This window comes from Cydia fagiglandana, chromosome 2, assembly GCF_963556715.1.
Source record: "Cydia fagiglandana chromosome 2, ilCydFagi1.1, whole genome shotgun sequence".
In the NCBI taxonomy this organism is placed as follows: domain Eukaryota; kingdom Metazoa; phylum Arthropoda; class Insecta; order Lepidoptera; family Tortricidae; genus Cydia; species Cydia fagiglandana.
Genome location: NC_085933.1, coordinates 9,766,723 through 9,910,901, shown reverse-complemented (window position 1 = coordinate 9,910,901; position 144,179 = coordinate 9,766,723). Strand labels below are relative to the sequence as shown.

The 144,179-nt window shown below is 36.8% G+C and overlaps 1 protein-coding gene, 1 long non-coding RNA gene and 4 other non-coding genes across 6 annotated transcripts; 2 read left to right on the top strand and 4 right to left on the bottom strand.

The window, feature by feature from the left end:
* Window positions 1-13,313: 13,313 nt before the first annotated feature.
* On the bottom strand, window positions 13,314-13,386 carry Trnad-auc (transfer RNA aspartic acid (anticodon AUC)). The gene has a single exon. It is a non-coding gene; the product is annotated as a tRNA-Asp (tRNA).
* Window positions 13,387-13,614: 228 nt separating this feature from the next.
* Trnad-auc (transfer RNA aspartic acid (anticodon AUC)) lies at window positions 13,615-13,687 on the bottom strand. Its single transcript has one exon. It is a non-coding gene; the product is annotated as a tRNA-Asp (tRNA).
* A 233-nt stretch (window positions 13,688-13,920) lies between these two features.
* Window positions 13,921-13,993, top strand: Trnad-auc (transfer RNA aspartic acid (anticodon AUC)). The gene has a single exon. It is a non-coding gene; the product is annotated as a tRNA-Asp (tRNA).
* Window positions 13,994-14,221: 228 nt separating this feature from the next.
* Trnad-auc (transfer RNA aspartic acid (anticodon AUC)) lies at window positions 14,222-14,294 on the top strand. The gene has a single exon. It is a non-coding gene; the product is annotated as a tRNA-Asp (tRNA).
* Window positions 14,295-46,309: 32,015 nt separating this feature from the next.
* On the bottom strand, window positions 46,310-142,297 carry LOC134675772 (uncharacterized). Its single transcript, XR_010099788.1, has 2 exons — window positions 142,250-142,297; window positions 46,310-46,562 (listed from the first exon to the last, which is right to left on the bottom strand). It is a non-coding gene; the product is annotated as an uncharacterized LOC134675772 (long non-coding RNA).
* LOC134675749 (lachesin-like) lies at window positions 94,340-126,252 on the bottom strand. Its single transcript, XM_063534062.1, has 8 exons — window positions 125,958-126,252; window positions 105,047-105,144; window positions 104,066-104,273; window positions 102,544-102,708; window positions 100,992-101,120; window positions 99,013-99,147; window positions 97,478-97,630; window positions 94,340-94,530 (listed from the first exon to the last, which is right to left on the bottom strand). Exons 1-8 carry the CDS (start codon window positions 126,037-126,039, stop codon window positions 94,382-94,384), a joined length of 1,119 nt encoding a protein of 372 aa, XP_063390132.1. The 5' UTR covers window positions 126,040-126,252; the 3' UTR covers window positions 94,340-94,381.
* Window positions 142,298-144,179: the final 1,882 nt, after the last annotated feature.

The window sequence follows — 144,179 nt, the reverse complement described above, 5'->3', positions numbered from 1 at the left end:
CCATTGTGGCCATTTGGTGAGGTCATGGTAGGTATATACCGGGTGTGGCCTGTAATATGAGCAAAAAATTTAACTGTAGGCTGTACTCCTCATACTGACCAACATTTGTTCAGCGACTTTTAAAAATAACTTGTGGTTTGATTTTGAATACACTTTAAAGTTTATTCTAAGTCGTAATGTATTGCGAATTTTGTTATGTTTAAGGCATGACAAGCAACGTCAATCACAATGATATGTCCTGGCGATGGCGTCCATTGAAGATAATATTTATTTTGTATGAAAAATAGAGAGTATTTATACTTGATAATTTTTAAAAGTTGTTGAACAAAAGTGTCACCGTTTGAGGAGTACAATCTATGTTTTAATTATTTGCTCATGTTACAGGCCACACCCGGTATAACACACAAAAAAAACAAATAAAAAAAACAGAGATGAATGAAAAATACACTAATCAGACTCTACTAATCACAGGTAAAAATATAGAAAGGCCTTGTATGAATATGACGCATTTATTTAATTTATCGTATGGTATTAAAGTTACTGGATTTAAATTAAATATTATAGTATTTGACATTGGCTCGTTCACCTTGGCTCTGATTATTCAGAAGTACATGAAGGTGGAACGAGACACATAGCCGCTCCCGGCCACTGCGAACAAAAGGCCTGCCATACACAAACAAACCCGTGATTTAGGAGAGTACGAAATTAGGCACTCACCAAACGAGAATCCCCACAATATTATGATACAACGACATCGCCGAGTCACGTTGTGTGACAATAATACTAATTGCGCAAGAGATTTGAATTATTAAGGCATGCCGCTCGGCTGATAGCAGTCGAGGAGGAATTAAATGTATTACAAGACATTTGTTACATTTATTGGTGTCACTGAACAAAGAGCCAGCGATGTCAGAACTCACAATACATCGTGACTATCGCAATATTGTATAGCGTTGAAAAATTTAATAAGAGAGACACGTTCATACAATCCGCGTTCAGCGGTCCGATTACACCGTCCATTTTACCAGCCAAGGAATGTAGTAAATTCGAAGTAGGTATATTTATTTTTGTATTACGAGTAAAAAACGTGTTTGGCATCGTTAATAAAGTTTTATAATCTTCGTATGTTGGGATAAGTGCGAATAATTCAGTTGATTATCATAAAACTATATTTAAAGCGTTATTTTTAATTGACAGCCAACACGACTTCCAAAACCATTTTTTTGGTTTCCACATCACACAGAGCTACTTGCACCATCCCGCTAACCCGTGGTTAAAAGCGGTTAGACCGTTAACCCAGTGTCAAAAAGTACTGGTTTTTAAACTCCAGGTTTAACCAGTTAACCCCAGTTCAGAGGAAAACTTGTAATACAAAAGATTAACAAATACTTTACCTAAACGAAAACTATATCGAATATGATCGGTCAAGCCGTTTTTGAGTAATGATAAAAAAATCTGCTTTTCTAAATAAAAAGACGCACGTAACGCTGCGAAGGTACTTCCGCATAATAAGCATAAGCTTGTAATGTAGATGATACTTAGTTACTAATAACATAACTATACGGAACTAAACATAAACTACGGAACCCTACTGAGAATGTCCCGACAAGCTCTTGGCCGATTTTTTTAATTCTTACATGAGTGAAGCAACAAAATAAACCGTCAAGTTTCCGTGAAGGAATGAAGTATGTAGTCGAAAAATAGTTCGCACTTATCCCAAGTGTCCCAGCTAACCCCATGTTGGTTTATTGATTAAGCATTTGCCAATATTTGGAAGAAGATTGCTAAGCTTTAACGTTTTTAATGTTCATTTTAAACAAATGCCTGTAGCCGTCTTTATTATTTCCACATCATTAAGCTACTGGCGGTATAACCCACAGAATTATCGGCAAAATCATGCAGTCTTATGACAAAAAGAAGATTTAGATATGTTATTTTATTTATTAGGAAAACTTACAGCTTAAGTAACAAGTTAGGTAATAACATAGAAACAGTAAGCCAATTACAAGTTTCCACAGGTAGACAATTATAGGCGGGTTTTATTAATGATGGTTGAACAAATTTAATATTAATGAATAAGTTTTTAAGACTACGGCTCGTGGCAAGATATCTCGGTACTCGTGAAGTAATGACATACTTTCCGCACTAACATCGAAATTTACTATTATTGTTCATTCCAGTAAAGTATTTTTGTTAAACTGCAAAACGTAATTCAAGACAAAAAAAACCGGCCAAGTGCGAGTCGGACTCGCGTTCCAAGGGTTCCGTACATTACTAAATTTTTAACAATATATTTTTTTATATATGTGAAACGCGAGTGAATTGCCTTTAAAAAACCCGTAGGGGTCGGATCAAAAACTAAGTAATTGGTCCGACTCACGCTTGACTACATATTTCTAATAGGTTTTCCTGTCATCTATAGGTAAAGACCTATTTTATGTATTATTTTCAAAATTTTAGTCCAAGTAGTTTCGGAGATAAAGGGGGGAATGGTAATTTTTTGCCTATTTTCTTGAATTACTTCTAAACTGTTTATTCTAAAATTATAAAAAAAAATATGTTTGAGATTCTCACATTGAGCTCTTTCATTTGATATGTAACACGATATAGTTTAAAAACTTTATATTTTAAATTTCTCATTTACCCCCCAAAAGTGGCCCCCATGTTTAAAATTCATTTGTTTACGTTACATGTCCGTCTTTGGGTCACAAACTTACGTACGTGTACCAAATTTCAACTTAATTGGTCCAGTAGTTTCGGAGAAAATAGGCTGTGACAGACGGACAAACAGACAGACAGACAGACGCACGAGTGATCCTATAAGGGTTCCGTTTTTTTTCCTTTTGAGGTACGGAACCCTAAAAAGTAAGAAAGGTTGCCACTTTTTTACTAGCGCGTCTTGTATTTATGTAAAAATAAGTAAATAAAAGTACTTTCTTAAATTGCAGGAGTAAAATTACAAATAAATAAATTATCTTAGCGTGATTATTAATCAAAATGCGTTCACTATTTTACAAACAAATTATTGCAGTGGCAACATTGTCTTACTTTTTTTGGTCTTGAATTACGTTTTGCAGTATAGTTTATTTTATTACTGTTGGTCGCATTGTCGTGAATTCATAAAAGTCAAATTCAGTTCATAAAAGTGTTGATATGATACTTAGTAATGTATCGTAGTGACTATGTAGTTTATAGGTAGGTTTTGCTATTTGTGTAGGTAGGTATAAGCGTTTTATCCTCTATCTCTATATCTCGTTGTTTGTTTACTTTTGTTGCACACGGCAACGAGTGAATAAAGAAAAAGTCGATTCACAGAATCATAACGGTGGTAGAAATAACAAACAGGTAGAAATTAAACTATTTTCAACTGTCCCGGTCTGTGCAAAGGCAGAGCACATATTTTTCCATTTCATATTGGTGCTGATAGGTCGTTGGTGATACTTACATAGGTAACTTTTCATCCCTAGGGTATGTACGACGTATCACATTCAACACGTTTTTTTCATACAATAATATGACCCAACTTTAAGAATATGAGAGATGATAAATAAGTTTTTATAATAACAGGGGGCCTAGCCAAGATGACAATCGAGAATAATTTAATTTTTTCATAGTTTTATTTCATAAATAACTAGCGCGGTAAAGTAAAAATAACTTAAGGACTCTTCGGATTTGTATCGGAATAATACCTAAGTTGCAGATACGAAGTGCAGTCTATTTAGGTCTTTAACATCAACGATACAACAAACTATCATCCGGTCCGGACACAAATTAACACAATTTTCTGTTCTGTCTTAAAAGGTGTCTACAAAATATTCTTCATCTCGTCCCTCTTTAGAAGGGGAGTAAAAGTAAAATTGTGGGAAAAACAAGATGCTGTCCGCGCGCTCCGGCGGAGAATACGCTCTAATGAGCGGAGACCTTTTAACTGCTCGTATTTCGGGCGTTCATATCTAGTTTATCAACATTTACCTATATAAAATTACATGTTACGTGCTAGTCGTGGAAATAAATATGTTTTCTCATTTGAAACCCTACAGTTTCGGAAGCTTATTAATAAGCTAAATATAGGTACCTGAAATGCTTAAGTAGGTGTATTATACAAGACGAACGTTTGAGTGAATTTAATTATTCGAGTCGATGCGGTACTGAATAAATTCTCTACTTAATGTCTGAACACTTGCTCGAAAGCCGAAGGAAACACGAAGTGACCCCACAAATAGATCGCAGTTGGGTTCGCTACATGAATTGACAATTAAGGCTCGCCACGCTCTTTATCTAACAAGAACCTTGGGTTTTTTCAAGCGCTCGCTTTATTCCGCGCTTAGCTTTGTATACAATTTCGTCGACCCATTGCTTTGAATTAATTTCACGCCAGGGCGGTCATTTGTATTTCTTTTGTTTTAAAGGTGGGGAGGCTTTTGGTCTCGCTTAAAGATATATTTGGCCCGTTAGCACATTGCGACAACTTTGAAGCCGGCTATTTATTTACTTGTCTCAATAGCTGCCGCGACGGCTCGTATTTTAGATTTAATCAAGTCTGACAGCAAGATTAACGTTACCTTTTGCTTTGGAGCAACTATCAATGAGTGAGTTTGATTTCCAACTCTATTAGTATGTTGCTAAAACGCAAATGCGATTTATTGTGACATAATATTTATTTACTACAAATGGCAGCTTATTGATCGTTTGTTAGAGTTTTTATTTGGTCTGTAGTATGCTAGTTCTACCAGCAACCCACAGTGAATTAGATGTCACTACACAAAGGGTTGTCAGTTGGTGTTTCTCCGATGTGACACTTTAAGGATGACTCACGCTAGACCGGGCCGTGCCCGGACCGGGGCGGGCCGGAGCGAGCCGACGCAGGAGCTGTCAGGAGCGCCACCGTGACCGGGCCGTTCCGGGGCCGAGGCGTCAGGGCCACCCGTTTATTACATTAACACTAGTGCTGTCCGAGACATGTCCGAGCCTCTAGTGTTTACATGTAGGAACTCGAGTCCTTCGAGTCTGAATTTGATGTAGGCACAGCTCGTTTTTACAAGACTCTGCGCTTAAAAAACTTCTCCCTACTTCTGTCCTTTGTAGTCCTTTTTAAGAGCAACTCAAAAGGACACGAGCCTCCAAATAAAGACTCCGTGAAAAAAATTATAGGTTTTTCCTATATAACAGTAACGAAATTAAGCGTTTAGTTTATGATTTATGTACGTATCTAATCTACAAATTATACATAAAGACAATGCATTTCGATTTTTTTTTTGTAAAAAAACGAGAGTTCTCTGAAAAGTACTCAAGTCTCTACAAGAGACTTTGGTCTCTATCTAGTTGAAAAGAACTCGAGTTTAAACTTAATTATAAGAGTCAGAAAATTGAGTAGTCTTCAAGCAGAGGATTCAAAGGATTCGAGTCCTACCCAGCCCTATCCGAGCCGACCGGGACGTCCGAGCTGACTGTTCATGACAAATGTCATAATAAATGTCAATCAGATTGAAAACAATGGTTCGATCGGAAGCAAGCGGATATGGAAGGAAATAATATAATCAAAATATTGGCCCTAGCTGCCTTAATGACTGATTAAGAGGCTACTACGAAGCCAAGATTCGCGCACGAGTGTGGAGTGGGCTTTTAAGGCATAGTTATGATGTAAATTTGTACTCTGTGCAGGCAGAGAAGATCAGTTGAACTCTAAATGAATGAATAAAAATGGTTATTATAGTTTGTCAAAGGACTGTCTCATTTCAAACATAGAGAGAATCATGCTATCTTGGTCTTACACTAGTACTAACACCCAAAAGAAAAGGATGAGTATAGTTTTTTGTTCTTATTTACTGACAAATTTGGTTTGACCAGCTATAAATACGGTATTGTCATATATATATTTCTATGAACTTCGTACGAAATAAAAAAGTATCTAAGTAATAAGTTACTTCTACATTCCATATAATAAGTGGTAATGTGAGAAAAAACTATGTATCAGCTGGCGGCCCTGGACTCAATAGAGCGCCGGGCTCATAGACTTTTAGGCGATGACCCAGCTGTCAAATCGAAGTTACAGAGCCTCGATCATCGCCGAAGAGTCGCATGTCTATCGGTGTTCTATCGGATACATTCTGGAGAGTGCGCACAAGAGCTGCATGACCTGATCCCACCATCCCCTTTCCATCATCGGACATCCAGGCGCGGGGAGCGAATGCACCCGTTCGTGGTTAGTATTCCATTTGTCCGCACAAAACGATTTGCCTCGTCTTTTTTGGTAAGGACGGCTAAGGAATGGAATGCGCTCCCGGCATCTGTATTCCCTGAAAAATATGACCTCGGTCTCTTTAAAGCTAGAGTGAATAGGCTATTACTGAACCGGTGAGCTACATCTTAGGCTCTGTCTTCACTTTCCATCAGGTGTGACTAGAGCCAATCGCCGATCAGTTTATTATAAAAAAAAAATAAATAAATATAGTATCTTAATATTCATTATATACATGCTCATTATTGAATCATTTTTACAAGCAGTAACATCAATAGATGTCTCATTTAATATAATCCGACTAAATTACATTTCAGCAACACTTCCATATTTCACAAAATAAATCAAGACATTATCCAACCTATATAATCTTGACGTATATTATATCAAAGACGGCTGTACCTAATATAAACCGACCAAGTAACGAATTAGCTATACCATCATATTTAACAAACAAATTTATGACGTTTTGCAACCTTCTTATTTTGGCAAATATATTCCGACACAGGGGTGGTATTCCATCTGTCCAATCTTGGTCCAATGTGTATTTGCGTTTCACATTTTGCTTAATGAGAGAGTCAGACGCAATGCATATTGGACAAAGATCTTAAACAAGTAGAATACCACCCGAAGAGAAAAATAGGTTGTCCGGAGGCTCCGGGACGTGACCGGGCCGGGCCCGCACCGTGCCACGCCCGAGCCCCGGTGATCACGTGATGCTCTCCATAGAAAACGACGCTCCGGAAGCTCCGGCCCGGCCACGGCCCGGTCTAGCGTGAGTCATCCTTTATTCATATTAACGTATTAATAATTCAGTTTTATTAGTTTTATTTCACTGTTAAAATCTGCCAAGAACTTATTTCATTAGATGGCCATCAACGGTTGTATATATTTGCCTTTTACCAATACTGCCTTTTCAATTTTAGCTTTAATAAGGATTTAAAAAGCGATTTATTGATCAAATATTTACAATTTGATGTTAATCTCAGTAAAATTAAAATAACTGAGCACTGCCATGCTCATGCGGGACGTGAATTAGGTATTCAACTAACCCACGACAAAAAAGAACGTCACACTCACTAACTTTATTCTGAACTAAGAAAATTATTATTGGTAATTGTATTTAAATTGTATTATAATAGGGAATCTGCCCCTATAATATTTTAAAATCGCTTTCGTTATGATGTAAAGTACCCATTTAATTGAAACAAGCAAGCGAAACGTTTAATGTAGTTAAGATAATTGAGGCTATCTGTCGCCATATCGGGTGGCATGTGAATACTCTTTGCTTCAAAAATAATAATAACTAATTTCTAAAGGTTTTAAGTCTGTAAAGGAACAGAATATCATGGTAATAATCAAAACCGGATAAAGTTATGTGAGGATGTTCGGAACGGCTCGTCGACGCGACGCTGACTTATGAAGTAAAGTTGTTGGAGAGCGGTTGCTCTGACACCTGGAGGTAATTAACTTTAAATTTATCGCCCTTTACCTGTTTTCATCGTCACTTCGGTTAAATCACGCTTGCTTTATTAAGCTGGTTAGCTGAATCATTATGTTACTTAATGGTGTAATATTTTTATTTTATTATTATAGGTACATACTTACTCATGGCATGGTAGAGCTCGTGCAGAGGAAAGCTCTGAGAAAACTAGTTTTTAGGGTTCCGTACCCAAAGGGTAAAACGGGACCCTATTACTAAGACTTCGCTGTCCGTCCGTCCGTCCGTCCGTCTGTCACCAGGCTGTATCTCACGAACCGTGATAGCTAGACAGTTGAAATTTTCACAGATGATGTATTTCTGTTGCCGCTATAACAACAAATACTAAAAACAGAATAAAATAAAGATTTAAATGGGGCTCCCATACAACAAACGTGATTTTTGACCAAAGTTAAGCAACGTCGGGAGTGGTCAGTACTTGGATGGGTGACCTTTTTTTGCATTATGGTACGGAACCCTTCGTGCGCGAGCCCGACTCGCACATGTCCGGTTTTTACTAAAAATCCTAGTTATAACTAGTTCTCACAGTATTTAATGTGACGTACCTTTAAAAATATTTAATGTGACGTACTCGCTTTTGACGCCGCGCGTGCATCCCGTAAATCGCGTGAAACTGTAATGGGTTGTACGATAACTAGGTGGGTATAGATAGATACTTTCTACTAGGTGCTTGACCAAAAATTTTAAGCCAATTTGTAACTTAGTCGCTTTTTGTATGTGTTGTTTGTGTACACAAGTGTAGCTAAACCGGAATGTGATTCCAAAAAGCGGTATGCTTTTTGCGTTACCAAAAGGTCACACAGGAACGCTACCTAAAATTTAGTCTCTAAAATGTTACCGAATAGTAACTCCATTACGGTAATGGAAAACAGTGGCCCTCGCTTGGATTTTTTGCTTTAACATCGCGCCGATGCCGCAGTGCAGTTACAGAAATACATGTATCAAAGCTCTCTTTCATTTGGGCACAGGCTGCAGCCAGCATCCAGGAAATATGGGCTTTCTACATAATACGTAACAGCAAATAATGAATAAGCATAACCGTACTCTGCGCAGTAAAATATATCCCTAAATTAAAATTAAAATCACATTAATTGATCATGCGATTCATGCGGTGTCATTCTCAAGAGTGCTATTTCTGCAAGTAAATGAAAAAGGCTAACTATCTGATCGTTGTGTACAATTAAAATATTATTCTATATTGGTGTGGGTCTAGAAATACGCGTGCAACCCAAGTACCCACATACAAGATGATTGGGAGAAACCACACAATCCTAAGGCTGTAAAATCCTTCAGTGTCTTTCCAAGCGTCCTGTATAACAGATATTTACTCAGTATAACTAATATCTATAAGCCATATTTGCCAGTATCAAATAGAGAACCGTCACTCTCCTCCGTCGCAAAAGATGTACTTAATTCTATGTAACAAAGGTGTGCTACGATACATTTCACCACATTGGCCTTCATTATCTCCCTGTTGTTGACTGTTACTACATAATTAATACCTTTACAAGTTATGAACACTATATTGAAGACTCGTGTTTATTTATAGATGTCTGGTATATGGTTGATGTCAAAGAAAAGGCCAAGCTGAAATAACATAATAAACGTTATTATAATAATTATTATTAAGGTTACGCGAGAGAGGGGACGAGAAGGCCCCTCTCAAGAGAACGCGTAACGAATAACCCTTAACATTTTCTTTGTTCACTAAAAACGATAATCATCTTATTTATTGATACTTGACAGCCTCTCTCCTTTGTGGGGAGGGTAAAATCGATTGAATTAATTAATATTCATTGGGCCGGTATTTACCTAAAAACTTTGACGAAAGAAATGAGTGAAAGTTGCTACAGACTACAAAGCTTTTTAATCGACCATAATAATAAAAAAAACAGAATGAGTTTTACGAAGACTATCCTAGTGTAGAGTGATTGTGACAGGTCCCAGACAGGTGATGAATATATTTGATCTGGATTTGTTATGGATATGATCTGTTAGTATCAAAAATGACGTCTATGGTTAATGAGTATGATGCTAGAGTTAGACCAAGAAAAGTCTGCAACGATTTTGATAGCACACGCACTGCAATTTGGTATGGATATAATCAATCCGATAAAGTACACGTAATGAGGGGTAATTTATAATTGCCCCGAAAGAAAAAAAAACATATACAGTCGATATAGAACATTCAATGAAAACTATAGCAAGTTTAGGTTATCGCAAAAAGTCTCCCCATCATAATAAATGGCCCGACATGCTACTGGCACTGGCCAGTTTCTTACTTATTGGTATTACCGGAGTGTTATTGCTGGAATAGGAAAGTGTATCATTTGTCCCTAGGGTTGCCAGATGGTCGGGATTTGGCGGGATTCTCCCGATTTTTAGCATGTGTTCCCGATTCCCGACAAAGTGTAAACTGTCCCGAAAAACAGCTTCACGTTATAAAACAACAATTTCAAGTTCCGAACTGACGTCGAGCAAGCGAGCTGACGTAGTGCCAATAATGTAAAACATCGTTGTTTTTAATACAATTACTTTAATTTGAATGTATTTTTTTTCCCGACTTAAGTCCCAAAATCCCGAAAAATTGATATTGTTTCCCGATAATAGCGCCTTTCGATCTGGCAACCCTATTTGTCCCCTAATTTGTAAATCTTCAACACAATCTTGTGTAGGTATTTTGTTACGGTGGTTCCAATGCAACACTGTTTCATCTTACCCCAACGCACCTATTTGTGTTCACTTTTAATATTTATTAGCTTGCAATTTTTAACGTTGTGCACTTTTTAGGCATGGTTTATAATATTATACAATGTCACTTTTCTACAACAATCCCCGCAGTTACAAATTAGCGCTTCCATAACAATATTACATTTGATTAACTCATTTATTCTCATATCAAAGCATTGCGTATACCAAATCGGGTGATAATGGCATAGTTGTCTCCGTGCTGTGGTTCCCGTAAATTTATGAGAACATTCTACGCTGTAATTTGCATAGTAGTAAATAACAGGTCTGTCGGTGGTGTGCTGCTTATTTAGACGTTATAAACTGATTACGCACTCGATAACGCCATGCCACAACATGTAAATGTCTACCGGCCGTGCCACGATAATATAAATAATAATACCGGAATCACTGCGCAATTTTTGGAACATACATATCATATTAATAACACAGAACAAATAATAGTACTGGGCAGTACAGAAAGGAAAATTCTTACAAAACCGAAGTTTGACAGTGGTTCATGGTCAAATCATGCTTCCCTTTCGGCTATTTAGGGTTGTCAAAATTCAAGTGATTATCTTATCAGAGCTCATTGATGGACCTTATGTTACGAGTATGTCTTTGAAATAGTTTAATTGCCAGTTAGCAGCTTAGACGACATTGCCCGTAGAACCGATGGCCGTTGGGGCGGAAAGGTTCTCGAGTGGCGACCACGTACCGGAAGGCACAGCGTGGGTAGAAACCCACAAGGTGGACTGATGACCTGGTGAAGGTCGCGGGAGTCCGCTGGATGCGGGTGGCGCAAGACCGGTCATTGTGGCACTCTTTGGGGGAGGCCTATGTCCAGCAGTGGGCGTCCTCTGGCTGATATGATGATGATGATGATGATGAGTTTAGACGATGACGAATTTTGAAACATTTGTACAAAAAGACGCGCTTTAAAAACATTACCATTTTAAGCAAATGAGGCAATAAAATGGGCCCGGTTGCAAACTACGAGCAGCGTCCGGCCTAAATTCTGCCTGAATGCGGACGTACAATACTTTGCCGGTCTGCATGTAAACACGGAAAACCGAGCGAATACACAATTATCAGTGATTGAGAATTTAAACTTGTTATGGCCCCTGAAAAATTGGTTTCACTTTGATTACGCTTCGGACCTGCGCGGGGTTTAAATGAATGACGCATGAAACCTCATGATTGATGATTCGACTACTGGAAATGGACAGATTAATATTACGAATAGTTTCAATCAATATTAACAACTTACGCAATGAGTGTTATAATAAATAGTTTGTATAGTTTATGAAAATTGATGTTGTTGTTTTTTCTTTTATACGTCGAAATTTTGTACATAAATGTGTTTTTTACCAAATAATGATGATTACCAACAAAACAGTGAAATTAGAAGGTCCCGGGACTCTTAGGTGTTTTGTCAAATTTTTTCTGTACTACGGGAAGGGTTTATTCGTCCACAAAGTTTACTGACAATTCTGACACTATATTTTTTTATTTTAACCTCTAAGTGCCACTTGCGCCATCCAGGGTTAGCTCCTAACTCGGGGTTAACCGGTTAAAACGGAATTACCAATATAAAATGGCTTAAAACGGTTAACTCCGAGTTAGTGGCTAACCCTGGATGGTGTAAGTCGTCCTATAAGGTAAATATGGGGCTGAAAGTTTACGACTTCTAGCGGGGACGAAGGTGCTGGCGGAGACACATATATGTCAACTAATTTATGTTCTTAAGCATGTTATCATGATTGTTATATAAATAATTGTACTCCGCATGTTATAATTATACACATCTACTTCGTAGTCTGCTGGGTGTTGAGTAGCAACTACTGTCGTCGGCATTCACACTTGTCATCGAATTAATTTGTACAGCGAGTGTGCACGCATTAAACGGCACTTAATGATGACATTAAGTACAGTGTTATGTACTACAATGGTTTGATTTAACGATTTTGGGTCGGTGAAATAGCTGAGTAAGTACATCGTTAATATCATGAAAGTGTAATAAATAATTTGTTTAAAAAGGTCTATTCGTCATTTACCATTTAATTTTATGTAAGAAAAAAATATTTTTTATGTATTTTTGATCAATTCGATTTGATATTTTATGTTAAGTATATGATTTCTGATTTCTAAAGTGTATCTAAACAAGAGATTTAAGTTCTAGGACAATACAACAATTATTATCTTTATCGGGTACAGTACTACGTTAATTATAATTATGTACATATATTAATAGATTATTATATACTTCAACAAAAATTTATTACATTAAAACAATCATAAGTACATAGGCAAAGGGTTAGGTAATACATATGTGGGTAGGGTAGAAAAGTGGTTTCAATCGATGTGTGGAAGGGCGGCACCGTCGTCGAACCCAAGCCACCTGGCGGTCGACTTAAAACGGTGGCGTGTGCCTCGGATACACATGCTGGTGGCGCGTATAACGGCGATACTGATCCTACATCTCAGCCAGCCCAGTATGGTGCTTAGAGAACGGTTCCACCGTTGAGATATAGTTTCTGCCATATGTTTTATAAAGGAGGACATTTGGGGTGCATAGACGCTGTCAATAGAAGTTACAAGTGGGGTGAACGTTGCATGTCGCATTTCACAGGCCGTGGAATATTTTCTCTGCTTTTCGTCTTCAGCTGATTTTAGTACAGATGTGACGGGTCGTGAGAGGTAAGAAGGAGCGTCAGTGTCGACGACACGGATATCAAACAACGCCTCCCTCTGCGCATCCCAAACGCCACGACAAGATAGATCTGCACGTAGGCCGCAGTCATTTTCCGAGATTATTGGTTCTAAATTTAAAAGTGGAAAAATTACTGTCTTGGGTGAGACTTGAACTCACGGCCTCTGGATCGATACTCCAGCGCTCTGCCATCTGAGCCACCAAGACCTCATCCCTAGCCAGCAAATCTTTCCACCATATTATAGGTCAAGGGGACCCTTAGCGACATCTACCGTAAGAGTGTTATACTTCTTAAACGGCTACCGGAGTTCCAAGTCATATTGGAAATTCACCAGTTACGATGTGCTACCCATACTAATTTTAATTTTTAACAAGCAGAAACGTCTGCGAACGATGCTATTAAGCTTAGAATAAATTTAAAAGTGGAAAAATTACTGTCTTGGGTGAGACTTGAACTCACGGCCTCTGGATCGATACTCCAGCGCTCTGCCATCTGAGCCACCAAGACCTCATCCCTAGCCAGCAAATCTTTCCACCATATTATAGGTCAAGGGGACCCTTAGCGACATCTACCGTAAGAGTAGGGGTAATTAGTATGGGTAGCACATCGTAACTGGTGAATTTCCAATATGACTTGGAACTCCGGTAGCCGTTTAAGAAGTATAACACTCTTACGGTAGATGTCGCTAAGGGTCCCCTTGACCTATAATATGGTGGAAAGATTTGCTGGCTAGGGATGAGGTCTTGGTGGCTCAGATGGCAGAGCGCTGGAGTATCGATCCAGAGGCCGTGAGTTCAAGTCTCACCCAAGACAGTAATTTTTCCACTTTTAAATTTATTCTAAGCTTAATAGCATCGTTCGCAGACGTTTCTGCTTGTTAAAAATTAAAATTAGTATGGGTAGCACATCGTAACTGGTGAATTTCCAATATGACTTGGAACTCCGGTAGCCGTTTAAGAAGTATAACACTCTTACGGTAGATGTCGCTAAGGGTCCCCTTGACCTATAATATGGTGGAAAGATTTGCTGGCTAGGGATGAGGTCTTGGTGGCTCAGATGGCAGAGCGCTGGAGTATCGATCCAGAGGCCGTGAGTTCAAGTCTCACCCAAGACAGTAATTTTTCCACTTTTAAATTTATTCTAAGCTTAATAGCATCGTTCGCAGACGTTTCTGCTTGTTAAAAATTAAAATTATTGGTTCTTTTGTTACGTTGCCCCACGCGTGTTGACAAAGTTCACAGAATAAGTCTCTAATCTCATTGTGCCGCCTTGTGATTAGGCCTCCAGTTTTACAGCAGAGCGCGTGGTCGATGTTGAAGCTGCCGTTGCCACAGCCGTCGCATGATTGCGGCATGGCGTTTGGTGTTCTATGGTAGCGTATTGACAGCGCATCTCTGAATTCGTATGGGGATAGATCGAAGTGATCTTTTTTTGTTGGAATAACCGAGAGCCAATTTGAGGCCTTCGTTTTCATCTTGGCTGCGATGGATCTCTCGATTGCTCGTTTTTTGTTAGGTGTAAATTTTGCTAGGGCAGATTCTAGAAGTTTATTATCAAGGTCTTCTTTTTCTTTGCGGCCATCTTTGCGAGCATCTTTTATGAATGTATAGTGATCTGAAAGAACAATCTCTTTATTTTCGATAAGGGCTTCCGTGAGAGCTGTACAGCTTTTTTTCGAAATTTCATAATTTAAATTAGTAGCATTAAAAGGGTCGCTAATAGCCAAACCGCCTTTATTTATAGGTAGGGAGAATAGGTCGGCTTCAATAGGGGAGACGTCACTTCCAAAGAGCTTTGGGAGGAAGATAGTGCGTAGGGCATGTGTTAGTGGTTCAAAGAATTCGTGGGAGTTTTTCAGGACACGTAGTAAGTATGACCATTTGAATTGAATTGCTTTGGTGAGGGCAGTGAAGGCAGCTTGCGGAGAATCCTTGCAGATAAGAGATATTTTTTCAACGGTGGAGACGAATTTATTTACATTATTTTTTATGAAATCCTCTTTTCCTTCACCAATGTAGCTTCCCAGGAAGCGAGATCCGGTGACAATAGTTAGATTAGTACCCTTGAAGATCTGATGAGCTATTTGTTTGTCAGATTCAGATACTATGAGCAATGTCTTTTTGGTTTGCGGAAAGCCAGCCAAAGGATGGTCCTGTCATACTTATATTGTTCCGCCAATTTCGTAGATTTTTTAGACTACCCTGTGCTGAGGAATCGTCTGCATACCAAGATTGTATGGTATTTTCATCTTTCATTTTGTTTATGATGGGCAGAGTTGCAAGGGTATACAGAGGCATGGCCAGTGGTTCTCCTCGAGTTACCCCTTCTCTGCTGTATAGTCTCATGTCGGAATCGCGAATAACCAGTTCCGCGTGACCATTGTATGTATTATACAGAAACCGGGCGCAGTGTGGCCAATATATTCTTGGTTGCCAAAGAGCCAGTTGTCTATTGACAGTATTAAATGCATTATTTGCATCAACAAGAAGCATTCCCCAGTTTGAGTTAGGTTGACAATTATTTTGAAAGATGTCATTCATTGCGTGTATTGCACCTTCAATGCCGCTACTGAGGCCACTACAGAGTTGTGACTGGCCACATGCTTCCGTTACTTCGGAGCCGGTAGCTAAGATCATACATTTTGATAAGATTCGACGCAAACATTCGCCGATGCCGATGGGTCTCACTCCTGGGGATTTATCTAGGGCTACGAGACTATTTGTAGTCAGTTATTGGTATACATATTAAGATAACTATTAAATATTCTTCGAAAGAAGAATTACGAAAGCACTGACATTAATATTACCAGCGAGCGCAGACTTAAATAAAAACACCATAAAAAAGTAATAATTCAGCTGAATTTAAGTTGTTTCAACTGACGTTAAATTCAGCTCCCACTAACTTCGTACGTATAAATTAAATCTCGCTCAAGTAAGATAAGCGGTTTAAATCATGCACAACGGATTGAAATATAAAGTTAAGTGATAACTATTCGGGGGAATGAGCCCGGGGAAGTTTGCTCGACGTCGCTCGGCTCCCGCAATAAATCACATCGGGGCCTCAAACAGGGACTGCATTTTATCTGTCACTTGTCTCCCAGAGACGCGACAAATTGATGATAACGGTTCAGCTACGTAGTTTGTTACGCTGTTCAGATTATGTTTTGTAGTTAGTCGGGATGCTTGAGACCCATTTGAGCAGCGCTCGACTTTCAATCAATTGGTACCTACCCATAGATGCGGAACCTTTACTGCATTTAGAGATCTCTTCTTCCTCGGTCCCTCATTGCTGAGGATCGCGACCATGTATGCTACGTCTCCACAGTGTGCGATCATAAGCCATATGGGTCACGCACTGCATGTTGCCGCCAACAACTCTCTTCACAACATCAGACCATCTCGTAGGTGCTTTTCCTCGCGCTCGCTTGCCCTCTATTTGGCCCAAGATAATTTGCCTTTCTAGGTCGTGCTTTTTAGACCGTATGATATGACCAAAGAAGCTGAGTGCGCGTTCTTGACATTTTGTAGAGAGCCGCGTGGTGATCTTCAGCTCCTCTAGGATAGACTTGTTGGTTCTCATAGCCGTCCAGGGTATGCGTAGGAGCCTTCGCCTTCGCATTTAGAGATAGCTTACTTGATTTGGCGTATGTTCAAAGCGTTCCTTATCATACTAGAATCACTAGATCTATACATATAAGTATTTTCTATTTCTATGTACATATTATATTTTCTTTAACGAAAAGCGTCTGGTAGGTAAATATCAGATGATATCGTATAAGCACTTTCGTTAGTACGAAAGCTAGCCGTGGCTAGTGCCAGGAAAGTAGCAGGACTTACAGCTAGGCTACCACTCTCATGATACCTACCAGAGGCGGCGCGTCAAACATATCCATAGGCAGGCCGGGGCTAATTTAGCTTACATATTTCCTTTACAACTCAACTAAACGTCCGAAAATAGGCAAGCCGGTGGCAATCGGCTTTTATAGACGCGCCGCCAGTGGTACCATAATTCAGTAGTCCAAACGTGTTCAGCGTACGTAACAGCAGTTATAGCTGATTATTTCGTCACTAAATTATCCCTGCCCCTTTAAAACTTTATAAACATTATAAAATGGTTCTTTAAGATGAAAAACGTTTTTTTATAATTCTTATAAATTTTAATACTCAGTAGTTTAACCCAGGTATTCAGTAAACTAAATTAGAAACCGTAAAATATAAAAACTCTAAAATATTCACATTTGAGTTCCAGCGATGTCGCGAACATGGAAGACGAGGTGGTGTCGCAAAATTATTAAAACGTTGCTGTAAAAAGGAGCCGGTTTTTATGCTTTTTAATAAAAAAAAACTTTTTATATTGTAGTTGAGTCTCTAATGCAAATTTGATAATAAAATAGGTTGGTACCGAGTAGTTCAGCATGCAGGGGCAGTATGTCTCATTTAGCATTAATAACGCGTAAGAGATGCCAAATGACAATGACATGACTGCAGTGCAGTGTGCATTAAAGTGACATTCCATTTCCATTTCCATTTTCTATGGAAATTGACAATGACAGCGACGCGTTTCCATAGTAAAATGAACAGTATTGCAGCTGCAGTTGGAAATGGAATGTCACTCTTACGCGCACACCAATCAGCGTGAGCGATCGTCAAAGGCGTATTAAAACAAAATTAAAAACTTAACAATTTGTTTAATCAATATGGGCGTGTGCTTACGAAGTTTCTTTGACTGACTTTTAAAAGTCTGATGGAATTATTTTTTTAAATATTAAAAATACAAACATTAAAATGAGACTAAATTTTGGGGAAAGATTGAAAGAAAGAAGAAAGAAAGAAAATACATTTATTTACGTCAACCAACCAGTTAAATTACAAATTTTATATCGAGACATAGACGTTAAATAAGACCCCCACTCACCCCCAGATTGAGCCTTGCACAATGCACACTAAAAAGTCGACAAGAACCACTGCATGCATTAGATATGCTAAATATGACAAAGTGGACAACGCGTCTATTCAGTACCTAATGGAGCGAACGGGGCTGCAGGTACCACGAGCGGGCAAGGTTGTGGTGGGTGCGAGTGGAGCCTGCTGCAATCCGCGCAAACATGGGGAAGCAAAAAATTTGTGCATTTTGTATAATTTGTATAAAATTTCAATAATTCACAAAATAGTCGTAGCCTACCTTAATCCATATTTTATATTTCGTTTTAGAATAAGTAGGTACTTATTATGTTTTTGTTACATAATTTAATGATGATATTTGTTTATGTCAGTTTAGCATGTTGGTAAATTGTGATGAAATGTGATTCCGTGTAATTACTATAAACTTAGTTTACCACAGTTATTTTTAGGTTAAGAAATGATTTGAATTATAAACCTCGAGGCTGATTTTGGAGATAAAAGAATCTGCATTATTTAATGGAGTTGAAAAAAAAGTGGCTTTGCATACAAAGCCATTTTTTTGTTCTGACTTTCTGAACCACTATTTTAGTAAACAAAAGTAAATGTCTGTACATATTCGGTTTAAAACTTCAAAATAATAGGTAACTAGTTGTTTTACTGTAGCGTAGGTACTATGTTGTGATCGCGACAAACTGCGCGTCGAACTTCAAGATATTCACAAGAGACGACACGTACTAGATCCATTCTAGATACGTTATAGTTTAGATATCAACTAGTTCTCTTTTGCAGCGCAATTCGGCAACCACTGTCACTTTTACGTTAGATAGAGTAAGATAAATATCTATTAGATGTGAATTGGATCTCTAAGTCATATCCTGTGGAAATCGTTGAAGAGTATCTCCAGAATGTCAAATTTGACAGGTTAGATCTTAAACATATCGTTATCGTATCTTGGTGATGTCTAAAAGATGTCTAGTAGATGTCTATTTCAAAATCCGAATCGGGCCCAACTAATTAACTAATCTCATCTGCTTATTTAAGTGCCTAAAACACCTGTGCGCGCAGACAACAACATTTTCGTAATAATAGTAGCAAAAATTAATATCACAAAATTTATGAATCATAGAACATACACGTAATTGCAATGTAGTATTGTTCTAATGTTTGCTAATTGTAATCTAAGTAATTAGAGAGGAAACCACATGAAATAGAGTGCATATGTCTGGTGGCAGGCCACATATTATTGTAAAATCTGTGATGTAATGCGAATGATCTGTGCTGCCTAATTAACTACAATCTCTTGTCAATACGATGTAATTAATTTGACTTTATAGGAAAGATTTGGATTCTATTATACTTAATTTAGTTGAGTAAGTATAGTATGGTTTATATTTATTTAATTATTTATTCTTCATAATTGTCAACTTATTCTATTTGTTTACATACGAGAATATGGTCTCGATCGTACGAGAAGGGTGACAAACGTAATCCTATCTATCTCATCAGTGGGCAGGCTGTATCTCAAAGCCGTATTTTCTTATATATATTGTAAATTGTGAAGTAAAAAATAAACAAAATCAAAAACAATTATGCGCCTAAAACGTTATTATTCTAAATATACTTTACGTGATATTTAATTAAAAAAGACTCTGCAAGCATAAGCAAGAAATAAAAGAGTTCGACTCGTACTTAGTCGGTTTATTATGTGGTATATGACACACATTTTTTTGAACACGAGCTCCTACCAAAAAGCTTTTTAAAATTTATATGAATAGCTATTTATTAATTACTCGGTTTCGGTGAACAACTCATCGTGGCGAATTGGGACTAATCCCAATGAAACCTAATTATTAGAATCCCCTCTGGGTTGAAAGGTCAGGTTAGTATTCGCTTTCGTACTTAAACCATCTTGGGGTTAGGTTGCCAAAAGCGGACCCCGGGCTCCCTTGGGAAGTAACCGGAACAACGCTAAGATGGGAACTATATTAAGGACCCAACTACTAGATAGTTTTACTATTTAGGCATGCCTAGGTATACCGTCTGGAACTTGTAGTCAGTATATATGTTTCATTGATTGGTAACAAAGTTTTGCGACTATTTGATACGATCGAGGTTTTGCTTGGGTTTGATGTCACCCATTAAATAAATAGAGTACTTACATGATATGAATGGGAACATGATAAATACCTAACTGAAATAATCTTAAATAGCTCATCAAGGCTTTTGAAAACTTACAATACCAAGTATCATAAATATAAACGTTACAACCCGCCCTTTTTCAGCCGGTAAAAACAACCATTCAGCTACTTTCGTAAAAAGTTTACTAGTAATATCTATGAAATGTCTTTAACGGGCGAGGGTTCTGCGTTGCGAAAAGCCTCCGACGGCCCGCCCTTATCTGGGAGGAATCCCGGGGGACCGGCGATTTCCGCGCCTTTCGTCACCGCTGCTACGACATTAGGTCAAACTCGACAAACAGAAAAATCCTGTCCAATCCGCTTGTTTGTCTGGTATTCAAATGTAGAACAGTTTTTTGATAATAGTCCCAAAATTTGCGTTATTGACACAAATACAAAACGATCACTCGGTTCTCTGAATCTATGAGGTTGACACTGGTTGTTCAAAACATTTTAATGTACATTTTTGTGGAGCATTAAATTATACTTATTTACGTAACCAAACAGTAACAAAAATATTTAAGTTATTATTAAGCTGATTTTATATTAACGTAATGCAATGCAATACATTGCAAAGTAATTATACTCTTGTATTACCATCGTTAACGAACATAAAATTAATAAAGTTCATCAAATAAAATCAATGCGTAGCTTCCAGCGATGGAAAACGAACATCTTATAAAATCTCCGGTAATTATTGAGAGCTTTCTTAATTTTATTACCGAGAACGAATCTTTAGGCAAAAGAAACCTTTGCCTTCTCTGGATTTTTTAATCAAAGATATTTTTCTTACGGTGCTTACGCGCTTACCAATAATTTCGATTATGATCGGAAGCTAACGACGGAATTTAAAAACAGCTAGGGTACGTATTTCGTATTTAAAGATCGGAGGAAAATACTCTACTTAAATCACAATATTGCTTCACGTACAAAATTCAATACAATGTGTTGATGAAATAAATTTTATTTCTGTTGATTTTTATTATAATGAAATATAAATATTTATTTAAGTATTTCTTTATTTCAAGGCGAAGTAATAAATGTAAATTTGATACATGCGTCTTAATATTATACTAAACTTATAGTACCTACTTTTACATTTCAATAACTACCAAGCACACAATATCAATAGGAACATTAATGTTAGTTGTATCAGCACTTAAGTTAGGGGTTTCTTGTACCTAAAAGCAACGGATGACTTACAGACCTCACTAATAGCTATTGGTACAGTCGCCATCAGATATATCGGAGCGGCCAAGGTGTTACAATATCTGAACGCGCACTCTAATGCCTTGACAATAGAGGCGTGTTCAGATATTTGTGAACACCTTGGCTGCTCCGATATATCTGATGGCGACTGTACCTACCTATAATTAATTACCAGTATTATGCCGCAGAGACGATTAAATGTTTTAGGTCTAAGCGGCGTCGGCAGCACGGAACTCGGCGATCAATCTCTGCGCTTTACTGATTCCGGTGTGATCGTGGTGGCTTGCCTTTTACTAATTTGCTCGATGATAACTTAAATAGAAAAACCGGGCAAGTGCAAGTCGGACTCGCACACGAAGGGTTCCGTACCATAATGCAAAAAAAGGCAAAAAAAAACGGTCACCCATTCAAGTACTGACCCCGCCCGACGTTGCTTAACTTTGGTCATAAAATCACGTTTGTTGTATGTGAGCCCCACTTAAATCTTTATTTTATTCTGTTTTTAGTGTTCCGTACAAAACTTTGTTAGTATTTGTTGTTATAGCGGCAACAGAAATACATCATCTGTGAAAATTTCAACCGTCTAGCTATCACGGTTCCTGAGACAGACGGACGGACAGCCTGGTGACAGACGGACGGACGGACAGCGAAGTCTTAGTAATAGGGTCCCGTTTTACCCTTTGGGTACGGAACCCTAAAACCATAGATATTAAACGAAATAGTCAGGCCAATTCGAACTTGTATCTGACATCAAACCGATATTTGAATGATATAGGATAGGAATCATTTCAGTAAACTGTCATACGCGCGTTCACTTCGCTTTGACTTGTTAGTACATGTATCAGTGCAAGCAAGACGCCCGCACGAATACCTTAGTGATAATACCTGATACAGGTACAGGTTCGAATTGACCTGAGTAATTGAGTAGGTATCTTAAATTAGTCCTGTCTTAGCCTGGCGGTAGTAATAAGCCGTGTATTGATCTAACTAGGTAAAGTCCTAAGGTTTATCGCAAAAATTGTAAATTAAAAACAGCTTTTAAGTAGGTACACTAAATAAGGGCCATTTGCACCATCCAGGGTTAGCCACTAACTCGGAGTTAACCGTTGACACAGGGTTAAATTAAATTGTAGGTACTGGTTTAACGAAATTAGTGGTCGATCCTGGCTGGCGCAAGTGGCCTTTGTACCTACACTTATAAGCTCGTATTAGCGCTAGATGCGATTATCGCCCTTTATCGGTTTCAGCTAAAACGCCGGTAAGAGTTTGTTTGAAATGTGGCGAGCCCCCAAAACGAGCTAACGCGCCGAATGACTATTATTATTGATTTATATCATTTCGCTATCAGGAACTGCCTTTAAAGTAACACTATAAAGCCCCTATTACATTTACAATATAAAGTGAAATCTATATTGGAAGAACCTTTACCTATTGAGATAATAAAGGTCTTAAAGTAAACGTTTAAAAACTTTTAAGAGGTTTCCAATGTGACGAATTGAGGCCACAGTTAACAAATTATCAAAGTACCAATCTCTGTGCAAACATATTTCTCTCGCGTGCTGGAAGATAAAGTTTCCGAATTAATTTGCCAAATAACGTCGAAACACGAGATTTTAACCTGCCACCCAACTTTGCTTGTTAAATGTTAATTGTTATCAAACGGAATTTACAATCCATTTACTCGAGACGAGAATATTGATGGCTGTCTCACGTATAATACAACTGATTAGGATTGAAATTTGAATTTATACGTTAGCGTTTCAAATGTACGGATGAGGCACCTACTAGAAAAAAGCAATATATATCTTACAAAATTAAAAACTACGAAAAATTGGAATATTCTTAACAAAATATATTATTTAAGTAGGTACATACTTTGACAAAAATTACAATAACTTTTCGTGCCGACTTAAGTAGTTATACTGAGATACTGGCCCCTACAAGTTACAAGAATTATGTGTTTTACTAACTTAATTCACGAAAATGAACCGATATCGGTCTACACTCTTCATACTTTTCTTTAATATTTGAAAGTCAGGCGGACTGGAACTTACCTTTGAAAGAGAGCCCGATTCGGATTTTGAAATAGACATCTATTAGACATCTTTTAGACATCACCAAGATACGATAACGATATGTTTAAGATATAACCTGTCAAATTTGACATATGCGCGATTCTGGAGATACTCTTGAACGATTTCCACAGGATATGACACATTTTTTCGTTTGTTTTTGATAATATTTGGTAAGGTTGAAGAGTTCCTCATTCGGGGCGGAATTTATAAACATCGAAACTCCATAAAAAAGGTCACTCTTAAAACCTTTGTTTTACGCTATTTAAAATAACCATACACAAGTTGTATGGCAGCTATAATTATAGGTAAGCACTTCTCACAATGGGCCTACTTAGTATATATTAGTAGAACGAACTACGCCACATAGGTATCTTCTAACAATCTACATAACTATGCTACTAAATTGCAGCCTGACTGAAAATATGTACAGAATATTAACAAAACATAGTTTATCCGCCCAAATATTATGTACCGTTGTTAGGTCTATAAAGCTTTAAATTATTAAAAGTCATTTATAGAAACAACTAAATCTAACGAAAGAGCGAATGTTGTCTCAAGGGTCAATGCTAAATACCTGCTGAACCACTCAGGTACCACTATTCATTATTTTTTTCTCATAACTTTATAAATGAGGCTTAAATTATTTGTATTTATTATTCTTACTTTCCGAAACAAGGACCTCGGCCCTTCAATGCCCCGTTTTACCTTTCCAATAACGGACCCACTCATTCAGTCTTGTCCTAATGAAGACTTTGATAAACTAGATAAAGCGAATTCAATTTTTAAAACGGATTCATGAGGGCGCGTTTTCAGCAGGAAATGGAATGTCGTCGATTTATTTAAACCACCCTGAATTGTTCCAAACCATTAGCTTTCTCAATCCGAGGAGGGTATAAAGTGGTAATGATATCACCAGAGTGTGATTGCCTTCCGAATATTCATTTTGATCTTTTGAAACTCGGCTGCCCTTGCACTTACTCGAGTAATATTGGTTTTAGGATGAGTCAGGCAAACGGCACCCTTAACGATTATTAATACGAAGTATTAGCTAAGCTTAACTTCACTGGCAAATGTTTGTAGTGAAACGTACACACGTAGGATGCTCAAAAGGGCAAGGCTCAATAGCTCCAACGTATTGGGAAGGGATGTGAAAACAGTTTAAGTAGAAAGGATAAGTGTGTTTTCGTAGCATGTGTAGAGAAATTCGACACCCGCTCTGCTATTTACGGGCGATGGTGCGATAAGCATTTCCTCTTTCAATAGGTACCATCAAAGCGACTGGCCGCCTATTCAGGGCCTCACCCGACAAATGTAACTCATAAAGGCTACTAGAGGATTGCAAAACTGTTCACAGGCCGTAGGCACATTGACAGATCGGATCTCAAATTCAATTCTTATAGTCATCCGATGATGTCTATTCGCAATGATGTACATTCAACTTTTTATGCTAAGCGCAACATAAAACATTATCCTACCCCGAGGGTTCTGATGAAGCCCATCAAAACATTTGTCGGCATAGCGACGCGAAACTTCAGCTATTATTCCGGTCGGTTTACTAAAACAAAAGTGTTCTTAATTCTTGATCTGGGATTTCATGCCATCGTTACTTTCCACGGTTCGTTTGCCGGCCCGACCTCATAGCGCACTTTCTTGTCTGAATTACATTTAAACGAATTGTATCGAAAACTGGTGTGTAACCTTATCTTTAATCTGATCGATACAAGTGCTTCATGTCTAACCTTATACTATTTCTCTACCTACCTAAAAAATAAATTGAAGGGGTATCCCCTAACCCTAATAGAAAAACATGAGAGTGGTACGAGGAGTTCTAGTTGAGTTAAATATCGCCAGCAATGACTAATGAAGGCTAATTACCGTTCGTCCACGCGAGTAGTTTGTACAAATTGTATGCTAACTTATTCAGCAGAAACAAACTAAGCTGTGCGATGTCATCCGCTTACATTTAGCTCCGAAGTGAGGGTAACATGCGTTCTGAGCTGAGCTTTCATGACACTAACAAAAAGTTGTAAAATGTTTGCTGAGCGGAGGTAAATTGGTTAGTCATTTTCCAGGAACGCTAAGCTAAAATCTAAATTATCTGAGGTAATTAGATCAAAAAAACTAAATCAGTAATAAAACCTGATCTAAGGTATGTTGGGATAAGTGAGGTGATGCGGTCTATGTAAACTAGTCTGATGTATTCAAAAGGTACTTAAAATAAATACAAAATGCAGTACGTAGCGCCCCCCTTTTTAAATATCTTTCGTTAAATTTAAATAAGGTACTTGCACCTAATAAGGCCCAGTTTTAAAGCTTGCTCAATTTCAAAATTTCATACTTTTATAAGTGTAAATGAGTTTAAATTTCTCGCCCATGTTTGGTTAGTACCATAGACAAAATTGCAAGTTCATATCAAAAATGAAAAAAATAAAAAATAAAATTAAAAGTGGGCCTTATTAGGCGCAAGTACCTTAATCACTATTATTTAGCAGTGCCGCTAGTGTGCACGTTGATGGGCTCTTAAAAACCATACTCAAATGATATACACATACATACACCTACAAGATTATTTATGTTGGTATAAATATTTACACTTGCACTACAAAACTCATAAAACTGGCATCGAATTGTGCGTCGTCGTCACCAATCAAGTTACCGCTTAGGCACGTTACTCTCGTCAATCATTTTAAAACTGGCACAGAACAGCCCATAACACCAATAAATCAGCGAATTGAATAAAGACTGAAGTCGATCGAATATATCTGTTACCATGAACGCTAATGCTGGTGGATTTAATCAGGGCCGGTAGCGGAAGAGCACTCCTCTGGATTTACGAGCGAAAATGTTTCCGCCGCTTTTCACGTTGCTGCTGCGATTTTTGTATTACTCGTTACGTGTTGAATTGATAACAGAACATTGATTCCGGCATCGATTTTGGACTTGTATGATCAAGCTATGATTGTACGACGGAGATTGCGTACTCACCCATGCAATGTATATTATTACTAAGGCCATTTTATTAAATAATTAGAAAAAATGAATGGTACCTAATACCTTTATATTACTTGTTTCGTCATTTAAATTAAACGCTAAATGACATTAAAACACTTATTACTTACAAATATTTTAATGCAAAAACATCAAATTTAATATGCGCCGAAAATAATTAGCGTAAAGTTGATGCCATAATTTCGCGGACTAGATTGGCAAGCCAATTATGCACAAATGTTAGGTAGCTACCACAATTTAGCCAGTGTTGTTTCTCGTTCTTGCAGGACTGCTGTGGTGCGACAACTGCTTAATATAATGAAAAATTACAGAGGCCCTACAGCTGCAGCAGCTAAATTTCGATTTTCGTTCGTTCACTCGGCTTCACGCGCCGTTTAGTTACGGTTAAATACCTAACACACACCTCGCTTTGCTCGTCGTCGCACCAATTTTTTTACTCTGACAGAATACCGTGAAAACTAGTTTTTAATATAATATGATAAATACCTATGCGGATAAATATATCCGATACTTAGGTATGTAATCCGATATTTTTAAAAGTGTTTATGTTTACCCATCACGGAACAATGGTGTTCCGGACATTTCGGAGGTGTGCGCGGAGCCGAAGCCAACACGTAGACTATAATAGAAAAGGGTTTTGACACTTTATAATGAGATGTTTGGGGGGCGCGTTTATAATTATTACTATGTATTATATTCAGGCACCATAATATTTACATAATAAATAATTAACGAGTGAAAATGAATCCGAATCTGCTAATTTTAATTTATATATGCGTGTAGGTCGTTTAATTTTAAACTTTAGTAGTCTCTAGTGCAGTGTTTGCAAAACAACTTTAAAAAATATAGTTGCAGGTTCATTTGCATATTTAACAAGTATATATAAGGCGTAGCTAGTTGAAATTGAAAGCAGGTCAGTAAGTGCAAACACTAAGTGAGCGTGATAAACTTTGCCTCGGCCTTTGTTCAAAGCAATTTCTTCTCCAGACGACACCTTAGGGCGAGACAGTTTGCTAAAAATTTACCGCGAGTGCTAAGGTGATGAACTCAGGTCAGGAAATATTTAAGGTTGCGTTACATACCTAACTACTATCAGGATAACATTATGCGAGAATGTGCGTGAAATAAGCACCAAATTATAAGCGAGATACAAGAGAGAATTGTAAGTGAGATAGATAGAGATAGTTTAAATAGGCGAAATATATGTTCTAGTTCATAACACACAACTAAAAATGTTTAAATAGGCTTTTGACAATAACTTAAAACCTTTAGTAGGTACTTACTAAAGTTTATGTTTTTAAATCAGTATAATACCTATTTATAAAGCTTTTGTTTCCAACCCAAACTTCCTCCTGAATAAGTACCTTAAAAGTTATTGTTAAATACCTACTTAAACATTTTTAGCTAAACTAGGACATATATTTAATTTTGGCCTATTTAAACTCCCAGCGAGACGAGAGATTATATTATAATTTAGATATTGTTCTCAGTATTTGAAACCTAAGTTTTGTGCTATATCAGGCGTGGCTCACTCCGCGATTTCGTCGCTTTGCTACAGGTAGCTAAAAGCACATCCGGTCCACACCAATATTGGGGAAAGCCATAAGCCGCGCCTGGCGCTGTCGCCACCTAGCGGCCATATCTGTGCTGATCGTAACAGACGCGTTTAGTTAGAGAGTGAGTCTTCTGTTCCTAGTACTATTATTTATTCTGTGGTTATATTAAAATCACGAATACGAGTTGATAGAAGTTAGGGGTGTGTAGATAGTCACCGCAAATCTACGTTAAATCAAATTTTGTCCACCATTCGGCAATTACTGTGTTTGTGATCGCAATCATAATTCTGATTGTTCATGGGTAGACACGAAAATTATTGCAATATTGGTCGTGTGGCTCTAGACTCGGTAATTGCAAAGATACTCGTGTAATATACAAAATTAATAATTGATTAATTAAAATTATATGTAGGTATTTTACTTGTCAGCGAGTCCAACAAATCGCGACAGGCTTCGTAATTTTTAAATAATAATTTAAGCTCAGTAAAATAACCGGCACGAATACGCTGAATGGCCAATGAGCTCTGTAAAGGGGCCCACTGATTATCAGTTCGCCGGACGATATCAGCCTGTCAGTAAAATGCAAAATTTGACAGCTCCGAACAACTGACAGACTGATATCGTCCGGCGAACTGGTAATCTGTGGGGGCTCCTCTAGACTAGGCACAATCCGAACCCAGGGCCGCACCCCTGTTTCTCAGCAACCGACCTAACTCCCTAACAAATGTCTTATACTCCAACGCCCAAGGTCCTGCTGTCCCTCCTGCTACTGCCGCAAAGTCGTACATTGGCTCCAGGGCAGAGTACTTGGCATGCTTAATTTTGACCGCATACTTAGCGGCTGACCCAGCGGATCTGACTGTATGACTCGAGTGGAATGGCGCAAATGTACTGACGAACTTTGCACCCCACTAACAGGCCTATTCGGATTTCACAAGATAATCACAAGATCTTGAGACGATTTAGAGATCAACTGGATCTACATTAGATATCGACTAGATGTGACTTGGATATCTAAGTCATAACTTGTCGAAATCGTTCAAGAGGACCTCCAGAATAGCGGAAACGTCAAATTTGACATATCTATCTTACAAATATCTTTAAATTATCCGTATCTTAACTTGTTGAAGTCTAGTAGAAATCTAATTCATTTTCCGAATCGAGCCGAAAAGCATCGACCCTTCTGCCATGGAACCCCCATGGAACTATCAGCCCTCTTGACAACCCTGGAGCTTAGTTGAGATTTATTAGTTGTATGTGCTTATGAATAGATGTCAAAATTTGTTACTCAGTTACCTACATGAATTAGTTATGTTTACGTGGTAAAGTGTAGAATAATGTAGGTAGAAACTGCTTGTGATTCACGCATGAGCAGACTTCTGAAACGGTGCTACCTACACGAACTAACTAATCTAAACATGAAGCTACATAAACTAAACTAGTCATTCCCGAAATAGTTTTGTTTCACAACGATTTATTTACAAGAAATAAACACGGTATCCCTAAAGTGTTACCTCCAGTTTGTCCGAAAAACTTTGAGTTGAGTCCTAAACTTGGGAAATAAGATTGGGTCTCGCATCAGCGCGTAATGGCTTTGTTGTGTACGGCAGTTTGACGAGCTACTCGAATTTCCGCGCCGGATATTCCCGGCGAAGTTCGCAATGCACTTGTACATTGACACCCGGTTTAAAACAGCTTTGCCCGTCGCGGCGCAGTGATCGCGCAATGCACTGGAGAAGGCAGAGACTGCATTTAATATTCCATTAGCATCTTTAGTCAATAGAGATGCGATTGATCTGCTGTTTGTTTGTTGAAATTTTAATTGAAGATATATGAAGTTATACAGGTCTACAAATAACGAAAGTTTGTATGACTGAACGGTATACTTACTACCAACAAGTGGTTTCGTTGTGTTTAGAAAAGAAAGCTAAATAAAGTACGGAATAACTGCTTGTTGCTTTCTAAGTTTGAAGGGGCTAGTTATGAAGTCACAAAAATGACGATTTTTGGCATCAAATTTTGAAGAAGACCTACTACCAATTGGACCGATTTTTATGAAGATGTTATCTATCTGGTTATATCTTTATTTGTATTAGGTGGGCAATACAACTACAAAAACATAAAAAAAGTTAATAATATGTAAAAGTAAAATACAATTACAATACAGACATACTTATTTTGATGTCGTTTCAATTAAAATATATCCATACGGGAATTGTGTTAGGTTTTAATGCACAAATATAGTTATTAAAGGTTGTCCATCGCGGTTCAACGTGACAACGCGGCGAGCGTAATGGGCTCCTTTGCATCTGGAGGTGCACGGAACGAGTCTTGTGACTAGTTTTTGTGTTGTTAGTTTAGGTTAAGACATTTGTAATTTTTAGATTTGTATTATATTGTACTGTATTGTAGATTGTAAGATTTGTATTGTTGTATTGTATTGTATTGTATATAAATTAGTTTAGTACTGGTTTACGATTAATACAAATATTTATGATATTTGAATTTTATTTATATTTCGCCCGTGTTCCGATTTTTGTCCGCTTCTCATCATCATGTCACTTGATCCCATTGTTTACAGACACACGTTATTCAATACATATATCTTTTTAACATAGATATAATCTGTTCACAGTAAACAAACCAAAAAGTTACTAGAGGGCAACAACAAACATACTGAGGTATTTTTACGGGTTCGCGTTTATATAATTTGGCCTGGAAATAGGTGGGTTAACTGAGCAGTGAGGAGGTTTACGATGTACTACTAGTGGCGGAACTGGCGGGTAATATTACTAAACCGACCTGGGGCCCATTTCTCGAACAGTATTAGTCTAATATTATTAATGTGTTGCCATGGTAACCCATATGATTTGACAGTTCGTGGACTAATTTTATTAGTCTAATACCGTTCGAGAAATGGGCCCCTGTACCTACATGTAGGTCCATCTATAATTGGTTTACTCAATGCCCTGAATTTTAGCCAGATCAAGGCTATTTATGTAATTAATATCAATTTAAAATATTATTACGAAATTAGCCAACAACAATTTAAACTGAATGCAATAAAATATATTTAAGTAATATTTACTAATCAACGAAATTTCCACGTTTCGATTTTGAGTTTGGCATGACTTACTGATAAGACCCTCTTTCACAAACAATTAATATAAAGTATTGTGTACAATCGGTAGCTAATTGGTATTATTAATATTAAACCTAAGCTTAAGTAGATACTCGTAATTATTTATATAATACTGTGTAGTAGCTACAGATTTTAAAATATTTCTCAAGGTGAATTATTCTTTAAATCTTTTTGAATCGTAGGTGTTCATTAAAAATATTGAAATAAACTTAAGTCAAGATTAATTTGAATAAGTACAATAATCTTATGACCTTTAAAATGAGATGTTTTAAAACGTCTAGATTAAAGTGTAGGCTACAGGTATAGATTATAACCGATTTGCATTCCCTATATATATAGAATGAATCGATACCTGTAGGTATACTGTTCTGCATTAAGTGATCTAGTTTCATCATAAGAGCTGCGAGCAGTGTAGTTCTTATAAATTATAATACCTCAGACGCATTTCAACGGCCTCCTAGCCTAGTCGGAATAGGTAATGACCCTGCTCACCAAGCTGAAGGACATGGGGTCGAATCCCATGTAAGGGCAATTATTTGTGAGTTTATAACATATATTTCTATCTTTAGTTTTAGTAAACGACGTCTCGACCGCCTGTTCGGATATTGAATTCGTGACATTTGCGGATGACACATGCCTACTGGTGAGCGCCGATAACTTTGAAATTTTGAAATCGAAGGTAAATAAGTCAATGTACCAGATATCCCAGTGGTTTACCGCAAATGGTATGATGTTAAACTTAGAAAAAACCAACATAATGCACTTTCAACTTAGGCACCACAACAAAAATCAGTTTGACATCATGCTTAACAACACCAGGGTACCTCAAGTTGACAGGGCAAAATACTTAGGCTTCACAATCGATTCCGGACTAACATGGTCTCCTCACATTGACCTCTTATGCGAAAAGTTATCGTCAGCATGCTATGCGCTCTCGAGACTTGCACCGAGTTTGTCGTTTAAAAATGTTAAAAAGGCATACTATGGATATTTCCACGCCTTACTAATCCAAGGTGTCGATTTGTGGGCCACCGCGGCCGATCGAGACAGGGCTTTTAGGATGCAGAAACGAGCTGTTCGAATTATAATGAGAAAGGCATACGACTATCCCGCTAAGGATCTTTTTAGGGAGTCGAAAATCATCACCCTGCCTAGCGCATATATACTGAACGCCTGCAAATATGTGAGAGCAAACCTGAACACATATACTACTCATTCCAGTACCCGGCGAAGTAATGTTTTGGTCGTGCCGCGTTGCAGATTTGCAAAAACTCGAGGGTCGCTCGGTGTCACGGGTGCAAGATTATATAACTCACTACCTGTGGAGATAAAATTAGTACAAAGCGACGTTGTATTTGCAAATCGCCTAAAAACATTACTCATAAACCTTGCTTGCTATATTGCTATTGACGAATTTGTCGAGGCGTGTAGTGACCCAAATATTTAGATCTAAGTTATGAACTGTGTTTTCAAACTTACTCACAAAATAATGCAACACATGCATAAATAAATTAGTAATCTTAAGTACTTGCTTACCTGATAGTTAAATACTTATCTACCTAAGACCTAATGTACAAATTGTCTATGTACCTACCTTATTTGACACTAGCTGTGCCCGCGGCTCCGCCCGCGTGTAATTCGGTCTGTCTCATCAGTAAGCGGCTAATTTCTAATCCTAATTTCTCTCCCTCTCTCCTGGAGGCGGAACTTGAAGTAAAGTTGGCAGATGGATATGCTAAAGGACTGTCTCTCTCTCTTCTCTTCTCTTTATATTTAAGAGCTGTGCTCTTGTCGGTGGAGCAATCTCCAACTCGTCCGGTCCTCTGCCAACTCCTTAACCTTCTGATATGACACGACCTGGACCTTTTCTTTTATTTGGTTAAAGTAATACGACACGACATGTTCCTAAAGAACATCATAGAAGGAAAAATAGAGGGAAAAAGAGGAAGAGGAAGACCAAGAATCAATTACTTTAAAGGACTGATAAAATATTTTACAGTTAGGTACCACTAAATAAAACTACACTCCAAAATCAATGGTTTTTTTCGCCCTTATTAAAATTTTACACTTGATTTTAACGACATACAGCAAGGTATACGCGCGCAAGCGAAAGCGAAGCGGCCTGCCTGGCTAGAGCGCCACCGTGGTCTTCTTCAGACTCCTGAGGAAGACCGCGTGTCGTTTGTAATCTCAATGCGTTGCGACACTTTTGCTAATGATTCGATTTTTTTCGGGAAGGCATGGAAATGCGTATAAAATGCGAGTCACAAATCGTTTGACTCTGCAAACGACCAGTGCCGGATTAAGATATTTTGATGCCCTAAGCATTTCTAGACCATGGTGTCCCCTCTCCCTAGGGTCATCCAGATTACATTGAATTTTTTTGGTCAATTGAGTGACGTTCATTGCCGCATTATAGCTGAGAATGGAAATCAGTCACATTATTTTTACACGAAAATTGACAGTACCGCAGCAGTAACGTTGCAACAGAGTACCTAATGCTGCTGCAGTCGCCATATCTTAGAATGTAATTGAAAACGCGAGCGAAGCGAGCGCGAACATTTTTCGATATAAAAACGCAATTTGATAGACAGTTGTACATGTACATTTTTACTTTTAGTATGGAAATCTGTCACATAATTTTATCACGAAAATTGACAGTGCTGTAACAGTAACGCAGCAACAGAGTAATGCTGCTGCAGCCGCCACCCGAATGTCACCTTTGTCATATCTCAGGAAGTAATTGAAAACGCGAGCGAAGCGAGCGCGAAAATTTTACGATATAAAAAACGCAATTTGATAGACAGTTGTACATTTTTACTTTTAGTATGGATATCAGTCACATAATTTTATCACGAAAATTGATAGTGCTGTAGCAGTAACGCAGCAACAGAGTAATGCTGCTGCAGCCGCCACCCGAATTTTTCGATATATAAAACGCAATTTGATAGACAGTTGTACATTTTTACTTTTAGTATGGAAATCAGTCACATAATTTTATCACGAAAATTGACAGTGCTGTAGCAGTAACGTAGCAACAGAGTAATGTTGCTGCAGTCGCCACCTGAATTTCACCGTTTTTCATATCTCAGGAAGTAATTGAAAACGCGAGCGAAGCGAGCGCGAAAATTTTACGATATAAAAAACGAAATTTGATAGACAGTTGTACATTTTTACTTTTAGTATGGAAATCAGTCATATAATTTTATCACGAAAATTGACAGTGCTGTAGCAGTAACGTAGCAACAGAGTAATGCTGCTGCAGTCGCCACCTGAATGTCACCTTTATCATATCTTACCCAAGTAACATTTTGGTCCTATAATTTTAGTTTTTATCGCTAAAAGCTTGTATAGACGTCGTATTAAGGTTCCAGAGGTGACCACCTGTTGTATAAAAGCGTTTGGCAACACCTTTTTGCTCTATAGGCTTATACAGCTAATATATTCTATAAACAATTGATGTAAAGGTTTACATCATCATTTTATAGAGCCGTTATAGGCGTGTACTATGACAGGTTCAAATATAACCACTATAGAGCAATATTACTGTATAATAGTCTTTGGAATCACTTTTATGCAACAAATTTGCACTATTAAGGGTCCTCTGCAAGCCACTATAGTTTTGTGTTTTAACAGTGACAAAAACCCAACTATACAACGATTTTAGGATATAGTGGCTTTAGAGATCACTGCTATAGTACATAATACTTTGTAGTTTGCGCTATTAAGGTTCCCTGCAAGCCGCTATAGTTTTGTGTTTTAACAGTGACAAAAACCCAACTGTACAACGATTTTAGGATATAGTAGCTTTAAAGATCACTGCTATAGTACATAATACTTTAGTAGTTTGCGCTATTAAGGTTCCCTGGAAGCCGCTATAGTTTTGTGTTTTAACAGTGACGAAAATCCAACTGTACAACAATTTTAGGATATAGTGACTTTAGAGATCACTGCTATAGTACATAATACTTTAGTAGTTTGCGCTATTAAGGTTCCCTGCAAGCCGCTATAGTTTTGTGTTTTAACAGTGACAAAAACCCAACTATACAACGATTTTAGGATATAGTGGCTTTAGAGATCACTGCTATAGTACATAATACTTTAGTAGTTTGCGCTATTAAGATTCCCTGCTAGCCGCTATAGTTTTGTGTTTTAACAGTGACAAAAACCCATCTATACAACGATTTCAGGATATAGTGGCTTTAGAGATCACTGTTATAGTACATAATACTTTAGTAGTCATATGAACACTATTATACAACTCTTTTGCTCTGTAGTAGCGTTTTTGGGACATATTTTTATAGCATTAAAAATCGCTTTCGTAGTTTTTAAATCCCTATTATATCTCATCGCTGTAAACGTCACAATGACTCTTTTATATCACAAAACTGTTGTATAGTGGTTTTTCTTTTTTCTTTTAAAAGACAACAACGTTATAGCTGAGTTTTTATGTCTTTTATAAACCGAGTTAGATACATAAAGGTAGAAACCGACTACTTGTAAATGATAAATTTGATCTGAAATGGCTACTTATATCTTGCTTATATAAGTTCAGGCCTAAGCCACATAATGTGGTTCCGTACAAAATATTTTTATATTAATGAATTGATAAAAAAGACCCCAGTGATATTAGTGATTGTAGTTCAGATTTATCATCAATGGTTTAATACAAGCATATAATCGTGACGGTTTTGATATTTATCGCCATCCATTATTAGCACATTTTTTTTACCAATAACACTGAAAAAGAAAACAACAGTAATAACTACATCTTAATTAAAAAAAAATCCTACGTCTTTCTAAAGAGTTTGTTGGTGTAACTGGGTCACAGCAAAATTCTTTTGGAACCCTAATTTTAATCATGATGGCGGTGAATATTTCGTCGTAAGTTCTATAGTTAGCCTATAAAAGCGTCGGATTTACTTCTTGGCTGTATAGTAGTAAATATGGTGAATATCATAATATTTTATTAAATTATTTTATTAAAATCATAAATAAATCGAGGGGGCATTTAAAATTCCTCATTAACCTAATACTATTCTAACGGTAAAACTTCCGTCCCATATACTTTTTGCGCTAAGGACCGAATTATTCGACATCTAAATGACGCATATTAATATAGTCTTTACTTGTCACCATTTTACTTAGTACTTACCGTTTTTGTGAAGTAAACACACAACAAAACCACTCACAACAGTTGATGGAAAACTTGATAGCAAATTGCGTAGTAAAGGAACTATAAATTCTACAATAGTATAAAAAAGCACTATAATAGAATTTCAAATACTACTATAGTATAAAACAAGCACTATAATGGAATCTCAAATGCTACTATAGTATAAATTGACACTATAATGGCGTTTCTGACAACAAATTAGAACAAGAATCATGCATTATATCACTTTTATAGACCTAAAACGTCACGACTGACACTGCTACAGGTCTACTATATCACTGAATGGCACTAAAGATGCGCCATTTTGGCTTTATACAACCTTCATAGGTCTTTTATAGGACCTTAAGTGGTATTTAGGAAACGTTCTATCGACTGCTATAGTACCACAAATTGTTACTTGGGTAGAAAGTGATTCAAAACGCGAGCGAAGCGAGCGCGAAAATTGTTCGATAAAAAAACGCAATTTGATAGACAGTTGTAGATTTTTACTTTCAGTCCCAACCAGGCGCGAATCCAGGATTTCATACAGAGAAGGGATGGGACAGTTTTTTATCGGCCTAGCTTCGCATAGGTCTCAGCGAAGTTGTTTGATGCAAGAGAGGTGAAAAGATGCAAGAAATCGAAAGCCTACGTTGGAGGTGTTCTTACGTACCCTCACTCTCTTACTTGACCCCTACGACCCTTCGTTATTAGATGGGTAGGTACTTGTACATGTATAAAAATTTCATGTAGGTAGGTACCTACTCCACGACGACTGCAATGCTGATGGAGCCTGCGCGTTTTGGTGCCCCCTAGACGTAGTGCCCTAAGCAAGTGCTTATTTTGCTTAAAAGGGTTAATCCGGCACTGCAAATGACAGAGGTCAATGTTTTTTTTTCAAAGTACCCATCTTTGTGGCCATTATTAAGTGATGTAGGTATACGTATGAATATGGATTTGATATGGATGCGATATAATTACGATTAGGTATAATTCATGACGGAGAAAATTAATAATTTTAAATAATTATGCAATTATACGCGTGTTGATATGTGTGTTTATTTTAGCACTACGTAACTATGTAAACTCATTTTTAGTTTTCTTGATTACTTAATGTTTGTGTGATTACGTAATGTTCTCAATTCCCCAAAAGATTTATATAATTTACTGTCGTTTAATTTTGTTGTATTATTAAATCAACATAATTATTCAATTTTTGATGATGTCCGTACCCTCTCTTCTAAACTTAGAGTTAATTTGGCAAAATCCTTCCTCGGTGGCTTATTCATGTCAACACGTATTAAATTCAGCGCCATCTGTTAGTTTACCAGGCTACTCTATAGTGGTAGCACAAAGTTTGCCCCTCCTTCCTAAGTAGCGCCATAAGATTCAGGGGCAAACTTAAGTCAAGCGAGTGTTGTGGCTACCCCCCCTTTTAGGGGTTGAATTTTTATAGCCTAAAACCTGGCCGGGGATTTTCTCGACAGATTAGTAAAGTTTTCGTCAAAATTCGTTCAGCCGTTTTCACGTGATGCGCGTTCAAATAAACAGACAAACAGATAAACAGATAAACAGATAAACAGACAAACAGACAAAAATTCTAAAAACTTTTGGAACGTGTTCTGTTATCGATTCTAAGTATCCCCAGCCAATTTTTTTCCAAATATCTTCCATGTACAGACTTTCGACCGTCTTCAGCTTTATTATATGTATAGATGTAAAATATTATGTTTTATGAATAAATAATGAATGAATGAATGAATATCTGAATTATACATATTGCCTACATATTTAAGTTTTATATATAAGTACATTGTATAAGCTATTTTAAATATGCTTATTATGGCACTAGGTCGATTTGTTTATGGTTGACCCATAATATTTATTTACTAGATTTTTTAACTTAAAGCAATTATGTTTGAAATGATAGACGTCTTGTTGTTAGACCTTTTATGTTGGTTCTGGGTTGAAATACTTTAAGCTAGACTAAGGGATATTGTTAAATAAAAACTATTTCTTAAATTTAAGTTTTGAAACTTCATATAAATAAATATAACAAGATTTAATGAATCACTTTTATGTATCGTATTAGAATTTATATAAGTATAATTTAAGCTTCTGCTGAAAGCCTACCATTCAAGTTTGGCCAACCCCATCTCTGTCGATAACACAACTGATGCAGGAAGTGGGTGAAACTCCCAACTAAGCTGAATTAGTTTAATCCGTCGAATTTATGGCGAGTAAATATTCCGTGGCTAAATGACCAACAATATAACAAAGCTCCTGACTTGGAGAATTGTTTTGTCGTTTATAATTGAGATTTATATTGAACGATACAACGTTGCCTCTGATTACATTTGTGATAAGATAAGATATTTAAAAGTAAAAGATATTAAAAAGTTTGGAAAAACAAGGCGAAAAAATTAATAACCTGATGGATTACAGGTGATTACAGGTTTATAGGTAGGTACCTTTCTTTGAAAGTTTTATCTCAACCAGCAGGTATTTAACAAACTGCGTTTAAAATCACCTTCGGTCATTTTAAGTCTTATTTTTTACATATTTATTTAAACTTCGTCTGATTGTCGGCATATTTATTAACAGATATTTAGTGAAACTCACACAATTAGATAGAAGATTTATTTGGCATCTGCAAAAAAAAAAACAATAATAAATATACCGTTTACATCACCATAACAAAAAAAAACATACTGACAAAGACAAATTACAAGAAAAATGCCACAAAAAAACATAATAAGATAGAAATATGTAACCTACAAATACAAGATGGAAATATTAATAAAAAAATATGTACATACTGTGTGCGTTGCAGCAGGACAAAAAGGATCACGGCTCCGTGATACGCTTCACTCTTTCGAGCAAAGCACTGATTTTCTGCCAGAATCCAGGTCGCAACAGAATTAAAATAAAATGGGGGTATCTTTTCGTAAATCGAATCTCTCGATCGCTGTGAAACAGTTTATATGTACAAAGTGAATGAGTATAATTATATTGTTGTTTTACCTCGCACTTTACAGTTCAGTTCCATGTCATAAAATGTTCGTTATTGAATAACCAAATCCAATTGGTGGACACGTTAAAATTTTAGTGCGAAATAAAACCATCACCCGCTGCGATGGCAGAACGGCATAAGTATCGTGCTTTTGTACACATTTAGCGGGTAATACAATCATAGTCCACTCTATGCCCGCCATTTGTACTCTTTTTTGTAAATTTGTACAATTAAAATAAAGCTCAAATAAATAATAAGGTTGTGTAATATCACTTATATGACTTCCTAAAGCTCTAAACAGTTTTCCCAGACATGTAATTGAAAATATAGATAAGAAACCTAATAATATTAAGGCTATTGTTAAAAAGGCACTGATAGAGATAAATGTAAAAAGACTCAGTAGTTAGCATGTTAAAACACTCAATGGTCATCATTCTCTTGCCCTTGTCCCATTCACTTGGGGTCGGCGCAGCATGTCTTTCTCTTCCACACCTCTCTGTCGCCCGTCATTTCATCATTCACTTGCATTCGTTTCATATCATCTCTCACACAGTCCATCCACCTTTTCCTCGGTTTTCCTTTCCTCGTACTTCCCTCCACATTCATTCGTAATACCTTTCTCGTCACATGACTTTCATCCCTCCGCATCACATGCCCGTACCACGCTAGGCGATTTGCCCTTACTTTTTCTGTTATGGGTGCAACTTTCAGGCTTCCTCTTATATACTCATTCCTTATCCTATCCATTCTCGTCACGCCACACATCCATCTCAACATTCTCATCTCCGCTACATGCAATCTCTTTTCATCCGTCACCTTTAGGGCCCAACACTCTGATCCATACATGACGACAGGTCTTATGACTGATTTAAAACACTCAATGGTAATGCTCAATAATTTTGATAGGGGTTGCTCCCCATGTCCCTTAGTTCTGATAATCTTAAAAATGTAAGATTAGTTCTAAGTTAATTATTATATGTTAATTCTATTTTAAAAATTAAAAAAATTAATTTAAATTTTTAAATTAAAATTTATTTTCATATTTTCTAATTTTGATCTGTTAATAATGGAATTGTTGTTAACTTTAAAAAATAAAAACTATAGTAAAAACTTGAAATCAGTGAGAATATCATTTGAACATCATTTATGGTTTAATAATGTAAGTACCTACTAAGGTACATGTTGGGTCTAGTGTACCAGGTACTTAATTATTAATTCTACGGTCATACGATCAATATGCAATAAGTTATTTCAGCCTAGAATATATTAAGTGAACAGGAGCCCGATTCTGCTGATTCTGATCAGGTCTTGAATTACACTGGTCAAGTTGAAAAATAAGGTTTGGATTAAACATAGTTTTTAATTTGATTGACATATAAAAACAATACTTCAATGTTGCTTTGTAATCAGATTAATTTGCACAGTAAATCTGCAGGGCCAGTGCAGCTACGACATGCAAACATTCTACGGACTCGCTACACTTGTGAAGTTTGTATGCAGTATGCAATGCGCCGCACCTGCCCACAAATCAGCGGTAAATCAGATTTCGAACGTCCATCTCCGTGATTGCCGAAACGAATTTCAACTGGTATTTACGCGACGTCATATCTCGTATGCCTTACCTTTACAACATAAACTTTATTTTTCTTGCCGCAAGGTTCCTTTTGTTGTAAATAAATAAGTGTAATACGAGTTCCGGAAAGTTTGCGGTAGAGTTGTGTTGCATTTTGCGACGCTGCGCGGCTGATGCACGAACGACTAATAATGTAAACGTTCAAACGCTATTGTTTTGCATTTTTGAACGTTCTGGTAATGATCACTTTATGCTTATTTTAATATGTGGCTCCGTAATTTAAAACTAATACATGGCCCCATTTTTCGAACGGTATTAGTCTAATTTTATTGGTGTGTTGCTATGGTAACCCATAAGACTTGACAGTTCGTGGACTAATAATATTAGTCTAATACCATTCGAGAAATGGGTCCCAGAAGCTATAAATGCTATAACTTTTAATTGTTAATATCTTAACTAAGTTACGTGACATAAACTTGTATGAATATTTGATGAATTCATAATTTTATTGTATTTTATATTTGTACCTGAGCACTAACATTTATTACATTTCCGTGTGATGTAAAGAAAATCTTATTAGTCAATTAGCTTACTTCTCAGAACAAAAGTAGACTCCATTACATCCACAGTTGCATTAGTAAGAATATCTTTATTTTTATTACTACGAGTATCTTATCCTCGCGCACAAACACTCCGAAAGAACTGTCCAGTAGACCTGCAAGTAACTGGTAGCTTTGCATCGCGGAATAAGCTCGGATTGTTTGCATTTCATTAACTTTAGTCAACAAGAGATCTAATTTATCTGCTCGTACCTATTTATTTGCAACTTTCGGATTATCTTATTAAAGAATTCATCCTTAAGTTATAGACACAGATGTTAACCTGATATTTCACTGTTGGTTTTAAAATATGTAATGAAGTTGAAATCATATTGGACATGTGTTCAACACACCTTTATTCATAAGTTGGTTAGGTAGGTCAATTAAATATTGATTTTGATAAAATAACATTAAATTCCGTCAATTATTCTTGCACACTTCAAATTCAAGTTACATTAGCGGAAGAGGGTTATCAGAGTTATGATGACTGTGGGCCCTATTCGGATTTTGAAATAGACATCTAATAGATATCTTTTAGACATCACCAAGATACGATAACGATATGTTTAAGATCTAACCTGTCAAATTTGACATTTGCGCGATTCTGGAGATACTCTTGAACGATTTCCACAGGATATGACTTAGAGATCCAATTCACATCTAATGGATATCTTTCTCTATCTAACGTAAAAGTGACATTGGTTGTCCGAATTGCGCTGCAAAAGAGAACTAGTTGATATCTAAACTATAACTAATCTAATCTAAAATGGATCTAGTACGTGTCGTCTCTTGTGAATATCTTGAAGTTCGAATACGGCAGTATATCTTTGGGCGTCTTTTGTGTCACGGCACCAGTTCGAATGTGCCACACTACCTAGCGGAAATACTTTCTTACACAAAATGCATGTGAACACACTAAGAAAATGCTAATTGTATTTGCTAATAAAATCATAGTGTTAGGAATAAATGAAGCAACTGATGATGGAACGATGAAGGATACCTAATGGTGGAAATATTATGCAAATGAAGATAGGTCTCGCCAACCGGCCTAGCCAAGGTTACAATCGCTATCGCTTCGACAACGAAACGCTTTGTGTCTCTCTATCACTCTTACAATATATTAGTGCGACAGTAACAGTTGCGTTTTAATCGCTACGGACCGTAAGCGATTGGCATGTTGGCTACGCGGCCAGACTCCGAAGCTCAGTTGGTAAAGCCCGGCTGATAGCCGGAATCACATTACCATTTCCTTTGTTCCAAACATTGTAACAGTGTTTAGTTTATTGAGGATAATTAACTCCATAGGCATGATATTTTTGACGTTAGTTATCCTATCCCTGCTGGGGTAAATTTAAACATCACATTAGCAGGACCTGAACCATTCTTAGTTAGTTTCTACAACAAAAAAACATGTTCTTCAATTTTCTACGACCAGTAACTCTAGTATGTAAATTAAATAATTTCAGGTAGGTAACAGCTGGGTGAGGTACATACTTATTCAGTGAGCCACAAGATTTTGTACACCAATTAGTTTAGGAGGGTACCTTTAGTGCGCGAGTGTGGTAGATTTAAAGTATTTACTTTATTGCTTCCTGAAGCGTAGAAATGAGCATGGTATTAAAATTTAATACAACAAACACATATGCGCAGTCGACGTATGATTTACTCATATACCAGCAACATTAATTATGGCAGTGGGTAATTTGTAGTTACCCCAGGTGACATATCTAAAGTTACGCAATTAAGTCAAGCTAATATTTTCTAAATGAGCGACGATCTATCTCCGGAGTACCGTAACGTTACGCCACGACGCAAATTATATAATTACCGAGCTTAATCTTCTGATTAGGTATAATATGTAGAGTTAAGTAGATTTCGATTACTCTGATTGACAGATATTGATGTAACGTTAAGCTTAAGTATTGTTTTGTTTATGCAGGATTATAATTATGTAAATGGTGGGCTGCTTCTGTAAACTTCTTACATTATAGCAATTTATTAAAAAGTAGACTAATTTACCTACTTATAAGTTTTTTCGTAACAAATAAATGGCTAATAATTTCGTTTGGAAATTGAACCGTACAAGGGGATGAGATAATTTCTCTTAATTGATAGGTATATTAAATCATTACATACATCAGTTTTCCGGTTATGGACAGTAACTGAACGTAATTATATGTATTAAATCCCATGGAGTGGTAGGATACCGGAAAATAGTTAAATCAATCGAATTTATATTGCTGAATAATATATGATAATTATTTAAGTAGGGTAAACCGTCAATTACTAGCCGCCGTTTAATAATTGCAGTGGCCAATAATTGACGAATTACCCTATAAGCACAATCGAAATAGGACAAAAGTCGAAATCGCTAGAAAAGTCACTAATATTGGGTATGTATGTTATTAAAAGGTTCTGATTTCATTTCCACGCAGTCTAATGTTTGAGGACTTCGGAGTACCGCCGCCATTTTGTTTGAAGACGTTTGACAATGTGTTTCAAAGGAGAATGGGCACTTTAGTATGGGCAGTGTCCCATGGATGTATACTGTTGAGATATATGTCGTTTTAAAGCTCTTAATCGTAGTATCATTTTATTGTATGGTACCAACCTTAGACAACTTGCAGGGACCGAGCTATATACAAAAAAAAGTTGCGCACATAAGCAGCATGAAATTGTGGTCCACGACAACATTAAGTTTAAAAACTTATTAAATTATACAGAAAAAAAGACTAGAGTCTCTGCGGAAAGAGAAGAGACGTGGAATGTATGGGGCCCAACGGACTATACATACATACCCACATACCAGGCCAGGAGTATGGAAACGCTGTTATCTTGAATATTTCATGTTTCTATTAGGTATTATTATTGTACAGGTGTACTTTTGATACAACCACATACTCTAAGGGCAGTTAGTATAAGTAGGCCCTAAAAAAATACTTTCATAGTGGTTTACTAACATTTTACGACTTTTCATTTTTCTTATAAAATACTTCAGCACGCAATGTATCACTACTTTGTTAGGGTTCCGTATCCAAAGGGTAAAAACGGGACCCTATTACTAAGACCAGGCGTGTCTCACTCCGCGATTTCATCGCTTTGCTACAGGTAGCTAAAAGTACATCCGTTCGGCCCCAATTTTGGGGTTTGCCATAAGCCGCGCGTGGCGGTGTCGCCACCTAGCGGCCATATCTGTGCTGATCGTAACAGACGCGTTTTGTTAGGGAGTGAGTCTTTTGTACCTAGTACCTACTATTATTTATTCTGTGCTAAGACTCAGCTGTCCGTCTGTCTATCCGTCTGTCTTTCTGTCCGTCTGTTCGGCTGCCTGTCTATCACCAGGCTGTATCTCATGAACCGTGATAGCTAGGCAGTTTAAATTTGTACAGATGATGTATTTCTGTTGCCGCTATAACAACAAATACTAAAAACAGAATATTATAAATATGTAAGTGGGGCTCCCATACAATATACGTGTTTTTTTTGCAGTTTTTTGCGTGAATGGTACGGAACCCTTCGTGCGCAAGTCCGACTCGCACTTGGCCGGTTTTATTTATTAAAAACGTCACTGTCACAAGAGTCACAACTGTCACAATATGAATGAATTGTAAAGAAATTTGAAAAAAAAAATACATGTCACCCTTTTTAATTGCCTTACAAAATGTTGAACTGGCAATTATCGTAACCAGAATTTGAATTATTTAAGTTCTTTTGAAATGTGCTATCTATTATCAATATTATCATTTTTACTCTGTTGTTTCCTTATCGTCAACGAGTAGCATAAAAATCCATCGCATGAAAGTCACAGTTTTTTATTGCCATAAGCGCTAGTTTCCATGTTTTTGGCCTGGGGGGCCTTTGTGGAAAAAATATACCATAGAGAAAACATTTGAACAAGCGGCTTTTTCGTCAACATCCCTTTGGGCAGATTCGCTTAGTGTGATAGTGGGGCGAACGAAACCCACATTTTACTTGACTGCGGTTAAACCAAAAAGTAGAGTAGTAGGTTTTAGTTAATGATTTAGGACACCATGTAGCCTAGGATCATCATCATCATCATCATCTCAGCCATAAGACGTCCACTGCTGAACATAGGCCTCCCCCTTTTTTGGGGGGTGAATGCCATAATCGCCACGCTTGGCAGGCGGGTTGGCGATCGCAGTCGAGTACACCGAATTTGAGGGACGCTGCTGCCCGTCCACCGGTGGTCTTGGACGTGGTTTAAGGACATACCCGGGTCCGGGTCCGGGTCCGGGTAACCTAGGATACTGAACGGATTACAAGCGACATATCGTTAGATTCCTCCGGATCTGCAGAATGTGCAGAAAACCGTGTATCAAGTCCTTATTCGTATCATAATGACTGTACAGTATTCCCGTGTTCTCACGTTACGTGGACGCATCACTGCAGCGTTTATGACTCCGTTCGAAATGCGAAACTCTAAAAATGTTTAATAGACAGTGGCAGTAGAACCCGGTCTTTTTATAGCCGTCGTTGCCACGTTGGGTTCTGAAAGTCGTTTTAAACGTTTTAAAACATCAAGTCCGCCATTCTTACGAAAGTATCGAATTGTGAAATTTGTTTGGTAGACATCCCGTAGGTAAATCTACAGGTTGGTTTCTGGGTCGTGATCCAGAACCACTTTTTCTGACTCTGTAAATGATCCACATTATCATATGGTAGTATTTGATTAAAAGATAATTACTTTAATTATTCTTATTTTTCAAGTAAAATTAATGTTATACTAAGTAATTATGGTCACCCTATGACTTTTGACATACGCTGTATGGAAAGCGACAAGACGTCACATCGAGTAGGGTCACCAAATTGTATGCAAAAATGTTTTTTTCCTACTTGTCATCTGAAAAATAATCATCATTATTGGTGATAAACAATAATTACCAACATCATTAGGCTCATCTTTGGATTCTGTATGATGTCTGGCTCTCTTGCTCCACGACCCCGAAATCATCCTGTAGTTTACTAGACTAAATACTTCCAAGACCGTTTCTGAATAAAATCCAAGGAGAATAAAGACTATTCAACCGTTCTATTTAAACTTTACCAAGGCTATTTATATGCTGAACTAAATGCTAATGGGCTTTGACAATTAACTGCTTTTGTGCTCTAAGTGGTGTTATTTTGCTTGTTAAGCGTACAATTAAATACTGTTTGTAGGTACGTAAATGTTTCATTTTATAGGTATAACTGATTAAAGAGATGTTATTTATGTTTAATTATCGATTAAATAAGTTAAATCTAGGCAACTGTTACTTTCCTGCGGTCCGCACATGTCAAAGCATCAAGCGCGTTAGACAAAATGTTCATTTCGTCAGGAGACAACCAAGACTCACTAATTACTACTACAAGTTCAGAGCCATAATAAATGTATTTTTTTTTAATAACAGCTTTACTTTTATTACGCAACTTCAGTTTTTATGTTCAAGACAGCGTCGAGTGCGTCGTTAAGTATATTAAATACAAATGGGCAGGCATTTATTTTAATAAATAAAAGAATATTCTTAATTGAAATTTGTGTTTTCATTAAGGAATTCCGTTTGCTACCTTTCGAATCCGACTGCATCATCTTAAGGTGCCTACTGCCTAGCCAACGTGCTAATCATTTACGATCCGCAGTGAAGGAAATGCATCTATCTCTGTCGCACTAACACGGAAGAGTGATAGAGAGAAATGACTACGATATGCTACGGGGCCTAAACGATTGGCACGTTTGGTAGGCACCCAGATCAGCCCCATGTTATTGCATTGTCATCGGAATTAAGTAGGTAAGTACTCCAAATTTCAACTGAACCAGATACCAGGGAAGTGGTTCATAGGTATTTAAGTTACAAAATTTAAAGGACACATGCAAATATACACAGTGAAGCTAAGTAAAATATATTTTACGTTTATTTAACTACACAAACGGGTCTACCGCGATATAATTTCATTGTTTTGCACGGAAAGACTTTCCGTGACCACAGCTGGTGCAACTCAGCTGAAACGTCGGAATTAAAGGTAAAAACAATGAAATTATATCGCGGTAGACCCGTTTGTGTAATTAAATATGTGTACAAAACGCGAGAGTTTAAAGTGTTATATTTTACGTTGCCTACTTATTATATATGTATTTATAAGTACTACAGTCTTTATGTGGCATTAAACGAATATTATTCTGTATGTTTGTATTTTCCCGTAATGGTATATTATATTGCAAAGTGCCTGTCAATGAGTTTGAAGAGCGGTCTGAAAGTTTCGGCCTCCGGGAGAACCTCCCGAACAATGCCCTGACATATCCCCTCGAGAAACATACATCCCTAACTCGTCAGTTATCTGATACGTTTACTTGAATTATAAACATTATAATAAACTATGCAGGTATATATGTAGGTAGAATTGTGGTCAAGGCCTCATTTAATATACGTAATAGCTACAAGTTTTAAGTTGACAGACGTTTACCGGCCACATTACTTTTTTCACAATTTGCGTTTTATTAACGTAGGTAATTAATTATGTTTGTAAACTCAGAACTCGACCGTACAATTCTACAAGTTACAGGTAGGCGCAGAAGCCTGGATTAGCGCCATAGACAAAAATTAAAAGGCAAATGTATAGTTTTAAACTCATAATTTAACAACTGTTTTATAAAGTACTTAATTTTAAAATACAATTTTAGTTTAGTACACTTGTAAGAAAAAATACCGACCATCTGGAGTCTTGTAACCACTGTTAAAGTATGTACGTATAAAAGCGGACATGGAGTGTTAAGGATGACTCACGTTAGACCGGGCCGTGTCCGGGCCGGAGCTTCCGGAGCTTCGTTTTCTATGGAAAGCATCACGTAATCGCCTGTCATGTCATAGAAAAGTATGCCCCGGAAGCTCCGGCCCGGACACGGCCCGGTCTAACGTGAGTCATTCTTTAAGCGGCTAAAACGATAGGTACTAACCATCATAACAAATCTTAAGAATGCCTTAAAACTATATCTTTAGCCTCATAACAATATTTTTTTATTGTTTTTTTACTAATTTATATTTATTCAATTTGCAACTATATAACTAGATATCGCCAATTCGTCATCGCTGAAATACTTGAACAGACAAATATTTGACAGAAATTTAATAACATATTCGTTTATTTCGAGTCGGTCAATTCCATTCAAAATGGGTCCATGCATTTTTGGAGCTCACTGTACATATAATATTACAATCAATTTAATTTATTACATTCAAAACAAACACGAAAGTAGAAGCATGTGAGCCCAAATTAATGGGTTTCTTAGAAATCAGTCATTTAAAGTGTTGCGGAAATGATAATAAAAATTTAGTTACTTTAAAGCCGCGAATAAAGTATTGGCCTATTACTGTAATTCTAGTAGGAGGCTAGCACGAGGCTAGTAAACGGCGGCCCGTAGCCGTAACGGCTAGTGTTGATAGCAACTTCCCCGCCGCGGCGCCAGATAACTGCTAGTTTAACGCAAATTTACCGTCTTCACGCCAATTTTACATCATAACTACTTCAAACTAGGCTTGTGTTCATTTTCAGACATAAATAAGTTACTTCAATTTTCAATTTTGTGGAAAACTAGGTATCTGAGTGTTCATGCACCATGATAATAGTTACATGTAGGCACGAGAAGAATGCAAGGTGTTAGAGTTAGACCAAGATAAGTCTAACAGGCAGTGCAAGTGTTACAAAACTCTTTTAATGAAAAAAGAAATCACATTTAAGTAATCGTTTTATCGAACAATTGAAGTTGTTGCTCAAACATTCAAGTCTCGTGAATTTATCAAAATAAAATGACATGAATTGTAACTATAGTTATAAATGGATCTTTTCAGTTTTACGCCTTTGAATCAGTAGAATAAATTATTTATTCGCTGATCTGTGAACCACTCAACAATTATATGATCTGAAAATGCTTTAGGTGTCTTGTTGTTACTGGAGATCAATGGCAGGCCCAAGATAAATCGCTCGCTATTTTCAGAGTGGATTTTTAACATAATAATTCATAATTAGTATAAATATGTTGATAATTGTTACTATATTGTTGATAGACTGGGTTGAAATATTTACAGCTTGATCTGTCGATTGGTAATCTATTTCTACTTATACGACAATGAAGTCTCTCAGTAAAAATAATCACAAGAACTAATTTCTGCTAAATATCCATTCTAATTAATAAATTATAGTTAAAAATAATCAAATTAACCTTAATGGATAATCCACTTATAGAGTTGCCTGTACATTCCTTTAATTTAACAGCGCTACTATGAAAGTTTAATGAGTTACCCCATCACAATCTATAACAAATTATCACTTAAGTATATTGGTATCATATTATTATGTTTTCTAGGCGTAGTTAGCACACACATTTACTAAATATGAGTAGAAACTCCGTGTGCATATAATGTTTTGGCGAATTGGCGTTTTAAATAATTTAATGCAAATAGTAGAAGAGCCGGCCGCAAATTTTCTAACCGACTTGATACCACGATGAAATGCACAATGGTTTCCCATAAAAGTGATGCTAAGTCCGAATTCGATAGTCTGCCACGGCGGAACTTGCCGAAAGTACGAAAAAGAAGGCCACTTCCGGTGCGAAAAAAGGGGGCTGATTTAACCCATCTGATACCGAAATAATAGTTATGGCAGCAGTTAGAAATTTACATGTAGACACATAAAAGCGAAGTCTGCCAGTATTTTTTTTGCCGGAAGTGCTTGGCAGACGCTCTCAAAGGTGGCCAACGGGACCCCTAATTTAACCCATCTGATACCACCATGAAACCAATTCCAGTCGGTAGGTATGAACCCTCATGTCAGGAATATATAAGTCTGCCAAGGCTTTTCCTGCCGAAACACCTTGGCAGACGGGATTATGTAAGCAAGGTCGGCATCGGTTACCCTACACTAACCCATCTGATACCACCATGAAACCAATTCCAGTCGGTAGGTACGAACCCCCATTTTAGGAATATATAAGTCTGCCAAGGTTTTTCCTGCCGAAACACCTTGGCAGACGAGATTATAAACAAGATGACCATCGGTTACCGTACACTAACCCATCTGATACCGCCATGAAACCAATTCCAGTTGGTAGGTATGAACCCTCATTTCAGGAATTTATAAGTCTGCCAAGGCCTTTCCTGCCGAAACACCTTGACAGACGAGATTATGTAAGCAGCATCCACATACGAGGGATCCGTATTTTGGGATTATACAGATTACGGACATTATTAATAGCTGTAGGCTTATTTATTACTTTACGCTTATACATATTTGTATATAATTATGTTACTAATAAAATATATTTATAATTTATTAAACCTAAACTTAATACATTGGGAATTCATTACCTGCTTACGGCAGTAGTAGGGATAAGTGGGTGAGTTCTGGCTCACTGAGCCAGGCCAACAGTCCCTCCCCCTTTTTTCCCTTGTTGAGGCCCTGCAACCTTGCCTTGAACACAAACTAATGTCATTGTAGCTCGAATCTAACCTAATCTATTTTTATTGCTTTTAGATTATTTCAATTATCTACTTTTGCAAAGTTAAAGGTTGAAATCTCTATTTCGCAAAATGGAATTTTAATGTGACTTTAATGTATGTGCAGTCTACTTAGTAATTGGGTTTAAAGATATAAAAACACACATTTTATTTCCTATCCTAAGTTTATTCAAATAATATTCTGAACATATATAGTAATTAGACTGGTCATATTTTTTATAAAATCGATTTCGACTGGCAAAGCATATTACTTTTTGGCAACCGGGTTTTTTAACCTAATTAGACCCCGCTGAATCCTAATTTGCCGGTTGCTCGATCGAAATCTTGACATGACATTAAAGGTCCCTTTTTTTCGTTTTTCGTAAATAACTCTTAAACGGTGGCACATAGCAAAAAATGTTCTATTACATAAGTATTCTGCATAAAATTGCCTACAAGAAAGATTCAGTACAATTTTTCGCTAGGATCAATATTCAAAGAGATTTTAACGTGGGAAATTTAATTATAATCACTTCTAAGGTCCCGTTTTTTAGGTTTTCGTAAATAACTCATAAACGGTGGCCAATATCAAAAAATGTTGTTAGATGTTAATAATCTACAAAATTTTGAACAAAAAAGATTCAGTACACTTTTTGTAGGGATCAATATTTAAAAAGATAATAAAGAGGGAAAGTTAATTATAATAAATTCTAAGGTTCCTTGTTTTTATTTTTTCGTTAATAATTTGAAAAGTATGACTCATAGCAAAAAAAAAAAATCTTATACATAAATAATAAACGTAAAATTTCCTACAAGAAACATGCAGAACACTTTTCGCTAGGATCAATATTTAAAAAGACAAAGCAGCGGGTAAGTTAATTATAATCAATTTTAAAGTCCCTTTTTAGTTTTTTGTAAATAACTCGTAAACGGTGTCCCATAGCGAAATAGGTTTTTAAGAATAAATTATCTACATAAAATTTCCTCCAAAAAACATCTAAAACACTTTTCTCTAGGATCAATATTTCAAGCGATATTAAAGGAAGAAAGTTAATTACAATCAGTTCACATGTCACTTTTTTTTAGTTTTTCGTAAATAACTCGTAAACGGTGGCCCGTTGCAAAACAATATTCTACATAAATATTAAACATAAAATTGTCCACAAAAAAGGTTCTGTACACTTTTTCGCTACGATCAATATTTAAAGAGATATTAAAGGGGGTAAGTTAATTATAATCAATTTCCAGGTCCCTATTTTTAGGATTTCGCAAATGACTCGTCATAGCAAAATAAGTTCTTAATGTTCTTGTAAATAAATAATCGATATAAAATTTTCTACGAAAGACATATGGAACACTTTCCTCTTTTTAGGGTTCCGTACCTCAAAATGAATAAAAACCGGCCAAGCGCGAGTCGGACTCGCGTTGCAAGGGTTCCGTACATTACCCAATTTTTAACAGTGTATTTTATATATGTGAAACGCGAGTGAATTGCCTTTAAAAAACCTGTAGGGATCGGTTTAAAAACTATAAGTAATGTCCGACTCGCGCTTGACTGCATAATTCTAATAGGTTTTCCTGTCATCTATAGATTCTATTCTGTGTATCTTTTCAAAATTTTAGACCCAGTAGTTTCGGAGATAATAAAGCCCCCTTCCCCAAACTAAAACATTAAAATACAAAAAAATACCACCATCATCATCATCAAACATCAACATTTATTCAGCAAATAGGCCACAAGGGCACTTTTACACGTCAACATTGAATTTACATAAAAGCAAAAATAATAACATCAACAATTTTATAAAATAAAACTAACAATTCAATCTAACGTATTACAATTACTAAGAGATGTATATGGTCTCTTAATGTCGAATTACATACAAAATACAGATAAAAAAACACACACAAAAAAAATCTATAATATTTAGAGGTGTAAATGTCTCTAGGTGTCAGAACTATAAGATTATATAGTTTATCAAGTTATCCTTAGAGATGTATAAGGTCTCCAAGAGTCAATATCCTGTATAATTAATACATTCATTAAAAGAAAAGAAACATACGAGAACAGAATGAGGCGTCTCACTGTAATTAATTAATAAAAGTTACTAAGTATAGTATATATAGCTAATAGCTCGTGTTAGCTTAACAGACCAGTCTCCACAAACAGCACCCGTTCACGAGTATGACGCGTATCTCAGCCATCGCCTCCCTCAACCTTCATTCGGGAAAGTGGCGACCCGATCAACAACGCCACCGTAAGCAAAGACTTTTAAGCGAGCATGACATGTTCAAGCTACCGGCCTATATTAATATTAAAATAGTAATAACATGTAGCTGTAAGACACGGCATTTTGTGCTCATATGTTACATAAAAAGACAGTAATATAGCTTCACATAATTACTAGCCTAAGTTGACTTAGAGATGTAAAGGTCTCTAAGTGTCAGAAACATTAAAAATATAGGTAAGTATGTACAATCAAAAATAAAAATCAAATAAATAAATATGTACTTAGAGATGTATAAGGTCTCCAAGTGTCCAAAACTAAAATTAAATTAAACAATATAATCAAGCGAGAACATCATTGTCTCATGTGTCAATTCTACTGGACACTAGCATATTTAATTCACAATGTAAAAAAAAACAATATTTATTTAATTCTTATTATACTAATGAAATCAAGCTACCGGCTTAAAAGCATCTCTATCGTTTATAAAATCATTTACAGTGTAGTACGCCTTACGTAACAAGGAGTGCTTAATGTGCGACTTAAATTTATGAAGTGGTAAATTCACTACATCAGTGGGGACTTTGTTATAAAAACGTGTACAGTTCCCGACGAAAGACGTACTAACCTTACGGAGGCGGTGGGCGGGCACAGCAAGTTTATGTTTGTTTCTAGTGTTATAGTTATGGATATCACTGTTAACCTTGAATTCGTGGATGTTTTTCCGAACATACATAATATTCTCTAGTATGTATTGAGATGCAACGGTAAGAATGTTAACTTCTTTGAATTTCTCTCTTAGGGATACTCGAGCGCCCAGTCCATAGATGGAACGTACAGCTCGTTTTTGCAGCACAAATACCGTCTGAATATCTGCCGCTTTTCCCCACAACAGAATTCCATAAGACATAACACTATGGAAGTAACTAAAGTATACCAGCCTGGCCGTCTCTACGTTTGTCAGCTGTTTGATTCTCCTCACTGCATAGGCTGCTGAACTAAGTTTTCCGGCTAGAGTGCCTATATGTGCATGCCATTGCAGTTTGGAGTCTAGAGTGACTCCCAGGAAAACAGTTCGGTCCTCAAATTCCAGCGTATCACCTTTTATTTTAATCTTGCTGTTATTTACCTGCTTGACGTTAGGTAGCGTAAACTTGATGCATTTGGTTTTCTTGGCGTTCAAAAGCAAATTGTTTGCCGTAAACCAGTTTACAATGGTAGATAGCGCGTCATGAATGCTCTCGAAGCTATTTTCCTTTCTGTCCACTTTAAATATAAGGGAAGTGTCATCTGCAAATAACACTATATCATGTCTATCTTGCACAACTTTTGGTAAGTCATTAATGTATACCAAGAACAGGAAGGGACCAAGAATTGAACCTTGAGGCACTCCGAGGGCTACCGGGGACCCCGCCGATTGAGTTCCATTAATAACTACTCGCTGAGTTCTATCCGAAAGGTACGATGAGACCAGGTCAAGGGCACTAGCTTTTATCCCATAGCGGCTTAATTTTCTCTTTAAATTTTCGTGATCAACGCAATCAAATGCCTTTGACAGATCACAGAAAATTCCAACAGCATCTTGAGCTTTTTCCCAAGCATCAAAGATGTGTTTTAGAAGTACCGCACCGGCGTCAGTAGTTGATCGACCTTTGGTGAAACCAAATTGATTGCTGTCAAGCAGTTTGTTTCTGTTGAAATGTGACAATAGTTGATTCAGAATAAGTTTCTCGAACACTTTGCTTAATGCCGGTAGTATTGAAATCGGTCTAAAGTTCGTGGGATCTGTTCTCGTTCCTGATTTAAACAGAGGGATAATTTTGCTATGTTTCATAATATCTGGAAAAATTCCAGCATCAATGCATCTGTTGAAAATCTCAGCTAAGTATGGTGTAATTGACTCAATGATGGAATCTAATACTTTGACAGACAGGCCCCAAAGATCTTCTGTTTTCTTTAAATTTAAAGACCTAAAAGTCTTAAGAACTATATTCGATGAGACATACGAAAATTTGAAGATTTCTGTACATTCTGCCACATTTGTCTTCAAACACACCCTCCCCTTTATCTCCGAAACTACTGGGTCTAAATTTTGAAAATAAAACAGAATAAAAGAATTCTTTACCTATATAGACGTAAACCTAAAAATAGGGACCTGGAAATTGATTATAATTAACTTACCCCCTTTAATACCTCTTTAAATATTGATCGTAGCGAAAAAGTGTACAGAACCTTTTTTGTGGACAATTTTATGTTTAATATTTATGTTGTAATACTTTCTTTTTAAACTAAGGGTCCTGAAGGGGATAAAACAAACAACCCGATAGTGGACAGGTACAATTTAATTGCCGGCCTGGTTAAGTTTACACTTTTGAGCTTAAACACTACTTAACGACTTATTGATAGTAAACTAAATTTATATTTATCTAACCGGGTTTTAATTATTGTTGGTGATACTTGGTCGATTGCGCTATTGGATAGTTAATACTAAAAGGTGAATAGTCCAAAATCGCAGTTTAGGAAAAAGTAGTGAAAGGCTTAGCTGCACTGTAGCGACAGTCGACGGCTCTCTCTCGACCAGATGGCCGGAGGTTCCAATAGCTCCGACTCTGGCGGGGCCAGCTGCACAGGTCGACTGGCACAGAATCTGGCCTACCAAAGGCCGCGCCCCTAGTAGACACCTCCTGGAAAATTCCGGGTACGGGATTAGTTCCACTGGCTCAGGTCACGCCAAGAATCTGTGGTCCGTGCCACGTGAGAGTCCGTTTCACATAGGAACAAGGGTTTCCATGCGTAACCCTTTGGGGTTATATTACAGTATAGAATTCAGCGCTACGCGGGATACTTTTATGTGGCCGCATGGCACGCCATACAATTTCTGACAAAAGTATATGAACGACGCCTTACCTGTCGGAGGAAAATCGTCTTGCCGGGGTTTATGAGTGATCGAATATCAACTCCGAAGTGCCCAGGACGCTCCTGGTTCGCCCTTTCGGGAAACGGGTTAACCTCAAGGTACACCTGAGGGCAGGCTGAAATAAACGGTTCACGTCAATAATCGCATAATCCAACAACAGATTCCGAATTTCACGGTCTTCACAAACGAATGTAAGATTACTTACCAAAGATGAGAACGTTGTCCCAATTATTTAATATAAAGCCGAGCCCGGCTAGGTCGGGGAAGAAAATCCAAGTCCCAAAAATGGCCGAATCATTCTCCCTCGGTGCCTCCTCTTCGATGTTGCCAGGGTTACAATCCCAAGGCATTTAACAAAACTGACGTGAAATTCTAAATACGGAAATTAGAACAGAGCGTGGTAAACGCTGCTGGACAAGCACGGTATGATATTTTTAAGAAAGGGAAAGGAAGACTCGACAATCTATACATTCCTACCCGTTCATGGAGAATGATAATAATTATTTTGGTAAGAACTAGTTGGCGATCGAACTGGTTTCGAAGGGATTCAGACCTATCTCCCTGGCAACACGGAATCGCTGCCAACTTGACAGTCCATCGACACTATTCGAGACACAGATTTAATCGCCCGTCCGGCTTCATAGAAGTATTTTGTTATCTAAATATTTTTCCATTACACACCCCCCTAACCAGGAGAATTTTACGACAGAGGCAAAAGACGAAGGAGTAAAATTCCAGCTCGCCCTCGAGCTGTGTCACCAGCCGAACGGTGTAAGGAGAAGGGAATCTAAGGACTTCCCTAGGACGTGGATTACGGCCCACAATCGCACGTCGATTTGTCCCTTGGCATCAATTGAGTCCGCGGGGCCGTCGCTGGAAACAATCGCATCTAGGCCTACGGGACAAAACAAAGAGAAAACAAAAAAAAAATTGAAGCCAACGTCGCTTCAATGGACAAACAAAATAAAAAAATAAATAAATAAAGCGCTTTCCCAAAAGATAATAGACTACCCGGATTGTGGAGTATTGGTACGTCTCGTTACAGGAGTCAAGTGGTGTGGACAGAACTTGGCTTGCAGTCTTTTATGTGCCATTTACCCAGACGCTTCCCATTCTCATCTTCCAACTCGTAGACTAAACGGGATATTTTCCGAATGACGCGACATTTGTCATATTTGGGTGCTAGCTTCGCCGAGAAGTATTTACCGGCGTTGCTCTGCTTGAAGGTGCGTTTCCACACTTCGTCTCCGACGTTGAATTCTATATCACGACGTTTATCATTGTAATACTTGATGTTGCGGTCATGAGCTTTCTGTAATAATTCCTTCACGGTCGGGTAAATGGCCCTAAGGGTCTTAATCTTGTCGAGGTACTCTCCCCGGGGGGAAAAAACGATTTCGTCGACCTCCTCGGGGTCGTCGTAAATTGTGCCATCCGGTACTGCTTGGCGTCCATGCACGAGCAGGAACGGAGTATATGATGTTGTTTCATTGACTGAGGTATTTAAAGCGAACTGTATACGAGAAATATTCACGTCCCACGAGCGATGATCCGATTCAACGAACGTTTTTCGACCAAGTATCACCAACAATAATTAAAACCCGGTTAGATAAATATAAATTTAGTTTATTATCAATAAGTCGTTAAGTAGTGTTTAAGCTCAAAAGTGTAAACTTAACCAGGCCGGCAATTAAATTGTACCTGTCCACTATCGGGTTGTTTTTTTTATCCCCTTCAGGACCCTTAGTTTAAAAAGAAAGTATTACAGCGGCGCCCGAATAGGTTTGGTGATATTTGGCTTCTTTCCCTCCAACATTCAGCGAAGGTTTGAGCTTGGTTGTTTTGTGCTATTGTATTTCAATGTAACTTACTTTAAAAATATTTAAATTTAATTGAGTTTTGGTTAGCAAGAGTGTCTAACCACATGTTTTGTCTGGCACAGTCAGTACCTACTGTTGTATTTCACTTCCATGTCATTTTACGGTACTAGGTTGATTTAGGGAAGAAAATCCACTGTTTACATTTTTTTTTTTTTAGTTGTATTTATTTTAAGGACTCTGTACATCCTCTTTTATTTTTATGAAAACATTATTTCCACTGTGTTTAATGTTATTTCATATTACTTGTTGACTCTTTAAGAGTGTGCTATACCTAAACTGGTGAACTTAAACTTGTTGTTGGTCGATAACGCTATAACATTCTTAAACTTATAAACTAGGTAATTATTTCTTTTCGGGGAAATTATAAGGAAAATACATTTAATATTTAATAGTGATAACCTTTACTACTGTAACAATGGCGAATGAGACCGCTTTGGAGGAGCGTCCAATAGCTTTTAATCTCTTAAAAAAAGATGAACTCGAGTATGAAGTGACGGTGCGCCTCGGGGTACCACTGACTACAGTGATGGAGCTCCGGAGCCAGCTCCGGAAGTTGAATCAGGAGATTCCCACTGACGAGGTCGCGGACTACAATGGTGACGTCAAGGAAGAACTGGACATAATATCTGCAAAAATGGACGACCTTCGTGACCAACTACAGTCACCAACGCAGCGTCGTACTTCCTTGAAGCTTCTTAACCGCGTACAGGCGGTTGCACACCATCTTTACCACCGTCTAACCCGCCTAACACCAGCTGAATCAGAGGCCTCAAGGCATTGTGAATTAAGTGATCAGTTGGATAAACTACTATCTCGCCTTGACAATGTGTTGATTAATTTTAGAAGTGCATTGTCAAGGGATGTCGCACTCGAGGTTGACAAACCGAATCCTACGGCCTTACCAGCATGCACAAAACACCATAATTTGGTGCAAAAATTAAATTTAAAATATGATGGCAAGACCTGTGTCAAAGCTTTCTTACGTAAGTTAGAGCAAGTGCGTGTGTCACGTGACATACCGGATTCAACCTTATTTCGCTCCGCCTGCGAACTATTCACGGACGAGGCATCCTCGTGGTTTAACGGAATCTGTGATCAAGTACACTGCTGGACGGACCTGAAGGCTGTGATGATCCGTGATTACCTCCCATTAGATTATAATGTCCGACTTATGAGGGAAATACGTGCTAGGACGCAGGGTTTTGATGAGTCAATAGTTAACTATGTCAGCGTAATGCTTAATTATTTTTCCCGTTTAGAGACACCCTTACCAGAGGCCGAGAAATTGAGTATATTGGTACAAAACGTCAGACCATTCTATTCTAAACAATTGGCATTATTTAAAATAGAATCTATAGGTGAACTTAAAGATCGTTGTCGGCAGCTAGAGGCCGCCACTCAAAGCGCCAAACGTTTTGCCGAGCCTGACAGAGATTTAAGTAAGTCACTGGCCCATGATTTGGTTTACAAGCCACTCACAACAAAAACTGTCTCGGCAGTGCAAGCATCGGCTGACTTTTGTGTGCGGTGCCGCGTGGACGGTCACACCTTGAAAACTTGTAAAGCAGCTCCTAAACTCGTTTGTTATCGCTGCGGCGAGAACGACGTAACAGCCCGTACTTGCCCTAAATGTGCGTCCACACCTAGTACCTCAAAAAACTAATAACGCCGAGTCAGGGTATGGCTGATCCGGTTTCCACAAAAAATACTAAAAAATATAAAAGTAGAATATTTATTCGCACGCCTATATTTAGTAATCCCAGAAAGCCCACTCTAGAAAACCTACACAACTCAATAGTTATTTTAATAACAAATCCCCTAGCTCTTCAGCACCCATTACCCTACTTAACCATCACTTACTTGCACCTAATGCTGTATCAACTTCATTGACAACAAAAGGCCAATGCCGCCCATTACTTCCCTATCCTACCCCTACTAACCTCACTAACACCCTTAACCCGCTGTAATACTTTCTTTTTAAACTAAGGGTCCTGAAGGGGATAAAACAAACAACCCGATAGTGGACAGGTACAATTTAATTGCCGGCCTGGTTAAGTTTACACTTTTGAGCTTAAACACTACTTAACGACTTATTGATAGTAAACTAAATTTATATTTATCTAACCGGGTTTTAATTATTGTTGGTGATACTTGGTCGATTGCGCTATTGGATAGTTAATACTAAAAGGTGAATAGTCCAAAATCGCAGTTTAGGAAAAAGTAGTGAAAGGCTTAGCTGCACTGTAGCGACAGTCGACGGCTCTCTCTCGACCAGATGGCCGGAGGTTCCAATAGCTCCGACTCTGGCGGGGCCAGCTGCACAGGTCGACTGGCACAGAATCTGGCCTACCAAAGGCCGCGCCCCTAGTAGACACCTCCTGGAAAATTCCGGGTACGGGATTAGTTCCACTGGCTCAGGTCACGCCAAGAATCTGTGGTCCGTGCCACGTGAGAGTCCGTTTCACATAGGAACAAGGGTTTCCATGCGTAACCCTTTGGGGTTATATTACAGTATAGAATTCAGCGCTACGCGGGATACTTTTATGTGGCCGCATGGCACGCCATACAATTTCTGACAAAAGTATATGAACGACGCCTTACCTGTCGGAGGAAAATCGTCTTGCCGGGGTTTATGAGTGATCGAATATCAACTCCGAAGTGCCCAGGACGCTCCTGGTTCGCCCTTTCGGGAAACGGGTTAACCTCAAGGTACACCTGAGGGCAGGCTGAAATAAACGGTTCACGTCAATAATCGCATAATCCAACAACAGATTCCGAATTTCACGGTCTTCACAAACGAATGTAAGATTACTTACCAAAGATGAGAACGTTGTCCCAATTATTTAATATAAAGCCGAGCCCGGCTAGGTCGGGGAAGAAAAACGTCGGCATCTGGTCGAGAGAGAGCCGTCGACTGTCGCTACAGTGCAGCTAAGCCTTTCACTACTTTTTCCTAAACTGCGATTTTGGACTATTCACCTTTTAGTATTAACTATCCAATAGCGCAATCGACCAAGTATCACCAACAATAATTAAAACCCGGTTAGATAAATATAAATTTAGTTTACTATCAATAAGTTGTTAAGTAGTGTTTAAGCTCAAAAGTGTAAACTTAACCAGGCCGGCAATTAAATTGTACCTGTCCACTATCGGGTTGTTTGTTTTATCCCCTTCAGGACCCTTAGTTTAAAAATAAAGTATTACAGTGGCATGTAAGACAAGTACAAGACGGCCGGCGATCGGCCGAGGTCGGAAACGGTCGGGAAAGAATATTGTTTTGCAACGGGCCGTATGCATTTTCATCGGATATCTTAGCACAATCTTTGTATGTTTGGATGCCATCGACAAAAACCTCTAAGGCGTCTTCGACCGAATCTTCAGCTCCGCTAAAGCTGAGTTTGCAACCGGCGAAGTGTCTGTCGCGTTGATACGTTGTGGCTTGGGTTGCCGTCACTAACTTCTCACACAATTCGTTGTGCGATTGTTGCATTTGTTGCAACAAAATGGTTAGGTACTCTTGGGGCATCGTTAAATTAAAAGATGGCTCCGGTGTCGCCAATGTCGGGGTCGGCGGTGTAGATTTTGCCTTCGCACCGTTTCCCGTGTTTGAATCGGCGGCGGCCATGTCTTTTTTCGGTGGCATTTGAACGCGATTCCCGTCTAATTGCTATTTCGTAACACAATCCGAACGCTGGGCGCCACGTGTAACCGGGGATGGTCAAGGGGTCCTGTGATTTACACGAAAATAACTATAGGAAGAGATCACTCACGAAAATTATCGAAAGGGTCGCGTACGTTGCATCTCTATGCGCCAACCGAATCGGACTGCTATCATGGCGCACGCGAGGTGATTGAGTGATTGGTTGAGTGAATGTGATGAATGGTGAGTGTATGAAGATAAGGGGGTTCACAGACGTGTGTATGAGGGTGTGTCTACACGTCTGTGTTTGAACTAAGGGCTGTGCTACAATGTCATAAAATCATTACATACATACACACAAGCTGTTAGCTATTGTCCACAGGAGGGGCCACTTTTGTTTTAAAATCTATATGTGATCCATAAGTGTCATTTTAACGATTAAAAAACTTTATAGAACGTATTATTTACACAGATTACCAGCTCGCCTTGCGTTATAGTGCGTTTCCCGTGCCGCTGCGCCTTCTATGCCGTATATCTTGAAAATGGCTAATGGCATGAAAAAACGTTTTATACCTAACTCGTCGCAAATTGTATGCCCTACAATTCTTACCTACATGTCAATAAAATTGGAGCTATAGGAAACTTGATATCCGCGAATAACCAGTTTTTATGACCTTTGACCCGGAATAACTTCCGACGCGCACACGATATATGCGTCGACTTTTAAGAGAACCTTTAAAATGTCATAACTAAGGTGTATACGAGTTTCCAGCTTATTATCTCTCATTCCGAGGTGAAACCCTTAATTTAACTGGGCCAATGAGCCTTATTTTACGAGTCATTTGCGAAATCCTAAAAATAGGGACCTGGAAATTGATTATAATTAACTTACCCCCTTTAATATCTCTTTAAATATTGATCGTAGCGAAAAAGTGTACAGAACCTTTTTTGTGGACAATTTTATGTTTAATATTTATGTAGAATATTGTTTTGCAACGGGCCACCGTTTACGAGTTATTTACGAAAAACTAAAAAAAAGTGACATGTGAACTGATTGTAATTAACTTTCTTCCTTTAATATCGCTTGAAATATTGATCCTAGAGAAAAGTGTTTTAGATGTTTTTTGGAGGAAATTTTATGTAGATAATTTATTCTTAAAAACCTATTTCGCTATGGGACACCGTTTACGAGTTATTTACAAAAAACTAAAAAGGGACTTTAAAATTGATTATAATTAACTTACCCGCTGCTTTGTCTTTTTAAATATTGATCCTAGCGAAAAGTGTTCTGCATGTTTCTTGTAGGAAATTTTACGTTTATTATTTATGTATAAGATTTTTTTTTTTTGCTATGAGTCATACTTTTCAAATTATTAACGAAAAAATAAAAACAAGGAACCTTAGAATTTATTATAATTAACTTTCCCTCTTTATTATCTTTTTAAATATTGATCCCTACAAAAAGTGTACTGAATCTTTTTTGTTCAAAATTTTGTAGATTATTAACATCTAACAACATTTTTTGATATTGGCCACCGTTTATGAGTTATTTACGAAAACCTAAAAAACGGGACCTTAGAAGTGATTATAATTAAATTTCCCACGTTAAAATCTCTTTGAATATTGATCCTAGCGAAAAATTGTACTGAATCTTTCTTGTAGGCAATTTTATGCAGAATACTTATGTAATAGAACATTTTTTGCTATGTGCCACCGTTTAAGAGTTATTTACGAAAAACGAAAAAAAGGGACCTTTAATGTCATGTCAAGATTTTGATCGAGCAACCGGCAAATTAGGATTCAGCGGGGTCTAATTAGGTTAAAAAACCCGGTTGCCAAAAAGTAATATGCTTTGCCAGTCGAAATCGATTTTATAAAAAATATGACCAGTCTAATTACTATATATGTTCAGAATATTATTTGAATAAACTTAGGATAGGAAATAAAATGTGTGTTTTTATATCTTTAAACCCAATTACTAAGTAGACTGCACATACATTAAAGTCACATTAAAATTCCATTTTGCGAAATAGAGATTTCAACCTTTAACTTTGCAAAAGTAGATAATTGAAATAATCTAAAAGCAATAAAAATAGATTAGGTTAGATTCGAGCTACAATGACATTAGTTTGTGTTCAAGGCAAGGTTGCAGGGCCTCAACAAGGGAAAAAAGGGGGAGGGACTGTTGGCCTGGCTCAGTGAGCCAGAACTCACCCACTTATCCCTACTACTGCCGTAAGCAGGTAATGAATTCCCAATGTATTAAGTTTAGGTTTAATAAATTATAAATATATTTTATTAGTAACATAATTATATACAAATATGTATAAGCGTAAAGTAATAAATAAGCCTACAGCTATTAATAATGTCCGTAATCTGTATAATCCCAAAATACGGATCCCTCGTATGTGGATGCTGCTTACATAATGTCGTCTGTCAAGGTGTTTCGGCAGGAAAGGCCTTGGCAGACTTATAAATTCCTGAAATGAGGGTTCATACCTACCAACTGGAATTGGTTTCATGGCGGTATCAGATGGGTTAGTGTACGGTAACCGATGGTCATCTTGTTTATAATCTCGTCTGCCAAGGTGTTTCGGCAGGAAAAACCTTGGCAGACTTATATATTCCTAAAATGGGGGTTCGTACCTACCGACTGGAATTGGTTTCATGGTGGTATCAGATGGGTTAGTGTAGGGTAACCGATGCCGACCTTGCTTACATAATCCCGTCTGCCAAGGTGTTTCGGCAGGAAAAGCCTTGGCAGACTTATATATTCCTGACATGAGGGTTCATACCTACCGACTGGAATTGGTTTCATGGTGGTATCAGATGGGTTAAATTAGGGGTCCCGTTGGCCACCTTTGAGAGCGTCTGCCAAGCACTTCCGGCAAAAAAAATACTGGCAGACTTCGCTTTTATGTGTCTACATGTAAATTTCTAACTGCTGCCATAACTATTATTTCGGTATCAGATGGGTTAAATCAGCCCCCTTTTTTCGCACCGGAAGTGGCCTTCTTTTTCGTACTTTCGGCAAGTTTCGCCGTGGCAGACTATCGAATTCGGACTTAGCATCACTTTTATGGGAAACCATTGTGCATTTCATCGTGGTATCAAGTCGGTTAGAAAATTTGCGGCCGGCTCTTCTACTAAAAGATTTTTTTGTGTCGTAAAAACCATCATGATATTTTAGGTTAAAACATTGCAATAGGTATTTGCATAGTTAATACGTTTCGAGCAGACGCGCCAGATTTTTCTGCGCGGCAAGTTCAAGAAAATTATCAGTATTTTTTCTTACGGTGCGCATTGAAGCGATGAAAGATAAAAATTACGAAGTGAGAGGTGCCGCTCGGCGTTTTTATCAGAGGGAAAACAAAGGGTTGTTTAATGACGGTATTAGTGGAAAGTTCGCGATAAATTTGGGGTCGTTAGGGGCTTCTTTGTCACTGTTATATTGTGTCGCAAGTCAAGTGCTAACAAATCGTTTCATTGGAATACCTACCGGCCGATGTGGGTGGGAGCGGGCGTGGGTTTTAAAGTTAGTAAGTGAGTACGTTAGTCAATGGCAAAGAATATAATACTCACTAGGAGAAGAACGATAACTCCGTACAAAAAAATGTCCCCAAACGTTTATACGTTTATACTAGTAGCGCCGCGTTGTGTACCAAGAACTAAAGTTGACAACCGGTTTAGCCTGGCGGGTATTGGTAGGTAGTAATTCTGTTGATAAACATATTTGTTATCTTCATATCACGAAATATATGAAAGATGCAAATATTACCCCTTGTTTGTGGTATTATCAATTGATTTAAATAAAAGGCATATTTATGTTTATAACATTGTATAATTTTATTTATTAAAAATATGAAAATTAAACCCTGACAACTTAATAAAAAAATTGACACTAATAAAGGGCATTCACAAAGTTTCCAGTGTAATAAATACAAATAACATTAGGCATGCCTACCTATTACACTTTACACACAGTTACACTACACTTTACACACGGCATTTTACACAGATTTCCAACTTGTATTCATACATTTCTTCACGGTTAATTAATACGCTTTCCAGATGCATTATGACTCGGTTCCTTCTGAACCCACTAAAACTGTGAATTTCACTCTGGCTGCTTCAACAGCCGTTGCTCCGCATTTAGCACATTTTCTATGTGCATTGCTGTCATCCGTGTAGGTACAGACTTACAGTCTTAAGTGGTAGTACCGCTACGTTGTATTTATTATTTAAAGATTTAATAAATAAAATTCTTTTCGTTATGAACTTTAACCACAGCAGTTGGACAGAGTCATGGACAAATATATTTTTTATTATGGTGGGTTGACGTACCTACCCTCCATATATTTTATGGACTCTGATAAAGATAGTTGGAAGCAAATATTCAATTTTAAAACTGAATCGCGTATAATTAAGTTTTAAGCGTTTTAAGTCCCGTTTTATGATTAATAATGTATAAAATTCGTGATAATTTAAATCAGAGTTGGGAGCAATGTTGCTGTAGAAAAATGTTTTTATTTTTATTACTCGCAACTTTTTCTCGGAGGCCAACGCACACATAGAAGCTTCAGGCGCACACATGCGCAATTGTTTGGGGACATAACTTTCTTAGGAAGTGAACAGGCCTTGGTCAATGGCAGCAGCCAAAACTATTTTAATTCTTGTTGTTGTATTGAGTTACGTGTAATATGATATTTTGGGAATTCTAGATGCAAAGAATATGAACAGTCTTTCTTGAAATATAAATTTCTTGAATTTTATGGCATTAGCATCTATTTAACTTACTTATATCTTGTTCTAACATTCAACATCTATTTATCGTCATACCTGAATAGGTATACGTTAGAGAATTCTAACACAACAGTACAAAGGATGTAGGTGCCTGACCAGTAATATTGTTGATTGATTGATCATGCGCCATGTTGCGGAATTTCATTGGAACTATTTTTTTAATACTACGAGTATACTGAACTGTCACAATATTATTATTTTTTATTTTATTTGCGTAAATGACAACAGCGCCCTCTTGACAAGTTTACTAAATATTATCTGCATCACCTACATATTGACATTGATTTTTAAATGTAAGTAAACCATGAAGGCCTTTGTTTAATAGCGTATCGTACGGTCTTTAGTTACATCTGCCCGTTTGGTAATTAATTCACCAACTTTGCAATGTTAAAATTACAGATGGATTTCCATCCTATATTTCGAGCTATTACGAGATTACATTACCGTCGAAGTCCACCACAAACTGTGGTTGAAAGCTACCGGTATTCATTGTAAACGTGCGGCTGGGACTAGACCTGTATCCAAAACGTTTTAAGGAAGACCTCTTAACATTAACGTGTATCGATCCAGAATTTCAATTACTTTTATTTAGAGGGATTTCCTGCATGACTTGCTTTAAGATATTGAATGTAATTTCGATAAGGATACCTAGGTAACTGTCTATGTTGCAAAAGTTCAATTTATTTTTACTGACTCTAGTGGAAATAGAAATGAACTAAACGGAGACTTTAATGTAAGTCTAAAAGTTTTAAATGTACGGTGCCTAAATAGAGTACATTAGAGTAATTGAACTAACTGAAGGGAGCTAAAAAGCCTTTAAGAACTCAAGCAATTTAATAGGATTATACTGGATGGCATGCTTAAAAGATTAACGAGTTAAGTAACCCCTCCGCGTGCAAGATAGACTTTTTAGTTAGTTGCACTATATTGTCACGAAAGAGGAACCTTGTGTTTTTGGGATGAACTTTCAACAACACAAAACACATTGAACATAAGACATGGAATTTGTTAATAGATAATATATTTCTGCACAATACAACCTCCACTTATAATGCAGATAGGTACTTCAGCACTCACAGCCAATGAGTTTGGTACACAGGTAAAGACGCACGTTTAATGTCAATAAATAAATTTTTACCATGAGGGTCACTTTTGGCGGATAAACTAGAAATAAGTTTTTGGCAAAAATGACATTTTTGGTACAAGCTTTTATCGCTCACTGTACTTTTCTTACGACAGACAACTAATACTCATTGAGACAATTCTAAAAACCCCTAACACAATTAGGTTGCGTTGTTTCATCTCAGAGTTCCTATGGCCAACTCCTGTCTCCATCACCAGATCAGCTCGATGGTACCATAATATTGCATTGTCATGCGATTTATACATGCATGATGCAAAATTTCAGCTCAATCGGAAACCGGGAAGTAAATAAAATTTAACTTGCAAGATTTGATTACACACACACAGACAGACAGACAACGGTCAGGTGAAACTAAATAAAAGCTTGTAATAAAAACAGTTGGTATCACAGGTCGAACAATGATCAGATAAGGCATTAAGTAGTAAGTAGTAGTAGTAGTAGGGCACTAATTGCAGTCTTTAGTAGTAGGTACCTACTAAATATGTAGTGAGAGGGTTCTATTCGTTCATACGTTAGAGAATCAAAAATTACAAACAAACATATTTTCATACAAGTAAATTAGGTAATAGGTATACCAAACCAATAGGTTCACCACAGCTTTTTAAGTCTATTTTGTTATTTTTTATGCCACTTATCACATATTAAGGATCCCATTGAGTAATTACACTGTCGAGCTCTTTGACCTGTTTAATCAATGGCCACGTGTATGAAGAGCTAAAGAGCATCTCTCGGAACATAAAGCACTAACCAGCGCGTCGGAGCACAATCCATTAGCACAGGGCTGTTATTAGGTGCTTTGCCGACCGACACGGGACTGACATTTGCTCCCGCCGCCACACTCCCGGTAAAAAGCCCCGCATCGTTTTACACCCAGGGAACTAGTAGAAAAATCTAAGGCTATTTTCACTAAGTTATGTTCGCAGAAAAAAACCTGTCAATTGCGAGTCGTTTTCCGTACATCACACAATTTTTTACATAGTTTTAATTTTGTTTCTTAAAATTGACTTGCGCACCCTATAGGTTTTTGTGTAATCTTTAAGTCTAAAGAACTAATTCTTGCTTTAAAAAATGTTTAGGCCCGGTATTACAAAGTACATGACGTGGGTTTCGTCGTTACGAAACTAAAATGGAATTAGGCAGGTCATGTTGCTAGGCAGAGTGATGGCATGTGGACTAACATGTTAACAGAATGGTGGCCGCTTTCAAATGAAAGAAGCGCCTGGCGTCCGTTGGCTCGTTGGACGACATCCGGAAAATTGCGGATCACTTCTGGATGAGATTAGCTCAGGACCGGGACAAGTGGCGAACTAGAAGAGAGGCCTATGCTCAGCAGTGGGCGATAAAGGGCTGATATGATGATGATGATGAACGTTACAAAGATGAGAGGGCAAGGAATGGTGAATCTTCGTCCAATGTTTTCAATAATCATTCAGATTTATTATTTGTAATTTTTAAATCTAAGAAAAATATACATCGTTTTTCACAACAGGCCATTTCATTTAATATGTCGCACGACATATTATGATAAACTTTATTAAAAGTTTCTACTTTAACCCACAAAACAGACTATTTAAAATTCATTTGTTTACGTTACACGTAACACGTCCGTCTTTGGGTAACCGAAGTCACAGAGTTACCAAATTTCAACTTGATTGGTCTAGTAGGTACTTTCAGAACAAGTTGGCTGAGACAAACGGATGGACAGACACATAAGTGAACTCTAAAGTGTTATCAAGTTTACAATAGGCATTTGTTTTATCACATACTTCATAACTTAAATACTAATAACTCGATGATGGCCATAGAATCCAATAAATCTGAAATGTGATCTTACACGCTTGTTTATGTTAGACAGAGAGTATTTTATAGTACAGCTTTAAAAAAAATGTAAAATGCTGAACGTATAAGAAACTCTTTAATTCACTCCAGCCTGCAGCTGTCGTGGATAACCCTAGTTTGGACTGTCGTACAATATTTCACGAATCCCCCCACGTTGCACAATAACAACTGTCATTTCAATATATACCGGCTGTGGCCTGTAACACGAGCAAATAATTAAAACATAGATTGTACTCCTCAAACGGTGATACTTTTAAAAATTATGAATTATTCAGACTTCCTATTTCATACAAAATAAATATTATCTTCAATGGACGCCATCGCCATGCCATATCATTTGTGATTGACGTTGCTTGTCATGCCTTAAACATAGCAAAATTCTATCGAAATTCGCAATACATTGCGTCAAAACAAACCACAAGTTATTTTTAAAAGTAGCTGAACAAATGTTGGTCGGTATGAGGAGTACAGCCTACAGTTTAATTTTTTGCTCTTATTACAGGCCACACCCGGTATTTTGAACAAAATACGTTCAAATTGGTCTCTGGGTCGATTGTGCCAACAATAACAATTTGTTCTACAAATGCAGTGGTATGAAAAATATAGTTCACTTCTGAGTGACTTTCTGCAGTCCGCTATTTGTGGTTAGTGCAACAAGTCCATATCCCGTTTGCTTAAAGTTGTTCAGGGAAAACAATTCTTGTATTATGGTGCTTTCAGACAGAACTACACGAGGTGTAGAGTTATTTCCGACCCTGCCACAGCAGCCCACCCAGCGGCCGCACATTCCTCCACTTGCTATTGAGTGCTAAGTTTACAACGACCTACATAGCGGAAAATAGTAATAAACTCTCTTTGATACCTTAATAGCCGATTTTCCATTAACTCTAATTAATAACACCGGCTGCACAGGAAGTAATATTATTATATTTATTAACGAGTACCTTTCTACTTTGTATTTTCATCTTCAGCAGATGTAATTCAACATAAACCTACGTTAATTATCTTTCAGAGAATTTAAACTTATAATTTAGTATTCAAAAGTAAAAGGAGTAAGTACATTAAATATACATTATTAAATTACTATATAGGCTTCGTTAACTAAGACCAGTATTGACTTCCTAGGTATTTATTTTGTGGGTCTTTGATGATGGAATTTACTACACCGTAAATATTAGTTATAGCCTTAATTAAAAATAGGGTTTATAAATTTATGAAAAACAAATACAGTCATATACCGGGTGGGGCATGTAGCACGAGCAAATAATTAAAACATAGATTGTACTTCTCAAACGATGACACTTTTGTTCCATAATTTTTATAAATTATTAAATCAATAAACAAAATAAATAAATATTACGGGACATCTTACACAGATCAACCTAGCCCCAAACTAAGCAAAGCCTTGACTTTCTACTTCTCATACAAATTATATATTATCTTCAATGGACGCTATCATAATTGTAATTGACGTTGTCACGCTTTGAACATTACAATATTTTGCGTCTTGAATAAACTTTGAAGTGTACTAAAAATCAAACATCAACATTTATTCAGCAAATAGGCCACAAGGGCACTTTTACAAGTCAACATTGAATTTACATACAAGCAAAAATAATAACAATACATCAACAATTTTATAAAATACAACTAAAATTCAAACTAATGTATTACAATTACTTAGAGATGTATATGGTCTCTTAATGTCGAATTACATAAAAAACCTATAATATTAATATAAAGAAAAATACACATACAAAAACACAAAAAATCTATAATATTTAGAGGTGTAAATGTCTCTAGGTGTCAGAACTATAAGATTATGCATGTAGTTGATCAAATTATCCTTAGAGATGTAGGTATACAAAACACAAGTTAAAGTCAATGAACAAAATGTTGGTCAGTTTGAGGAGTACAGCCTACAGTTTGTTTTTGGTGTACAGTCTAAATATACGCTTGCAAATCCATGGGTTTTACATGTGCGTCCCCTTTATATACACTGAATAAATCTCATATTGGGTAGCAATTTTAAGAATTAACCATGGCTTATGCATTTTACAAATAATATTTATATTTTCATATGAATATCAGTAGCTGACTAGAAAAGATAATTAAAGAAATGTTTGTAAAATAATAAACTAAATGTCGAATTTATAATAGCGTCGTGCAACGTTATATAAAACAGCAAATATTGCGGAGGCGAGTAAAGAACCCCTAATGAATCTCTTATTGGGTAGCAATTTTAAGAATTAATCATGGCTTATGCATTTTACAAATAATATTTATATTTTCATATGAATAGAAAAGATAATTAAAGAAATATTTGTAAAATAATAAAGTAAATGTCGAATTTACAATAGCGCCGTGCAACGTTCTATAAAACAGCAAATATTGCAGAGGCGAGTAAAGAACCCCTAATGAATTTTCAATTACCTATTCATAACTCGAAACAAAGTTTTTCAACGAATAGAAACAAAGCCAACGGGCCTTACTGTACCTAAATGAAACAACCGCGTCTAGTGGTTGCCGTTGCAAATCAAATTACAACTTTTACATTACGCCCGTTCCTAGATTCATTCAACACATAAACTTGTGAGGCCTTTTGCACTTAAAACTTTCTCTAGGGAAAACTGTGAGGCCACATTATATCGTTGAACGAATTGTTATTGTTTCTGAAGGGAACTTTATCCACGGTCGAAGATTACATTCGGCCAAAGTGGCTGCGGCCGCGTTCTGTATCCACTATTGTACAATTACGCCTGCCAAGCGTCTGTCACTGCGGTTTGCGTCTATAATTCTCTATTATTTTCTTTGTCCTCAAGTATACTTACAACAAGTAAAAGCAGTAACATTCTGAGTGCTACTATCAGGTAGGAAAAAAAATTATATCCTTTTTTGAACACGCTGACTTCTTAAGGTTATATTTAAATTGCGACAGCATTGTAGAGCAGCATGGTTGCAGCAGGCATTGCTGCAGGAAAGGTTAAGTGTCCTGGGCATCGACATTGATTTTCAATTAGTGATAACACTATCTGTATTTCCAAATATATTTCAGTAGCCCAATTGTTTTAACCTGCACACTTTTCATTAAATTCACTCTCTAGTTAAAGTAGTTTTCAATATAGCCTCAGTAAATACGCGTTTTCACTATTTTAAACTGTTTGTTAAGATAAACATCTTTACCTATACTTGTTTATGAATGTGGCTGTACTGGTAGGTATTATGCACTAGAAAATCCTACCTGTATTAAAAAGCAATTTCATTCATTTATTTAGGTATACTTTTGTATTCCTTTATAGTCGGGCAACGAGTGGCGGGCGTGTGTCCACGGCCGGCTCTTTGTTGTACGGAAATCTATTTTGCCGCCTAGATCCAACCAGTCCCCTCTTCTTTTGAAAATATTATCAAATTAAATTTCATGACTTTTAGGCAACTAAACAACCTGACCTTTAATACCTTTACCTCTTTTAACAAACAGGCGGTGACTTAAACAATTATTTAGCAAAATGCTCATTAGGTAAGAATTACACTCCTAAGAATAAACGATAAAAATAAAACACTTTCGTGTTTTATAAAATTTAACAACCTCTATTAACGTAACTACATCGTACTCTCTTTATATACCTACTACGAGTATATAATATTCTTTCTCACGGGGGAATTCAAAACAACCTAATGCTACTCAGGCTGTATGAATATTCCATTTGAAAACCTTTTAAAAGATAACACGACTGCAAAATCCTTTTAAATGTATTTATTTTTAAGTAATTAACACACCACGGCGCCATTGCAGGTGGATATCCAATAGCCGTGTTCACAGTAAGAGAATTATTCCATAAAGCATAAGTAAACTTATAAAGTTTATTCCCTCGTTTGAATAACATTTATTATACTTCCCTGCATATCTTCTTACAAAACAAAGAAAGCCAAAAGTGGAAAATAAAATGTAAGGCTTTATAGAACTTGGAGAAACGGAAAGTTTTCCAATTGATAATAATTTCCATTGTGATGCAACACAAAGGGGAACAGGAAAGTATGAAGTTCTGAAATAAATTCTTAATTTAAGAACTGACTGAATTCTATCTGAAAGGAAAGTCAGGATTAGAAGAACAAAGACCAGTATCGGCTCTCTATGTGGACTTAAATTTTTGTTTACCTCATGCTTAGCTTTTACGTTTTGCTTAGGTACAATTCAATCTGTTTTACTAAAAACCAAAGAACATTATCATTAAATTAAAAGCACAAGGAATTAAGTATATGACTGGACTGAAAATTAAGAAAAAATGGTCAGTCTTTATTCATTAAAGTAAAATGACTAATAAATACATATAATTTAACAACATTAAATATTCACTGAAAGAAAGTGCCTCTCGTCAAACTCTTGGGATTTGCAGGGCCTTATTTTGACTTTTGGCTAAACATGGACAAAACTGTCTTAAAATTAAATTAAATCAAGTTCACCAACATTATCAATATCTGTATTAATACATTATGTACCTACTTACTTTTATTTTTACAGTTTATACAATATCCGCAAGTGTTCAAAATTATAAGTCTCATAATAATATGATTCTGGAAGTGTATTGAAAGATCTTGAATATAATCAAACTTAGGGTAAGGTCCATGCAGCATGTTCTTGATAAGCGGATGTCCTCTTCCGGTTTACTGTACTGCCAAAGGTGATGATTTACGGTCACACTAAGATGCAAATTGACATCCGTCCATTCATCTTACCTTCATCCGCTGTTGCTATATGTCCTGATCAATTGACCATATGTATTGTATGTATGTATATAACTATGTGTTATTTTGATTTTATAAAAGCCAAAATTCAGTTTTCCACGAGTAAGATGTACCTACCTGTTGGTGAGTTAAGACAACGATTGTTTATTTTGTAAGCTCTGCAAATATTTTTTTTCTTAAATATCTACGATACTTTGAAATAATAAATAACATTATCACTAGAATAGGTGCCTCAAGTACGTACACGAATTATAAAACCTTTCAACAAATCACCTTTGCACCGAAAACGTAAATAAAACAGAAACAGAAATGGACAGCGGTAAAAGGGTTGTATTCTGCGGTGAGGGTAATTAACATACCGCTGATGAAATCCTTTTCTCTTCGATTTACAGGGAACGTGGGTGGAAACGTATGAAAAGGTTATATTTAAGTAGGTACTTATGTAAGTAGTTGAAATTACTTTTTAAGTGCTCGTATGAGGATCACTCGAGGATCACGGTATTTAGTTTGCGTTCGTTTTACAAGTTTTTAAAAACGCTACTTGCAAGGCCTATTCAGATTTCGAGATAATCACAAGATCTTGAGATGATTTAGAGATCAACTAGATCTACATTAGATATCGACTAGATGTGACTTGGATATCTAAGTCATAACTTGTCGAAATCGTTCAAGAGGACCTCCAGAATCGCGGAAACGTCAAATTTGACATATCTATCTTACAAATATATTTAAATTATCCGTATCGTAACTTGTTGAAGTCTAGTAGAAATCTAATTCATTTTCCGAATCGAGCCGTGCGGGACGCGGGTATGGATGTCAACCTGAATTATTGTAACTTCTCATAGGGGTAAGGGTTAGGTATAGATGTGATAGGCATGAAATAGGTAGTTGCTTACTTTTAAATAATTAAGGACCAATTGTCTAGTATTAAGGAAAGACGTTGCATATTATTTCCGGTAAAAGTAACTTTTTATGAGATCTCCAGATTACGCAAAATACTTATGTTGCAATTACTGTAAATTGTGTTTAAGTTTCTGATTATTTGTAAGCTTTGGTAAACTGTATAGGCCAATCAAATTAGATTTTTTCCAAAAATAAATTCCCAGCAAGCTGGAAATCGTTTTAATACCTTCACCTTGGTCCTAAATGCGTGTAATCCGAGTTTGCGCAATCCCAGAAGGTCTACAAACATTTTGGGAGCCTTGGGAGATATATATCACACATTGAATTTACGCTGTAAGGATGAGTCACGTTAGATCGGGCCGTGTCCGGGCCGGTACTTTTCCATGACAATACATGACTGACAGGCGATCACGTGATGTTTTCCATAGAAAACGATGCGCCGGAAGCTCTGGACCGGACACGGCCCGGTCTAACGTGAGTCACCCTTTATACGAGTAAGTAATATTTTACACATAAGTAGTATAAGTTCTTTTACTCACCCATTTTCAGGGTCCAGTTTTTCTATCAAATTCAAACAGATTCTAACGTAGTTCAGCGTTTAGTCTGCCCATTCATTCACTGAGCAACAATTTATTACTCTTTCAGTTAAAATAAAACGTGCATTCAGTTTGGACTGACAAATAGCATTATGCTATCAGTGGCGATAGTATAGTGAACGTCATCCATCAAGCTATCTGAAAATTCATTTGAATATTATCTTTCCGCAGTGGCACGGGTTTTTTAAAGGCATTTCACTCGCGTTTCACATATATATATAAAAAATATATTGTTATAAATTTTGTAATGTACGGAACCCTTGGAACGCGAGTCCGACTCGCACTTGGCCGGTTTTTTTAATTAAAGATAGGAAACACCTAATCAAACCTTCGTTAGCAATGTTGGCATCGTCGTTTATATTTCAACCCTGTAAATATTTGTCTTTGTAAAAGTTGCGTTATAGGAGATGGTGTATCTACCTGTAGCAGGAGGCTATCAGATTTTGCCCGATGGACAAGGTAAACTCTCGACTGTTTGCTTTTAATTAACCTATGGTCAACAGCAGGCTTTAGGTACTGCATACAGTTTTCATTAAACAATTCTACAGCACTTAATGTAGCCGCCCGTTTGCGATGGGTAGAATTTATTCATGGTCTTTAATGCAAGGCGTTACAAACAATGTCATAGTGCAACATAATTTATGTGCATGTCTAAAAATTTTAAAAATTAAATGATGTCCGCGCTAAATATTTCAGGGTCTCTAGAACAGTAATGTGCATAATAATTACTGCAGTAACTTATGATCCTTGTAGTAGGGCTCCCAGGCTTCAGGAAGCTTGATGTCGTCAGGCTCAAAAGTGGTGGCATCCTAAACAAGGATCTTAAATCTAACTGCGGTGTAAAAATATGCACACGACACTATTCTAGAGACCCTGAATTAAATTAATACTCTAAATAAGATAATGAATTCCCACAATCATTTCCTGATTTATGAAATGAATTCCTATAAAAACACTCATATCCATTATGTTCCGTCCGTGATTTCCTATAAACTCAATGGCCAAAATAAGCTCGTCCTACGTTCTGTATTTTAAAATCCTTCAAAATGGGTACTTATTCAAATATAACGGTCAATATATATAAAATCTAATAATTCATAATGACTATAGCCCTCATACACAGTTTTTTGGCTCTTATATTTACTCGTAGAGATTCTAAGCTTGGTATAGACAGTGGTCAATATATAATAACATCATCAATTCATATTTGTAGTTGTAGTTGTATAATAATAATTATTCAAACAAAGAATTATACATTACAAACGTTGGTTTAATTTGGGTACCTATATCTTCTGGCACTTGCCGGCCTCTGTCACGGCACACTCGCTTCGCTTGCTTGGCTCGTTCGCGTTTTGATCATAGTTGAATCTAACACGATCCTCCTCTCTTGGCTCGTCGTCGCACCATTTTTGGTTTTGCTTACTTACAATAATTAAAATAATAATGATAATAGTTCCGCCTATCGGTAATTTTGGACACGGCGCGTATAGTACGTCGGTTCCTCACTCTGCGGCCCTGACCACCGGCAGCTTGGGCCCTGCCCCGCTGCCGGCGGCACCCTAGGTTAGGATTTTTATAATGTGTTTATATGTATTGTATATTGTTTTGTAAGTGTTTTTATATTTTACTTTTACACTCATATTATAAATAACCTAACTTAAGACGAAAAATAAATAAAGAGAATAATAGTTCCGCCTATAATATACGTCCCACTGCTGGGCACAGGCCTCCTCTCATACGCGAGAGGGCTTGGGCTATAGCCCCCACGCTGCGCTGGCCCAATACGGGTTGAGGACTTCACATGTACCTTTGAAACAAAATTAATCATTACAATCTTAGGTAGGCTTGTAAATACCGGATTTAAAAATATGTTGGATTTTTTAATTCCCCTGAAATAAGTACTAGTATAAATGGCTATGACTATTATCTCTCGTTCAATATGGACGGATGGAATCCCCGTGGGCACAGAGCACGAAGTGGTCGCGCCGCTCCGCCGCTTATGAAGATCCGAGTTTCCACTGAAAAAGTTAAATGGTCTGGAATAAAACATCGGTAATAGAAAATGGATGACATTCCTCATTTCCTTGCGTTCTCTTATGCGATTTAAGCCAGCTAGGAGAGATAGAAAATGTGATTTTACGAATACTACGGTCTATGTCATATACATATTTCTTCAAGTTCTGATTATGACCTTTTGAAGGTAGGTAGTTACGAGTATACTGATACTTACGGCGCGATTCGGGAAATGAATTAGACATTCACTAGATATGAAATAGTAACGATATGTGACGTTCCACGGCAAAGGGTACCCTATGGCGGCTGGCGCTTACACTATTATTAACGTCGCTCCATCAATATTATTGCGGCCATAAGGTACCTTTTGCCGTGGAACGTCACATACGGTTACTATTTCATATCTAGTGAATGTCTAATTCAGCTTGCTACAGTAGGTCACCTTGAATAAATATGAAATGTTTTGACTTTCGACTTTTTAGGGCTCCAAAGCTAAAACGTCAACCTATGGCTGAAATGTAAAATGTTTCGTCATGTCTGTCTGTGTGTCCGTCGGTCTGCGTATGACATAGCCATTTTAATTGAAAACTATACCTAAGGCTTCAATGAAATTAGGAGCGCAAGTGTATTTTAGGAGCGGCTATTTTGTTGAGAACTTAAATTAAAAAAAACACTCGTACGTTGGGCACTCCATACATACATGTAGCTAAAAGTGAAAAAAGCCGGCCAAGTGCGAGTCGGACTGGCATACGAAGGATTCCGTACCATTACGCAAAAAGCGGCAAATAATCACGTTTGTTGTATGGGTGCCCCACTTAAATATTTATTATATTCTGTTTGTGGAATTTGTTGTTATAGTGGCAACAAAAATACATCATCTGTGATCAACTGCCTAGCTATCACGGTTCATGAGATACACGGCGCGATTCGGGAAATGAATTAGACATTCACTAGATATGAAATAGTAGCGATATGTGACGTTTCACGGCAAAAGGTACCTTATGGCCGCAATAATATTGGAGCGGCGTTAGTAATATTTAGCGTAAGCGCCAACCGCTATAGGGTACCTTTTGTCGTGGAACGTCACATACCTATGGTTACTATTTCATATCTAGTGAATGTCTAATTAATTTCCCGAATCGCGCCGACAGCCTGGTGACAGACAGACAGACGGACAGCGGAGTCTTAGCAATAGGGTCTCATTTTTACCATTTGGGTATGGAGCCCTAAAAAGATAAACATTAAAAATAACGTGTGGCACATCATTCGATTGATCTTTAAAAATAGTTATTAAGTTACAAAGAGCGTTTTTTGGTTTAGCGAATAATCAAATAACGTTTACTTTTATTAAAACGACGTAAGTGTCGCGAAGTTGCACCATTTTGCTTGTATGGTTTTTTGTACCGAATAAAGGTATGGAACCCTCCGCGCACATGGCCGGAATCCGGTTTTTTTTTACTTTGAGTTGTGTAGTCCATCAAGGGCAGACTGTTTGTACCTAATAGAACACAAAAGCAAATGGCTGCAAAATAAATTGAATACCTACAAACTCTAAAGCTGTTTCCCGTAGGTATCTATTTTTTTTAATCAATTTACTGAATGAAAATACTCTTGCTATAAGTGCTTACGTATAATCGCATTTAATATTCTTTAAATTGAAAAATTGAAATATGACTGGAAATACAAACCTGAAGTCGATTATAATTTTGTAATTCATAGTTATAGCACTTGCATTGATGTGTAGATTGTGTAGGCCAATCAAATTAGATTTTCAGTACATTATGGTGCTACTTTACTGCCCTAGGGCAGGATTAAGGACAATACGTGCTTGTGTTAAAATTTTTGCACAATACACGTGCGAAACGGTAAAAAGGTAATTCGCAACTCGTGTTGATTTAAAATACTCCCTTCGGTCGTGCTTCAATTTATCGCCACTTGCTGCGAATTTCCTACTTTTCGCACTTGTATCGTGATGTGCCTACTGTTTTCGAATAACTGGAAATCGTTTTATATACCTTCATTTGATCCTAAATGCGTGTAATCCGAGTTTGCTCCATCCCAGGAGGTGTACATACATTTTTGCTGTTTTTCAGTTTTTGCTCGTAGATCGAAAACGGAACGACGTTTAATTGATAGTGGGCTCCTTCACCATCCAGTGGTTTGGCAATCCAAGGAAAAATAAATGTTTTAAGGCTTCCAAAATTTAAGCAAACCACCTGAGATTGCGGAAACTCGGATTACACGCATTTAGAACCAAATGAAAGTATTAAAACGATTTCCAGCTTGCTGGGAATTAATTTCTCAAAACGCTATTTTTGGATCTATTACTATAGGATTTGATTAGCATATAGTGCCTAGATGCGTACTTATATTGGTACCTGTAGGTACCTATAGTTGCAGCGTGATACGACTCCAAGAAACTACTTGTATTCACAGGGATGTTGTTTATAAAGCTCAACGGGCTTATAGCCTCGGCTCAACCAGTATAAGTGTGAACTAACATTACGCATACTTAAATTGCACCTCGAGATCAGATTATAGTAGGAGTTACTTTACTAAGAACAAAAATGTTTGTGAATAAGGTATCTAGCAGTAGTAGCGCATACGAATACGGGTACGGCCGCTAACGCCCTCCGGAAATTAACATTTTCTAAAGCGCTTGCAAATGAAGGTGCATAGGTACTCATCCATATTACTTTTCAAATGTTTTGTTACATCTGAACTTTGTAACCTATTTAAGAAATATTTAAAAACTATTAATTATTTTTTATTTACACATTTTAAGTTGCTCTCATATGTGAGTATCAATTAGGTAGGTAATTAGTTTAAGTCGAAGTTGTATCAATCGAAATAAATAAATAAATTTTAAAGAAGAAAAAAGACGGTTTGATAAATAAAAATAAAACATAATTTCAGCCTATATACATAATCACAGTACCTATTTTCTTTACCGATAAGCGATTGGTAAAAATATCAAATGATATTTCGTACAAAAGTTTCGAGAATCTCGTTGGTACTACCCGAGACCTCTGGAATAGCGCTCCTTATTGTTTCCTCCTCTTCCTGGGTCCTTCTTGAACTTGTGTGACACATCCATAAAATTAAAGGCTTATCTAATTGTACCATCAGCAAAAAGCTGAATTGAAGCTGATAGTAGTTTATACAAAAAAGGGTCAATTGTATTGTAAAATTTATGAAACATTTATTGAAACCATGTTAGCGTATTTTATACTTCTCAATCTATAGCCCGGCTAAAGTTGCGTGATAAAGCCATCACAAAGGGAAGGGCCGCAACGCAACATCCTCGGCAAAAAAAAGATAATTCATGGTTCGCGTTTTCTGTTTGCTTAACACTCGATCCGGAGCTCAATAAAGCGATCGCGCTGAAATACGGTTATTCGCTGATACCTATTCATAATGCAAAAGAAGCACATTCAGATTTTCATTGAATCGAAGACGGTCCCACGGCGCAGTGGAGGAAATGAATACTTATTGCTAAAATGAAGCGGACGATTAATGAAGGATGCCACCGAGCGATTCAAATGCGAATTAATTCCCTTGGAAAAATATTCAATAAACGCTGCCGAGTTGTTTGAGAATCATAGACAAACGGGAGTCAAAGGAAGACTCGGTAAGCTTATTCTGCGGAATATAGCACTTAATTTGAAATTATTTTCTGCTGAATGCGGAAGGATTAATTGCCAGAGAAACTTACGAGTATTTATCACATGTAAAATATATATTTGTAACATGATTGATCTATTTTTGCTGTCCTTTTAATAACTTATATTTTACAGGTAGGTAAATTTATCTTAAGGAGGTCAGGTGGGGTATTTAAGAGTAACAATAGTTTGTTTTGCATGGGGCAAGAGAAATAGTACGAGGATTCCTTGAAAGTGTTACCACCCTATCTAACCTTGGTTATTTTTCCACAGCTAAGCCTAAACATATTTAATTATGTGAATAAATAAAACAAACTTAATTTATTTTTAACTTTAACTAGTATTGAACCGAGGAACACCTTGAGAGATAAGATAACATGATTATGTGAATTAGCGTAGCCTTGTCAGAATAATTTGGAAACCCTAAAAACTAGGAAATCTCCTCTTTAAAAATAATTATTTTCAACTGATAGGAATATACCTACTCATACAAAGCATTTATTAGATTAGGCTCACGCTTGCGCTCGCTTACACTATGGAGGATTCATCTATTATGTTCCATTGTTGCCAAAGCCTTAGGCACTACCGATAATGCTATTGAAATTCTTTCTGCGTATGTAAAAATGTACATATCATGCTAAGTTTAACTTTATTTTCTTCCCATGCATTTGTTTGCTAAGTGTTTATTTTAAGAAAGAGGTTGTATTTGAGTAATTCCAAATACTTCAGATTGTTGGATAATTCCGATAAATTGACATTTTATCGTGGTTTAGAAGGGACTATGGGAATTAACCGACCTTCTAAAGTATTTAGATCTACCCGAATATCACTCACTTGCTTATAAAGTTACCCATTAAGCAGGCCCATTATTTGTATTATTTCTTCACCCACTTGTTTTTAATTCAGTAAACAATGTTGGGTTTATTATCATAATAGGTACAACGACGAAAACAAAGTCGTGATCGTTTTTGATAGGTAGTAATTTTTCAGTTTTGTTTAAGTTTCATGTGAAAACTTGTATAACGTAATTGGGCGCTAAGTATTAGCGCAATAAAAATACCTATTATGTTATTTGTATAGGTAGTTTGTTTTCCCGACTTTTCCTCAGATTTGTCTAAGGCCTGTTCAAAGAGCTGTCTTAAAATTACAAAGGTAAGGTAATAGTAAAAAAAAATTGTGCTTAATGTAATTAATAAACAGGTACAGATTTATTTTTAAATACTAATTTACATAGTTATGAATCTTGAATTCGTAGGTGTTGTGTTGGATTAGAAAAAAAATATTGAAAACTACTCAATTTGGAAAGTTTTATTCTGCACATAAACGGACTGCATTTCTAAATAGCTCAGAAGGGAGCAAAAATGCATAACTTAGTCGTATTCTTTTTGTTTAATTCCGCCAGTTTGCACGCCGGCCAGGTCCGTGCACAAATAATAAGGAGTTAGCACGTACAACTCTTCTTATCGTGGGTAGGGTTGCCATTATACCAAATCCCTAGCCGGGGTCAAAGAGCTTTAAAATCCTGCACTTAACCGCGTATAACCGAGACAAGTTACAGTTTTTATCTTAAGAACTGCTTATATTTTTAACAATGTTATGTTTTACTTTGGTATTACATGTTCTATTTTAATACGTTTTTAGGCGTTAAGCAAGATACGAGTAGACTGTGTAGGTACGCTGCGCAGTAACAACAAGTTTCATAAAAGACAGTGCAGCGACAGATATTGAAAACCTTAATTTGGAAACCGTTGTTGCGAGTTTATTCGGTATAACGAAAACCACCCCTTTTAGGGTTCCGTAGTTAACTAGGAACCCTTATATTTTCGGTAACTTCGGAACCCTACACAGTTTATTTATAAGTTTATTAAAATTGAAAAACAAGTGTCTTTATTTGATCGATTTTATATGTATATATATATATAATTATATAATTTAACATTGTCACCCCTAGCCCGTGCACGTATTGGTTTGATGCCTGCGTTATTGCCGTCCCGAGTGCGCCACTGCCGCGGCATATGCCGGCTGCATCACATCGCATCACATCATTGCACTCCACATTCCATTTTAATTGGAAATCTCAAATCAAAAACACACAGATGCCGATAAATTCATTTGAGTGTTCCTCGTCGAATCAGTTGTTGTTATGGCTGATTGTAATTTGAGCTCGAATTGGATTGGAGAACTTTAGTTACTAATTACGAGTGTCATAACAACCGGACGTACCTACAGTAGTACTACACCAAACCGTTATTTATGTACCTATTAGAAAACAATTTGCTTGGCTACCTGGGGGTAGAATATGGACTACATAGATTACCTATGTAAAGAAACAAAGCATACCTACTAATTCCAGGCACTTAAAGATTATAAAATCGTTGCATGATTTTTATTGATATGCATTACAAGAAAGTCTTAAGACGGGGCATAAAGCCAAGAAATTAGAAAGGAACGAAAGATTAGGCGTGCCGTGCCAAGCTTTTTCGTGCGAAGGAAGATTTCGCGATCGTGCGGGTTTCGACATTTTTCGTCAATATAGGTAAGTATCTGTGAAAGTACACTTCTGTTTAAAATTTTGTCATTAGTTATTATATATACTTTAAAATTATACAATACAATAAAATACAAATACTCTTTATTGCACACCTCAATAAAAGAAGACAATACAAAAGAAAACAGAAATACAAGCAGAGGTAAACAACAGGCGGTCTTATCGCTAAAAAGCGATCTCTTCCAGACAACCTTTGGGTAGCGGAAATTAATAAATTTACATATGTCAGTAGGTGTTGCAAATGAAATGAAAGAAACCTATCACTAAATACATTGAAAACAGACAAATTACCATGCAAATAAAAATAAACAGAATAAAAATACATACAGGTTGATTCAGGAGACGTGAGCAAGACTAACACTGCGCATTTCGTAAATTATAAGCAACTGTTTCGTATCAGTATTAGTGAGGTTAAAGTTAATTTTCTAGTCGTGTTAAAAAAAAGTTATTAATTTATTTACGACATGCATGGTCACCCTACGATTAGAATACTAAACTACCGATATTCTGTGTCAAATTGAATGTCATCATGGTCTGGTTACTTTTGAAAACTCGTATCTCACTCAAGTTTGACAGTTTATTTTCTTCGTATTCACAATGCTGTCATTACGGTTAAAGAGGTTTTATGTTTATTAATTAGGTCTTGTAGGGTGACCATGATTGTAGAGAAATTTGCCCTCGCCAAAAAGTTACAAAATAGGAAAAAGTGTGGTTGTTTCACCTAAATACGACGGTGATCGATCAATTATCAGTTACTGAGTCTGCAGAGCGTGAGCCTGCTCACGTCTCATGAATCACCCTGTATACAATACATATACATACTTATATAGACATACATAAATAAATACATTATACTAAAGAGAATAAATAAAAAAAACTACATGTTTTTGTGTTCTTTATTTCTATGGAGCCAACTTAAAACTAGAGATGCCACAAATATTCGGCAATTATTCGGTATTCGGCCTATTCGGCCACTTAGCCGAATACCGAATATCTATTGCGCCTACCTAAAAAGAAAACTACTCAAAAAATAACCAAAAAATAGGTATATTTTTATATTTAAAACGTATTCTTGGAAAGTAGTTAAATACGAAGGCACGTTTTTGAGCATTTATTGATTACAAAATATTTTATTTTTATCATGGGTCTGATTTGATTGACTCTAACTACATTCATAGATTCTGTTCAACATAAAAATATATCTTAGGAAACGTTGTGCTTTGTTGGCGAAAAGTTTTTATAATAATTGTTACTCAAAAGGTTCGCATGTCATGTCGAATATTCGGTATCCGGCCGAGAGAGGAGCCGAATATTAGGTATTCGGTCAAATTCACTATTCGGGACATCTCTACTTAAAACCTTTTAAGGTTTTGCTTAGTCTGCCCTCGAAAATGTAATCTTACTGAGTGAATTATTTCATTGCATTTGGCCCCTGATTAAAACGTGTAAAAAATCAATATTAACTGCAACTTTGCCTTAGACCCCTCCTAAGGAATGTATTTATTGTTGGAGTTTTAAAGCTGACAAGAAATTAAAAAGTAAAAGTAATGGCGGCTTGACCAGCGGGTGATACGGGAACTGATCCGAAAACCAATCACGTTCGAGCGTCGCGCAGTTTACCCGAATCCGTCTGATTGAAGACGAAAGAACGTTTCAACCACACATGGTAGCATTTTTCTCTACTCTCGTTTCATTTGTGCGCGCATTTAATACTGCAACCCCAAATAAAAAAGAATACGTAACAACAGGATGAAAGAAAATAAGCCTTTTCTTCTATAACATCATGATTCACATTTGGGATTTTTAAACATTTTGCCTGTACTCTGTATTTTTCTTCATTTGATCTTCCTGACGTCGTTTTAATTGCGGAAATCCCTTATAAGCGGATCTTTCGAGTTAATATTTCCTTTGTTTTTTCTTTGGATGTGGGGTGGGTAGTAGAATAATTAAAGATACGGTACATATCAACTTTCAAGTGGGCTTTGTTACGCTAGCATAGACTTTAAATATCAGTTACCTACCCAAAGTTTTAAAATTCTCTAATACTATCCGGTATTTAAGTAAATAGTCATTGTATTTCTTTCTGTATAAATAAAAATTAGAAATCTTATCATATCCAAGGAACAAGGAAGTTCGTCTTAATTAGCTTTTCGTCCATTCCACATGGCGCATACAAACTTAACACTATCAGTTGGTAATTACATCGGCTAATAATTTAGACTGTATCCTCATTTTCTTCTTAATGGAATGCTGCACGCGAACCAAATGTGAAAATAAGTTTTAATTACCGGGACATTGGCTCACTGTTTCGTTGGTACGGGTCTGAATACTGCATCGTTTTGTATTTATTTGTTGTGCTAAGGTCTGTCTTCAAATTGCGTGTAGATCCGCACGCAGCGCAGCTCCGATGTGCGATATGTACTTACGGGTGTTTCTTGGCGTAGCTCGCTTACTGCACATGAAATGTTTACCCTAATCCTCTGTTAACTTGTAGCATAAACCTTTTGTGGTTTTACTTCGCTTGTTACGCCTTTACCACACTAAGCACTCGTATATTTTGAAATAATTTAATCAAGATAAGCCCTGGCTTTTGCTCAATAACTCTCAGACCTCTCAGTCAATTCAATATGCGATTCATTCGATGAATTTTAACTAGTCAGAAAGTTCTATTCAGCACTTTATTCTCCATCTAGTTGTGGTGGATCTATTGTGTTGGTCTAATCAATTAATGTAAACTTTTTAAAGGTTTCAAACACTGCTAACAAAGCTAACTTATCCATTAATAAAATTAAGTTTGCCACAAATGTATTTTTCATTGAATACGAAGTGTAATTAGCATTATCGATTGCTTATCTTCATCTGAAACGAATCTAATTAATACCAATTCCTCTCGAGTTGCAAGGCGTTCCAAAAATAGACACATAAATAAATATCTGTAGACTCAAAAATAAATTACTGTACAGTAATTACTTGTATGATATTACCTAATTCATCAGTTAGGTTCCATTATGGCATCAGAAAGAAAACAGTTGATACCATAAGAGTCTTTAAAAGAACAGCTGGAAGTAAATTGATATTCAACCTCTGTTTTTGGTTTTAGGCAAGTTGCTGGTTAGCCGGTTTGGCATTCGTGCGTGTCCAATATAATTTCATTAAGTGTTGGGGGGGTTAATGGCGTCGCAAAATTGTAACGATTTAGTCAAATAACCGAGGTTTGTTGTTAATTTCCACACGCCTCGGTGCCACATAAAATTGAAATCGTGATGTTAACGAGTTACAAAATATCATATCGCTTTCTATATCTTATTAGCGAAGGCAGTTTACGTACAATATAGAATATAAAAGTTTTTTTGTAGTACCAGTCTGGTCTAGTGGGTAGTTAGTTAGTTATCCTGACTATGAAGCCGTTGGTCCGGGGTCGAATTCCGGTTAGGGCATTTATTCGTGTGATGAACACCGACATTTATTTTTATTCTTATTTGTTCCTGAGTCATGGCTGTTTTCTATGTATAAATAATGGATTTATCTATATACGTACTTACGTCTTTTATATGTATTAGAATTCATATAATTAATTTTTCTTACCAATAAAGTGACACTTTATCTACAAATATACCTTTAAGTTCATATTCACATCCAAGAAGTCTAAAACGTTTTGAATATGCCAGGGTAAGTTTTCAGCAAAGCTTAATAGACGGGCTGATTCGAACATTGCTTATTAGATGTCACACCGATATGTTACTGATCTTTGAGTGTCAAAAGTAACTAAAGTTTTTTAATTGAAGAAATGTCACTTTTGACACTAACAGATCAGTATCATATCATAAGCGTTGTTCGAATTGCGACCGGCGGCGATCACCAAAGAACGAGTAGCAATGAGCGAGTGTGTCTTTGTGATTTTTGTAATAATTTAAATCATCAACTACCTATGCATTTCTTCATTCCCACGAATATAGATCCAATAGGTACCATTGCACACGAGAGAATGTTTAATTACTCCACGTTCGGCCGTTCCCTGATTTTTCAGAAAGGGAAACAATAAGTATTAACTTTCTAAACAAAGTACGAAGTTTCGCCTTGATTTTCATTAAGCCCCCAATTACTTAGCTTCTTGAGTTTCTCTAAGTAAACAAGACATTGTCTAGTAAGCGTTTCAGATCACGAACGGCCTAATCCCGTGACTGATTCAAAGTGAATGCTCGCGTTTGTGCTCCACTGAATGCATCCGGACCCTCGAATCGTGACGACCCTTCGGTTCTCTCACCTGTCCTGAAGTAAGCTTAATTTTTGTATCAGTTTTTTCCATCAGTGTACATTGTGGGCTTAAAAAGTAATTTTTGCTGTGCGCATTTAGGTAAGTAACTCGTGAGTAGTAAGTAGGTAGGTATTAATACTTATAATTAATCTAAATATTTATATATTTTGCACTCAGATATCGATTTTTAAAATTCCACATCCTGTATTTTGCGACAAAATAATGAATACAATGAACGTACAGTCCCATGAATGAACATAGTAGCGGATGAGACAACGCTCCAAAAGTATCTGCCATCCTGGAATTACTTTACAAATAAAGATATATCCCTCAGTTCGCGTTCTGAAGTATCTGTTATTAGAAGAACCAGGGTCCTGGTCTCCAGCAGAATAAGTGGAATAGATAGATAAGGCTAGTTTTGGACAGAATCAATATACAGGGTGTTTGGTACATCGTTTGCCAAATTAAAACGGCAGATAGATTGAGTCATTTGCTATCTTCTCAGGCCTAAAAATTTTTAATTTGGTGAAAAAAAATATTTTCACTTTTTCGTAAATTTACAATTTTTACTGGCGTAGTAGTAAAAAAAAACATGGCCAATTTTGTTTTTCTACGCATGAGAAGATAGCAAATGACTCAAGCTATCTGCCATTTTAATTTGGCAAACGATGTACCAAACACCCTGTATATTGATTCTGTCCAAAACTAGCCTTATCTATCTATTCCACTTATTCTGCTGGAGACCAGGACCCTGGTTCTTCTACGATGTACCAAACACCCTGTATTTTCTATTCAAACATATTCAAACATTTTCTATTCAAACATATTCAAACATTGACATTACATTAGACGTAATAGGTTTATAATATATTGTGCCAGTCTAGTACATACGCAACCTCCAATATCTGTCACAGTCTGATTGTTGTACATACAGGGAGTTATTTGTTAAGCTATTAAAGAATGGTAGATACTTTTTTAATACAGTTGCTCAAAAAGTGCTACTTTACGTAGCTGTTTAGCGTGCGGAAAGTTGGTTATCTCGAACTAGTGCTTTTTACTTTTCCAATTTTTTTAAATTTATACTTGTTCCAATTCACGACTACTTATTGATGAGTGTTAATATTAGTTTCCTTTAAACGTCGTAATCAGCATAAAAACCTACCGTTAATGTAAGAATACGAAAAATATTACATATTTCATATTTAATTACTTACCTCTTCATCATTATAACACGTTTATTTTATACTATTCAATATTGAAAATTCCGTTCTTAATAAGTTGACTGAATGGAACGGAATAGCTGCCAAACGCCCATAGATATAATATACTTAAAGACGACGTCTAACCGAGCTGTCACTGTTACCACTTTTGTTTAGTGTACGATTAACAATGTTTTTCTTATTTTTTCGCAACTGTATTAAAAAACGTCGTTCGATACACGTGCGGAAATGTCATTCTTCACTCGTCCCGAGTCTTGCCACTCGCCTGCGGCGATATCTCGGTACTCGTGAAGTAATGACATACCTTCCGCACTAGCATCGAAATGTACTATTAACTAATAGTCTTGATCCGTTACTATACTGTCCTTGCTAGGTAACTAAGTACATGTAACAAAGGAAATACGTAGGTAATTAAGTAATTACCGTTCTTGTTACTCTGAATAGTCTTATTAATATTTTATAGAAAAGGAGTAAATTGATTTATTGACATTTGATTTGTAATGAGTTTCTTACATGCCCAAATTAATAACCGGAATATTGAAATAATTATTAATATGTCTCACGAGGAAATATTCTATATGAATAATATCTATATAATAACAGTAATCGCGTTTTGAACACATGCTACACCCCACAAATGTATACACTAGGTACATAAGTATGTATATGCCCCGGAAAATTCAATAGGGAAGATGGTTTTGATTTATCGTTGGCTTGGGGACCAGTGTTTCAGAAGTTGAAGCCAAGGGATGTATCTTTACATCTGAGCGCGGACGTTGTAAGTGTTGTTCTCGGACGGTTTGACAATAATTAATATGAAGTGTTGTAAGTAGTTCGTGTTTGTTATGTCTGACACTTACATTTAATATAATTTTATCGGATAGTTAGAGGCACTTGCTAACTGCGTATGTTTGAGCCACTGTTTTAGAAAAAAAACAAGTACCCGATGCTTGAACCGATTTAGCGTCACAATATGCAGTATCCAAAAATATTTAACTGTCACGAAAACCATCAGTATCACTCGTTCAATATAGGCTCACTGCATATCTGTGCAATGTAGCTCTACGCTATCTAGTTGGTTCCTAACTGGTATAAATAAATTATTTATTTATTGTATGGCGGTTACACACTGGTTAAGTAACACGATTACATAAATATATAAAGTGTGCCCGCGAATGCTACGCTAACTTTGCCTAACTAATACAAATAGTTCCCGGTATTTCATAGCATAACCAACTGGAGCTTGAATTTATTTAGTGTAAATATTTCTGCTGATTTTGTTTTGCAAAAAATAAAAACGTATTTTTTTTATTAATTACCAATAAAGTTTCTGGACAGCTCAGTTCACAATAATGACAGGTAGAGAAAACATAAATAATATACAATTTCAAGCTGGTATAAATATAGATTTGTCCTAGACTCAGTCCAAAAAATAAAGATTCCCGTGGCCCTAAAACCCGCTGAGATATGGATGGATAGGTCATCATAAATAAATAACTTTAGTGTAATTTAATACTATGCATGATTTCTAATGTAATATTAATCAGATTTAGAAAATAGATTGATGTTTTAGTTTATCCACAGCGATAATCACAAATTACTTGCTACAATCATCTCCGTGCAAAAGAAAAGTCACCTAGTCATTGAATGTAATGGCTGCCAATAAAGATGATAGCGACGGGAAGTCGCAGGTAGTCCATTACATTAATCTCTGCTGGAGTGTTTGCCTCTCATGGAGCAAGTGTTCATTAACGCCCCCGGGGCGGAATGTTGTGGAGTATCTATTACGGCATTTATGATATATATATTAGTATGTATCTTCACCGATATTACATAAATAAATGTAGGTGAGCAATTACGGCAGGTATTCAATTAAGCAATATCAATTAAATGAAACGATACGTCTTATGATATGTTATCGAACGTTATTTATGTATTATATTTAGTCGCGAACGTAATACGAGATTATAATTACTTTAAATATATAGATTTGAACTCCACTCTCGCTAGGTTTTTAGCTTCAATAAAATAAGGTTTAGGGTACGATCGCGTTTTTTATACCATATCAAAATTTTAAGCATTCTTTGTATTTCGTGGTTACATTATAAACCTAGATAACGTAGGTAATATATTCACTCTCACCTCGCTTATTCACGAAACGCTCCAACATTTCTCCAGTCACGCCAGAATGGCTACATAACAACTCTGTAAGTGAGATAACAGTCGTCACGTGACACCGCTGGATGGCATGTGACAAATTTACATTCAAGTCGCGAACGGCAAGCAGTATAGTCGAGACAGGACGCAGGTGCTAGGTCCCGGCCAACACATGAAATATAGAACCGGCGGAACTCGCCATGATATATGACAATAGTGACGGCTACGGCTCCGCGCCGACAGTTACAGCTGTGTACACGGGGATAGTACGAAAGAGAGTGGAACAAACGAGTCGCGAATACAACTTCGTTTAATACAAAAATAGTTCATAGCTTCTAAAATAGACCCTTGAGACCGTTTCATAACCATTTACAACAAAACATACTTTCAGAAATTCGTGAAGCTGCCATTAGCTGTTCGGGAATATATCGGGAACTCATTGAAAGAGGTATCTCTAAACACTTTTGTTTGCAATATTATAGCAGTTAATGAGAAAATAAAAATTAAGAGAAGACCATAATTTAATGTCAATTAGGTACCTACATTGGAAGTTTGTGTATTATTCTTCTACACTAGGTACTTAACATTTATACAACATTAATTCAAAACTTTACCCAAATAAGTAGGTAGGCATAGGGAAAGAAAATATGAAAACCGGCTTATTTACCTTTAAGCAGAAATTATTTTAACTGAATTTACTTTTCACTGAAAAGAAAATACATAACTATTTCGATTTAGTATCTTGCCCATTATTTTCAATCGAAGCTTTACATCTACATCCATAAAATATGTTTTTTTTTATACGACGCTCTTCCTAATAGTTGACTGTTCTATATCGCAAGAAATATTATGCAAGAAAAAGCTTTCTCCATAGTTAAAAAAAGCGGACTTTAATGAATGATACATCATTCAGACTTGTTGTTGTTATAAATACACTGCTATTAACACTACTATACATTTTAATAGTAGCGTTGGTAGTCTTAGTAAAGATGTTGTTTATAGAATTAGAGGATCTAGATATAACCTACTGCCACTTACCTAAATATAACCCTTTACCAGGCTAAGGGATATATATTTCCCACATACGGCACTTCAAACATGTCTTCTATTTTCGATGAGTAGGTCTGACATTCGTTTGTCATTTTTGAAATGTCAGCCTGGTAAAGGGTTAACTTGGTCAAGCAGATCTTGTCAGTAGAAAAAGGCGGCAAATTTGAAAAATTATGTAGGCGCGAAGGGATAGCGTCTCATAGAAAATTTGAATTTCGCGCCTTTTTCTAGTGACAAGATTTGCTTGACCATCTATACTTTTCTTACAGCTTGGCAAAAAAGAGTGGAAATTAAAAAGTGGCAACACTGTAGTGTCGTCCCTTTCAAACCAATATATAGAAGAAAACGGGATGACACTACAGTGTTGCCACTTTTTAATTTCTACTCTTTTTTGCCAAGCTGTACTTTTATGTATATATCTACGTTGGTATTAGCTAAAAAAGTTGCGTTTGCTATACTCGTGTATGTACAATACCGTGCGAGTAAGTCTGTATTTAGAAAACTGTTTGTGTCACATTATAAGACAAAATCAAATGAAGATGGAAACTTAATTTTAAGGACTGTAGTACACGCCATATTTTTACGCAGTATCGATGCCGCCACGATGCCGATGTGGTCTCGTGACTAGAAATATAGCGTGTGTACCGACCCTTAATATATTTTATAACTTGATATGTTTGATTAGACTTTAGGACCGTTATTCGTTACCTAGAGTTTACTTGAGACATAATTATTGTTGCGGTTTATTTTACTCTTGAATAGAAACTAAGTGCTTTTTTATAATAGGTACCTAAATATTAATATATATTAAAATTGGATGTTGTTAAATTAACTGTTTCGATGCCGTGAGTCAAACACAAATTAAAAGCTGTCTCTCGAACGCCACGTCACTGAAGTAGCCAAACTGAAATTGAACTTTATGCATATGCACGTAGGCCTATGTTGCTCTGTGGTCTGTGACCCATTAATCGGTCTTTGGCGTTGAACCTGCGGTGCGGATATATCGGTCATTGGCGTCCAAAAGGTTAAATCAACCGTAGGAGGAATAACAGAAGTAGGTAACACACGGCAACAAAATATGAATGTACCTGATATGTAAAATTTTGTTATCAATAAAGTATTGAATTGAATGTAACCAGTCGGGTTTATAAATATGTACTAACTTAGTAAAAATATGGAAGCAGTAGGTATCTTGAAATTTCTGGGCTTTTTGAGATGTCGGTACCTACCTGCTCGCGCCGCTGGGTAGCTAGTAGATTTCGGTTTTTTAATGCCCGTAAGCTGCATTCTGTTTTTGTGTGTGTGTCTGCATGCTGTTTTTTAATGTCAGTGCTGGATACCTGATGATTAAAACAACACCATCCTCCACTGACTCCTGAGCCCCGCCAATCCCCCAACCTCAAACCCTTCAACCCCCGACCCGTCAATCGCCAACCCCTGGTCACTGTGACCCAGGTGGATTTTCAGAGGAAATGCTCGAGTTGCTTAAGAAAACGCATAGGCGACGTTTTCCGTTTGCCAACATGTCGAGGTGGTCCACCGAGGCGGAAATGCATTGCCCGTCTCAACCGCTCTTGACACAGCGTTGCAACAATCATCCGTCATTGATGCAGTGGCTATTGATAATGATGATGAATGCACGTAAGGAAACAAATGAAACGGCTGTGAAAATATTACAGTAACAATATATTTTGTATATACAAATGAAGTTATAACGCGGGAAGCAGCAGCAGCGGCAGCGCGAGGTGAACAGCTGGGCACGCGCCACTGCGCTTTAGTGCTTCGAGCTCGCTGACGTCCGGCGTTTCATCTTCTCCAACCTCGTTGTACTGCGCCTCCTCAAACTTGCCCGACAGCGCTGTGAACATACAATATCATTAGTATATAAAAAATATCACCAAGCAATCGTTGGTGGTTCCGAAGCTCAAAAAGAACTCTGTCTGTCTGACTGTCATAACCAATTTAATCCAAAACTACTGAATTGATTGAGTTGAAATTTGGCACAGAAAAATAAGTCGGCGGCCCAAAGACGAAAGAGTAAAGACGCAAAGGGCAAGCCCTTTGATATGTGACAAGACAATTATGGGATTTTATTTTTATTTTTGCCGACATTGTTTAGTTAACACGATATATCAACTAGATATTGGAAATTGAAGACAAACTAATTTCATTGTGGAGCCTGTTCAAGAGCACTGTCATCCACATCTAAAGTACAAACATCTGATAGATGACTACGAGTACTTACTACGACGTCTATAACAGTAATTTAGATATGAGCGTGCTTGCTTTGTGCTTTGGAGTAATTTTATAATACACACGTTCTACGTTTGTGTTAGGAAACAAATCATTAGTGTCCTGGCAAAAACATCGCCCTTTAATTGAATAATAATAAGAAACTTGAAAATTTATTACTATTTAAATATTTTTGCCACAAGCGCGTTACATACAAAATATGACGGACCAGTATTAATATATTTAAATTAGTTAATATGTCTTATTCCCACGAGTGATTTAACCACTTGACCGTCCGACGATAGCATAGTATCCGAAACCAATATGCTCTTAACCGTCCGCGGGAACCTGACACAGGTACACAGCATTTAACAACAATGGCCATAATATATCTTGTACAAATTATTAAACAATTTAATTGATTCGGAAGATCTTCTCAACAAGGTGTTATTTAGGTATCCTACACGTATCGTACACGGTCCACTGCGTTACTATCGCAAAAAATATGTGAACAACAAATTTCTAGCAAGAACATGCAATATTTACAACAAGAAATAGTCACACATTGATTTGTTCCAGTTTCAGCATAAGTGTAAATATAGATTTGCACCCGTCATCAAACAAAATAAAACATAAATAAAATAGCAACTTCTATTGCCTCTTAGGTCGTAATAAAATGTAATTTTGTCTTGTATTGTTTAAAACTCAAAATTCTATTTGAGTTGTTATTGTAACTGTACCTATTGTTTGAAATTTCAAATTCTAAATTGAAAATTGTGCTTGTTGTTTTACAAATTCTAAATTATGCTTGTTATATTTTTAATCGTGCTCGTGGAATATCCTATTTACTGAATGTTACTGTTAAATTCAAAATACCTAATAATTTAACCTTTTTTGGATCAAGGGAATTTTGTATTAGCGATACCTATCTATACAAGTGGAAACTGTTTTGGTTTGTGTTCTAACTATATTTTGCATATACATTACATAAAAATAAAAATAATTGGACTAATTTGGACATGTCGAATTAAATAGGTATGTACAGTCAGCACCAATAGTAGCGAATGAAACTACGCGCCAAAAGTACCTGGTATACATTCAAATTCATTTAATATTATAATAATATGTTTGTTCCCCTAATTGTAAATAATTTATGAATATGACGATGTACAATTAATACAAATAAAATATATTCTATTCTACATATATTCTATTCTATAGTCTAATTATTAGTGTAAACGTCTACGTCTGCGTAAGATGATGATGATGATTTATTAAAACTATTCTCCTTCCTCGGGCCTCAAACTATCTTTCATACCCATCTCAAGTCGGTGCAGCGGTTTATAAGTGACAGGCAAACACGAGTTACTTTCACATTTATAATATTAAGTAGGGTTCTTTTTGTTAAGATATTAAGGAGTGGTAGATATTTTAAGCCCATATTCTTATTTTGATGCTTAGGTACTGTACTACACATTCCGTCATCCAAGCTCTCGAACTAGATCTACTAATCTAATCTGTTTTGTATTCCTTTTAGTGGTCAAATATAATATACTATGTTAAGAATGTCCGCGCGTTATCGCTGCTCAACGCACTCCTGACATCAGCACCAGAGTGTGACTTGTTTGCGTGGAGATGAGCGAATGTGTGCCGGGAGTGTCTGAGGTTTTGTGAGATGATGGATGATAGGCTTTCCAACACTTGCATTTGAGTTTTAATGTTTAAGTACGTAATTAGTTTATTATGCGGTGTATTGGCATACGCTGTGATGCCGTGTAAATGTATTTAAATAATAAATAAATAAAAGAATAATAAGTACCGAGTAAGAGCATGCAATATTTAATACTTATTTAGCTAATCCTAAAACCTCCCTGGCAACGGGAATGTAGTTATTTTTTAGGCACGTGGCGTGTATATGCTGTTTGCTTCCCTAATCAATAAAATAAAAAATAAAATAATTATTAATATACATGTACCTACTCGCAGAGCGAACTCTGCGAATTCTATTTACTAAGCTCGAAAGCTTAGTAAATAAAAAAGGTACCGAATCTGTTAACCTATATACATATAATTTACATTTTTGTATCGTTAGGGTCTAAATTCTTGCTACTAAAATAGGGACGGTAAACGTAGCTTTAGTTCCCGTTCACGCCTACGCAAATGTGAAATGGTCACGTTCTGATACAAGTTATTTTCAGTCTATTTTTGTGGTGTGAGAATGTAGACCCGAGGGTAAAATAAAATCATAATTGTAATTGAGCTTCTGACGAGCGAGGGACGTAATATAAAAGATCAACACGCTGCTGTTTACCTATGTACAATGAATTAACAATATTTTATCTTCAAGCATCTTAGATTATCAACTTTCATTTTTATCCGTATTCCTGTTTTTACTGTAGCTTGATTAGAACAGGCTTATTTCGAGTAAGGTCGCCAGAGCTCAACGAGGGTACGGAATGTTAGGGTCGGCAACGCGCATGTCTTCTGGAGTTGCCATGCTGCTTACCATCAGGCCGACCGTATGCTTGTTTGCCACCGGAGAGGTATAAAAAAACTTTAGTAAATATACTTACAGTACAATTTGATTGTTCCGTCGGTGTCGCCAAGCGAGTTCTTTGATATGCAGCTGTAGGTACCGAAGGTGGACCGCACTACTTTCTTGATCTTCAACCGCATGTCCACTTCGTACCCTCTTTCCACTGCGGTGATCTCGAATCTTTTGTCCGCTGTAAACATAGGCATATATAAATCGAGAATTTATTTACTATTGAAGGGGAGAGGAAATGTAAACATCAATCTAACAACACAAATATTTCGATATACTTGCACAGCCTAAGCCTAAGCTGCCTACGGGATATATTTTCTACATTATAAATCGCATACCACTCGGATAAGCTGTTATAAATACATATAACTTTATAGTTATATGTATTTTAAAAGGTCTCAATAATTTGATATTAATTTTAAAATTATTCGCTGTACATTATTCGATGGGTGTGGCTAATTTAGCGAGTATGGCATTCAATTCTATTCTAGTCCTTCCCGGTATTCGTATAAAATATATTTTCATTATGTATGTAGTTAGCAATTGGTTTACAGTTAGGTAGGTGCGTAAAAAATGTGTTTTTCTGTCTTAAAGAAACGATAAAGCGAGAAAATGAAATGGGAAAAGAAAGACAATCTTTTAACAATGCCGACATATAACAAATCATAGACACGTGTTTTATGTGATAGCATTTCCTAAGAATAACTATTGTTATCCTAAATTCGAAAGTAGTTTCATTGTGTCTATAATCAAACTGACATTGTACGTTTTACTTTTCATTGCGAAGTAAAATAAGTAATTCTGTGGTTCTTGAACAAATAGGACTTCTTGTAGCAGTTCCGTAAACGGGCGGGCTGCGCGAGAGAGCTCGGTGCCTTGCCGCCAATGACACCGGCCGAGACTTTGCGATTGACGCACAAGCACAGTACAGTCGCCATCACATATATCAGAGCGGCCAAGGTGTTCACAATATCTGAACACGCACTCTAACGCCTTGACAACAGAGGCGTATTCAGATATTTGTGAGCACCCTGGCCGCTCCGATATATCTGATGGCGACTGTACACAAGCATCTGTCATCAATAAATTTTATGTGCTGTAAAGACCAGAAGGTGACACACTTAACCCTTTAACGGACATAAGGGTGTCAGAAATTATGCGAAATTGAACCATCACTTTGAAATAAATTTCATAATATTTGTGGCAAATATATTTACTAGGCCCTATAAAGGCTTAAAAAAAATGTTTCCAACCCTTGTGAGGACTAAAATACATAAAATACTAAAATTCATGAAACGTGAGCGAAAATAACGTTAATCTTACTAATACAGTTTGATTTTTGATTTTGATTGATTTTGCTGAATGCGTTGATCCTGCTCTCGTCTTCTGAAAAACCCTGTAGAATTTGAATACTCCACTCGCTACACTTAGGAGTATTTAATGTACCTAAAGTATGAGAATCAATAACAACATGAAACTAGGTGTATTTTATACCTAACTTTATTTACAGCAGCTGTAAAATTACTAATACATAGTGAGAAGTAATATTTGAATTTGTCTTACACTGTGATATGATTTGGTCATTTATCGTCCAATAGTTGATAGATCTGGGAAAAGCTTCCGAGTGGCAGTCAAGATGCACCGTATCGCCCTCCTTTGCCCCCACCAGCTGGTTCTGTATTGTCATAATAGGGGGAACTGTAACAAATTATTATCAATAGTATTTTGGGTTAGTATTCTATCTACTGTAGGGTCAATCATGCATTCAGGAAAAATCAGTCTGTCGGTTGTTTAACTATGGGTGATTTACATAAAATGGCATCGTTGTAACTATGACGCATGTATTTAGGTACCTATGAAGATGTATGATGTACGAGTATGTATATTAGACGGGTAATATCAATAGTAAAAAAAAGAATTTAGTAATTTTGTAGATTTTTACCGCCCACACTTATACATCGCGGACGCGTATGCAACTGTAATGAGCGGCCGCAGTCTCATAGGGCTCAAATTGGGGCTATAATGCCCCATATAGAAGAAAAGCAACCTGTGTAGTAAAAGAAGATTGCTAAAGATTTTATGATTAAATTACGAACCGACTTTTGTATTTAACAACATGACGGGGTCTTTTCGTAATGAATACTGTCTTGGGTGGTAAGGTTAATTCATTGATAAAACACATCAACTTATCACCAGCGCAAAAGGCACGGCAGTAAAAGTTGTGTCGTTCAATGTGGTCACGCAACAGCCCGGGAACGGCAACCATCGCGCCAGCTGCTAAAAATAGTGAGCATGATATCCCCGCTCGTAGTGTTTTATTCGTATCGAATCCTTTGTAGTTTCGTTGATAGTTGTGTTTTGATCAAAAATATGTTATTTTGGAACAGTTGTCACCAGATACATTTATCGAAGCCGCCAGGGTGCTCACAAATATTCGAACACGCCTCTATTGTCAAGACGCTAGAGTGCTCGAGTGCGTGTTCAGATATTTTGGAAGACCTGGGTGGCTCCGATATATCTGATATCGACTGTACATTTTTCGAAAATTTTTAAAAATGAAGTTTTGCGCTGAATTGTATAACACTATAGTAAAAGAGTAAACAAGTAGGTATAGTAAGGTGAAAATAAAAATATAGTTTTTCCCCGTTATTGATAAAACTTAGCAAATTAATTTTATTATTGAGGATAATTTTACGTCACGTTAAAATACTGTTATCAAGCATATTTTACAGCAGTAAAGAAGGGTGAAAATAACTTAAATTCTGTAAACAATAATATTTTTTTAAACCCTTAGAGAGCAAATCGTGCTTAAGGCGCTGTCAGTTCCGAATTGGGTAATCTGTCGTCCAGTCGCTGTGGCCGAAGGGGCTGGGATTTATGCGTAAAGCGGAAGATGCTGAAAAATATAATGTTGAAATATTCAGAGAATGGATTGGCACTTTTTTATTTTTCAATTTAATCATTAATCGCGTTGTCCAAACAGCTACACTCCTAACTGTACGTCGGTGAACCTTATTACGAAAGGCATATTAACGTCCACCGATGTACAGTTAAGAGTGTTGCTGTTTGTACATTGCACTAAAATATGATAATGGAATTGTCTTAATTTGTCTTAAATTACATAACTGCTTAGTTCCAAAATGCCTAAATATCTAATTGTTTCTTTCTTAAAATGGCCGAACGCAATGACGTTTTTAAGTCAAAATTTGTACGTTAAAACAGAACGGAACTTGTACCAATTTACTATTCTAATCCAAAATAGACTGTCTAAAAAACCTAACACGAAAGTAAACAAAAGGAAAAAACATCACATTTGTATTGAAGCTAAATCAGCAAATAATCTGGTTGCATGAAAATCTTCGAAAACAGCATAATATATGAGCTCACAGTGCACAACCAGCATGACCCGCTTGCTGACGGAGGGCGGCACGCCGTTGCTCGCGATGCACAGGTAGGCGCCCATGTGCAGCCGCGACACCTTCACCAGGTGCAGCACCGCGCCGCTCACTGATGAATCTAATTACAACAGCATATGAACTCACAGTGCACAACCAGCATGACCCGCTTGCTGACGGAGGGCGGCACGCCGTTGCTCGCGATGCACAGGTAGGCGCCCATGTGCAGCCGCGACACCTTCACCAGGTGCAGCACCGCGCCGCTCACTGATGAATCTAATTACCAACTTTGATATCATAGAGGTCATAAACTTACATAATATATACTTCTTCATAATCGTGTCACTGATAAGATGCAAAAAAGTAATTCCTTCTGCTGAGAGTCTTTGTTTGCAACTTATGGAACGAATCTTTAAGTTATCTAACTCTAAGTCTAACTGTAGATGTATGACTTAAACTTTCTTTGATGAAATGAATGACGGTCGTTGCCAGATTACTGATGATTAGGACTTTCAATCCGTCACTATTTTTTTCAAGGATATTGAAAGTGACAGCGACCGCGTCCTCGCGTCAGTCAACTGTAGTAAAGACGTAACAGTAAGTAATGTATCTACAGTTGCCATTCGAATATTACATTTAAACATCTCACCAGTTATTTAAAAAAGTATATCTTAATCAACAATTGTTATTATAACATTCCTACAGTGTTCTGCAAACGTCTATAGGAATAAATAAAAACATTCATCGCGCTCGTAGGCACTTGTACTTAGCCAACGTGAGTACATTTGAAACGCATTTAAAATGGAATCAAATTGGTGTAACCTTTTGCATTTCTGAATACGCCACTCGTAATTAAATCTATTAAGTACCAAGTTTAACAATTTTCTTGTTGTAGCGCCAAAGATTTAACTTAAATCGAACTTGGTTGGGGAAAACCGCAAAGACTTTGTTCTCCAAAACTGGAATGCTCGGACTTAATTTGCAACGAGAATGTCATCAAACAACAAGTTAATCTGAATCCGCAGACTTCAATAAGAAAGCGGGAGTTGGAGTAGAGTCCTTAAACTATGCAGCGCAGTAAAATGAGACCGAGACCGAGCACAATGTTCACGCGCCGGGGCGTTGCCTAACGAGACAGCTCCGGGGAAAGGATAATTCTTCCATTTCGGATCTCTTTACACCGAGCCAAATAATTTAATTTAAATTACTAAAATACAAGCTGCGCGAGACTTACACAGTTTAATTCTGGGAGCGCCCTTATTTTTACGCGAATTAAGAGATTGCCATCTCAAGTAGATGTAAACTATTGTAAACAGACAGCTTTTGTACATTTCTCTAAGAACAAATTAAATTACTTTCAATGAAAATATTTCAATTAGTATTTTTCTAGTAGACACGCTACTATTTAAACTATAAACCGAAATAAATCTCATATACGAAGGGAAAAATGATCAAAGCCTCCAGTCCAACGTCACCGTTTACCGGACAGGACAGGCGCCTGAACCACTCGGCTATCCATCCGGTCATGGTGGCATGGGAAATGGTTTCTTTCTCAAAGTATTGTCAAACCGTCTAAAGGTAGGTTAGGGTTTGGATGTAAGTAATTCAAAAACATTTGAAACCATACTTTCAAAATTGTGCTACAACTATGAAGCGTAGCAGTGAATGAGGTATGTGTAATTGTAATAAAATATCTTACTTTGAGTGTCGCTAAAGTTGGTAGCGGGCAGCAGGTCCCCAGCCTCGCGCCGCCAAACCACATTCGGCGTGGGCACGCCATGCGCCGCGCAGCGCAACGACACGTTGGCGCCCTCCCTCGCCACCTGATCGCTGCTTGTTGGGTAGTCCAAGATATCCGGCGGCACTATATTTACATACTCAATAATTAGTATACAACCGCTCGACTACTGCCACAAACTTTAACCCCACCTCTAAGTTAATATGCTTACAAATTCAACACGGTTAACTTAGCTAACTTAGTTTAGTTAGTTTAATAGGTGGATTGAAAAATAGAAAATCATTTACATATTTAGCACACACAAAACTATTTTTTACTACGTTTAACAGAAGTGAACATACCTACACGAAGACAAGCGGCGCGATTCAGGAAATGAATTAGAGATTCACTAAATATGAAATAGTAAAGATATGTGACGTTCCACGGCAAAAGGTACCTTATGGCGGCTGGCGCTTACGCTATTATTAACGCCGCTCCTATATTCAGCTGGGACAATGGTACCTTTTGCCGCGGAAGGTCACATATCTTTACTATTTCATATCTAGTGAATCTCTAATTCATTTCCCGAATCGCGCCGAAGGTTGTATGCGTACTGCGATACTTTCATAAAATAAGTGTGAACAGGGCCAAACTAGTATCTTGGGCAACCAATTGTTAAATTACAAAGCAAGAGAATTATGCCAGAAAATAAATATATGTACCTATATTTGACCTTAGTTACTAGTAGTTAGTCAGCCTGACAATCTGATATTTATTTATAGATTACTACTTCATATGGACGAAAGGGTGACTTAAGGAGGTACTTAATGCATATTTAACAGGTTATTTTTTATCTATTATTTATTTTCTCCACACACACGTATACCACTATATCGATTCAACAATTACCTACACTCACGAACGACTTATTATGTGAATCAATACAACTTACGTTCAATTACGAGTATGTGCTTGTAAAATGGGCAGTCAATATAGGAGTAGTAGATATTATAAACAGTACGGATATGATGGTCGTATTTGTCTACGTGACAGCGTGATAAAACGGTGTCCGTCTCTTTCTATCCCGCAGAGTTAAAAAGTGACAGTTGTTTTATCACGTGGATAAATGTGGAATATGCAATCCATAATAGGCATGCAGGAACGTACTTTCTTTCGTTTTAAGAGGATAGTGGGCGACAACGAATATAAGCCAGTTAAATCACATTGCAGGTAAAACAGTTTACGCGGGGTCCCTTTGTTTCCCATAAAGTTTTAAGTCATAATTTTTGTCATATTATCGTTAGTCATAAAACTGAAACCGTTAACTTTTCAGGATTTTCCTAAGGTTATTGTATAAATAGGTTAGGTTAGGTTAGGTTTGTTTTATAGCAATCCTGAAAAGTTACGCGTTTCTAAGAAAAACCAATTATGACTAACGAAACTTCGGACAAACAATAGAAAATGACTTAAAACTATTTAGGAAACAATAGAGACCTATACGCACCTACAACGTCCAAGTAGGCAGTTTGGCTCTTCATGGGGTCGGTGTTAAGCTGACACATGTACCAGCCGCGATCCGCCTGTCGAACGTCATGTATGTGGAGGAACCACACCCTCCTGTCGCTGTGGTTAACAGCAATCCTATGGTTCTTGGTGATCACGTGGCCCGCAATCGTCAGGATAGTCTGCGTGTCCACGCGTAACCACGCCACCTTGCAAGCAAAACTTGTTAATATTCTACCAATCTAAGCTTTATTGAAACCGAATAAGTGCCCTATTTAGGCACGTCATTGCCTTATTCACGTCAAGGTCGAGATTGAATTCCAGATAACCGAGTAAACAACTGGGGCTTAGTTTGGTTACGTTATATTATTAAATTGAACTTATATTCAGTAGGTACTGCAATAAATTAAACATTAAAACAGCGGTCGGCAACCTTTTAGCAGCCAAGGGCCACATAGCAGTTAACGAAGTGGACGCGGGCCGCACTTTGTTAATATTTATGACTTTATCAGACATTGTCATTTGTCAATATTACATACAAAATAGCCAGGGAGGCTCGCGGGCCGCAAGTGAGAGGTACGCGGGCCGCATGTGGCCCGCGGGCCGCTTGTTGCCGACCGCTGCATTAGAAGAGGTAGATATTTAGTAGGCATCAAATTGTAATTTACAACTTTGTTTTGTTCTTAGTACCTATAACAACTAAACATGTAACTTATGCCTGCAACTGGCTATGTAATAATTATTTATGGTGTTAATTTACGACTTTATTTGTGGCTTTCCATTATGAAAGGGTCCTTATGCTTTATGTGCATGATAAAATGCACGTGCATTATCACATAACCACGGGCACTCAGGTCGGTGTTACGGTTTTCAAAATACTTCCCAAACAATAAATATTCGTAGTTATAAAGGTTATAATCGAACACAATAATCTTATTACAATCAAACACAAAATTAAATAACACTCAAACGAAGTACGAACCCTGTAAGATCCAAGGTCATTGACGACACAAGTGAAGACCGCCTCTCTTCCTAATGACACGGTCAAGTTGTTCAGGCTATCTTCAAAGCGGGGGACCTCTGTAACAATAACAAAAAGATTACTGAGCTTCCTGAAGATTCTGCTACAAATAAGAGAATGTACTTATACATCATACCGGGTGTGGCCTGTAATACGAGCAAATATGTAATTAAAACACATATTTAGAACACCTATAACATTTATTTAGAAAATATGCGAGTTACTTAATTATAACATAATGATAGTAATGAATTAAATGTTTAAAGAATGTGCAACACACAACCTTTTTATATAAATTTACCTTTTTTTACGTTTTATTGTCTATGTTTTTAACCGACTTCCAAATCCCAAAGGAAGAGGTTATCAATTCGGTTGTATGTTTTTTATTTTTTTTATTTTTTATGTTTGTTACTTCATATCTCCGTCATTACTGGACCGATTTTGAAAATTATTTTTTTGATTGAATGTATATGCATACAGATTGGTCCCGTTTCTGTCAAAACCCAGTTCTGATGATGGGTTCCATGAGGAATCGAGGGAACTCCTCAAATGTTAAAGGCATACATATAGTGATTTTTGGGTTTTTATCATCAAATCAAGCATATACATCCAAAAGAGTGACATTTGATGAAGTGGAACTGTAACAGGCTATATTGGTGTTTTGGGTTTTAAGAGCTATGGACTATCAGTGGTACTCAGGGTTCGTGGGTCTGACGCTCTATTGTCACACTACACGTCTGTGATATTCCTAAAAATCTATTTATTAACTAGAATTAATTTTAAACAGGGAGAATGAGAAAGTATTGGGCGCCAGCACGCTGTAAAGCGTACAGAAAGGTGAAAACTAAGATGAGAAAAGAAAACTATTGTTCAAGCTCGAGACAATTAAATATAATATCAATATTTTACACAAAACAGTAGTACAGTAAGGCAGTACAGAAAATAACCTTATGCTATTATTATACTAAGAACACTATGCTATCGGACTGGTTACGCAGTCTCAGTTAAAGTTTATTATGTCTATACACCAATTATGCACTGAGCACTTGAAGTTCATTAAGAGGCCACTATTGCGTGAAGCTAATTAAAGTCTATTGATTAGTAGCACACCTAAATCATGTGTCACGCCAGAGGCGCATAGGTGGCAGCCAAAAGCCGCGGTGACACGTGCTGAAACCGTCAGCCACGTGTCCAAGTGACCGCCTATCTACCACGCCAACGTCGCGATGCGCAACAGGAGTCACGAGCTCGAGAGAGCCAATAACAAATTAGATCTGACCACACCTGAGTCACGTGTCCGTAGCAGAAGCCGGTGAAGCCGAGGCTACGCACTGCCCCAGAGGCGCGCAGGGGAACAGCCAAGAGTCGCGGTGACACGCGGTGATACCGTCAGCCACGTGTCCAGGTGGCTGCCTGCCCGCTTCGCCAACGTCGCGCTGAGCAGCACGAAGCTCCAGCCCAAGGCCCACAGCAACGCCCAACGCCGACACGTGCCCGAAGAAAAAGCCCAGGGTAGGGACCGGCATTAAAGCTAAAGGAAAAAAAAAACCACATATTGAAACCCAAAAAAAAAAAAAAAGGATTGATTCTCCACTGAAATTAACTGGACAATTGCTAAACTAACACACCGTTCTGGCATTTACAGGAAAACCTACAAATTGGCCATGCGGTCATCCGACACACATGGGCAAGGACGGAAAAAAAAAGGTTACATTTCCTACAATAAAATCGCAAATGCTTACCCGGATCTCAAGTGAAGCGATTGATGCTACACTGCTGACATTTATAAAAAAATATTTCTTTAGGAATTATCCTACAGGAATTCAATGTAGGACGCCATATTGCTCTGTTTGCTGTAACAAGGAAATGTAAAATCAGTAAAGACGAACGTTATAAAAAACCGGGCTATATTTCTATAAAGATTTGCGCTGTGGCTTACCTCGCTACAAAAAGTGAAGATGTATTTCCATATTTTACAGGGATGGCTCCCGTACAAAGCGACCAGAGAATATCTGCACCAACTTCCTCACATGGCTGCGGAAATCTCAGTGACTTGATCTCGTTCGACAATCCATTTCCTCTCCTGTCACCTTTTTTTAAACAAAAACCCCGCTCAGAGCCAAGGAATTTTGCCAGGCATTGTAAACGATGTCCCAAACAATATTTGAAAATTATCATATTATAAGACCAACGATACCGAGTACTAATATTTTTGAGGAACCAAACCTAAATATTTCAACCATTAAAGAAAATATTGAATACTAAATAAGAACCATAATGTTTTCTAGACCGACAGCTCGCGACTAAGGGTTCAAGTGTCTCCTTGTGCGGATAGATGGCGCTGAAAACAATCTCGTTCGGCCTGTTTTATTACAATGTCGCTGTGAGTATGGAACTAAAAAAAAAGAAATTGCTTTAGTTACGTTTGAAACGTAACGTTTGCTGATGATGATCAGAACGGAACTCCTCAACGACGCATAGTTCACGGTTTGCGATTTGTCCTCTTCGTTATGTTTGTTAAGCAAGTTCAGTTTTTAATGCACATTTTTGTCAAGCTCGAGTTCTGATGATGGGATCCATGAGGAATCGAGAGAACTCCTCAAATCTTAAAGGCATGCGTATAGAGATTTTTGTATTTACATCAGAAAATTAAGCATTTTCATTAAAAACTGTCTCATTTGATGAAGTGGAACTGCTAATGATGATCAGAACAGAACTCTTCAACGACGCATAGTTCACGTTTCGAGATTTTTCCTCTTCGTTATGTTTGTTAAGCAAGTTAAGTTTTTAATGTACATTTTTGTCAAGCTCGAGTTCTGATGATGGGATCCATAAGGAATCGATGGAACTCCTCAAATATTAAAGGCATGCGTATAGAGATTTTTGTATTTACATCAGAAAATTAAGCATTTTCATTAAAAACTGTCGCATTTGATGAAGTGGAACTGCTGATGATGATCAGAACAGAACTCTTCAACGACGCATAGTTCGCGTTTCGAGATTTTTCCTCTTCGTTATGTTTGTTAAGCAAGTTAAGTTTTTAATGCACATTTTTGTCAAGCTCGAGTTCTGATGATGGGATGTATAAGGAATCGAGGGAACTCCTCAAATATTAAAGGCATGCGTATAGAGATTTTTGTATTTACATCAGAAAATTAAGCATTTTCATTAAAAACTGTCTCATTTGATGAAGTGGAACTGCTGATGATGATCAGAACAGAACTCTTCAACGACGCATAGTTCACGTTTGGCGATTTTTCCTCTTCGTTATGTTTGTTAAGCAAGTTAAGTTTTTAAGCAACATTTTTGTCAAGCTCGAGTTCTGATGATGGGATCCATAAGGAATCGAGGGAACTCCTCAAATATTAAAGGCATACGCATAGATTTTTTTGTATTTTCATCATAAAATCAAGCATTTACATTAAAAACTGTCGCATTTGATGAAATGGAACTGCTGATGATGACCAGAATAGAACTCTTCAACAACGCATAGTACACATTTGGTGATTACGAATTTCGATTTTGACTTGGACTGGGTCCCGGACTCGGACCCAGAACCGGACTCATACCCGGATCCGGTTCGGACCCGGACCCGGACCTGGACTCAAACCCGGGCTCGGACCCGGACTCGGACCCGGACTCAGACCCGGACTCGGACCCGGACCTTGACCCGGAAAACCACTAGGATACCTTAACTAAATAAACCACTATGATTACCTACCATAAAATGTGTAAGTATATAAGTATGATGATGCCAATCTTACTAGCCCCTCCCGCTTAAACCCCCGTACACCGCACCGCATGGGCCGTTAAGTGGGTTAGGTTAGGTTTGAACTGCGATCCTCACAGAACTGAACTGCTATCAGAGAAGTGGGTTAGGTTAGGCTAGAACTACGACCCTTACAGAAGCGAAATGCTAGTAAAAAAGTGGGTGGTTTTACCTCCTTTTCTACATAGTGTACCATCTACAATAATCTTTCACCGGCCCCCATAGAAGTCGGTTTTTTTTTCTTAAAAATTATTTGATACCTTTTGTCTTTTTATTACTGACAAATTACATTTTGTTTTACCATTGAAAATCCAGTGCCTTCTTATTTTACAGTCATCTATAAAAATGTATTGTAAAACACATATTGTACTTCTTAAACAATAAAATTTTTGTTTAACAACTTTTGAAAATTATGAATACTTGAGACGTCCTATTTTTAGGGTTCCGTACCCAAGGGGTAAAACGGGACCCTATTATAGTAGTGTACCCTATGATGGGCGTGGAACCAGTAATGGGACAAAAAACCACAAATCCTGTAAAATAAGTGTCTAAAAGTAGAAAGTTATAAACACTGCCTGTATATTATCATAAATAAGAGTCCTAGAGCTGTTTCAGTTTGAATTTTTATTAAATTTGGTTGTTTTTTAAGAAATTGGCGTCAACCCAAAAGTTGTCGTGTCACTGAAAAAAAAATACCACTACGAATTCTTAACAACTTCGCTAAGAGAGGTGAGTTAATTTATTAAATTTTAATTAATTAATACTTGATGAAAACTAAAATGTGTTTTGTTAATTGCATTTACCATGACATAAGGTATTCAACATACTATGTTGTGAGTCCACAGATGTAAAAAAATAGTGGTATTTGGCCCAATCCCATTATAGGAGCTGTAAAACTGCATACCTCCTATAATGGGAAATTTACATAATGATGCTTGCCATGCCATCATTTCATGTTTAAACAATACAGAAGTAAAATGTAGTTACGAAATATGTCAACCAGGAGGTATGCTCGGACTTCGGATAAATTAATATCGTTTTTTAGTGTGGGTCAAATCTTGGTAGCCGAGTTTGAGCCACTTTCCCGTTTTCCGATTGAGTTGAAATTTTGTATTCGTAATTAAATATGCAAATCGGATGATAATGCAATATTATGATAACATGGACCAGATCTGATGACCTATTTCAATATTTTATACTGATAGAGCAGTGTCCATTACTGGGGGGCCCATTACTGGAGCTTTGGTGTCCATGACTGGAGAAAAATAGCATAGTTTTAATTTGTTAAGTATGTGGAAACTCATTGCAGTATCTTTGATACAACACGCTTGAAACATGAAAGACGGGTAGGACTTTCATCTTTCAATACGCTAAGCGGTAGACCATTCACATGTATTAGGGAAATATCACAAATACTCCAAATTCCCTCTTAAATGTCCCATGACTGGTGCTGTTACTATACTAAGACTTCGTTGTCCGTCCGTCCGTCCGTCCGTCCGTCTGTCACCAGGCTGTATCTCACGAACCGTGATAGCTAGACAGTTGAAATTTTTACAGATCATGTATTTCTGTTGCCGCTATAACAACAAATACTAAAAACAGAATAAAATAAAGATTTAAATGGGGCTCCCATACAACAAACGTGATTTTTGACCACAGTTAAGTAACGTCGGGAGTGGTCAGTACTTGGATGGGTGACCGTTTCTTTTTTTGCTTTTTTTGGTGTTTTTTTGCATTATGGTACGGAACCCTTAGTGCGCGAGTCCGACTCGCACTTACCCGGTTTCTAATTTATACAAAATAAATATCATCTTCAATGTACTCTAACTTAATTGTTATTGACGTTACTTGTCAGACAAAAATTTGCAATACATTAGTCTTAGAATAAACTTTAAAGTGTACTAAAATACACAAGTTATTTTTAAAAGTCGCTGAATAAATATTGCTCGGTTTGAGGAGTACAGCCTACAGTTTAATTTATTGCTCCTGTTACAGGCCACACCCGGTACACATTGTGTAATTTCGCTATTAAGTATATAAACAATACGTTTCGACTCAGCGTGAGTAAGAATTCGTTACTAACTAGGATCATAAAGTCAGCAGCAGAAGTTGCTAAGCGGTTGAGGTGTTCAAAATGATCTACATAGACGTGACTATAGTTTTATATTAACACCTCGCCTGCTCAATAACTTCTGCTGCTGACTGTACATAGGTACACAGAAAAACAAATGTTGCCTCTTCTGTTTCCGAAAGTACTCATATTACCTAATGAAGCCCCCGGTGTGTATACTGTATAAATAGTTATTACATGCACCAAGAATGTGGGTGTTTGTTTGACCATCTATTGGAAACAATAAAATAAAGTGATAAAAAATACCTATATTATAATTCATTATACGAGTATTGTATTCTGTAGTAGTTACACAAATAAATTTACATAGGTAAAAAACGCTTCATAAAATAATTGCAAGCCAGATTAGATAAGTAGAGTTCTAGATTATATGTAAGTTTGGTATGAATAAGACGTATGTCACCGTAAATACCCATTATTATTGAATACGCGTTTTTCCCATAGTACGTAAAAAACTAATTTTTACTTATTGTCCAAAAATTATTTAAGTGATAACTACTTTTTACTAGACGATGCACATAACACAAAAAACAGACAGACACAAGAAAACAGCCAAACACGGACAGACAGACGAATAGTTCTGATTAAGGATGATTACCATAAGCTTGATATGATCAAATGACCTGATCCGGAATGTTTTAAATACGATACGGATTATTAAGCGGGCAACAAAATTAGGACAACAAATTGCAAACGGTCCGATCTCTGTTTGCATGCTAATTACAAACTGAAGAAATATTTACATTCAATTTAACAGTAAAATCACTAACAGCTAGGCTGCTGGCTGCTGTAACAAAAGCCGATACGATAACAAATATGCTTTTTAGGGAAAAATATATACAATTCCGAATAGATCGGGGATTTGTTAAGCTTTATATTTTTTATCAGCTTACTTTATTTTCAATTAAGTCTGCTTTGTATTTACTTTCGCATTATATGAGCAGAGTTTGTTTAGGTGACCGTGCCGTATTAATGAAAAACATACAATGTAAGTACCTACAATGTTTATGGTCCTCGCGAGTATTTTGCCGACTTGGGCTGAGCAACTTTACGACTCGGCCTTATTTTAACTTTAAGCCTATCTTCGGTCGGACCCCATCTTAAGCACTTTTTGCGTTGCATCCTTAAGGAGCTCGACTTAACTTTTGGCAACCTAAAACCAACAATTTGCGCAGGCACTCGCCTTTTCAAAGCGACTGCATGCCATCTGACATTCCAAGGTGGTACATTCCAAGTACCAACCGGCTTCTAACTAGGCCATGTTGGGATTGGTCCAGTTTCCTCACATTTTGAAACATTTTAATAAGTACAGCCCGTACTCTCCTATACCAAATACGCAGCAACTGATATGTTAACCTACGGTTCAGTGATAGCTATGGTAATTATGAATACAATTACGGCAATTATATTATTAACTAATTAATAGACATCGTAACTTTTACAGCATTTTTGATGCAGCGGAGTGGTGTTAACGGAATTGGTATAATTCCAACGGAAATGGTAAATTAAGGTTAATATTAACGTAATTAATGCTAATTAATCATTAGGGTTGAAATTGTTTATACCGATTCCGATAACACCACTCCGCTGCACCAAAAATGCTGTAAAAGTTACGATGGCTGCTAATTAATAATAAAACTCCCGATTTGATTTCACCAAAATCTATTTTACTACTGAAATTTTGCCTTAAGATTGTAAATTACCTAATATTTTAATTCACACAGAATATACCACGAGACATGGCAGGTCAAGGCTAAAAATATCCAGATCGTATATTCAGTCTGGTCGGCCTGGAATAATCGAAGTGTTCGCTCCTCCGAGGGCGCCGAGGCTGTATTCATGTTCATAAGCGAACTTTAGTTTCAGGCAAATCGTCTGTGCTCTGAAAGCAATGGGAACAAGACACAGTCGATTTTCTTGAGTGTTGAGTACCTACAAAGCGTAGGTTAGTCCAAAGCTCAGGCGGACTAGTACAGGAGTGGCGTGACACTATCTCGCCCGCGAGATATACCCGTCCCTCTTTAATTAATACAGTTAGGAAAACACGAGTAGTCCGCGTGCGAGATACTCTAGAGCCTACAGGTCTAGAGTAACTATGACCTCGATATACATAAAAACTACGCGCGTCTAACTTCATGTGAGCGTTAGACTCGCCTGTGCTCAGTAAGCAAGGGGGATAAAAGTCCTAGGGAGGCTAATTCAAACATCGAAGTGATAATATCTGAATGATGTAATTTTTTTATCATTCGCATCGGCGAATATCATATTATATTATTTTTTTATATGTATCGACATATAAGAACAATACTTACGGGCAAAATGCACGTGCGAGTGATAATTAAATGACATCACTTAGATATCATTTTGATGTCAAAGTGTAGGTACGAATTGGCCCTCGGGCCAATATATACTCGGCACCGCACAGCCAGAGAACGTTATTGCTGACGCGGTATCGCGTTCACGCACGTACAATCCTAAGCATTTATTGTGCCTAAAGCAAATTTGCTTGCGGGTCGCAATATCCAAGTGAACGGACCCAGGGGTGCCGTAATGAACGTTTTTCTCTGTATTCCGAGAAGTCAATTTACTAAAGGTGTAATAAAGGCTAACGGTTTAGTAGCCTCTGCTGCGATGCCTCCTCTTAGCACTAAAATTTTATTGTCGCATAATGTAATCAAATTGTGCACGTGTGAGGGGTAGTTGAGCTAAATAAGTCTTTACGACATAATCCTAAGGTTTACAGAGAATCGATACCGATGGTAATAATTCTACCCATTAGGCGAAATAAATTGTTTTGACAGTCGTTTGTTTTATGGTCGGAACAATGGTTTTGTTGGATATAAAGTTACCGCGCGCGTATAAAAACGGCATAAGATTGAGATAGCCGGGAAGCTAATAAATTTCGTAACAACTTTTAAACCCACACAAGTGAATGATTTAATACAGGAGGAAGCTACAAAAGATGATCTTTATCGTTTTATGTCTAAACCTCTTGGGACAATTTATGTCTGAATATTACCTCTCCTTAGCGCCTGTAAAACAAAGTTTAAAATGTTTTACGCCGGTGCTTAAACCAGGCCGCGTAGCCAAGATGCCGATCGCTTACGCTCCGTAGCGATCGAAACGCAACTGTCACTGTCCCACTAATATGGAAGAGTGATAGAGAGACATAATGCTTTTCGTTGTCGAAGCGATAGCGATTGTGACCTTGGCTAGGCCGGCTGGTCCGGCCATCTATGTCATAACACATTTATTACTTAGAAAATTATTTGTATCAAGCCCATAGTTATTTCACAATGATGTTTACTTTGCTTTTATTATGCGTTACGTTAACTAGCACGTAAGCAAATATATATATGCCAAAGCTGTTTATTTTAGGAAATTGAACCGAAGTTTTTTTAATAATTTAATTTAATAATTTATTTATTTCATGAACAAACTTAAACAAATTGAATTCTTAAAATTAAATCAACATGAGCATAGTTAACCTTTTGTGGACTGTTTTTATTTAACTTCATCTAATTCCGATGCTAATAATGCAAATAGTGTGCCACATAATAAGAATATTAAATCTAACAACTTTATTTGACATGAGATATTTACATTATAAGATTTATAAGTATATATTAATATGTTATAAATAAATTGGTTTACTCACATTATTCACTCACGACAAGTTTGACCGTACGTGATGATTTTTTGAAGTTTTATATTTGACCTACTGCCGTATTCGAACATCAAGATATTCACAACGACACATACTAGATCCATTCTAGATACGTTATAGTTTAGATAACAACTAGTTCTCTTTTGCAGCGCAATTCGGGCAACCAATGTCACTTTTACGTTAGATAGAGTAAGATATCTATTAAATGTGAATTAGATCTCTAAGTCATATCCTGTGGAAATCGTCCAAGAGTATCTCCAGAATCGCGCAAATGTCAAATTTGACAGGTTAGATCTTACACATATCGTTATCGTATCTTGGTGATGTCTAAAAGATGTCTAATAGATGTATATTTCAAAACCCGAATCGGGCCCCGTGGAATTGGAATCCTGCCACTACAAAGATAGTGCGTTATTTAAATGCTAGGCGTATGGCGAGACGGGTCTTAATATGGGCGCGATCTAGTTGTGTATGCGTAAAGGTTTGCAGTTTGGCGGGGATTCAGTTTCCGTAGCTCGGGGTATCCAAATATGGGCGTCGATGTTTCATATTGGTTACGTGAGCATTGTAATACATAAAAGCTGAATAATATGCTTAATAATCTACTTATTTGTTTATTTTATCAATATGCAAAAAAGGGTAATGTTGTTTTTCGCAGCGAGTGTTAATTTTAAGTCCTGAGTAGTGAGTTAGTGCAATAATTTAGGTACATATGTAATGTCATAGCGAGCGTAGCGGACCGCTGAAATTAGAGACTAAAATAGTTATTTGTTTTACAAGGGGGCAAAGTTGTTGTTTAACCGCTCGTGCTAATATTGATACCCGAGCAAGCGAAAAATGGAATCTTGAGCGTTGCGAGGGTTTCAAAGCACGAGGGTTAAACTAAATTTGCCCCCGAGTGAAACACAAAAATTTTCACCACACCAACCCGAAGCAAATTTTAAATGTAAAATATCAAACAAAACCAGCAAACATAAGCAACTAACTCAAAATTTGCATTTGATTACTTCGTCTCACATGTGAATAAAATGCAACTTTGCTATCAGTTTTCGAAGTGCAAAATAAGCCTTTCCGAGCTGGTGTGGTGAAAAGTTTATTCTCTTAGTTAATCAGGTACAGGTGGTTTTATAGAGATATACAATAATTTAAACATAAACGCGAAGCAATAGTAGGTATGTACCTAAATAAGGATATCGTGATCGTACTGATTCCGTCACGATTAATCTCAATTTATTAGGGCAATACCCTTCAAAGGGCGTTGCATCGCAAACAATTTCCGTGACTCCGCGGGGAATTATATGGGAGGGCAATATTTTCTCTTTACAATGACAGTACAACAAGGCAACGCTTTCAGGCAATGACTTGTGCCGGGGGTGAAATAAATATTTGCGTATCGCAGCGCGGCGCCGCCCGCGCTCGCGCCGGCAGCCGCTGCGTCTCTAGCGGGCGTCACGCGATCTCCCAGCTCAATGAAAGAACTTTATTCTTCCTTAAATACCCCCTATATCTACGATCGATGCTTTTTCTGTAAATTACGGGCACACACCACGCCCAGATCCAATCTACTCTGTAATTTTAAACCTGCTTCATGTGAAATAGTGATAGAACGAACGAAATAGCCGGGAATTAGTAGCGTTATCAGAACTAGTACTGTTAAGTACGGGGGAAAAGTAGTAAACGGGAGGCGAGTAACTACAGGTTTTAATACTTGCAATAACTACTTGAGTAAGTGATTTCCCTCAAGAAAGTTGTTCAGATAAGAAGTGACGTAGACTATTTAAAATATTGAGTAAGTAACAAATTTGCGAGCGATCGGCGTGATTCGCAACTTTTCGCGCAAGTTAGCCGCAACTTGCTGAAACTTTTCAGCCGTGTTTCCGAACGTTATCGCCCGTAGAAGTAACAAGCCGAGATAAATGAAGTTTAGTTGCTCTTAATTTAATGGTTGGCCGGAAGTTTTGGGGACGTGACCGGATGAGAGGGGCCGCTCCTTCCGTACAATTATTATCCAATTATTAATAATAACCAGTCATGTGGGGCACTTGGTAACTTCTTGGGAGGGTAGGTACGCGTCTAACACTTTTGTTGTTACCCGACCGCCGAAGGAAGGTTATTTTATAGAAATTATGTTTTTTGAATAAAGGAGCCATTATAAGTACAGATAAACTTAAGGCTAATTCTGTTATAAGCCCAACAACCTATACGGGTTAACGGATTAAGATAACGGGTGCCCAGATTCTGAATTAACTATTTGTTAAGGTATTTATTAATGCACGTAAGATGCACTACGAGCAGTGTCAAGGTGTTATCATAATAAGATCAAAACTATAACAGATTGCTTACTTAGAGTCAGTCTAATGGTTTATTTAAATTAATGACAAATTAAAGTATCATCTGTTGGCGCCGAAATATATGTTTGAAAATTGTTTGACAGTTTTATTTTACTCTTAGTAATTTGGTATGAATGCTATTTATGTACTGCGGAGCGACATAATAGTGCAAGTAAATTAGGTATTGTCAAAATTATACTAAAAGCAATGTTTCAATAGAAAAATCAGTTAAGATTACATTGCAAAATAAACATTTTCAAAGTGTTCTCATGTTAAGCACGTAACACAATACAATACAAATACTCTTTTACTATACGTTAATAACAGAAAACAGAAACACAAGCATAGGTAAACAACAGGCGGTCTTATTGCTAAAAACGTAATTATAATTAACTAATAATATGTGTGATTTCTTAGCTCACTATAACTACCATTATAGTCCACTTAATTTGAAATACCCACATCAGTCATCAGTCATTAAGATTTTACTTAGACCAGCTATCTCTGAGGAGATACCTATTATAGTATCTACTTATTTGCAAATATTTGCCTTTTACCCTGAAAGGAAGCAAGGATCATGCAATTTATACAAATAAACTTATTTATAACTTAGAAACACCTTAAATGCTGGTAGTGCCTAAGTAACTATAAATATGTGATACGAAACTAGTATTTTATATGTCTACACCAGCCTACTCTATTATTTATTTCATGTAATAAAACTTCATAAATTAATCTCCACGAAAATAAACGAATGTTTGAAGATAGTCATAAATATCGATTCAAAAAGATGCGTAACGTTTAAAAGCCCTTTGGCAAATTTATCTTGCCGCATTCGTTTAAATCCGAAAGTACATTAGAAAAGCGAGACCACAAATAGTCATCAATAATAAAAGAGTAGCTTACGTTTCCTTTATTGAACGGTTGGAGGTATTTTGTTCCCTCGTGTTTCACTTACAATGTTACGGGCTTCTAAATAATTGTTGTATTTATATGTAGGAACTTGTGAGTGAGACGAGGCGTGGGCACTAAAAGCTCGCGCCGCTAAGCCGGTTCAGGTGAACGAAAGGGTTGAAAACAATAACAATTCGCACATATACTCGTACTTGTCACATTGTCTCACCGCTTTACATCTGGATCTTCCTGTGTGAGACACGTGTAAGCGTAACAAGAGAAACTGATAAAGAACAGAATAAAAATCGTACTGCGAACGAAGTTGTCGTTAAAATTTCAAGTACCTAAACAATAAACACTATTAACCTCTAGACTTAGTGTGAGCGTTAGTGATTTCTCGGGATTTATGGTTAAATCTAAAGTGGCATTCGTCAAAGTTATAAATAAATTATGTCCAGAGTATTGCAGTAATTATCTACTGATGCAGCGGGTACGCTTTCGCTATTAGACAGTATTTATTGACAGCTCGCATCAAGAAACTTCAAGTACTAGTTACGTACCGAGAAACAAGTTAGCTAGTCTCGTTCGGGTTGTTAAAGCGCTCTAGTGGCTTAAGTTAAAGTCAGTAGTTTTATCGGGGAACCAGCTGCATATTTTAATTTGATTTCAACTAAAAACGCGATAAATATTCCGAAGGCTATAAAAAATTAAAATCAGTAAATCTGACACAGTAAGATTTCTTTAACCAAAAACATCACTTTTGACACTGACAGATCAGATCCATAACCAAACCAGATCTAATTCATAACCTGTTATTAAAATCAGAATATGTCCGTACCTAAGTCAGATATGGATTTCAATATAAACCTCGGAAACGAAAAAGTAGTAGTTGTTGTCGTAAGTAAAAGGCGCAGAGGCCAATAAATAAAAATACCTAAGTGAAAATATAATTTTGGATTGAATTTTTGATTTTGGAATAAAAACCTAAAGCATAGATTATGGAGTTGTAAAATACCTCGGGGCGAGCTACGGGACAATCTAATGACAAACCATCCATTCAGAGATTGTAGAGCATCTTCATAAAACGGACATAGAATAAACGGATACAAATGGTAAGAAATTTGTTAGGATTCCGACTGAGAAGTCAATTTGATTCATTTTTGCAAGGTATACGAATTTTTTTTTCATAATAATATTTTTACCTTAGAATTCTTCATTTTCTATGACTGGTGGCCGATGCTCACGTTATGCTTTCTATAGAAAACGAAGTGTCGGATGCCTCGGCCCGGCCCCGGGCCGTTCTAACATGAGACATCCTCAATAATATACGACTCAACCCTTATACCCTGGCGGGTGCTGTGCTTCTGCGTGCGTCCCATGACACGGGCAAGGGCAGCATCCGCTTGGTGTACCCCTTGCCCTTACTTCATTAAAGTGTCAAACCCATTCTACGTGTTGGCTTCCTAAAGGCCCGGAACACCATTGTTCCGTGATGGGAAAGACATACGACAACTCTCTCTAAGTTCTAAGTTCGTTGTATGTATTTAATTCTATATAAAAATAAATCTTACTTTTTCTTTTTTATTTTTTTTTTCTTATTAAAATTGGCTGTGTACTTTTATATAAAGCATGCATCTTGTTACTGTAAATGGAAAATAAAATTAGCAACAGGCATGATTTTTCGAAGATGATGTTAATCGATTCTATTACCAGGTTGCAGTCTGAAGCTTATGAAAAAAAGGTTTTCTTTTTTGTTGCTATAAAAATGCATTTAAGTGTATGTATAGGTACATAATTGTTATCGTTGCTATAATTTATTCTTGTTATTCTATTTACAAATAATATAAAAATGTGTAATTGGGGCGGTAAACATTTTACAAAAATGTAACAAGATAATTGCGGACTTCATTTTTTGCATTCATTTGTGTTGTTGAACGTGTACACTGAACAAACATAATAAAATATTTTTATGCATGTTGCTAATTCTAGACAAAAGGCTTCCCTTTGTAGAAAAATATAAAAGTCCAGTTATGATTATGAATAAACCAATATTGATTACTAAATACATCTACTGTCATGTGTTAACAATAAGCTCAAAGATACATAGTTGCATACTTCAATTTATTATTTATTAAATATAACACTCGCAAAAATATACTTAAAACAATTGCTGGTAAGTAATGCACCTTTTCCAAATAAATTCTAAAAAAAATCACTTCCAAATATCGAGGACGTCCAAGAATCACTCATAATAATCGTATCACATTTGAGTGCATTTTCGAAACTACCCGATATTCGGAAGTGATCCAAAATAATCCAAATATACCTTGTTACAGAAATAATTTATTTAATTTATGTAAGTCATATTTATCTATCTCATTTTATTGTTTATTTTGGAAAATATAAAAAGAAAGAACCACTCAGCAACGAGTTAATCTGCAGGGAGATTGTACCCAGGTGTGCTAAGTGACACATAGTAAAAGTAAGTAGTTTCGTAATAAAATCAACGAAGGTTTCCAGTGTTAAAGTACTGGTAAGCTGGCGTATCAATAAGGTTCATTGTACCAATGGGAATATGATTACCTACAGTTTTTTTTTCACCACAACTCGGAGAGGCTTTTTTTATTCTTCAAAAATAGATTGTATAAAATCGCGGAAGAGGAAAGAATTTCTGATATTATTCGAATACCTATGATTGATTTAAATATATGCATAAATTTAAAAATAAAAAAGGCATTCTATCGAGGCAGTATAAATAATCAACTTACTCTCCTGTACGCTTCGTTGGTAAAGTACCCCTTATAAACCTTTGTATACTTAGTGGAAATAATGCTAAACTAAATGGTAAAATAGTATTTGTCTTTTATATTCTTGTATCAGGTAGGTATGTGATTTATATGTGGAGCGCAAGCAAGCTGTGTGTGGTTTAATAATAAATGACCTCGCTCTCAAAGGACATTACGAGACTGATAAGAGATAAAATTGTATTCACTTCGTACCTCTTAAATAAAACGAACTGCTTAATCCGATTATAAATAATAAGTAGGTATATTACGTTGTCTTCATATTGACCGTTTTTGTTGCTAGGGTGACTGTTATGGCAGGCGTGGCTCACTCCGCGATTTCGTCGCTTTGCTACAGGTAGCTAAAAGTACATACATCCGTTCGACCCCAATTTTGGGGTTTGCCATAAGCCGCGCGTGGCGCTGTCGCCACCTAGTAGCCATATCTGTGCTGATCGTGACAGACGTTTTGTTAGAGAGTGAGTCTTCTGTAAGCTAGTACTATTATTTATTCTGTGGTTATGGTTATTGGCCACTACATAGTAATTGGTCACTCTTAACAAAAAGGCTGCAATTGGCTTGTTTTGTTTCTGATTTGTTAGGAGTGGCCAATATCTATTGCAGTCATCCTAGTTCTGCATTAAGTACGGTAAGTTAAGATGTTTAAGATATATAAGAGTAGAAACAGGTATAAAGGAAATATCCAAAAAAAATATAAAGTCAAAAGTAGTAGGTAAGCGAAATTTGTAATGTAAAATCGCTGTGACTGCGAGGTAATATTATCTTATTAACTTCCAGTCAAGCTAATTGCTGTTTGACGCTATTAAATATTTATCGTCCAAAATCACTGCCTAATTGTCTATTCGAACCTGCACGCAAATCAATTCAAAGCCAATATGAAGTAACAACTCAAAACTTTGCATCATTATATTATTAATTTACCACTCTTGTGGATAAATGCCAATACTACCTCAGTTTTTCAAGAATAAAGTAAGTTTTTACGAGGATTTGGCGATAAAACAGCTTAACATTTCAGCGTATTGTCTATTTAAACACACATTTTTTTGGCTTGACCTTTCTCGGTTACCTATTTTTTTACAATACAGATTGTATGTTTTCATGCGGGCTTATTGAAAACATCGTGATATTTAAAATCTTTTTGAAAACATTTTTATGAAATAGGTACATATTTTTATCAGGCAGATTCCGGCTCGCGAGACTGTTGGATTTCGTTTTATGCAATAACAATTTGTACATTTTCAACTGAATTTAGTTTCTTTCTTTCTTGAATTATAACGAACTTTAAAAAAAAAACGATTAAAGGCTCTACATATTAGGTACTTATCAATTCTTCGGTTTGTTTCTATGTTCAGCTAATATTCGGATACTGTTGTACTGATTTCAAAAATTCTTTGTTTAATTTGAAAGGGTACATTATATTTTGCAGTTGGTTCCTTTGACATTGTCAGGATATGATGATGAAATCGTGAGAACTCTTCAAATTCAAAGGCACTTGTATATTTAGCAAGAAACATTATAAATGAATAAGTTACAATATTAACTATCATATAAACTAAATTACGTATATATTGATTTTGGTTCCTATGATGTAGACTCTTGTATTTGCTTTTGGAAAGCGTCATTTTGTAAAGTGGAACTGCTGTTTGGAAGTCGGTTCATTTATTATTTAGTTATTCGTAAAATAATTTTATAGCAAATAAATTTACTCATCTTCTCATAAGTACGTCTCTAGCTTATAAAAGAAAAGAAAATACTTAAAACCTTGAAATGTGAATATTTAGGCAGTACTTATCACATTATAAAAGAGGTAAAATAATTTCTTACGCCTACCAACGGCGTTGTCTTTCCAAAGTTCATTCGCTTACTTAAAAACGTAGTATTCTGTTGAATAAAATCTTCTGAAATACAAAACGAAGGTAGGCGGTTATTCGTTTCAATATATCATTTATATTACGGACTATTGGTGTACGATGGACATGGTTATCAACTTGACAGAGCCACTGATACTTAAACCCATGTATTTGAAAGAGACAGACACAGTCAACATTGCGTTAATACGTTGATAACCTCAACCATGATGTTATACAAATGTTACCGAAGCATAATTAATATAGGTACATAGTAGGTACTTGGTTGATTGAAGTATACATATATCTTCTATATATATAAATGCAAGTGTCCTGACTGACTGACTGACTGACTGACTGACTGATTCATCAACGCAGAGCCGAAACTACAAAAGCCAGAAAGTTGAAATTTGCACACCAGATTGCATTTATAAAGTGTACAAGAGATAAGAAGCGATTTTGAGAAATTCAACCCCTAAGGGGGTTAAAAAGGGGATGAAAGTTTGCATGGGGTTAAAGTTTTATTTTAAGCTAGGAATTTGAAACTTCGTTAAAAGATATATTATTAAAATACAAGAAAACTAATTTCAGCGTTTTTGAAAATTCATCCCCTAAGGTGGTGAAAAAGGGGTTGAAAGTTTGTATGGATATCAAACATTTTTTCGAGTGTGGGACTTGAATCTTTGTATTTAGGGATATTATTAGAAGACAGGAAAAGTAATTTCAGCGTTTTGTAAAATTCATCCCCTAACAGGGTTAAAAAGGGGTTGAAAATTTTAATCCATTACAAATGCTTTGAAACGTCGTAGAAAGGCATAATAGCCGATTACAAAAAAAGTGATTGCAACGTTTTTGGAAATTCAACTCCTAAGGGGATTAAAAAGGGGATGAAAGTTCGTCTTCGGGTGCAAATTTTATTTCTAAGAACTTGAAACTTTGTAAAAAAGTATCAAATTCAAATACAAGAAAACTAATTTCAGCGTTTTAGAAAATTCATCCCCCAACGTGGTGAAAAAGGGGTTGAAAGTTTGTATGGATATCAAAAAAATTTTCGAGCGCGGGACTTGAATCTTTGTATTTGGGGATATTATTAGAAGACAAGAAAAGTAATTTCAGCGTTTTGTAAAATTCATCCCCTAACAGGGTTAAAAAGGGAATGAAAGTTTGTATGGGGTTAAAGTTTTTTTTTTGAGCTACGAATATGAAACTTCGTTAAAAGATATATTATTAAAATACAAGAAAACTAATTTTAGCGTTTTTGCATCCCCTAAGGTGGTGAAAAAGGGGTTGAAAATTTGTATGGATATCAAACATTTTTTCGAGTGTGGGACTTGAATCTTTGTATTTAGGGATATTATTAGAAGACAGGAAAAGTAATTTCAGCGTTTTGTAAAATTCATCCCCTAACAGGGTTAAAAAGGGGTTGCAAATTTTAATCCATTACAAATGCTTTGAAACGTCGTAGAAAGGCATAATAGCCGATTACAAAAAAAAGTAATTGCAACGTTCTTGGAAATCCAACCCCTAAGGGGGTTATAAAGAGGATGAAAGTTCGTCTTCAGGTGCAAATTTTATTTGAAGCTAGGAACTTGAAACTTTGTAAAAAGGTATTATATTAAAATACAAGAAAACTAATTACAGCGTTTTTGAAAATTCATCCCTATGGTGGTGAAAACGGGGTTGAAAGTTTGTATGGATATCATGCATTTTTTCGAGCGCGGGATTTGAATCTTTGTATTTGGGGATATTATTAGAAGACAATAAAAGTGATTTCAGCGATTTGTAAAATTCATCCCCTAGGGGCTATTCATAAATTACGTCATTTCAAATTAGGGGGGGGGGGTATGGACATCGGATGACGGTAGCATGAAGTAGGAGGAAATGGGGTCATTTGAAGCATGATTTTTGGATGATTATAGGGGGGGGGGGGTCGTCGTCATCAATCGATGACGTAATTTATGGACTGCCCCCAACAGGGTTAAAATGGGGTTCAAAGTTTATATCCATTACAAAAAAAAGTAATTGCAACGTTTTTGGAAATTCAATCCCTAAGGGGGCTAAAAAGGGGATGAAAATTCGTCTTGGGGTGTAAATTTAATTTGAAGCTAGGAACTTTAACTTTTTGGAAAAAAGGTAATAAATTAAAAAACATGAAAACTAATTCAAGCATTTTTGAAAATCATCCCCCAATGTGGTGAGAAAGGGGTTGAAAGTTTGTATGGAGATCAAATATTTTGTGAGTGCGGAATGCGGAACTTGGATCTTTGTATAAGGGCATAGGTACCTATTATGAGAATACAAGAAAAGTAATTTCAGCAACCAACATCAAAATCCACTTGACTTAAAACTTCATACAACTTGCTAAAAAAGAAAAGTACTTAATTTCAACATTGCTTGGGTATGAAAATTATAGGTACTAAAGATGTAAAATGTTGAAGATAAGATTCCACGCGGACGAAGTCGCGGGCAACAGCTAGTAAGTATATAAATTCCTTAAGCATGTTACGAATATGTACAAGCCCTGGTGGCCTAGCGGTAAGGGCGCGCGAATTTCAATCCGGAGGTCGCGGATTCACACCCAGGCTCGTACCAATGAGTTTTTCGGAACTTATGTACTTTTTCTGAAATTTAGCAGTTGCTTTTCGGTGTAGGAAAACATCGTGAGGAAACCGGACTGATCCCAATAAGGTCTAGTTTCTCCTCTGGGTTCGAAAGTTAGATAGCAGTCGCTTTCGTAAAAACTAGCGCCTACGTCAATTCTTGGGATTAATTGCCAAGCGGGTCCCATGAGCCGTGGCAAAAATGCCGGGATAATGCGAGGAGGAAGATGTTACGAATTATATTATGTTAATCATAATATCATCATAAGTATTATTTATCGTTCTGTAAACTCACAAGTATATTTTAATAATTTTAATATTTTATGATCAGGGCCGGATTACATAATAAAATACGAGCTAAATCTATTAGTGATTCGAATATAAAATTACTAAAAGCGTTAGCTTGAATTTTATTATGATTTAGGCCCGACCTTTTTCCAGCGACGACCATACCAACCAATTCGAAAATCAACACCAATACAATTCGAAAATACTTAAGTGTTTAATTTAAAATTAAACAAGTGAAAGGGTTGAGTAGGTACATATCCGATCAAATATTAATACGGTAAATAATTGACTCCAATTATGAGTGTTTATAATCTGCTATCCAATTTCAGTAAGTAGGTCATAAGGGCAAGGAAGAGGAAACCACTTGTGAAGTTGAATAACTTGGAAAATAAATTCAGGTAATGTTTATATTGTAGGTTGAATTCAGAAAAAAAAATAAGGAAATAAATAATATAAAATTTATTACATGATTTAAGCGTTTCAGAGCTTGCTCTGAAAGCAAAAAAGCTTTCTCTAGATACTTTTCCATTCAAAACACTTACCAGCGGTATCCTTGTAACAAATCACAACATGGAAGACAAGTCCGAAGTGTATACAGAACAAAAGTTTTCCCAACAACATCATTCAAGTCACATCGCAGCGTAGCGCGGGAAACTTCACTTTAGTGTGACATGTCGTAGCACTCGTAGCGCCTGCGAAGTTCGTAGGGGGTAGGCGTAGCGGCGCTACGTGCGGACGGCCGCGGTTCCGAGGAGCGACTGAGGCCGCTGCCTATTTGGCAGAAAGCGGATTTTTGCTTGTTTAGTCGGATTCGTGCACATGCGCTTCAGCAATTGTATCGTTTGGAACTTATTCTTTGTTAAAATTTGTGATCATTATCAGAGTGCTTTTATACTTTATCTGTTTTTATTAACTATCAATAAAGGGGCCCACTGATTAACAGTCCGCCGGACGGTATCGGCCTGTCAGTTAGAACAAATTTTTGACTGTTCCGAACAACTGACAGGCCGATACCGTCCGGCGGACTGTTAATCAGTGGGCCCCTTTAAACTGTATGGTACGTAAAATTACTAAAAATAAAGACAAAAGTGTAAGAAAATGTTACTTAACCACCTGCATTTGGAAAATTATATGATATTTCACAGTCGGCCTGAACAAAAAATAATTTTTGGCTGGTGATAATTACAAATGACAATTTTTATTCATTACCATATAAAGTTTAAAATTAAATAGCTTACAAGTATTAAATAGAACGAACTCATGCATACACACATATGCAGGCACGCTCACACTACATCATATCGGGCAATTTGGAATTGTTATATCTCTTCCTCCTCCTACTGTATACATCTGTTGCATTTGTCTCTTTTTAAATTTTGAGCCCTACTCAAATTATAAATTCCCCGGTTTCAGGGTTACTTTGTAAACAAGTTTACAGAGTTGAATAGAAACTGTAACACTTTCTTATTTCGTCATCATCAATCCTTTGAACGCGTGTAGCTTTGCAAAGTGTTTATCTAAAGAATGAATAAAATAAAATAAACGAATATTTTGTGGCTATGTACAAACAATTTATTTGTACAAGATAAAATATTTAACTTTCGTGAAAGTGCCCTAGTGAGAGATGAAACGCTTTAATTATAGCAGAAATTAATTATCCATATAAGCTCTCATTCGTGACACAACTTCGCCGACAACTAATAAATTAAGTTTTATACTACAAGGCCATTTCTCGTTAGGAAGATGAGTTTTACAAAAGACAGAAGACCCTAAACTGTCCGTCCCCCTCCCCCAGTCGGGGGCGTATAACCTCTATTAATAAATAAAACAAGTTTGATATTGGAGTCGAGAATTACAAGACTCCTTTCTTGTACGTAATCTCCACTGGGGTGGCATTCGAACTTACGAGTATAAATTCTATTATTGATAGGTTATTACTCGCACCGTATTACTCTCGCACCAATATATAAGTCCGACCGAGATGAGCAAAGAAATTGTGTTAAAATGTGATCAAATTGACAGGAATTTGTGAAGTCGAATCGGCCTCCCGTGTAGCAATAGGATAAGCTCTCGTTATTTGATCTTTTGTAACTTCTTTATTTTTATCGTTTTTCAGTGATCAGTTCTGTTGCTGTAGCGAGCTACCAAAGAAGGTAAGAAATGTAACGCGGTTTTTATTCAGACTAGTCTTGTTGTATGGGATTAAGGCACTGGTCCCACCGCGAGCTAGTAAGCTATGGGCTATCGGCTATAAACACGAACAAAAGATAAGCACTAGCTCACCGCTGGGCGAGTAACTATAAATATCGCCGTGTCTCTTTTATTTACACGGGAGTGCTTATCTTTTGTTCGTGTTTATAGCCGATAGCTCATAGCTTACTAGCTCGCGGTGGGACCAGTGCCTTAACATATTTAGGTATCATCTGATAATTACTAGTAAAATCTGCTGCCCACTACCGTTCCCTCACGCACGCTCCCGCTATTATAATAACTATTTATGTATTATTTCATAATATTTTTTATTTCAAAAATGTCTTAGGGGTTGTAAAAGGTGTTCAGTACGCCTTAGTGTAAGTAGGGCATGCAGTACCGGTCCCGGTACCAGGAATTTCATTCCCCGGTTCTGGACATGGCCGGAACCGGGATTCCCGGTTCTTCCCGGTTCCCAAGGGATTTTATGATAATTTCTAAGAAATTGTTTGTTAGCCTACAATCTTTATAAATGACTTATTTTCATATAAATAATTGCCGAAGTATTAATAAATTACCTATTTTATTAAAAAAAGACACTTTAATTGGCGTTCCAACCTATTTTACCAAATTTATGTAACCGGCACAAAAGTAAGGTAAACGTACTAGTGCTCGAAATGCTAATGCCCAATAGATGACACCTTGCTGTCATCTCTATTGGCAATGACTTAAGTTTCAAGATGACATGTACTGGGACCGCGTCGAGTACCAGTACGTTTAGTTACCTTACTGAGTTATGTATTCATGAGATAAAAATAAAATTGAAATAGAAAACTGCGTGAATTTTTACAATTTACCATTATCCGTAATATTGATTGAAAATATTGGAATGCCTACTTTACTAGGTTAGTTTGTAGGGTTATTTGGGTCCACTGTTTCATATCACCATTATTTAATGTTATTTAATGACCCGAGCTAAAGTACAATAATTTTTAAGAAAAAAAAACCGACTTCTGTGGGGGCCGGTGAAAGATTATTGTAGATGGTACACTATGTAGAAAAGGAGTTAAAACCACCCACTTTTCTACTAGCATTTCGCTTCTGTAAGGGTCGTAGTTCTAGCCTAACCTAACCCTTGTTCGGTTCTGTGAGGATCGCAGTTCAAACCTAACCTAACCCACTAAACGGCGGGGGTTTAAGCGGGAGGGGCTAGTAAGATTGGTATCATCATACTTTATACCTACATTTTATGGTAGGTAATTATAGTGGTTTATTTAGTTAAGGGTATCATAGTGGTTTTCCGGGTCAAGGTCCGGGTCCGAAACCGAGTCCGAGTTCGGGTCCGAGTCCAGGTCCGAATCCGGGTCCGAGTCCGGGTCCGGGTCCGGGTCCGGGTCAGGGTCCGAACCGGATCCGGGTATGAGTCCGGTTCTCGGTCCGAGTCCGGGTCCCAGTCCAAGTCAAAATCGAAATTCGTAATCACCAAACGTGTACTCTATGCCTCGTTGAAGAGTTCTGTTCTGGTCATCATCAGCAGTTTCACTTCATCAAATGCGACAGTTTTTAATGTAAATGCTTGATTTTATGATGATAATACAAAAATCTCTATACGCATGCCTTTAATATTTGAGGAGTTCTCTCAATTCCCTATGGATCCCATCATGAGAACTGGAGCTTGACAAAAATGTGCCTTAAAAACTAAACTTGCTTAACAAACATAACGAAGAGGAAAAATCGCCAAACGTGAACTATGCGTCGTTGAAGAGTTCTGTTCTGATCATCATCGGCAGTTCCACTTCATCAAATGCGACAGTTTTTAATGAAAATGCTTGATTTTCTGATGTAAATACAAAAATCTCTATACGCATGCCTTTAATATTTGAGGAGTTCCCTCGACTCCTTATGGATCCCATCATCAGAACTGGAGCTTGACAAAAATGTGCTTTAAAAACTTAACTTGCTTAGCAAACATAACAAAGAGGAAAAATCGCCAAACCTGAACTATGCGTCGTTGAAGAGTTCTGTTCTGATCATCATCAGCAGTTCCACTTCATCAAATGCGACAGTTTATAATGAAAATGCTAGATTTTCTAATGTAAATACAAAAATCTCTATACGCATGCCTTTAAGATTTGAGGAGTTCTCTCGATTCCTCATGGATCCCATCATCAGAACTCGAGCTTGACAAAAATGTGGCTTAGAAACTTAACTTGCTTAACAAACATAACGAAGAGGACAAATCGCCAACCGTGAACTATGCGTCGTTGAAGAGTTCCGTTCTGATCATCATCAGCAGTTCCACTTCATCAAATGTCACTTTTTTGGATGTATATGCTTGATTTGTTGATCAAAACCCAAAAATCACTATATGTATGCCTTTAAGATTTGAGGAGTTCCCTCGATTCCTCATGGATCCTATTATCAGAACTGGGTTTTGATAAAAACGGGACCAATCTGTATGCATATACATTCAATCAAAAAAAGAATTTTCAAAATCGGTCCAGTAATGACGGAGATATGGAGTAACAAACATAAAAAATAAAAAAAAATAAAAAAAATAATAAAAATAATAAATAATAAAAAAAAACATACAACCGAATTGATAACCTCCTCCTTTGGGATTTGGAAGTCGGTTAAAAACATTACTACTATTGAAATGGGAATAAATAGCCATATGATGATAACCGGGAAGTACCGGTACCGGGTCTTCAGTACCGGTTCTTTTGACACTATAAAATTCCCGGGAATTCCCGGGAATTTGAGAACCGGGAATTCCCGGGAGCATGCCCTAAGTGTAAGGCCTGAGTGGACGCTCGAAGCGGACCGTTCGGCGGGGCGTGCAGCGTGGCGTCGGGCTCACAATTGATTTGAGCAGCGTGCACTAAGGCCGCTCCTATACGTTTGCATTTGTTTAACATGCACGCCGCACGCCCCGCCCCGCTACAGGCTACTCAGGCCTTACACTTACATATTAAAATTTAACTCGCAGACTAATTTTTGAAGATACTAGGTACTTGCACAAACGGAAAGTTCACTCCGGACCGTTAAAAACCCGACTAATAAGCTTCATCTTACTGTTGTTCTCTTATTTATAAATTAAAAAAAATTAGTATCCCGCTACCAAAAATAATTACGAGCGAAATTAACAATTTTCATTTCTTAAAATACGTTGTGATGTCTGTTACAATCTCCGTTGGATTACGGCTATTAAAATACGTAATTATGTTTGAGGTAAAATTACTCCGCTCTTAATAATAATGACGAGCCGTTTGCACAGTTGTAGGAATAATTTTGATAAAAGCTTTTTCCTAGTTATCAATTAAGGTTTGTGTTATGTAAACGCTGTCTGCTATTTTTGGAATAGATACAGCCAAACCAAACACATAGCTGCATCGCTTTTTTAGGTACCTATAATAATCTATATCTATCTATCTATCTATCTATCTATATATATATATATATAAATGCAAGTGTCCTGACTGACTGACTGACTGACTGACTGACTGACTGATTCATCAACGCAGAGCCGAAACTACAAAAGCCAGAAAGTTGAAATTTGCACACCAGATTGCATTTATAAAATGTATAAGAGATAAGAAGCGATTTTGAGAAATTCAACCCCTAACGGGGTTAAAAAGGGGATGAAAGTTTGTATGGGGTTAAAGTTTTCTTTTAAGCTAGGAATTTAAAACTTCGTAAAAAGATATATTATTAAAATACAAGAAAACTAATTTCAGCGTTTTTGAAAATTCATCCCCTAAGGTGGTGAAAAAGGGGTTTAAAGTTTGTATGGATATCAAAAAAATGTCGAGTAGCGGACTTGAATCTTTGTATTTAGGGATATTATTAGAAGACAGGAAAAGTAATTTCAGCGTTTTGTAAAATTCATCCCCTAACAGGGTTGAAAAGGGGTTGAAAATTTTAATCCATTACAAATGCTTTGAAACTTCTTAGAAAGGCATAATAGCCGATTACAAAAAAAAGTGATTGCAACGTTTTTGAAAATTCAACCCCTAAGGGGGTTAAAAAGGGGATGAAAGCTCGTCTTCGGGTGCAAATTTTATTTTAAGCTAGGAACTTGAAACTTTGTGAAAAAGTATTAAATTAAAATACAAGAAAACTAATTTCAGCGTTTTAGAAAATTCATCCCCTAAGGTGGTGAAAAAGGGGTTGAAAGTTTGTATGGATATCAAAAATTTTTTCGAGTGGTGGACTTGAATCTTTGTATTTAGGGATATTATTAGAAGACAGGAAAAGTAATTTCAGCGTTTTGTAAAATTCATCCCCTAACAGGGTTAAAAAGGGAATGAAATTTTGTATGGGGTTAAAGTTTTCTTTTGAGCTAGGAATTTGAAACTTCGTATAAAGATATATTATTGAAATACAAGAAAACTAATTTCAGCGTTTTTGAAAATTCATCCCCTAAGGTAGTGAAAAAGGGGTTGAAAGTTTATATGGATATCAAAAAAAATTTCGAGTGGTGGACTTGAATCTTTGTATTTGGGGATACTATTAAATGGCAATAAAAGTAATTTCAGCGTTTTGTAAAATTCATCCCCAAACAGGGTTAAAATGGGTTTCAAAGTTTTAATCCAATACTAATGCTTTGAAAATTCTTAGAAAGGCATAATAGCCCATTACAAAAAAAAAAATTGAAACGTTCTTGGAAATTCAACCCCTAAAGGGGATGAAAGTTCGTTTTCATGTGCAAATTTTATTTGAAGCTAGGAACTTGAAACTTTGTAAAAAGGTATTAAATTAAAATACAAGAAAACTAATTTCAGCGTTTTTGAAAATTCATCCCCTGTGGTGGTGAAAACGGGGTTGAAAGTTTGTATGGATACCATAAAATTTTCGAGCGCGGGATTTGAATCTTTGTATTTGGCGATATTATTGGAAGACAATAAAAGTGATTTCAGCGATTTGTAAAATTCATCCCCTAACAGGGTTAAAATGGGGTTCAAAGTTTGAATCCATTACAAATGCTTTGAAACTTCTTAGAAAGACATAATAGCCGATTACAAAAAGAAGTAATTGCAACGTTTTTGGAAATTCAACCCCTAAGGGGGTTAAAAAGGGATGAAAGTTCGTCTTGGAGTGTAAATTTAATTTTAAGCTAGGAACTTGAACTTTTTACATTTTTGCATTTTTGAAAATCATCCCCCAAGGTGGTGAGAAAGGGGTTGAAAGTTTATATGGAGATCAGATATTTTGTAAGTGCGGAACTTGAATCTTTGTATAAGGGCATAGGTACCTATTATGAGAATACAAGAAAAGAAATTTCAGCAACCAACATCAAAATCCACTTGACTTCATACTTCTTACAACTTGCTAAAACAGAAAAGTACTTAATTTCAACATTGCTTGGATATGAAAATTATAGGCACTTAAGATGTAAAATGTTGAAGATAAGATTCCACGCGGACGAAGTCGCGGGCAACAGCTAGTTGTACATACGTAAATAAAAATGAAATATTCCAAACTGTATGGCTTAGTAAAATTCTTTTTCTATTCAGTTAACGAATAAACTAGGTAGGTGACGTAGGTTTATAACAGAAGAGATTGCATATTTTTTGTTAGGGTTCCGTACCTCAAAAGGAAAAAACGAAACCCTTATAGGATCACTCGTGTTTCTGTCTGTCTGTCTGTGCGTCTGTCACAGCCTATTTTCTCGGAAGCTACTGGATCAATTAAGTTGAAATTTGCTACACATATGTTAGTAACTCAAAGACAATGTATGGAACCCTTGAAACGCGAGTCCGACTAACACTTGGCCGGTTTTTTTCTTATTTGTTCTGTCTCTCTCAGCGATACCAGAACATTATTGCCCATAATCGAGACAATAAATAGACACGAGATTTATCATCCGCCTGGTTAGAAAATAATAATTTATAAGCATATTTTTTATACAGTCGCAAATCCAGCATTGTGGATAAGGGATAAGATAAATTGCTCCCGGTTATACCTACTCGCCCATATAGCTCTTACGCCTAACCGTTTGCATTGCCTTTACGCTGCTGTTTATTACAACAAAATAAATAGAATTCTTAATGTAGGACGAGCTTCCTTTAGAGGGATAATTTGGGGTCAAAGAAGGATTATAGCTTTGAAGTAATTTGTGTTTTTTGACAACCTACTTGTGTTCAGCCAATGCGTTTATCTACCTAGCTTTTAATATAAGTAAATTGTCTCTTGTTTTGCAGAAAAACATCCTTTAGGCCCTTTGCCGCCGTTGGCCCGATGAAGCCTACGGCAATTTTCTTATCAGTATCCATCCCTTTAGCGATAGGTATCTACTTGTCTACTTACGCTTATATTCTGCCAACAAATACAGCGACCCGAAGATAATCTTGGATGTTAAACATTTGGTAAATTTAAACGGATTATCGTTTCTGGGTTTACTTGATTTTAAGTAAGCCTTTATAAGAAACCGTATTCGTAATTAAATTCTGTGGTTGACATTACTGAAAAGATTTCCTGAAGGACAATTTGATTTATTTAATGACGGCCATGTGCTCGACCAGGCGCTCTGTCAAATACGTAGTAAACATATATAGACTTATCAAACTGCACAACGGGACTTAATCGCGTATTTAAGTTTTAAGATTTACCTCCGACGTTTCGAGGACGGCGTTGTCCCCGTGGTCTCGGAGAAGACTGACTCTTGAGGTCTTCTCCGAGACCACGGGGACAACGCCGTCCTCGAAACGTCGGAGGTAAATCTTAAAACTTAAATACGCGATTAAGTCCCGTTGTGCAGTTTGATAATGTTTAATAATCGTGAAAGTTTAAATCAGTATATATAGACTTAATTAATTAAAACATTGAATATTTTCCGAAATCAAAAGACAAAAAATCTATATAATTGTCGAACTCGCTGCCTAAATTTCACGCGAATCGGATGAGAAATCCGACCAGTACAGGAAAACAACCGGACACAAATTCCATATCTAGTGAATCTCCAATTCATTTCCCGAATCGCGCCGTAATTGCAACTTACGTAACAAATAGGTTCAGCATCATGATCATGGCAAATACGATAAACATATACACATGGTATACCCGTAAGCAGAGTATAATACCTAGTGAGCATTTTATTTCCACACTCGGAGCTGCATCTTTTCAGAAGTACTTTTTCGAATATTACTCGCGGAAACAGCGGCAACGTACTGTTTACACAACGCCCGCCTTTCCGCTCATATTCAATGTAGTTTTCAGTTTAAAATTCAAAGCGTAGATTATGAACTCGGTTAGATTCTGAATATGTTCTCTGAGAACCTGTTTTCTAAAATGAGCGCTGAACCATTTTCATATCGCGGGCCGCGGACACGAGATGTGCCGTGGCAAATACGTAAAGAAGAAAACTGGAACAGGCTATCCTTTTAAGAATAAGCGTATCTACCTAAAACTGCGAATGGTCCGCTGCCGCAATGCTATGCTGTCTTTTTGCCATTGTAGTGTGCGAAATATAACACTTCCCTGAAAAGGCACCTTCTTTTCTACTTTTTCGAGACACTAATGACCGAAGAAGGGTCGTCCATTTAATATTGTGATATCTGTTACTGAAATACAAGCGAGGGCTTTCATTTACTTTGCGGAAATATTTTGTAAAATAAGACAGATGTATTTACAAACGGTGACGATAGTATTAGTTAATGATAAATAAAATAATAGTAGTAAATAAGTTCCCTTAAAGTGACCTTTACATAAGAAAGTCATTAAAATACAAATTAATACTGGGTTTCCATTTGCTCTGTCTCTGTCTAATCTTCAGTAAAAAGAAAGAAAGAGAGAGGTAGTAAAATGTTGAAACATCATTCAACTGCATAGTAAACATACTTAATAATAACACAACAAAATTCAATACGAATAACTTCGTTTCTGCTTTAAAACATATTACATTTTTATGCACTAGGTAATTTTACGAGTATATTATAATTTTTTACCTGTTCAACAATTTCCACTTCTATTTTCATTGAACTTCAACTCTTTTAAGGGCATTTCTATTGAATAATAGCGTAACAAAAACACACGCTTGGATGTATTTAAAATTTCCTGTAATGAGCAGAATAGGCCAGGACCCACGCACCCTTTGATAAATACTACGCTTATTTGCATTTGAAAAGTATGAGGGTTGACTGCGGGATCTTTTTCAGTAATAATGGGACCACTGGTGTAAATCGGTGTAAGCGATGAAAACAAAAAGGTACTCAACTAAATTTTATTATTTCACCCATGTGGGTATCTAAGGACCACTTGCACCATTCACTAACCCGAGGTTAACCGGTTAAACCTGGAGTTACCACGGTTACCAGTACAATTTGACAGAGGGTTAACGTTTTAACCCTTTAACCCCGGGTTAGTGGGATGGTTCAAGTGGGCCTAAATCAAAATAATAGCATACTACTTTTTTTTAGTGTTCAGTTATTATCTACGATAAGTTGTCCGAGGGTCAAGCGTTGGAGATTACAGTAAAAATATGACTCCCTAAAGTACCTACCGCCGCAGGGAAAATAGGAATGCCAATACCTTTTGAATGTCAATACTATCTAAAAGTGTTATAGATCTAGGCACGTATAATGTTTAAGGTATAAGCTTGACATCTAGTTCGGCTTTTTATTGTAGGTTTTCATACTTTATATGTATATGTTATACTGAACAATATACCTAAATTAAAAAGCCTTTTCTATACTATTTTTGCTTGTTTTGTCTAAGTATCCTCATACTTAGACAAAACAAGCAAAATATAGTATTACCCATCGTTGTAGGTACTTACTAATAACCACTGACTTGACTGACTCGATAATATTTGACTACGCAACCTTAAAGCTCCATTTAGACGGTTTAAGAACTTGCATGCAATATTCGTTACATTGCTAATTACAAAGTACAATGAAGGAATTCATTCGATCGACTAAAAACCGGTATCATCTGGGGTCGTCCCATTCGTTTTTCGTCAAGTTCTTAAATTAGTCCTATTCTGCTTTCGTCACCCATTCTACATTCGTCACAATCGTCGGTGGCTTTCTGTGTAGAATGCGTGACGAAAGCAGAATAGGACAAATTTAAGAACTTGACGAAAAATGAATGGGACGACCCAAGACGATACCTAAAAACCGCAATGTATCGAAAATCACATGCAAGTTCCTGAACGGTCACGGTCTAAATGGGGCTTTAAAGCCCAAATGATCGACATTTTCCGACTGGTCGGCCCTCCCCCCGCCAAGACAGCTAATGCTGTTGCCAGATAACAGACCGTCAATATCTCCAGCATCTCCTGATGACGCCTCACAGAGAAACGAAACATGTGTCAAGATTTGTAGGTTCTTTGCAGGGGTTCGATATAAATAAATAAATATATATATTAAATATATATTTAAATTTCTGGATGAGAACCCATTAATTAATTGCATGCAACAAATACATAAGTAAGTATAACGAGTAAGCACTAATTGACTATTTATACTTAATTACCTATCGCGGATTAGTAAAGCAAAACTATTTCAATTAATATGGATTTCCGCAAATTTTGTCGACAATGATGATACTAATTTCCCAAAATATTAATGGTATCGTATAATTCTCAATTTTCGCAGTGATGTTATTGCCGTTTACACTAGAACACTATTAGTGCATAGCATCCTGTTAAGTTAGCGTTAGTTTCGGCACCAGTAAAATCTAATAACAGTGTGGTCGGCAGCAAGTGGTGACAATGCGCTGTTACCCGCTACTGTACGGGCTGGGGCTTCGAATACTCATTTAATTAAGCGACGGACAGCCCATAATACAAACAATATCTAACTTTGAGACAATAATAGACTTAGGTTTAATCCTAAATGGAAGGTTTGTACAATAGATATTTGTAATTTTCGACGTAGTAGGTACCCACTTCCCCAGCCCGTTCAGCAGCGTTTAAGTTTATGGTAAACGTAACATGTTCAACAAGTACGCGTACCTCTATAACTTTTATTGCATTAGCAAGGAAAAATAACCATAGGGTTTAATTTTGGTAATCTACCAAACAACAAACATACTTATTAAATGATTATAAACATACCCCGGCCGGCGAGAGCAAAAATGCGTTGACAGCTTAATAGTGCGAGGACACACACTTTGGTCGATGTCGATAAAAACAACACGATGTACTGGACCACCGTTATGATATGCAGAAGTATTAATTATTGTTGTAAACAAAATTAAAACCAAGTGTTTGTATTTATTCAGTATTTTATGTAATTTTCGTAATATACAATTGGCATTTTTTCTAAATTTTCTGATTTTAAACTCCTTCGCCTTGCCGATAAAATCCACTTCATCCAACTAAAGGACCGTTCTAAATCTACTGTAGTAATCGGAGCAAAACGAAATAATTCATAGTGATTATGAATTTGTTCTGTATTAGGTAGTTCCACTTCTCTGCCAGATATCAATTTATTTAAATTGTTTAAAGTTAAAATGCCAACGTTCTTCTTCGACACATTCTGATACTTATTGTGAATAACTTTATAATAATAATAATTTTATGTTGATAGAAAATTGTTTTAGGGTTATTCTTAGAAACGCGTGGAGGTATCAAGTTGAAATAAATAACAAATACTAATGGCTCAGTTTAAAAAAAAATTGTGCTTAATTAAAAGTCGACTATTCTCGATATGTCGATATATGTCATATGTCATATGTCGATAGAATAGTCGATATTTAATTAAGCACTAGGAGCAGACGCATTTTTGCTCTCGCCGGCCGGGGTATGATTATAAAACTTTCAAATGTTGCAAGAATTTCAAATATAAACAAGAAAAAAATAGTATCATAATATTTTGACACTTGTACGCAGGTGTGTTCAATTTTTTCAACTCTCGTAAAACAAAGTTGATGTTGATCCCGGAAAATATTAAAAATAAATGTAACTATTTGAATCGCCTGCGGACGTGGCAGTTTGTTTGCTTTTAATTATTCCACGTGATGGAAACTCGAACGACCGTACATACCTACTATATTATGTATCAATATAGGGTAACTACATATACTTCCAATATTCGCGCGTAATATTATACGTGAATTTCTAGCTATTGCTATAAATTATTATTTAAGGACAAGCCTAACCGTAGTACAATGTACCTACTTAATGCAAAGTCCTAGATGGTAATTCGGCAGTAGGTGTATGTTAAAAAGAGTTAAATAATGTATATGACAGAGTTGTTCTCTCAGCCCTGTTAAATACCAAAACAATATAGAAGACAATAACGAATATTTACTGTGAATGAGCAGGCCCTTGTGGTTTGCACCTGAGCACATGATCTCTTTACTAACGGCCGTGTTCGAACTTTAAGATACGTCATTTACCCACGTCTAGATACGATATGGATTCATTATGGACTAGCTGTTGCCCGCGACTTCGTCCGCGTGGAATCTTATCTTCAACATTTTACATCTTTAGTACCTATAATTTTCATATCCAAGCAATGTTGAAATTAAGTAGGTACTTTTGTTTTTTAGCAAGTTGTATGAAGTTTTAAGTCAAGTGGATTTTGATGTTGGTTGCTGAAATTACTTTTCTTGTATTCTCATAATAGGTACCTATGCCCTTATACAAAGTTTCAAGTTCCGCATTCCGCACTCACAAAATATCTGATCTCCATACAAACTTTCAACCCCTTTCTCACCACCTTGGGGGATGATTTTCAAAAATGCTTGAATTAGTTTTCATGTTTTTTAATTTATTACCTTTTTTCCAAAAAGTTAAAGTTCCTAGCTTAAAATTAAATTTACACCCCAAGACGAATTTTCATCCCCTTTTTAGCCCCCTTAGGGATTGAATTTCCAAAAACGTTGCAATTACTTTTTTTTGTAATCGGCTATTATGTCTTTCTAAGAAGTTTCAAAGCATTTGTAATGGATTCAAACTTTGAACCCCATTTTAACCCTGTTAGGGGATGAATTTTACAAATCGCTGAAATCACTTTTATTGTCTTCTAATAATATACCCAAATACAAAGATTCAAATCCCGCGCTCGAAAAAATGCATGATATCCATACAAACTTTCAACCCCGTTTTCACCACCATAGGGATGAATTTTCAAACGCTGAAATTTGTTTTCTTGTATTTTAATATAATACCTTTTTACAAAGTTTCAAGTTCCTAGCTTCAAATAAAATTTGCACCTGAAGACGTACTTTCATCACCTTTTTAACCCCCTTAGGGGTTGAATTTCCAAGAACGTTGCAATTACTTTTTTTTGTAATCGGCTATTATGCCTTTCTAAGAATTTTCAAAGCATTTGTAATGGATTTAAACTATGAAACCCATGTTAACCCTGTTAGGGGATGAATTTTACAAAACGCTGAAATTACTTTTATTGTCTTCTAATAGTACCTATCCCCAAATACAAAGACTCAAGTCCCGCGCTCGAAAAAATGTTTGATATCCATACAAACTTTCAACCCCTTTTTCACCACCTTAGGGGATGAATTTTCAAAAACGCTGAAATGAGTTTTCTTATATTTTAATTTAAAACGTTTTTACAAAGTTTCAAGTTCCTTGCTTAAAATAAAATTTGCACCCACAGACGAACTTCCATCCCCTTTTTAACCCCCTTAGGGGTTGAAATTCCAAAAACGTTGCAATTTATTTTTTTGTAATCGGCTATTATGCCTTTCTAAGAAGTTTCAAAACCATTTGTAATGGATTCAAACTTTCAACCCCTTTTTAACCCTGTTAGGGGATGAATTTTACAAAACGCTGAAATTACTTTTCCTGTCTTCTAATAATATCCCTAAATACAAAGATTCAAGTCCCACACTCGAAAAAATGTTTGATATCCATACAAACTTTCAACCCCTTTTTCACCACCTTAGGGGTTGAATTTTCAAAAACGCGGAAATAAGTTTTCTTGTATTTTAATAATATATCTTTTAACGAAGTTTCAAATTCGTAGCTCAAAAGAAAACTTTAACCCCATAAAAACTTTCATCCCCTTTTTAATCCTGTTAGGGGATGAATTTTACAAAACGCTGAAATTACTTTTATTGTTTTCTAATAATATCCCCAAATACAAAGATTCAAGTCCCGCGCTCGAAAAATTTTTTGATATCCATACAAACTTTCAACCCCTTTTTCACCACCTTGGGGGATGAATTTTCTAAAACGCTGAAATTAGTTTTCTTGTATTTGAATTTGATACTTTTTTACAAAGTTTCAAGTTCCTAGCTTAAAATAAAATTTGCACCCGAAGACGAACTTTCATCCCCTTTTTAACCCCCTTAGGGGTTGAATTTCCAAAAACTTTGCAATCACTTTTTTTTGTAATCGTCTATTATGCCTTTCTAAGAAGTTTCAAAGCATTTGTAATGTATTAAAATTTTCAACCCCTTTTTAACCCTGTTAGGGGATGAATTTTACAAAACGCTGAAATTACTTTTCCTGTCTTCTAATAATATGCCTAAATACAAAGATTCAAGTCCACCACTTGAATTTTTTTTTGATATCCATACAAACTTTCAACCCCTTTTTCACCACCTTAGGGGATGAATTTTCAAGAACGCTGAAATTAGTTTTCTTGTATTTTAATAATATATCTTTTTACGAAGTTTCAAATTCCTAGCTTAAAATAAAACTTGAACCCCATACAAACTTTCATCCCCTTTTTAACCCCCTTAGGGGTTGAATTTCTCAAAATCGCTTCTTATCTCTTGTACACTTTATAAATGCAATCTGGTGTGCAAATTTCAACTTTCTGGCTTTTGTAGTTTCGACTCTGCGTTGATGAATCAGTCAGTCAGGACACTTGCATTTATATATGTCGCAGTCGGATCGTATAATCCGCCGTATTACATTACGGCTAGCCGTTTTCAAAAACAGGGGCGTTTTGAAATGCGGCGGCTTAACGATTAGCCGTATTGAATGCGGCTGAATGAGAATCCGCCGGAATGTATTCGGCGCCATACGTTCTTCAACACGGCTAGCCGTAATGTAATACAGCGAGTCATTAGCCGCCGCTTTGACAGTTTTTAGTTCCCATTTTTAACACTCGTGGCGCTGCCTGACAAACGCTGGGGTGTCCATCAAATCTGCAGTTTGTCGGACTGTTTCTTTTCAAAAAAAAATTTCCTTTGCAACTTAACTAGACGGAGCCCCGCTTCGCGGGGCTCCTATTTCTGAGCGGTTTGCCCTTCGGGCATCTGAAGCTACCTAACGAACCTAACCTACCTACCTATTGATTAAGTGAGACGTCCGTGAAAACATTACACTTTGGGGAAAAAAGCGTAGGTAGATAATTAGGTTAGGTTCGTTAGGTAACTTCAGATGCCCGAAGGGCAAACCGCCCAGAAATAGGAGCCCCGCTTGCGGGGCTCCGTCTATTTAAGTTGTGAAGGAAATGTTTTGGAAAAGTAACACATGTAGTGCGGTGGGACCATGGTAGAAATAAATTAAATTGCAAACATTGTCAAATTCCGGTTACGTAGGCGACCGAAAGAACTGGTCACTCTACAATGTACGATGCGGCTAAACGTGGGCCGCCTTATTGAAGAACGTATCGCAGTGACAATCCGGCTAATCGTCGAACCGCCGCATTTCAAAACGCCCCTGTTTTTGAAAACGGCTAGCCGTAATGTAATACGGCGGATTATACGATCTGACTACGACATATATACAGGGTGATTCATGAGACGTGAGCAGGACTAATCCTGCACACTTAGTAACTGATAATTAATCGATCACTGTCGTATTTAGGCGAAACAACCACACTTTTTCCTATTTTTCAACTTTTTGGTGAGGGCAAATTTAATTCTCTACAATCATGGTCACCCTACAAGACCTAATTAATAAACATAAAACCTCTTTTACTAAGAAAATAAAATGTCAAACTTGAGTGAGATACGAGTTTTCAAAAGTAACCAGACCGTGATGACAGTGATGACATTCAATTTCACACGGAATATCGGTAGTTTACATGTAGTTTAGTATTCTAATGTTAGGGTGACCATCCATGTCGTAAATAAATTAATAACTTTTTTTTCAACACGACTAGAAAATCAACGTTAACCTCACTAATACTGATAGGAAACAGTTGCTTATAATTTAAGAAATGCGCAGTGTTAGTCCTGCTCACGTCTCCTGAATCACCCTGTATAGAAGATTAGATATGTCAGTGTCAAAAGTTCGGGCCGTAAGTTTTATAATAAAAAAGTATTAAACCTTTTTGTTAGCTGGAGCAAGTGACCGTTAAGCTAGGTTTCATTAAAAAAGGAACGTACGCGTCTGCTTATTTACTTATCTGGTCTTAATTCCGCAAGTTTACGTTAGAAGAGAGTTGTTTATATTACCCACTGATTAAAGCCTGAGACGGTTAAATACCAAACCGAGAAATGAGTTTATTAGTTTGCTGTGGCTCGTTGCTAAGCCGAATAAATACGACAGCAGAACCTATGTGGTGTTTTAAGTAAAACGTTGTGGTTGAATGATGATACAATACAGATATCATCATCGTTCCATCATTATGATGTCCTTTTATAGCGGCTCTTTTATCGCTCTTTAAACGGGGGTCCAAGGTCCAATTAGCAAGCTTACCCAAGAATTGTCGCATGCACAAGTTTTTAGGCCTTCCAAGCCTAGTTAATGGGAAAATAGGCTTATTTGCTTCACGGCGTATTCTTTCTCAGCAACCGATCATTTTTAATGATATACATATTAAGATAAAGCTCAAACCCGGGACGAGTAGAAGAGAGGGGAGGCCTTTGCCCAGCAGTGGGACGCAACAGGCTCGTAATAATAATAAAGATAATCGATCTATCATCACTGACAGGACTATTGTTGCCAATAAGCCTGACATCGTGCTGATAGACCGATCGCAGTGCCGGGCCGTGCTCGCCGACGTCACCATCCCCCATGATGAGAATCTCGTGAAGGCTGAGAAGGACAAGTCCAGCAAGTACCTAGACTTAGCTCACGAGATTACCGCCATGTGGGATGTTGACTCGACGATCATTGTTCCGATAGTCGTGTCAGCGAACGGTCTCATAGCGAAGAGTCTTGACCAACACCTAGAGAGACTCTCGCTGGGTGGCTGGATCAAGGGTCAGATGCAGAAGGCGGTAATTTTGGACACGGCGCGTATAGTACGTCGGTTCCTCACTCTGCGGCCCTGACCACCGGCAGCTTGGGCCCTGCCCCGCTGCCGGCGGCACCCTAGGTTAGGTTTTTTATAATGTGTTTATATGTATTTTTTATTGTTTTGTAAGTGTTTTTATATTTTACTTTTATATTCATATTATAAATGACCTAGCCTAAGAAGAAAGATAATTAAAGATAAGAATAAAGATAAAAGAATTATTCGTGACCATCACAAAACATGTACGAAATAACAGATTAAGTGTGCATCACAAAATGAACCCATCTCAGCATATTGCTAGCTATAAAGCCAGCGCTGGTCTTTCACAGGACAAATTCGATGATGGCAGGACAGATAATACCTACATAAAGATACATATTATTTTCTTTTACTTCTTGTTTGTTTAGGTCCTTAGTTTTCGTTGTTTTTTTTTGTAATGTTATATGTCATCATCATCATCATCAT

What these genes read in the sequence shown, in the direction of transcription:
- LOC134675749 (XM_063534062.1), bottom strand. Translation starts at nt 126,039, where the DNA reads ATGATGTTGTTGGGAAAACTTTTGTTCTGTATACACTTCGGACTTGTC. An exon ending in TTGTTACAAGGATACCGCTG is followed by an intron (nt 105,145 to 125,957) that starts GTAAGTGTTTTG and finishes TTATTGTTACAG; the next exon opens with AGGTCCCCCGCTTTGAAGAT. An exon ending in CGGAACAATCAAATTGTACT is followed by an intron (nt 94,531 to 97,477) that starts GTAAGTATATTT and finishes GTATGTTCACAG; the next exon opens with CGCTGTCGGGCAAGTTTGAG.